Source organism: Daucus carota, chromosome 6, assembly GCF_001625215.2.
Source record: "Daucus carota subsp. sativus chromosome 6, DH1 v3.0, whole genome shotgun sequence".
In the NCBI taxonomy this organism is placed as follows: Eukaryota; Viridiplantae; Streptophyta; class Magnoliopsida; order Apiales; family Apiaceae; genus Daucus; species Daucus carota.
This window is the reverse complement of record NC_030386.2, coordinates 23,467,104-23,609,594: the sequence shown is the minus strand read 5'-3', so window position 1 is coordinate 23,609,594 and position 142,491 is coordinate 23,467,104. Positions and strand designations below refer to the sequence as shown.

Here is a 142,491-nt window from a genome sequence, read left to right as displayed (position 1 = left end):
TGGAAATGGGGGTGATGCTGATCATATTCGAAAAAGAAAGAGCAGTCCACCAGAGAAGAATGTTAACTATGATGAAGAGAGTGAATTAGGGTTGTCACTGAGAATCCAGAGCCAACAAGAGCAAATTAGAGAAAAGGATGATGAAGTAGTACTTGAAGCTGAAGATGTAGAAAAGGACAATTGCGAGGATGACATAAGGAAAAAGCCTAGTCCGACAGAGAACAAGTTACAACGAGTTGACTTGCGTGGTCTGATAAACAATGCTGCTTCTCCTGCTAACAAGAAGGCTAGGGTTTCTGTTCGAGCTAGATGCGACACCCCCACTGTAAGTGCAGCATTAATTAATCTATTAATTTTTTTTTGATATATATGATTATGATATGATAAAAACTCGTATGACAGATGAACGATGGATGCCAATGGAGAAAATATGGACAGAAGATTGCGAAAGGAAATCCTTGCCCACGAGCTTACTATCGCTGCACTGTAGCTCCTGGTTGCCCAGTTCGAAAACAGGTATCATAGCTTTGATGGTCATTTTAGAGACTGTTCCTTTTCTACATTCTCAATTATGATTTTGATGGTCATTCCTTATTAACTTTATTAAATAAAATTAAAATTATGATAAAAACTAATCTTCGATCTATCTAGCTATTGGGTCCAGGTCCCTGACATATATGATGTCAGGGAACTCTTATCCAACTATAACAAAAGTTTAATACATTCAGCGCTTTTTAATCGCTGGACGGGCCCGTCCAACGGTTAAAATGCGCGGGCCAGTGGCCTCCAAGAGTTTGTGGGCAGGTTAAGAGGTCCTGATATACGTATGCCAGGACCAGTACTCCTAGCTATTTATGACTAGTTATCTAATTAGTGCTCCTTGAAATGTTGCTAATTGTGATCAACTATTAGGTACAAAGATGTCTAGAGGACATGTCAATACTCATAACAACCTATGAAGGAAGCCACAATCATCCTCTCCCGGTTGGCGCGACAGCCTTGGCTTCCACAGCATCAGCAGCAGCCTGTTCATACATGTTAGTCGATAATAACAACATCAGCAACATCTCCACCTTCCACCAACAATCAAATTTCCCATACCACAACAATATCAGTTACAATAGTCCATCTCCCAATGCCCTCGATTACGCTAACATCACCAAATTCCCTCATCAATTCCTCATGGCCAGCTCCTCCAACTCCTCACCCCAGTTGCACAATCCCTGGATTCCTAGCAACTTGAACAACATTGTCACTAGTACTAATATGCTGCATCAGTTTCGCGTGCCTCCACTGCAATCAGACGATGCCAGTGGAAAATCGAAAGGTGATCAAGGGAAGTTGATGGCTGAAAATATGAGTGCAATCACTTCTGATCCGAAGTTTAAGGTGGCTGTCGCGGCAGCCATTTCGTCCCTCATGAATAAAGAAAGCCAAGTGAATAATTCTCTGCAGCTCCGAAAAGATGGGGATCGTAACGGTGGTAACCCTCCGGTTCTGAATTCAGCATTTGTGGGGAAGGAGCTTCCTGAGTGATAGAAATGTGATATACATAATCATACATTTTTAAAGTTCATTGATCATAAAAACATATATACATGTATAGGTACGTGTGTACCAATTGCAGCCTGTATATTATTGATTGGCCTCGAATCTTAATGTTGTACTTCTTGGCATTCTTATTAATTATTATGTGTCCAGTATTGCTTGGATTAAGAGAAAAAATGATAAATGAAGAGTAAATTATCCGAATATCAGTTTTTGACTAAAAACCGGTTTTAAAAAAAGCGCGCCATCCCATATTTCTAGAGAACGACTGTTTTTTTTTGTCACATAATATATACTATCAATCGAATTTAAAAATATTAAAATTTTATATTACAATCCCTACTTTGTTTTGATGTACCTACTTGAGCCGGATGAAATGAAACTTTCACGTCCGGTTTTGAAGGGGGATATCCTCTCAAGTAGAATTTGGAGCATTTCAAAAACTAAATTTCTGAGCCCTAGAACGAAATCCGTTCTTACCACAAGCTTTTCATAATATGGCTGGGTTCCCCCCGCTAGGAAGGGTTCTTTACATCTAGTGAATGAAGGTCGGTCCTTCAGCGGTACTTGCTCATCCTAAAACAATCGTGCCCTCTTCTGACGAGAAAGAGCCTTTTAAGCTGATCAAAGACCTGGAGGATCCGTAGGCCCGAAACGCGCTAGTACTTGTTGATCTATATTGTATATAGCCACCTGCATTCCCACTCTATCTAACGGTCCTAAGGTAGCGAATTTCCTTGTCGGGTAAGTACCGACCCGCATGAAAGGCGTAACGATCTGAGCACTGTTTCGGAGAGAGGCTCAGTGAAATAAACATGTTTGTGAAGATGTGGACTACCTGCACCTGGACAGAAAAACCCTATGCAGTTTCATTGTTCCCTGGGATTGGCTTTGGATCTTTCCTGCGCAACTTAGGTGGAAGACGAAGAAGGCCTCCTTCCCGGGGAGTCCGAGCCATCAGTGAGATACCACTCTGGAAGAGTTAGAATTCTAACCTTGTGTTAGGACCTACGGGCCAAGGAACAGTCTCAGGTAGACAGTTTCTATGGAGCGTAGGCCTCCCAAAAAGTAACGAAAGCACAGTTAACTTCGGAATTAAACCATCGTCTATTATCCAAAAAAGAAATTACCGAACATTTATTTTAACACACTCTATTCATCGACAGTGTTTCAAATGGCACTCCCAGTCCATTAGAAATTTAAATGACTATCACTCGGCTACAAACCAAAACGTACATTAGCCCAATTCTTTGAATGAAGCTTTGTGGAGTGAAGTTGCGGCTTCTTGTGGGGTGTTTTGGGCCGTATTTCTTACTTGAGGCATTCAAGCAAACATAATGAAAAATGGAGCCTTTTGGGCCAACATCCTAAGTACACTCGGCTTTATCTGTTAACCTTCTTCACCTGGTGAAGAAAACAAATCAAAACTTCATTTTGTATATAAATAAATTACAATTATAAAATCATTTATATATCTGTCAAGATATTTTATAATATAAAAATCACAAAATTTGAGAGCAAAAATGCCATAAAATTAAATTCCAGGTGTATCATATTTATTTGTCAAATTATGGCTAGCCGATTTAATGGATGGTCGGAACTCGGAAGTGACTTGGAAATGGTGTGAAAAGTACAAAACTTTTAAAACGAAGCATGCCTGAAAAGGAAAAAATAAAGTGTCGATGGTATATCTCGAGTCCATCGTCAAGAGCATCTCCAACGGCGTTGACTATAATCGTTGGCTAAATTAGATCTGTAAAACATTATATATAATTTGTTGAACCTGTAAGACATTTTGTTTAATGATATTAGCTATATTGGTTGGTTATAATTTTAAAATAGTATGTTATTAATATTTTAGTTTGTTAAAATAGAATATATCAGTCCAATATGATAATAAATGATATGCAATCTTCCTACAGATTTCTTACAGACCTGTAGAGGTTCGACAAATATAGCCATCCATAGAAGGTTGGCTAAAATTGTAGACAACAGTTTCATGTGGTTGGAGTGTGCTTTTTCAACAGATTAGCTATATTTTTTATATATGGTATGCCAACTCATATTTTACCTAAGAATTTTGTAAAGTCGGAGATGCTCTAATAATATGTGGTAAAAGAGGAAGATCGTGACTAATAAGAGCATCTCCAACGGTGTTGGCTATAATCGTTGGCTAAATTGGACCTGTAAGATTTTATGTAAAATTTGCTGAACCTGTAAGACATTTTGCTTCAATGGCACTGATTATATTGGTTGGCTATAATTTAAAAATAGTATGTTATTAATATTTTAAATTGTTAAAATAGAATATATCAGTTCAATATGGTAATAAATGTTGTACAATATGGTATCTGTCCCCGACAGTCGTGGTGCAGGCATATCATTCTCCATTTTTCCTTTCCTGAAATTTTCTTTATTTCTGCGAAACGGGTGATCTACGGGTAAGAACCGTCGATGACAGTCAAACCAGCTAGGCTTTCGACCTTTTGGTAGAGTGAAAGACTTTGTGCGTTCCATGCAGTATGGACAAGCCAACTTTCCATGTGTGCTCCATCCGCATAACATACCATAAGCTGGGAAGTCGCTTATAGTCCACATAAGAGCTGCCCTAAGGTTGAAATTTGTTTTTGTTGCAACATCCCAAGTCTGTACTCCATCTTTCCATAGTACCTTCAACTCGTCTATAAGAGGTCTCAGGTAAACATCTAAGTTCTTTCCGGGACTCTTAGGACCAGGAATCATAAGTGAAAGAAACAAATATGGTTGTTTCATACACATCCAAGGAGGCAAGTTATACGGAGTAACAATCACAGGCCAACATGAATATGGAACAGACGAGTGGCCAAATGGGTTGAAACCATCAGTGGAGAGTCCAAGTCTCACATTTCTAGGCTCCTTTGCAAACCCGGGATGTGCCAAGTTGAAATCTTTCCAGGCCTTCCCATCTGAAGGATGATTTAATTCTCCGTCTTTAGCCGGAGATTTCTTACAGACCTGTAGAGGTTCGACAAATATAGCCATCCATAGAAGGTTGGCTAAAATTGTAGACAACAGTTTCATGTGGTTGGAGTGTGCTTTTTCAACAGATTAGCTATATTTTTTATATATGGTATGCCAACTCATATTTTACCTAAGAATTTTGTAAAGTCGGAGATGCTCTAATAATATGTGGTAAAAGAGGAAGATCGTGACTAATAAGAGCATCTCCAACGGTGTTGGCTATAATCGTTGGCTAAATTGGACCTGTAAGACATTATGTAAAATTTGCTGAACCTGTAAGACATTTTGCTTCAATGGCACTGATTATATTGGTTGGCTATAATTTAAAAATAGTATGTTATTAATATTTTAAATTGTTAAAATAGAATATATCAGTTCAATATGGTAATAAATGTTGTACAATCTTCCTACAGATTTTCTTACAGACCTGTAGAGGTTCGACAAATTTAGTCATTCATAGGGGGTTGGCTAAATTTATAGACAACAGCTGAGCATGGTTGGAGTTGAGTTTTTGGTGCTGTTGGCTAAATTTTTTTATTTTAAGTATGCCAACTCATCTTTTAGCCAAGAGCTTTGGATGGTTGGAGATGCTCTAAGTATAAGATAAATATGGAATATTGTGTTTACTCTGTTTTTTGCCTTTGATGAATTAACAATGACTCAGCTCCATCGCTATCTCTTCTCGGTCGTAAATAGATCACATGTTGTGGCTTTTCTTAACGCAATTTCTTAACATCTTCATTGTCTACATATTTGTTTTTCGAAAATATATTTACGGCAGCTACATATAAAAAACATAAAGTAAATCCAGTTAGTTATATTATTATTAATAAAATCCAGTTAATTATAGAGAATATATCAAAAATGCCACATTTTCTAAGTTTTTTTTGTGATTTTACTATCTTTTGACAAAAATTGCAAAAATACTAATTTTTTAGAATATATTTCCAAAAATACAGTCTGATGCAACCATATGCAACTTCAGTTAATTGACCCCGCAGAGTTGCATCTGGTTGCAAGTATGATTGCATGTAGTTGCAACAGGTTGCATACAGTATTTTTGCAAATATTTTAAAATTTTTGTATTTTTGCAAAATTTCTAAAAAAGATGTAATATTTTTGCAAAAACAATTTTGAACTTGAATATTTATGAGAAAACTCCTTAATTATATTATTAATCCAGTTCCCAGAATTGATCTGCTAAGCCCGATTTATTTTTGTATGGAGCCAACGACACACTTGATAATAATAATATTTAATGTGATTGTTTGGTAAAATTTATTATTGAAATACAGACTTGTTTTGAGAGAAAAATATACTGTAATTATATTTTTTTGAAAGAAATCTTTATTTCTTATTAAATGACAAATATAAAACACCTATTTAACATTTATATCTAAGAAGTTTATAAAAAATAAACTCTTAAATCTAAAAAGAAATCTGTCAAGTTTTGCATATATAAATCTAACAAGCTATCGGACATGTTAACTTGAGTTGTAAACTGTAGCAAGAAACACCTATATATACACACATCTTAAAAAGCAAGAAAAAAAAATAGATACCCAAAGGCAGAAGAAGAAGACTCCTCTGAGGTGGTGGGGACTTCAACTTTTCCACTTTAAAGACAGAACCACCACCACCAAACCACCCTAAACCACCACCACCCTGGCTCCCAAAATGACCACCCCCACCACCACCGCCACCACGGCCCACCGTCCCCCACACCCCCCCGCCCACCACCACTACTACCCTTCCAACCACTCCTCCTCCTCCGCCTCATTCAAAGGCTGCTGCTGCTGCCTCTTCCTCCTCTTCTCCTTCATAGCTCTCCTCATCATCGCCCTCCTCCTCATCATCCTCCTCGCCGTCAAACCGAAGAAGCCCTCCTTCGATCTTCAGTCCGTCACCGTCCAGTACGTCGGAATCACGCCCTCCCCCGTCGCCACCCCCGCCGTCACCACCGCCTCCGTCTCCCTCAACATCCGCCTCTTATTCACCGCGGAGAACGACAACAAGGTGGGCATCAAGTACGGAGAGTCGAGATTTAGTGTTATGTATCGGGGCATTCCGCTGGGGAGAGGGAATGTGCCGTCGTTTTATCAGCCGGCTCATAGCGTCCGACAAGTCGCCGTGAATATCGGGGTTGATCGAGTTAATTTGCTGCAAGCTGATGCTGCTAATTTGTTGAGAGATGCTAGTTTGAATGATCGGGTCGAGTTTCGGATCTTCGGTGATGTGGGTGCGAAGATCCGGATTCTTGGTATTACTTCTCCTGGTGTGCAGGTTAGCATCACCCTCTCCCCCTGTGTTTTTTTTTACTTTTACTTTCTTACATTACATGTACAGATGCTGTTTTGCTGTTTATGTTAGGACAGTAAATAAGTTATGCGGCGTAAGTTAGTGGTGCATGTTAGCGTTAAAGTGAGTGTACTTATGACGTGGAATATGAGTATAAATGGAAGTGTGTATGTGTGGCTGTGTGCATATATGTCAAAGTGAGTGGGACCTAGCATGAATTCGATTATTTTCTCTGTGTTTGCTTCTGATGGTGTGCTAGTTTGGGTCACAGAGAGATTAAATTTTGGGAGGTAGTGAAATTGTGTGTGCTAGTCAGTACTCGGTGAGCTCTGTGCTTTGCATTCTGCAAGCGAATGCTAAGCCTGATAATGCGCGCTGCAGTAAATTCAGTCATTCCACACTTGTTTCGTTTGTTGGTATGGTAGGGTGTTTAAATGGTCAATTTGTGTGGTGCCATAATAATTTGTGCAGTATGCTACTGATCCGGTCATGTGATACATGCTGGCTTGTAAAATCTGAGGACGGAGACGGAAACTAGTCTTAGTCGGGTTTAAAAAATTCAAATTTGTTTATTAGAGTATCTGAAAATAGGCACAATTTTAGAGACATGCATAATAGAAGGGAGAAATGTTGCAGATACATTTTTTGGAAAATTTGGTTGTCCATTTATAAGACACATATAGTGATTATTAATGTGCTTAGTTCTTTTGCAATGTAATCTAGATAGGCTTAAATTAATTCTGATATCTGTAAAATATACCGAATTGTATATGGTTCACTGTTGTGTATAACTTTTAATTGTGCATGGACCAAGTCAGATGAGAGTAGATAGAGATAGAAAAACTCGTTGTGGGATAAAAAAAAAATAAAACTTTAGTTTAATAAATTGCTAATACTATGATAAATATGTACACAAGTGTACCACTGTAGTAGGGTCAACTAACTATTGACCCTCTTGTAATAACCTATGCCCCCTGTTTACTCCGAGGCAAGTAAATTTTATAGGGCTAATTTGTTAAATGTATAAAGAAAACTTGTGTATTACATAATAAACTAATATCAGTCCATTACAACTTCTACCTGCGGTATGGTTGTCAAAGTTATAAACCTTCTGAATATAGTGATATGTAAGCATTGAACTATTGAAGGCTTAAACCGAGGAAATGAACAAAACAAACACCATATATGTAAAGTCTGATATCTTTGTAAAATACATACAAACTATATATGACATTCTGCAATGTTAATCTTTGCTTTTGAGGAAAATTAGATATCTGCTATAGTGCCAAAACTGTAGAGATATAGACTTTTGGGAGAATATAAACTTAGCAGAGTAATAAACAATGAGAGCATAATTAGAGGAAGTGCAGTAGTTGTATACCCATACTTAAGTTCATGGGAATGTTTTCTTTGCCTTTACGTTCCAATCAAGACGGACCCACAAGGTTATTGCCAACCCTACACTAATTATCTTTGTACCCTGTCTTTGGATTCTGCACCCAGCACATGGCTTGCATTCGTTGTGTTGCAATGCTGAAGGGGATATTTGCAGTTTCCAACTTACTTTGTGTTAATACAAATTGTGTCGGTAAAAATAAATAAAATAAATTGCACTTTGTCTCTTTCATCTTGTTAGAAGTGGTTAGTTTGACAATGTCAACTGTCCTAAAACCGTAAGTTATGAGGATGGGGTCTTTAATCGATCTTATTCCAAATTTAACACTCCCTCTGGCTCATACTAGTGAAACATACTAGTGAAACATTCAGTAATTTCAACTTGAGCATATTTATCTTAGAGCCACGGATAACCCCTGTTGTTGGGTGTAAAGTACTGGAAGCAGATTCTTTTGAGATTTACTTACTTTACAAACAGGATGACTGAAGTATAATCAACAAGCAGTGAAAGCCTAAACAATGGTGGTTTGTCAATGAAAATGTGCTGAATCTTAGCAACCTACTAATCTAGCTTAAATCAAGTCCTATTGCTTATTTGAAAAGTCCAGTTACATCATCACCTACATTAGTTAATCATTATTAAAAGTGAAAAACAAGAGGTGGGTTCTTGTTCGGCAAGTTTGCACCCAAAGTACAAAATACTGTAAAGAAATAAAGAGCTGTAAATTGTTTCAAGGGTCCATTTTCATTACAGGGACAGTTATATTATTTTATGCTGCTGCGATAGCTAACTCCTCCTAGTTACTTAGTGACCTTTCACAACTGCCCACCGGTTACTAAAAGCTTACTTTAGTTATTGTAAAGTAGGTTGCATTTCTCCTACATCTTAATCGGCTCCTTGCTCCAGAAATTATAATGATTACTTATATATTCTATAGAACAATTTACCAAAGCATAATACTGTTATCACCCATACATCAACTTAGACTAGAACCTTTGACTTCTTATCTTCAACAAGACTTTGTTTCTTTTTCCATGCTCTCGACTCTTGAGAGTGTCAACATTTGTTTTGAAAACAATGTAAAGTCACTCTAAAGTGTCAATTCTTAGATCGTAGTCATAGATCAGATTCATATTATCATACTTTTAGTACATAAACTCTTTTCTCACTATATAATTTCGTTTTTCCTATGCAGGTATCTGTAGATTGCGTAATAGTGATCAGCCCAAGGAAGCAAGCTCTTACCTACAAGCAGTGTGGAGTTGATGGCTTGAGCGTTTGACCTCCATTTTCTCTCCCTCTCTCTCAGAAATTACTGCTGAGAGAAGGGAGGAGAGAATAACTTGGCCACCATCATAGATGGATTTACTAGATAACCAACAAAAAATAGTTGAGTATCTAATTATTCTTAGGTCAATTATAAATAGTAAAGCGGGTCTTTTCTTTCTTTAATCTTTTTGTTAATCATACTTATCAAAGAAAAAGAAACCAAAATTCTACTAATCTTGAGATGTAAAGTTTGGATGTATTGACAGCCAGCCAGTCCCATTAGGCTACTGATGCTTTTTCCCTCTTTCTTTATTATCTATTTCGACTTCTCTCCATCAAAGAAAGAAAGAAAAGAGAAAGAGATTCTTATCAACTGTCCCTATCTTTACTTCATGTTTAAGCATCGTCTCAATTGTATCTACTACTCAGCTTAGTGTTTAGTCTGTAATAAAGGTAGACTGGTTAGTAGCCTCCTCTGAGTCCTCTCTTTTAAATAGGCAACTAGTTTTACTCATTTCATGTGTAACATCCACTATTGTGAAGATCCTGATTAAAAATTTCTGAATTATTAAAAAAAGAAATTGGTAAATTTTAATAAATTCTAATCGATTGGTCAATTGATACTTGACGAGTCTGATGCTGATACGTTGCTGAGGATTCGAGATATTCTTAATTATGATAACATCGACTTTCTCTGAATCACATCAAATGCAGAGAGCTTCTTTACTACACATGAACAATACCCAAGTGATAAAGATTCTACCTCAAACAATCTCAGTCCCTCGTACAATCTCAGGACTGAGATTGTTTTTCTTCCCAAATTATCACTTCACTCCTCCGTCCTTAATTATTAACCGAGACTTTATTATATTTCAATTAAACTACACTTTCTTATTCCTGAAGAACCAAATACTCAACAATATCGTAGCAATAGTACACATCCTCTCCTGGCTCTCCATACTCAATCTGTCCAACAGCCAGACAGATGCATCCTCCACCTCCAACATGTCGTAGGATAATCTCATTTTCTGCCAAAATTATGAGGCAAACTCACAATCAAAGAAAACGTGTAATAGATGCTCCACATCATTGTCACACACAGGGCAACGTAAAGGAATTGCATTATTCTTCGCTAAAAAACGACACGTATAGGCAGGGACGGAGCCACACCGGGGGTACTTGCCCCCGGTAGCTCGTGAATGGTTTAATACTTCTATTATATAAAATTTTGCCTTTAAATAGCGATTTTTTTTTTTTGTGTGTGTGCTTTTTGCCCCCACTTAACTAAATTCCTAGATCCGTCCCTGCGTACAGGATATTGTTTCTGCAGAATCCCCAGAGGAAAAACTTCACTTTGGGAGGAATATTTAAATGCCACAGTTTCCGCGCCATCCTGTAGATTGAACATTATGATTCGACTGTATATCCTCTCATGCCATTTATGATATCCAGACTTCACAGAATAGAATCCTTCCTTAGTGTGAAGTGTGAACCCATGCAACTCTATCATGAACTTCATGCTGAGGAATTCTAACATTCAGAATAGCTTGCACATCTATCTGTCTCCTCAAACGTCTCCCTAATCTTGCTCACGTCCCACTTCTTTGTATTCAACTCCAAAAAACAGGCAACCTTGGTACTTGAGTTCATGTTATACGCTCCTTGTTTCACCATAAAATTCTGCTTACCATTTAACCATGGATCTGTAAACACATTTATCTGTCTTCCATCTCCCACCACCCAACCAAAATCTTTTTTGAACCCTTCTTTTGCAGCCCATAAACTTGACTAGATAAAACTCGATCCACCCATCCGCTGAGAATTTAATAAATCATCTGATGGATAATGGCCATGTTTGAAAGTTAGCGGTTTGATGAAAAATTAGAGGTTTGTAGTGATTTAGAGGTTTGACCATTCAATCCGCTAATGATAGTGTTTGATAGATAGCGGATTGAAATAGAGGTTTAGGCTCAAAAAACTAATTTTCAAAAAGCTAGTTTGAGTAGCTTTTTGGGTTAGAGGCTCGGGTATGTGTCATAAAAAAACTAATGAAACAGCTATCTACCAAACAGTTTTACAAGAAACCGCTAATTCATTCCGCTAGTCAAAACATTTATTTCAATCAGCTAGTCAAATCATCTAATTCAATCCCCTAACAGCTAACAACTAATTCCCAAATAGGACCAATATCTTGCTACAACAGAGTTTGGATTTTTCAGAAAATTCCCTCCAACTAATGGCCATAACATATGATATTTTATTAATATATTTTTTCCTCTCCAATTACAAATCATAATAACATATGTTCAATGATCTCTTATTGGTGCGATAATCAAAAATATTATTATCCTCTAAATAGTCTCGTTAGAAATAAACGTATTCTTTTTAACAAATATTTTGTCGACAATCCAACTATAAGGATATCCTGCATTAAAAAATTAAAAAAAAAATGTATTTTGCATTAAGTTTGTTAGGGACTACGAAAAGTACTAGTGACTCGAGACTCGTTTTGAATCAACATAACATATATATTTTTTTTATGGATGATCTAACTGAAAAATGTTAAGATTTATTCTAGTGAGGCGCAAAATAAATTATTAAAATTTCAATATATTTTTTATGATATTGTAATAATCAAAACTCTAAATAGTTCTGCTCATTTTAATTAGTCTCCTCATCAATGTATATAACTAATTACAAAAAAATGTTTTTCCATGACGTAAACGTACAAATTTTTAAGGTTATTTATTTTTCAGTGATTGAACTTTGCACCCCTTATGTTTAGGCGTTTTTTCGATTTGGTCTCAAACAATCTTTTTTGACAGTATGCACCCTAAAGTTTGAAAATCGCTTCGCTTTGCACCTTTTTGACCACTCTCCGTTTAATTGACCATTAAAATTAACAAATGTAGGGTTTACAATTTGCACCCCCACAAATTTATTTTTTTTTCATGAGTATTTTGAAATATTTTTTTGATGAATGGAAGCCGTCACCCTTTGAAGCTAATAACGCAGCTGTAATTGCTTAAACCTCGAAGCAAACCACTAGACTACCTAAAGAATTCCTATTATTTTTTGTTAAATCACTTGAGAACAATTAGCGGACGTCGACAATTCAATGGAGAGCTTGATTCTCGTTCAGTTTCTCTTAAAGTGTCTCAAATCATCAACTCTGATCAAGAACTAAATGGCTATTCTCTAGTCTCTTTAATCCGAGCATGTACCCAATGGGGTTGCTATTCTTATGGCCAACAGCTTCATTCCTATGTTTTGTAATCTGGGTATTTGTCCAATGACTATGTATCCAACCATCCACTGCCCTCATCAATTTCTATGTTGAAATGAATGAAAAGGATACTATTTCTTGGAATTCTGTTATAGCAGCTTGTGCTAGAAATCAAAGACTTGAACAAGCTTCTAGCTTTATGAAGCAAATACCTGAGTCGGATACCATTGAGCTAATTAATGGCATTGCACAGTTTGGGAACATAGAAGCTGCCATTGCTATCTTAGCAACTATGCCGCAGCCAAACTCATTTTCTTAGAATTCTGTTATTAACAGGGTATGTCAATAGGAATCATGCACGAGAAAGGGGTGTCTTCAAAATACTCATGAAAAAAAATTAAAATTGTGGGGTGCAAAGTGTAAACTCCACATCCGTTAACTTTAACGGTCAATTAAACGGAGAGTGGTCAAAGGGATGCAAAGCGAAGCGCTTTTCGAATTTTAGGGTGCATACTATCAAAAAAAATTATTTGAAACCAAATCAAAAAAACACCTAACCATAAGGGGTGCAAACTGCAAAGTGTCAATCACTCTTTATTTTTTATATACATAAAAATAGATTTATCTTATGACATCAATTTATAATCTTAATGATAGAAAATATAAAAAGAAAAAGGCATAATAGAAAAGAGGTTGTATAGTCATTAGTCCGATCTCTCTCCCCTCCCTTGGCTAACTAAAATTTCACCCTCCCTCGCTAAAACTTTGTTCCCCTTGCTCTTTTACATGATACACACATCTATTTTGCTATTTTGCTTGTCTTTTTCCTCCAACGTTTACTCTCATACTAAACAAAACTCATTTCCTCGTACACGACATCAAATTATTTGGCCGAGTTAGAGTGCCCCACATTTATTTACCACCGAACGATGGTACAACTGTATGAAGTACCTAAAAATGTATATTTTACCTTTTCATGTATTTTTAAATTAAGAGGTATTATGGTTTTATCAAACTAATCTGATAATAAGACTATTTGAATAACACTATTTGAATAACACTAGGGTGATCAGACATGTAGTATTAGAATTGGGGGCAATATCGGTATGGATTTACATATATAAAAACCGCGATTAAAAGTCGATATACACCTATCATAATAACCAATTATTAAGTATATCTAGTAGTTGTTCATCTCGGTAAATATATAGCATCCAAATAGTTTACTGGAATCTACATCTATTCGACATTAATATTCGATTTTCTAGATAATGTAAGAATTACAAATTATCAATTAAAATTTGGTCAATTTGACCAGAAGAAATCAAACAAAACAAAAGAATTGGGACAGAGAGAGTACGTTCGTATTAGTCCTCACTGCACCCTATCACTTTGCCCCTTGATCAAACCAAGTTAATGAGTTCTATTTGTAATTACTGTAAAAATTCCACTCTGTAGGTATTGCAATTAAATATCAGGTATAATTATCTGCTGCACAACTTGACTCTTTTATTCTCTACAAGCTTACTTTTTACTCGATCTTTTAGCCTTCTTTATCTGGTTGATTTGTTGAACAACAATGTCTAAAAGTATATCCTAGGCTAATAGCTCAATCTCCAAACCTCTGAACCTCTCATGCTGAACGACAACCATGTTTCGTAAAAAGTTACCAAATTCCGCTATTATAACTCATCTCAAACCGCAGTTCCTCATCTGATTAAACTAGAATCTGCTCAAGATTCTATCTCAAACATATTCTTAATCATAATAACATCGACATCATCTGAATCACATAAAATGCATTATGCAGAGCTTCTTTACTACACATGAATAATACCAAGTAACTGAACATGTAAATATAAACTGATTCGTGAATCTCATCAAAGGATATCAGTGCATCACTTGACTCTCTATTCTCCGGATACATACTAGCTAATTATCAAATAAATGTTTAGTATATCATCAGATCCATTCTACTTATAAACTCATATGTGTTAATAAGAAACCCGGGCGGGCATCATGACAAGTTTCCCTAAATATACACAGGAAACTAACTTGATCAGTTTAGTTAGGTATAAAATAAAAAATTCACACGCTTGGTAACTTTAAAAAGTTTTAAAGATTTTTATATACTGCAAAAATTTTATATAATTATATTCATAATAGAAGCAACAATAATAATTCTAGGTAAATAAAACATTCATCTCTTTGTAACTATTAACCAATAAAATTATGACAATAATCATCCTCATTCGAAATTTTTTAGGATTTAACACTACTACGGGCTTAAAAACACACATACAAATAAGCGGAATATTCATTACAAGCATACATATGCAACTTCACGTTCAAAATCAGGCAAATACAAAGAAGTTTTCAAATTAACAAGCAAAGAACACAATCCATTACACAGGCTTAGTGACATTGTAGAGATCAACAATAGACCTAAACTTCTTAGCCTTTTTCTTAGGACCATCTGCTTCTTTAACGTATTCAGCATCGTTGTGGCACAGATTAGACTTACCAGAAGTTGAGCATGATATAATAATATCTTTCTTCAAAGAACGGAGCTGAACCAATTTCAATGCTGCCTCAATTTCTTCATCATTATGTAGATCATTTAATTTTTTTGTGATCTTCCTTTTCATCTTGGCTGTAAATAATCAAATACGAATATGATCCCACCGTTTTATGAAGCAGCTTCCCCTTTACCCGGAAACAAGTAGCAATAAAATTGATAATGGTTAGAAATTTATTGCAAACAAAAAACATAAATTGCAGCATATAAAAACTCGACGAGGTCTTCGATTATGAACTATTGGGTGGAGATCGATATACAAGTTGTACAGTTTATGCATATCTATACAGTATTCGATGTAGAATAAATAATTAATGTTTATCATTCACTTACCAGAAAAGTTCACGATGAAATTCTAGTAGCCCGGTTATCAGCTCGGAAGAAATTTTAATAATCCGAGTTGATGAATAGCTGTATGTGCAAGAGAAAGACTCAATCGCCCAATTAGAATTATTTGGGGACGGACACTCAGCAACTAGAGTTGAGGAACAATTGTATGTGCAAAAGAAAACCTAAGCTGGATGCTTTAATTTATTATATTTCTCGATGAGAATATTTAGTGACGAAATGCACATCATCTATATCTATATTCGCTTTACGATGACTCCACGACCACACTCTAAATTCTAGCCGCTAACTAATAAAATATTGCAAATTTTTCTTGTGAAAGCAAATGGCATCGTCAGTTTATTTTTTTGACATAGTTTTTTATTAAGACAAGTTAAAAAATTGCTAGATTGACATTTTTTTCCGTAACACTAAACTACAATGAATTCCATAGTAAGTTTATGATTTAGAAAAATTGGTTTGATTAAAAATATATTTTATTATTGAAACATTATCGTTTTGCTCGTGTAAGCAACGACATATGTGATCTAGACTTGGCAATTCGGTACACGACACGAAAAGTTTGGTTTAGTTTTCGATATTCGGTACACGAACATGAAAGTACAAGCACACGAAAAATGCTCGTTACATTTGGTGTCAGGATCGGTTTTTAATACACGTACACGAACGACATGAAAGTACACGAACTAAAGAAATAAATATAAATTAAAAAATATTATACTTATTTATTATATATTCTTTAATTAATTTCATTTATGTTATTTTATGAATTTATTGTATGTCTAATCTATTGTTTGTTATTAAAAAAATGTAAAAATAATAGATTTATTGTGAAATTCGTGTACTTTTGTGTACAAATGTGTATTTCGTGTACATTTCATTTCGGATCGTTCGTGGTAAACGGAAGGTGCGCTAAACTTTTCGTGTATTTAACGTGTACAATTCGTGTTGGCACGAAATAATTCGGTTCGTGTACGTATTCTATAACTGGTACACAAAATCGAAACAGTTCGGTTCGGTTTTAGGATGCTTGTCACGAAAACACGAAAATACACGACACGAACTGTTTGCCACGGACAAAACTGAGATTGTTTTTCTTCTTAAATTATCACTTCACTCCTCCGTCCTTAATTATTAATCAAAACTTTATTATATTTCACTCACATAAACTACACTTTCTTATTCCTGAAGAACCAAATACTCAACAATATCGTAGCAATAGTACACATCCTCTCCTGGCTCTCCATGCTCAATCTGTCCAACAGCCAGACAGATGCATCCTCCACCTCCAACATGTCGTAGGATAATCTCATTTTCTGCCAACATTATGAGGCAAACTCACAATCAAAGAAAACGTGTAATAGATGCTCCACATCATTGTCACACATAGGGCAACGCAAAGGAATTGCATTACTCTTCGCTGAAGAACGACACGTATAGGCAGGGACGGAGCGACACTGGGGGTACTTGCCTCCGGTAGCTCGTGAATGGTTTAATACTTCTATTCTACAAAATTTATCAATTGTGTCTTTGCCCCCATGATTTAGACATGGGTCTTTTCTAGATATGGTACTATTACTCCTCCCAGGCTCATTTGATTTTTTTTGGCTAATCTTGTGTCTCAGCAGTCAACCCCTTCTGTTCTAATATTTGCTTGTCTCAGGCTCTCAAAGTACTTCTGTTCATATTTTGTTTATTTCTTATCATAAATTTATATATTTAACTCATTAATCAACTCAAACCATTTTTGGTTAAATGAAAATTTTGTCTCGTTTTGTCTCTAAAGAGCGATTTTTTTCCTGTGTGCGCTTTTTGACCCCACTTAACTAAAATTCCTAGATCCGTCCCTAGGTACAGGGATATTGTTTCTGCAGAATCTCCGGAGGAAAAACTTCACTTTGGGAGGAATATTAAATGCCACAGTTTCCGCCATCCTGTAGATTGAACATTATGATTCGACTGTATGTCCTCTCATGCCATTTATGATATCCGGACTTCACAAAATAGAATCCTTCCTTAGTGTGAAGTGTGAACCCATGCAACTCTATCATGAACTTCATGCTGAGGAATTCTAACATTCAGAATAGCTTGCACATCTATCTATCTCCTCAAACGTCTCCCTAATCTTGCTGACGTCCCACTTCTTTGTATTCTACTCTAGAAAACAGGCAACCTTGGTACTTGAGTTCATGTTATAACTTATACGCTCCTTGTTTCACCATAAAATTCTGCTTACCATTTGATCATGGATCTGTAAACACATTTATCTGTCTTCCATCTCCCACCACCCAACCAAAATCTTTTTTCAACTCTTCTTTTGCAGCCCATAAATTTGACTAGATAAAACTCAATCCACCCGTCCGCTGAGAATTTAGTAAATCACCTGATGGATAATATCTTGCTACAACAGAGTTTGGATTTTTCAGAAAAATCCCTCTAACTAATGGCCATGACATATGATATTTTATTAATATATTTTTTCCTCTCCAATCATATAGACAATAAAATCTAATGATTATAGTGATATTAGAAACAAATCATAATAACATATATTCAATGATCTTTTATGATCTCTTATTGGTGGGATTATCAAAAAAATTATCCTCTAACTAGTCTCGTTAGGAATAAACGTATTCTTTTAAACAAATATTTTGTCGACAATCCAACTATAAGGATATCCTGCATTAAAAGATAAAAAAAATTAAATGTATTTTGCGTTAAGTTTGTTAGGGACTACGAAAAATACTAGTGACTTGAGACTCAGTCTTGAATCAACATAATATTTTTCTTAATTTTTTTGTGGATGATCTAACTAAAAAATGTTACTCCCTCCGTCCCACCCATTTCTTTACACTTTCCTTTTTGGGGTGTCCCACCCAATTCTTTACATTTCAAAACTTACCAAAAATAGTCAATGAGTCCCACCACTTCTCCACTTTTCCTTCCTTTTCACACTACATTTACTCCACCATCTTCTTTTTATATATTAAAAATCAATGGGTCCCACCTCTTTCCCCACTTTTCATTCTTTTTTGCACTACTTTATTCATATTCCTTAACCTCCGTGCCCAACCCATTTGATAAGAAATGGGTGGGACGGAGAGAGTAAGATTTATTTATTCTAGTGAGGCGCAAAATAAATTATTAAAATTTTAATATATTTTTTATGATATTGTGATAATCAAACTCTAAATAGTTCTGCTCATTTTAACTAGTCTCCTCATCAATGTATATAACTAATTACAAAAAATCATTTTTCTATGATGTAAACGTACAAAATTTTAAAGTTATTTACTTTTTATATACATAAAATAGATTTATCTTATGACATCAGTTTATAATCTAAATGATAGAAATTATAAAAAGAAAAAGGCATAATAGAAAAGAGGTTGTGTAGTCATTAGACCATCTACAATGGAGATGGCCACTTCCACTTACATCTAAGGTCACTTTTGTGCCAACTAAGCAGTGGTGGACAGTTTGGAAAATATGGTTAGTGTCATCCAATGCTCAACACCATTTCATTTAATAAACAATTACAGAGTACAACAACAATTAATGACTGTTGAGCAAGTTTGTGTTAAAAAGTTATTAAAATAAAAAAAGTTTGTAATTGGGCACTAGCCACCGTAGTGGGCTCGGCCAGTTTTCTGTGAATCATCCAATGCAGCTGACTAGTTTTTTCTACTGCCCAAGTCATTTCACGAGTCCCTATGTGTGAAATGAGCACCCATTGGGACATAGAGAGTACATTCATATTAGTCCTCACTGCATCCTATCACTTTGCCCCTTGATCAAACCAAGTTAATAAGTTCTGTCTATAATTACTGTAAAATTCCTCTCTGTAGGTATTCCAATTAAAATTCAGGTATAATTATCTGCAGCACAACTTGACTCTTTTATTCTCTACAAGCTTACTTTTTACTCGATCTTTTAGCCTTCCTTATCTGGTTGATCTGTCGAACAACAATGTCTAAAAGTATATCCTAGGCTAACAGTTCAATCTCCAAACCTCTGAACCTCTCATGCTGAACGACAACCATGTTTCGTAAAGAGTTACCAAATTACGCTATTATAACTCATCTCAAACTCGCAGATCCTCATCTGATTAAACTAGAATGTGTTCAAGATTCTATCTCAAACATATTCTTAATCATAATAACATCAGCATCATCTGAATCACATAAAATGCATTATGCAGAGCTTCTTCACTACACATGAATAGTACCAAGTAACAGAACATGTAAGTATAAACTGATTCGCGAATCTCATCAAAGAATATCAGTGCATCACTTGACCCTCTATTCTCTGGACACATACTAACTAGTTATCAAATAAATGTTTATAATATCATCAGATCTATTCTACTTATAAACTCATATGTATTAATAAGAAACCCGTGCGGGAATCATGACAAGTTTCCCTAAATATACACAGGAAACTAACTTGATCAGTTTAGTTAGGTAAAATAAAATAAAAAATTCATACGCTTGGTAATTTAAAAAGTTTTAAAGATTTTTATATACTGCTCAAATTATAAACAATTATATTCATAATAGAAGCAACAATAGTAATTCTAGGATTTAACGCTACTACGGACTTAAAAACACACATACGAATAAACAGAATATTCATTACAAGCATACATATACAACTTCAATTTCAAAATCAGGCAAATACAAAGAAGTTTTCAAGTTAATAAGTAAATAACACAATCCGTTACACAGGCTTAGTGACATTGTAGAGATCAACAATAGACCTAAGCTTCTTAGCCTTTTTCTTGGGACCATCTGCTTCTTTAACGTATTCAGCATCGTTGTGGCCCAGATTAGACTTACCAGAAGATGAGCATGATATAATAATATCATTCTTCAAAGAACGGAGCTGAATCAATTTCAATGCCGCCTCAATTTCTTCCTCATTATGTAAATCATTTAATTTTTTTGTGATCTTCCTTTTCATCTTGGCCGTAAATAATCAAATACGAATATGATCCCACCGTTTTATGACGAAGCTTCCCCTTTACCGGAAACAAGTAGCAACAAAAGTCGATAGTGGTTAGAAATTTATTACAACCAAAAAACATAAATTGCAGTACAGAAGAACTCGACGAGGCCTTCAATTATGAACTATTGGGTGGAGATCGATATACAAGTTGTACAGTTTATGCATATCTATACAGTATTGGATGTAGAATAAATAATTAAAGTTTATCATTCACTTACCAGAAAAGTTCACGATGAAATTCTAGTAGCGCGGTTATGCTCGGAAGAAATTTTACTAATCAGAGTTGATGAATAGTTGTATGTGCAAGAGAAAGACTCAATCGCCCAATTAGAATTATTTGGGGACGGACACTCGGCAACTAGAGTTGATGAACAATTGTATGTGTAAAAGAAAACCTAAGCTGGATGCTTTGATTTATTATATTTTTCGGTGAGAATATTTAGTGACGAGATGCACATCATCTATATCCGTAACGATGACTCCACGACCACACTCTAAATTCTAGCCGCTAACTAATAAAATATTGCAAATTCTTCTTGTAAAAGTAAATGGCATCGTTAGTTTATTTTTTCTATATAGTTTTTTATTAAAACAAGTTAAAATATTGCTAGATTGACATTTTTTTCCGTAACACTAAACTACAATGAATTCCATAGTAAGTTCATAATTTAGGAAAATTGGTTTGATTAAAATAAGTAAAAAAATATATTTTATTATTGAAACATTGTCGTTTTGCTCTTGTAAGCACCGACATATGTGATCTAGACCTGGCAATTCGGTACATGACACGAAAAATTTGTGTTTAGTTTTCGATATTCGGTACATGAACACGAAAGTTGACGAACACGAAAAATACACGTTACATTTAGTGTCGGTATCAGTTTTTAATACAAGTATACGAACGACATGAAAGTGCACGAACTAAAGAAATAAATATAAATTAAAAAAATTATTCTTATTAATTATATATTCTTTAATCAATTGCATTTATGTTATTTTATGAATTTATTGTATGTCTAATCTATTGTTTGTCACAGAAAAAATGTAAAAATAATAGATTTATTGTGAAATTCGTGTACTTTCGTGTACAAATGTGTATTTCGTGTACATTTCATTCCGGATCGTTCGTGTTAAACGGAAGGTGCACGAAATTTTTCGTGTATTTAACGTGTACAATTCGTGTTGGCACGAAATAATTCGGTTCGTGTACGTATTGCAAAACTGATACACGAAACCGAAACAGTTTGGATTCGATTTTAGGGTGCTTGACACGAAAACACGAAAATACACGACACGAACTGTTTGCCAGGTCTATTGTGATCCCAAATTTACTGCTTTAAGAGCATCTTTAATATTCAAATAATTGAACTCTTAGTTTTAAATTTAAAGAGCACGTGAAAAAATATTGCTTAAATGATCTTTAGTGACTCCTTAAAAATTTCACAGTTTCATTACTCTTCTATTAAAATATGTTTAGGTTTGTTGATGCAAGTAATTATTGTTCATCATATAGTTAACTTTTAGTTTTAATCATCTCATTTTATTTTTGGGTGTTCTGGTGTTTCAAGTTAATAATTATTTTTCATTTAAAAGATATGTTTTTATTATTGAAGATTTTTGTACACGCTAGATCATTAATATAATTACTGAAATTGAAAAAAAAAATATATCCAATTTTTATAGACTGTCGCAAAGCTTTTTCTCAACCATCACACACACCAGAGAATTTGTTTATTTATCAGATTAAGAACTTCATCGAAGACTCACCGGGGTGACCTTACCTTTATATATCACCCCTCAGAGAGTTTCATTTTTCTTCGTCACAAAAATTGTTACGGGGTCACCAAGGAGGGAGGGGCGCGGACTACTTCGGGGTCGGGAGTGCTATGCCCGTCTCCCATCCCTGAATTTAAAATCCATCCCCGAACCCCGAACGGGGATTCTAAGCGGGTGAGATAAGACTAGAAGCGGGTGATATATTTACCGCAACTTGAAGCTTGCCTTCTGCCGGTACCTCTGGAGCCATGACATAAGACTGGAAGTACCTGACTGGTCAAGACATAAGACACAGGAAACAAAGGAATTGGTGCGTCAAAATATTGAACGAGAACGCAAACTTGTTGAGACAAAAGACTTTAACTATTCGTGATCAACATAGTGCACGCTATATCTGCAAAAAAGACATGTTGTTCTTCGCCAAGTACAAACACGTTAACTACAAAGGCTCAGTTACATTATAGACATCGACAATAGACCTAAACTTCTTCGTCTTCGTCTTCTTTACAGAACCAACTCCTTGATTAACATCTTCATCGCTCCCGTCATCGAGATCAAACGTTATAGAAGACGAGCACGGCTCAACACCACCACTCTTCCTCTTCTTAATACCGTCATCGTCATCGTTGTCATTGTAGTGGTTGATATCTCGTGCTTCAAGAAACTCCTTGGATTTGAGAACAATCTTCATGAACTCATCATCGTGATTTTTTTCTCGTGCTTGAGGAGTTTCCTTGGGCTTGAGGACGATCTTCGTGAACGGTTGACGAATTCCACAAGCAAGATGTTGATCAGATTTTGTAGCAAAAATATCTTTAGAATAATCCTTTAGCTGAATCAACTGCAGAGCTGCATCAACATCTTGCTCCGTGGCTAATCTTCTACTCTTGTTCTTCCTCATCTTCGTATCTTTGTGTATTAAGTTTGAGTCTAATTTATTCATTTTGCAGTGAAGCTTCGTGCTTAGAATTTAAAGGACAAACCCTCTAACCAAAGCAAAGTAGTTTGTTTTCTAAATGCAATAGCGTAACGTTGCCAAATATACATACAATTATCATCGACGCCTCCTTTATATAGAAGTAAGAAGTTTTACCGCCTTAGCAAGTGGACCCCACACGTTGTGACTCCTTTTTCGACTTGGAGACGGATTTGCTATCTTGCAGGATACGTAATATATTAACGTATTTCTTTTTCAAATATTTATGTTTATCTCGTTTAGATATGTCTGTTCATGAAATGAAATAAGGAGAAAATGAAATGAAATTTGTATTACAAATTATGAGTGATTAGTAAAATTGTTTATAATTTTTATTTTTTTAATTATTCCATTCTAATTATTTTAATTAAAAATCTAACTCACATGTTTTGAAAGGAATGTTGATTCCATTTGTTTATCATCTTTTTCTATCATCTTCTTCATGAAAATTTTTAACTCACTCACATTTAATCATTATTGCCTCATACTTTCTCCAATCTCCATAAAACTTGTTCATATAGTTTCATTTCATTCTCTCCTCATTCCATTCCATGAAGTGAACACAATCTTAGTATTTGTTGTGGTTTAATTGTAATACTCCGTAGATGTGTAGTTTGATTTATTGTTTAGATTGTTTTATATTATAAATAATTTATAATTTATTAATATATTAATAAAAGCAAATTTAAGGTTGGTTTGACTAATATAACAGGGTCATATCACAAACTCTATACAATATGCAAAAATAGACTGTACTCAGCAAAGAATCGGTCTTTAAAATAGATTTACAATATACAGAAGATCATATTATAATGATATTTCGTCAAATAAATATTTGTTGGCCATCATAAGTGATTCAAAGGTGGGTTGGTTATATTGATATTTTCAAATTAATATGTAATCCGTAAATAAAGAAACCAAACTGTTTGATTTGGTTTAAGTCAGTTCAGATTCGTCAATTTTATGATTTAAGATATTATTATAATTCAATTGACAAAGTTTTATGATAAAATAATATTTCTAATTTTATAATTTATAATGTTTTAGTAAATTATCTATTCGTGATATGTTAAAATAGTCCACTTAAATTACGAAACTAATTAACTCATAAAGTATAAATTTGAGTTGAAATTTTTCAGAGTTTTCGTCGAATTCGGGTTAACTCAAAATCAACCAGAAAAAACCCGGTTATTTTCAAGTACGAATTCGAGTTACCCAAAATTATTTATATGTAATAGAAAATTTCGGGTTAACTCAAAATCAACCAGAAAAAACCCGGTTATTTTCAAGTACGAATTCGAGTTACTCAAAATTATTTATATGTAATATAAAATTCCTACATATTTATAAAAAAACATTTATTTATATTATTTTTGTATCATCTAATTAGTTAAATATTTAAATTTATTTTAAAAAATATTTTTATTTTAATAAAAATATTTTAATTCTCATAAGTAATTCGAATTAATCACTTAGTTAATAATTCTTAGTTTCAGTAATTCGATTTTATTTAGTTAAGTTAGATAACAACCACCAATTTGATATTTGTTTTAGCAGTGAATAATAACCATACACTGTTGCATAAGTTCATATTCTGAACTACACCATCTATGAGAACAAACTTAATTTGCTTCTATATTACTTATGACCATGTACGCTTGCGTGATTTTGTGCGAACATAATCAAACTGTTATCTTGAATCAAATTTTAATTTCAATTTAATTCGGTTTAAAATCGGATCCGATTTTTTCGAGTCGTGCTGTTGTAACTCAGAATGTGATCCATGCACCCCATAATATACGTGGCTGGAGATTATTTGTAATCTTTAAGGGATCGTTTGATTCACGAAGTGATATGGGTTTGGGATGAAGAATCGGGTTAAGGTGGTATGAGTTTAAGGTATCGTATCTCATATCATGTGTTTGGTTGATTGTTGGAATCAATATATTTAATTTTCTAAAAGAATTATATTAGTTATTTATATTAATTAAAATATTAATTAAATTATTATTATTATATATTTTTGCGTTATTGATTATTTTTATATCAAATATTGATATTTAATTGCGTAAATAAAGCAAAAATATAAAATATAAAATTAATATCCATATCCCTATTTTATACCCACCTCATCTCTTGGGTATCAAAAATCATATCTTGTGGGTTTGAGGAATGGGTTTGAAAATTAGTTTTCTTTCAACCAAACAACAGATATAGGGCTCATTTGGGTTACCTTAAAAGAAGTGACTTCTTGCTTATAGTAAAAAAGTAGAGTGGAAGTGAGAAGTAAATAAGTTAATAAAGTGTTTGGAAAAGAAGCAGAAGCTGTGAGAGAGAAGATAGTATTCTCAGCTTCTTAAAAATAGTTCTACTTATTTACACAAACGGGTCAAGAAAAGCAAAAGTCAGAAACAACATTTGCTTCTTCCAAACAAACAACACCATAGGTTTGGAATGGATGAAACACATACATGATTCCAGATACCCCTCCACCAGATGAACTATTAATAAACTTGCTATTTGTTCCTATCCTTTGACCCGAAAATATAAAAACAAATACGGCGAACGACTTTCATTAAGTATGAATTATGATTGATAGCAACACGAAACGTTAACTCAACGGACAACGATCCTTTATATATAATCCTCAAAAATATTTCAAAATATTGGACCTCTATAACTCCTCCCATGGCACTGGAGAAAGTTGTTTAATAAGTGATTCAGAAGCCCAATAGAGCAAAAGGTGCCTGTCTTCAACTACTACAACAGGCCTTTTAGAGTAAATACAAAAACTATGGGCCATTCATTAATCATGTACTCCATACTCCACCAAAGACATGTTTGCACTGCGGTTTTTCACCACCACCACATAGATAGGAATATCAACATTTTCATCTTCTTCGGCCCTCCTCTTCTGGTTGTTTAGATCAACTGAGTGCAAACTGCAAGAATGTATAAAAAATTGTCCTTCGTAGGACAAGTTTTTCCGAGTTGGGCTCCATTTGCTAAAAAACATTTTGAGGAAACCAATTTCTAAAAAAATATTTTGCGATTTTTTTTGACTTTCAATAAAACTTTTTCAGAAACTAGATCAAAAATAGTTTTTCTAGTATTGTTTTAATAAAAAAAATCGGACATATAGTTTACACGATATATTTCTGTAAGAACATCTTCAAGGGAAAAAAATTGTGAAAGTTTAATTTGAAAAATGTCATGCAAGAAAATGCTGCTACAATCAGATTATTTTTTGGTCAAGAAATTAAAAAAACGACAACAGAGTTGGAGGTATGACAAGGAATTGACAAATGCAGTCTGCGAACTGCGATCAAGGAAGCACCGTCGGTCTTTTAAATTAATAAATACACACGACCTGGTTTACAGAACGATGACTTTCGATTTTAAACAAAAAAGTTGATTTAGAGTATAGAAATCGGAACTACGTAAATAACTTCTTTTATTTCTATATTTTATAGAAGCCAATTCATCGTTTGATTAAAATTAAAATAATTACTTTTTGCTTAGAATAAGTAAATGAATCGACGTGATAAATAATTTAAATCAAAAGTTTGTTTAAAACATTAAGGAGTAACATTGAACAGTTCCAGCTTGCTCAACAGCACTGAGTGTTAGGAGTTGTCCACATCGGCTGTGGGAGGAGGGACAGAAAACTAAAATATAAATAGATTGAACAATTCGAATAATACAAAATTTTTTAGAAATGCTAATAAAAAAAGCCGTGCGGACTGGCTATACAATATCATACTACGGCGAAGTTATGACTTGCTCAGCGGACGACACTGAGGCCTGAGCACCTCCTACTAATATTCAATGGCTGCAGGCCGGATCCCCAAGGCTGGCATTAGTCACAGAATCTGTAAGTAAGTGATCAATCAATTGAACACTAGTGTAATGCCCACCCCCCAACGCTTTGTTGATTAGTTCAAAATTAGTTTTGTCGTTTTATGTCTAACTTTCAACAAATGCCGCCTTCTCAGCTCATGAGATAATAGTACTCCGTCACTCTAGCATTTGTCCCTTGCTGCTCATTTTTCTCATGCATAACCTTTGTTCCTATTTTTCAAATACTCGATATATATAACCTAGGTAGGCTTTGTTGAGCATAAAAAAACAAATTAATATTATTTCAGATTTTCGCCCAAAAAACAAAGGCTTGTTACAAATTATTGTTAACTTAAGTTGCAAAAAAAAAATTCAAAATTTCTTATAACTGAATTTATCAAGATCAATGTCTCTCCAGATTTTAAAAACATTAGGAAACCTTTAAATATATAAAACATCAAAAAAAAAAAAACGTAAAAGGAAGTGTTATTTTAGTGATGAAATAAAAAAATACTAATAAAACTAGATGAAGTACAGAAAGGGGCCCATCCAACAAAGTAGCAAAGCTTCGGTTCTCTTGGTAGTCTAAAATGTTTTAGGACCAATACACACAATACAGACAGAGATATGTGTGTGTATAAAAACGAAACACACACAAGGCAAACCAAGCAATAGTAGCACCATAGAAAACTCAAGTTAGTTAGTTGGTTAGTTCCGATCACCAAACAGTCCCTAACAAAACTCGGCAAGAACTAATTATATGGCCTCTTCTAAGGTGATGGCTTCTACCTCACCGTCCAATCCGGATCTGCCACGTCGGCAGTCCTCTTCCTCCTTACATTTACTCACCGACCTCCACTCCAAGACCTTCTCCTCCATGAACATGGACGATCTGCTCAAGAACATCTACTCCGACGCCGATCACTTTCCGGCCGATCAGGCCGCCGCCGACGCGAAGAAGTCGGTGGACGAGGTTTGGAAGGAGATCGTGAACCAGCCGGTGAGTGGGAGCAGTGCGCAGCCGGCGATGACGCTGGAGGACTTTCTGACCAAGGCTGGGGCGGTGAGGGAGGAGGATGTCAAAGGCGTGGAGGAGAGTGGTGGTGTGTTTGGTGGAGATGCTGCTGCTGCTACTGCTGGTGGCGTGATGAGTGGCGGTGTGATTGCGTTTCCGGTTGCGGCGAATCAGGTGTTTGGGAATGGAGTTGTGGGGAGAGGGAAGAGGAGAGCCGTGGAGGAGGCGCCGGTTGATAAGGCCACGCAGCAGAAGCAGAGGAGGATGATTAAGAATCGAGAGTCTGCTGCCAGGTCACGGGAGCGTAAACAGGTCCAATTTCGTGTTTATCATCACTAATCATCGTTGCTTGATAGCTAGTAGTAAATTAAGAACATGCGCCAACACTGAGAAATGAGGATTTATTTCCGGAAAAAGATACATATTTTAAAAATATTTTTGGCCAATAAATTACGTATTTAAAAAAAGTAGAATAAGTACTTATCTTGTAATTGAAAAGTAAGTTAAGGCAAACATGATCTAATTTGTTTATTGAGTGTTGGATTTAGCTATATACTGTCGAATTTCGTGTTTTTGAAATTTGTGAGCAGTAATTGGAGTTGTTAGGCGGTGTATTGATTTTTTCGCAGTGTTTTAGGATTACACTGTTAAAAAAATTGTTAGTAGTAATTGTGGTAGTTGGTAATTTGGTATGTATTGATTTTCAGAGTGTTTTAGGCTTATATTGTGGTCTGTGGAGTTGGAATCCTTTCTTTTGTATTTTTTAAAATTTTGTTAGTGGTAATTGGATTGTGTTGGGTGATTTATTGATGTATGTTGAGTTGGAAGTTTTTGCAGAATATGCTAGTAGTAATTGGAGTGTGTTATTCTATGTGTTTATGTGTTGATTTGTTGGAGTGTGAAATACAGGCTTATACTGTAGAGTTGGAATCACTGGTGACACATTTGGAGGAGGAAAATGCGAGATTAATGCAAGAGGAGGTAGTGTTTTCTAAAGTTTATATAAGTTGCATATTTGATAATGTTGGTAGATGTTGGAAGCGACCATCTTTTTTATTGTTTGGCTGTGACGAATGGGGAATAATATATTCGATTTGTGTCGGTATAACAAGTCTTGGGCTGTTTAAACAAGAATGTGGTGATTGTTGTATATCTGTCGGTCAACAATTGATATCCTTTATTGTTTAAGACTACCTTCACCATGAAATAGGGTTCAGATTTCAGAGTAGCACATGACATTTCATTCATTCTTTGAATCCTAATTTTCGGTTGAAAATCGTGAAACCTTGCATTATCATTTGAGTTGATTTTACCAATATCCAGTAAAATAAGTTCCCAAGTGCTTAATTCCAATTTTGGAGGCTTATTCAATTATCAAAATACATATTGTGTGATGAATATATTTTATGTTGTTAAACTATATGATTAACTGTTATTTCAGCTTCCATTAATAAAAGATCTGTTATTACTAAACCATCTTGCATTGATTTGTAGTCTTATTTATTCTTGGTAGACTTGGGCATCTTTTAAGAGTTAAGAATGATTATCGTTGAGGACATATTTATAATTCATCTCCTTTTTCATTGTAGGCTGAGCAGACCAGAGAGCGATTTAAGCAGGTAATGATGCTTTATTTGTATTGTTTCTGTGAGATATATAGAAGCACCTAAATCATCTACAAGACTACCTTTTCTTTTGTTACGGTTCCTACTTGATATTTATAATTACGTTCTTCCTTAACTACCTACTGCTGTGTGTACCTTTTGGCTACCTGTCCTACTAAACGTATATGATCGTGCTAAACATATGCTCTTTGAGTAAATGATGACTTTTCGACATAATGTAGTGTCGCTTCATTGCTGTCTATGTTTCTGCTTTGTAAACTGTGTACTCTTTTCTGGTGCTTGAACTTAATGAGTTTAGAGGATAACACTGAACCAGCCCCAATTCCTTTAACAATTGGCACCATGTCCGTCCTTCAAGGGCCTGTAGCCTGAGAAATACTTTTGCTTTGAATTTCTGGCATCCAGGCTCTTTTTTGTTGGATATTGGATATGAGTTGTATGAGTTGGTTACTTGGTTTTCTTGGTCACTAATCCCTCAAGCAATTTAATGAGCCACGGAACCAGTAGAATTTTCAGTCAGTTCTTCATACCTGTTTCTCTTATATATAGTTGTTTTTTCATCTAAATGAATTGTGCAAGGTGTAAAGCATGCTCCCTTTTTTATTGGCTGATCTTTTAATTGTGGCTCTGACTGCAATATTCGTTTTATACAAATGTATAAAGCATAGTAAAACTGAGAGCATGGTGCCCTTATACGGAGCTCCTTAAGTAGTTAGGGCTATAGGCTTCTGTGACAAGTGACAACTGACTGGTAATTTATTTTTAAGACTATCTTTGCTACCCTCACCTGTAGAGTAGTTCAGCCTTATCTCTTTATTCTGGTCTTTATCAAAGTGGAAGGACCTTTGGACACAGACTCTTCAGCATATATATGACCATTGTAACAAGATTGTTTACCAATCATTGGCCTATCGCCTATGCTCCGAGTGATACTGAGCAGCAAAAAGTAATGAAGTTTCACTCATAAAACCTTGCATTTAACTGCATCCTTCATAACTAGGACCTATTTCTAAAATTTCCATTCTTACCATATGGTTTCCATCCTTTAAACAACCAACTTGTTAACCTACTAGCATTTTGTTTCTCAGTATAAACCACATGTTTACTATTAAGTATGTCTCAGTAATAGAGTTTATTGTTATTCATATAAAAATCTAATTAAAATACTCGGTGTCTGATTGAGAACTATAACAATGACAGACAATGTGTAGTATACTAGTATATTACATTTTCCCATACATATTTTCAAATACAGCTAGATGAGTAGATCTCCTATAGCCACTGACAACAAAGAAAAATGTGTTGTATTTATTGTTATTATCAACATTTTTGAACTTAGATGACTTGAAGTTAACTTTTCTGATTGCCATGCTTCATGCAGATTTGACCAATTTTTTTATATTCATCTTTACAGCTTATGGAGAACTTGATTCCAGTTGTGGAGAAGAAAAGACCACCTAGAGTTCTTCGGAGAGTGCACTCCATGTAATGCTAGTTTCTTGGTTATTTATCCTCATAAATAATGTAGAAGAACTAGCATCTTTGTAGCAACTAAAGTTAAGCAGAACGAGAAATGACAAACTTCTTATAGGGGCCAGCAGTGTTCACATGTAAAGAGAAGGGAGATGAGGCCGGCAAATTACATATCCTTTTGTCTAACTTAAAGAGAGGTTTTGTCAACAGATGTGAGACATGCCTCAAATATGATTTCACAATGTATGTATAGGTGTAGAGGATTAAATCCTGGGTGTTTTGTAATTATAGTTGATCTAAATGCTGATCGGATGGGAATCTGAGTTAAATTAGTAGAGTATACTTAACCAACACATAATGGCTATAATATAATGAAAGTCTTGGTTCAGATTTTAGTCTCTCCTTGTATCAATATATAAAGCTCTGTTGACTAATTTAATCCATCTTTGATATTTTATTGGATATGATTACCATGACCAAGTAGTCAGCAAATGCCTCCTAGGTTGTGAATTAGTAACAGTTCTGGAGTTTTATGGTAATGACTTTGCATATATTTCACTATTTCAGAGAGGAACAACTTGCAGAATGATGGGTCGAACCTTGTCATGTAATGGGGGCCTGTGGGCAAGTTATTTATTCAAAATTTAAGGGTTTATACCTTTTTAAAAATGTATATTTTTTTAATTTTTAAGATATAAATGTTAAGAAGATATTTTATATTCGATGTTCAGCAAAAATATTAGGATTTATTTCAAAAAAAAGAGTAAAATCCTGTATATTTTTATTCATAAATAAGTCTTTATTCTTAAAAATAAGATTAGCCAAACGACTATATAAATATGGTTATATTAATATTCATTCAATACATTCTCCATACTTACGTTGAATATATTCTAGAGGTAATTGCATATCGCACCCATTAAGTATCTTTAAAAAACGATAGAGTACTTATACTTTAAGAAACTCAACTCGCACCTCTTATCTTTACTTCTCAAAACCGAGATGCACAACCTGCCGTTAACTTCCGTTAACTCAGTGCACTCCGTTAAGTCACTATATATATAATTCCAATTCGGATCCCTAACTTACGTTCAAAAACGATATTGTACCCGTACATTTGGAAACCCAAATCGCACCACCTATCTTTACATTTCAAGAACGATACGCACCCCCTCCGTTGAATTCCGTTACCTTCCGTTAAAATACTCCTCCGTCTCAATTTACATGTTCTTTTTGCTTTTTGAGAAGTCAGATTGACTAATTTTTGACCAACTATTAAAAAAATATTTATTTATTATTTTAGGAAATAGAAAGTTACATATTAAAATATACTAAATTTTGTTTAGAAAAAATATCATCAAAAAATAAATCTAGCCTATTTTAATAGAAGTAAATAATATGGGGTCCGAATTGCAGTTACCTCTATTATTTGCGAAATTCGGACCCTCTATTATTTGCGAAAAAAAATAGACTAGATTTACTTTTTGATGATATTTTTTTTTAAAAATTTTTGTTTAATTAAGTTATGCCCAAGTCAAAATGATTTTTACATATTGAATGATTTTAAATTTTTAGTGACATATGTATTAGGTACTTAAAATATACACTATTTTAAATATAAAAAATAAATATTATGTGATATTTATTATAAATAATACATAAATTTATCTATTGATTAGAATATATAAATTATAATTATTTTGTTTGGAAAAATTGATCAAAAAAATTTAAAAAAATATCATCAAAAATTAAATCTAGTCTATTTTAATAAATACATATTTTCAAATAGTTGGTCAAAAATTAGTCAATTTAACTCCTCAAAAAGCAAAAGGAACATGTAAATTGAGACGGAGGAGTATTTTAACGGAAGGTAACGGAATTCAACAGAGGGGGTGCGTATCGTTCCTGAGATGTAAAAATAGGTGGTGCGATTCGAGTTTTCAAAAATATGGGTACAATATCGTTTTTAACGTAAGTTAGGGGGTCCGAATTGCAATTATATATATAGTGACTTAACGGAGTGCACTGAGTTAACTGAAGTTAACGGCAGGGGGTGCACTCGGTTTTGAGAAGTAAAGATAAGGAGTGCGAATTGAGTTTCTTAAAATATAGGTACTCTGTTGTTTTTAAAGAATACTTAGAAGATGCGATATCTAATTACCTCTGTATTCTAATGTACCATAACTTAAAGACAAAATGATCAAATAAGACAGCATTACGTACCAGTAATTTAATAATTGTGTTGGAAGGGAAAACCTAAACAAATTGAGCAAGGAAGATAAGAGAGATAGGGGGTGTTTGGTTTTCAGAAGCAGAAGCTGCTTCTGGCTTCTGCTTCTTTTGACCCGTTTGTGTAAATAAGCAGAAGCACTTTTAAGAAGCTGAGAATGCTAGCTTCTCCCTCACAGCTTCTGCTTCTTTTCCAAACACTTTATTAACTTTTTTACTTCTCACTTCTAATCCACTTCTTCACTTTAAGCACGGAATCACTTTTTTTAAGCTTAGCCAAACGGCCCCATAATCTCTCGAATAAACAAGCTTTTTTCTTATTATACGTACCAATAATTTCAATAATTGTGTTGAAAGGGGAAGTCTGAAACAAATTGAGCAAGGAAGATAAGACGTTGGAAAGGGAAATCTAGATAGATTGACCAAGTAAGATAAGCGACTGAAGGATTATTACAAATTTATTGTGATTAGGATTCTTTTTGTCCGGAAAGTCTGGATTTTAAGTATTTTCTGATTTTAAATTAAAAAATGTTTGTAAATCGGCTTAAAATAAAAAATAAGTTAGAAACTGACTTAAAGTCAAAAGTTAGTTTAAGTTATTTTTTTGATGACTTAATTTTTTTAAACTTTTTTCTTTGATAAAAATTACCCGTGAGTCATAAGTTTACTCATAAATCATTTTTATTATTATATTTTTATTAATCCGTATATTATTAATAAAGCAAAATTATTTAAACAGACATTTTAAACTTTACAAGCACTTAGTTACATAGAGAAATAATCAGATATTTAGCACAAAAAACAATATTTAGTGTTAAAATAGGGAAAAGCCTAACCATTAGACTTAGACTTATTTTTATATTAGCCTCTAACCATTTGACTTAAGACTTTACATTTTAGAAATATTATTAAATAATGTTGATTGAATACAAAATCTTTGTGTCTTCGGAGCAAATTCAGTGCAAAGCCCAAATAATATCGTGAGAGAAGGTTTTTTTTTTTTTGTTTTTTTTTCACAGAATGTCGTGCGAGAAGTTGGCCGGACCTTTTTCTGACTTTCTTTTTTTAAAATTTATATTCTATACAAGTTTTGCACTGCAAATTTGATTATATATCATGGACTTGTTGTCCAGTTTTAAGAAAAGTCCCCTCGTTTATTAGAGGGCAAGAAAAAAAAAAGAGGAGTGACATAGCACATGAACTCAACACTGCACTTGCCCTTACAAGACATTAAAAATTTTATATTAGTCTGTTACATAACATTATAACATATACCATATCTCCAACAAAAGTGATCTCGAATTCAATTCTCTCCGTTCTCCTTGCATAGTAATACTCTCAAAAGAAAAATATTAGACGCTCCAAAATATTTTTCAAAAAATTTCCCAAATTTGATCTCATATCTAATCATTAAATAAATATGAATCCTATGCAGTTTTATTAACCTCACTAACAAAATCATTTCAAATTGACATATCAATTATTTGAGAACATTTTTAAGAAAATATGAGATACCTAGCATTGCTCCTCTTCTCCAATTCAGTTCTCTCCATCTTGTTTGCATAGTGATATATTTTGCGATTGAAAGGGACTCTTGAAGATATAAACTTCATCTTTATAATTTTACATTTATAACTTGATTAACATTTCTTAAAAACTTTTTAGATTTACGTGGCTTAACAAGAAAGTCTGCTCCTTATTTAAGTGCCAATGGAGTGAACTTATATTCCAAAAAATTTACATTTGTAGTTGAATTATTGTATTCAAGACTATCATGCATTCCAGGCATTTCCAGGCTGTTGATAATCTCTTGAATACATTTAAAGATAATAACAAGGGGGGACCAACATATAACATATGTAATTCAAATTCAATGCAAACTATGGGATGGAAGATGGGACTAGTGCTTTCTACCCTCCACTTCCAGTCCCATCTCCATTATACAATTCAACCAAGTCCATTGCTGGGATATGAAATGTCAACAGCACAGCAATTTGCTTCATTATTTGAATTGATATTTCAACCATCTTATATGCAAATCTCATCAACATTACTTCTATTTTAGCTATCTTGCTCATATTATATGGTGCTATAAGCTGGAATTTGTTATTCTGGAACAGCTCAGCTTTTAATTAAAACTCGAACCACATGACCTGACCTGGGACTCGGGTTTTTCCAGACTGCTCGATCTAGCTACCAAATTTAGGGTCCGGGTCCCTGTCATAAGTATGTTAGTAGCATACGTTTCGCAGAAAATTACCTAATTCTAGGGTTTTTCATGTTCAATGCTTTTCTTTTGTTGGACGTATGCTACTATCATTTGTATGTTCTGGATCAACTGCACAAAATCTACGGTAATAAGTACAGTAAACTCATATGAATTCATCAGACTGTAATTTGATTAGAGCCAAAAGCAGAAGTCTACTACCAAGAATCATGTGAACAGATCTGAAATGTCATGTTCATAAGAAACTATAGCTGTCCTATTACGAAATCTTAATTGCTAATTGTGCATGGGGTTTGATCAAGCAATCAATCACCTTAGCAAGAAATTGTGGACATAAAATCACGGAAAAAGTTCAATAATGCAGCAGTATCTTAATGGTGATGCAAGAAGACTATGTTATTATCAAAGAAACATGCTATAAATGAACAGCAAGTGTCTGATGGGAGATATTAACAGAAACCTAATCATGTCTCCAAACAACCAAACATCTCTTCAATGGGATGCATTATAATACTCAACATGCTCATATAATTTACAGTTCCCACCACTAATTAAACAACAGGATAACATAGCTCTAAAATTAGCTACTTAGGCCACATATGGGTGTTCATTTACATATATAGTGACCGACATTTGTGCCAATTCACTAATTCAGTTTCGGACAACTTTGACAAAGCCAAACATGAGGACGAGGCACTGCGTTGAGGATTAGCCGCAGCCTGCTATCCCTTTGAAATTGACAAATAACAGAATATCTGTTTAGATTGCACAGCAAAAAGACATTCATTTTATCAGATAATTCTACAGTTCAGCTTCAACTAATTGCTCTTGCACGAATGACAAATTTAATGGATAAGAAGATTTCGCTTTTGATCAAAACTATATATGCAGTAGCTATTGCGTAAAAAATATACAAACTTGGAGCAATGTCTTCGAATTTCCCAATTAACACTAAAAACACATAAATAAATGTCTTTATCACGGAGTACTTGCTTCAGTGTTGCAAATGAATTACAGTCTTTAATCATATGCACACTCTAGTGCAAGAAAAAAGCTGCTATATGTATGCATCAGCGGCTCTAAAACGTCAATCCAGAATGATGCAAAGCATTGTGCAGTGCGCACCAAAAGATTAAAACAAACTCAAATCAACTTCTCATATTCATAATCATCATCAATGGAAGGCCAAAATGATATACAATGAAAACAGATAAGCAATGGTGTGTGTGCGTATATCCTTTAAAAGAATCTTCTCATATACACAAACTTGCTCCTATAATCAAACCTTGCGAAAGAAAAATAAACAAGAAGAAACCAATCAATTAATTTGGATAACACCCAGTTTAGGATGGTCCAATATAAACACTCGTATATTCTTTACATTATGTGAGGTATGCTTGTAAATAAAGAAAGTACCTGCTAAATAACAATCGGGAGAACATTTTCTGAGCGAGGCTGGTCAAAACACTAATTCCCAGATTCGTCCGATATTCTTTTTTTTTTTTGCTCTTCATTAGTGGTGGTCTGAATTAACAAGGCTAGTCTTCCCTCCCTAGTATTGCAAGACCCTCAATCCGGGAACTCATAATTTTGCGAAACACTTCCCTTATTTGTCGTTCAAGGGGATCCATTCCATCTTTACAAGCTTCACATACCAAAGTTATCTCCTTAACCGCAAGCTTCGCTTCTTCCTTTTGTTCCTCTGTTATAGGAAAGTGGGCAGAATCTACAATATCTGTGATGCGTCTAACACTACTTTCTAGCTGATATATCTCCTGAAGTAACCCAATGGAGCTTCTGCGATCTCTCTTCTTAGATTCATCCATGATCCTGACATGAATCAAGTAAAAAGGAGTTGACCATGAAAACTGCCTTGGAATAGAGAAATGAATTTGAAGGCTGCGATCTTGACAAGGAATAGCAGCAACCAGAGCCCACAGTACAAACATGTGCACAAAACTCATTGTGAAGACAGGAACTGCAAGCCCTTTAGTTTCTGTGATCTCATGAGCACGCGGTGGAACTACTGTGTTTGCAATGGATTGAAGCTGCTTTGTTGCTGACCACGAATGTGATACACTCCAAGACAAAGACCTTGAGTGTCCTGGCAAACGATAATGCTGTTCTTTCCCCTTATTATGCCACCCAAAAGACTTATTCCTGTGTGAGACAACACTCCCGGAGCCCTTGTCATCAAGCATCACGAGTGCTAACTCTGTCAAAGCTTTTCTTGCTCGACGAAACGTGCCTTCCCCAATGATCCTTTGTTGAGAACCAAAAGCACTTAGAACCATATCCAAATGCTTGTTCCAAAGCCTAATCATATCAACCCCATCTCTAGTTGCATTACATATGTCAAGCGCCTTGATGCTCCTCTCAAAGTAATCAGAAATCATCTTGTCTAAAGGTGGTTTCGCCATATCAACCTTATACTTACATAATAGGACCCTAAATTCCTCTTGGCAATCAATCAAGGCATCAAGTAACTTACTTATCCATGTAAGTGAAAGAAACTCATCAGCCTTAGCAATCGAGAGATCATGAAATCTCTTAAAGACTTTATTCTGAAATGATTCAAACTCAGTGTTTTGGACAGGTGGACTACGATTTGATTCCAAGGAATGAATTCTATCATTCCCTAAACCAAACACTGATCGACGAAATGTAGCGAATGGCATTGACAAACCCGGGCTATCCGTAGAAGGCATGTTCGCAATTCAAACAGAATCTCCTTCAAACCCTCTAAAGACAACTCAATTAACACTACAATAGCATCCAGATACAACAGTGTGACCACCAATATAACCAAAACCCAATTACCATATACAAGTAAAAACCCCTCTAAGATGCAATAGGGTCAGAATCAATTTCCCAAAAGATACAAAAACATAAGAAAAGACATGAACTTTCTGAACCTAAAGCAATACAAATGCAAAACCCAGATAATAGAAACTTAAAAAACAAAAAACAGCAATGCTAAACAGCGCATACCTTAAATTTTCAATTGCAAGAAAATCTTGAGTTGGGGTTTAAATAAATGTATATCTCAAGTCCTTGGATTCTCAAAGACTCCAGAAAGGAAGGAGATTTAAGAGCAATAGAGTATTGTAATCAAATCTCCAGAAACTTGTAGTATTGTATTACTATCAAAATCAATCTTAAAGAAATAGACTTTGTACTTAAAATTGTGTGCTTTACGTTTTGTTTTATGATTCAAATATAAAATGTTTGTTTATATACTAGTTGAGCTGGGCGTTACTTGAGTGGTAATATTCTTGCAGAAGGTGATGCTGCATTATTAATTATTCCTGCAAAAAGATGATACATTAATTACTTCCTCTGTCCCTTTTTCTTTCGGTTCTTTCGGGTTGTTATGCACATATTTTCAGGCATAACAAATTTATCGACCTCATATATATTCGATGAGGAAAGTTTTATGTTACCTGATTTTCATGTTATTCGAATATGACGGAGAGGTACTGCTCAGGTGTAGGGGGTGTTTGTTTCCGGCTTAAAAGCAGGCTTTTGATTTATAAGTTACAAGCTTTTATTCGTACCGTTTGTATAAAAAATCAAGAAAAACCTATAAGAAACTAGGAATGTTAGCTTTTGTTTCAAGGCTTCTGCTTCTTTCTCAAACACTTTAATCACTTATAAGTCTTCACTTGTTTCTAACTTCTACTCCAATTTTTTATTTTAAGCAAAAAACACTTATATTAAGCTCACACAAACAGCATTTTAATATTAAATCAAATGTGACAACTGAAAAGTACGGAAGGGAGTAATACCATCATACTGTTGTGCAGGAGATCGATGGCCCCGAGGTCCGGTAAAAATTAAAAAATATATTAACCACAAAATAATTAAAAAGTTAAGTTTTTCTTTGGACAAGCTTTTTACAACACTGAAAGACTAAAATGAATTGAATACAATAAACAACAGTGTAATTTGAGGTGTCCTAAACTCTGGCACTCTGCATTCATCACAAGAATTTGACATGCTACTTAACATCGCTCCTCATTGTTGGCCACGAAAAAATTAGTGGCACCTGCTGCAAATTTATTTCTTGGCCCGAGTGCCTCGCAACAGCTGTCATGCAGCTGCAAGGTTGATGTTTCATTGGTTACAGATTCTGGGCTCCTACCAATATCTTAACAACAAGCCGTTGCTGGTAGCTGTGCTCATAAGCTGTAAATCTTGGTTACGACGTCGATTGTAATAAGCTCAAATTTTTTATCTTGCTTGTTGCTGTGACTCGTCTATTTTATCTCCATAACTGTGTTCAGGACGATATGGGCAGTGGCACTCATAACTACGGGGATGATGTTTCATTTAGATTTCAAACGAAATATACCTACTATGTGTCGTATGTCCAAGTCGGCTAGTCAAGCTTCGGGGATGAGATATATGCAGACCTTAATACGAGTGCAGAAAAGATCCAATAAATATTGAAAATCTCATCAAGGATCCCTTCTTTATTTTTATTTTCGGAATCTGGGAAAGGAATCAGTTACCAGATATAATAATTAAAAATAAAGTTGTTTAATTAAAAATAAAATTGTTTTGAGTTTTCCAGGAACTGGCCAGTCCACCATTGCTTGCACTAGACTTGAAGCTGCACTTTCGTTACTTGGATGTACTGTACAATGTGATCATCTAATTACAGAATAATAGTATTATTTATGAAGGCTTAAACTGATACTGGCCAGATGGTATCACCTCAAATTCATTTGAATCAAAAATTGACATCCCTGTAGGTTTGTTTCCCTCTGCAGCTGTCTGACATTTTATTAGAGCCTGGAATTATTTGTATGTATCCGTTGATTTGTCCTAGCAGCATCACCTTCTTGACATTCTTAATAGTAGCAATCTTGATTTCTTGGAAGCCATACGTTACTGCATTGCGCTATTCTAATCAATATAGACATAACACATCGAAGTCGCATGGAGGAAATTAATGTTCTTAATCCTGTCAGATACATGCCCTTGCAGGCAGTGGCGGAGTTAGCACGGGACGAGGGTGGTCTATAGCCCCCCCTGGATTCTGAAAAAAAATTATTTTTTTTTTTTTTTGGTGTACAAGATTAAAAAAAAAAAATTAGACCCCTCTAAATATTTTAGTACATACTAATTTATTTTTAAAAAATGAAAATTATTTTCAAAAAGTCAAATGAATACATAAAAAATATTTTTATCAAACTTTTTTAATAACATTTTAGTTTTATATTTTATTTTATACTTTAATATTACATTTGTAATAGACTAATAGTTAAATTTAATTATACTTTAATATTACATTTATACTTTAATATTACATTTGTAATAGACTAATATTTTATACTTTAATATAAATTGATGTTGAAGACATTATAGTGAGGTTTCAAAATATGGCACCTAGGAGAGTGTTATTGTGAATTTGTAAGTTGTAACAATAATATGTCAAATTTAATTATATATTATGTACCCAAAAATTTTTTTCCCGGTGGGACTAAAATCCAGCCCCCTCTGGACTTAAATCCTGCATACGCCACTGCTTGCAGGCTTGCACCACATATTTGAAGTTTGTTCAGGATCATGACCTATTTTTAAGGCATTACTTACTGTAGCAACTGAGGGTGCCACTTCTCTGCAGTATTGATGGGAGTAAAACTACTCTTAACCCTCCAGTCTAAGTGTGCAAAGTGTCTTGCTTGTAGATAAGGCATTAATGGAGACTTTTCTGGGTTCTTAATGACTGGCCCTAGTTGAAGTTACTAGTTTTTGATTGGTATCTTTCTTTTCCTACCAGCATATCCAATCTTGCCTTGCACTCTTGTCCTACATACAAGGCTTCTTCACAGTAAAAATACTCTTTTTTCTTCCCTGGGAGTTCATGCAGACCTTTGTTTTACATCCCATTTTTACTTCATTGATATAAAAACTCATTGTGCTTGTGTTAACACATAAATATCACTCGAGGTTTTGAGAGAGTTGGGAACTTTGATCGATCCGAATTCTTAAAACTAGATACCATCAGAAACTTTTCCAAGCAAAATTCTCCTTGCATTATTATCATCACAAGTTGTTGGCCAAACAATGTGGCCTTTGATCTAGTTGATGTTGATGTCCCATAATTATTGTTTGAAAGTGTCAATTCTATTCAATATTCATGGCTCTCTACACCTATTCTGCCTCATTTTGTGATCATCTGAAGATCTCCTTGGATCTCCACAACATGGATGTGCAATATTACAGTCACCCTGTGCCATGCTTTTTGCAAAAGTAAAGACAATTAGACAAACCTCTCTTTCTTCTCAAGCTAAAATATTCTCACTTTCACCCTTTCTCTTCACAAGCCAAGATTCTCCCTTTCACCCTTTAATGCCTTAACAGTGTAGGAGGAAAAAAGATTGTTGCTTTCTCAAGTTATCATATCAACTTCACTTTTTTCAATTGCTTTTGAATATAGGAAGGTGAATGATTAGATCTAGTTGTGCTGTGAAAAAGATTAATTATGCTCTCTATACAGTAATGAAATATCATCCAAGTTGACAATAAGAGACTTCAAAGATGGCAACCTCTTGCCCACAGTTTACACATAGGAGATTTCACGTGATCAAATCTAGCAAATCGGCGGAACACAACAAAAAAAAATGGCAGAACACATAGCTCTCATGTTTTATCACGCTAAAATGGTGTTTATTCGAACCACAGCATATATATAAAGGTAGGGAGGGAGGGGGATGAGACAGATAAAATTGAGATTAGAAAGGTCGAAGCACCCAAAGAGCAGAGCATAGGGCTACTGTTACAGTTGAGTTTACAACAAACATGACACTAACAAGAGTCTCCTACTCTGGTGTCTAAAGGAGACGACTTGAACAGAAATTAACAATACAGAAGACATGCTATTCCTCTTTATGCAATCCTTTTATAGCTCTAGAGTTGAAGATAATCTTCTTTTTCAATCTTTTATTCACAAGCCAATTTGGTGTCGAAACTGCTTAAACAGATCGCGAATGCCTGGAAAGCAGACAACGGGTAGCGATAATCCATAGTAAACATATCTTTTCCTACCTTACCAAACTGCAATATGACTTTATCATGTTCAGGTTGCGCTGGCTGGGAAGTTGTTGGTGCAGCCGTGACAGTTGGCTGTGTGGATGCAATCAACTGAAAGTTCTTAACAGAGGCTACTGTAACTCGTCCTCGGAAATTCAGGCACCAGCACTGTAACTGTTCATGCCATCTCGGTGCCTTGTTTTTCAGAATCAAGGGTTTTGATTTCCCTTCCTCATCTTCACTGCAAGCAACAGCAGCAGCACCAATTTCAGAAAAGCGTGAACTGCTGAACTCCACTGAGTGGTCAAGAGACTTTGAGAAGGAAATGCTTCGGAATGAGTCATCAACAGAGCGAGGTAGGAGCTCTGGCTGCCCAGGAACGGTGCCACCTGCCTCAAGGGCTGAGATGGGGATTGAGTGCATAATGCAGTGCATCCTTCTCGGACCACGGGTGCCAAGGACATTAAGCTCATATGTGATGTGAGCTATGTTATAGCTGCCTGTTGGGACTTTAGGAGAGACCTTTTTGGAATAGAATCTACGGCTAGATCTGCCTGGTGGCGGAACATGGGTACCAGCGTGTGGAGGCTGGGTATCATATATAATAAATTTTGTGCCAAGGAAATTCGATCTGAAACAGACAACGGCAATGATATCAGTCATACAAGATTTGATGCATTTAGAAAATAATTTCTTAAATTATATACGTAGATATAAGCATTATCAAAAGACAACACCAACTTTGCACGTTTTTAGAGGTACTAAGAAGGAAGCAAACATTGCTATAATGGAGAATATATGTTGCCTCATGCATGAGAATTTAATTGATGACTCGTACTAAAAGAAATGCATAGCAATTAATATTATCAGCGGTGAACCCAACTAATCATATTTTTAATTATGAGAGCAGCATAACGTCCTAGAAAAAATATTACACAAAGACTAGACTCCCACCAAGTATTACAACTACTCACCTAGTAAGCTCATCATCAAGGGTCTTTGATTTACCTTAGAAAACTAATGAAAGTGTAAAACTACATTGCAAGGCAAATATCTGCTTGACAAATGACAAATGACTTTTCCTACTATGTATCGATTAGATATGAAAAGGCAAGATAAGGCAATTTATGTGCAATTATCTTGATCCTATCACGTCAGCTGTTTATGTAAGCCATATATACAGCACATGCTTTTTAACCAATAGTAGTTCTTTATACATTCTTAATCCCCAAGTTAAACAAAAGCCTGCAGCTGCAGCTCTTATTCTGAGCTCACAGGGTACAACAAGGGCATTATTTATATAACTCAACTCACTCCAAAGTGACCAATTTAAGCTTAAAGTCCACCAATGTGTTTTTGGTATAACTTCAAATAAACCAATTAAAAATTCAGAGATTTAAGCCAAAGAGAGATCAAAATCTTAATCTACGTCACAGCTCTATCTTGTTACCTTAGCTTTCCAATGTAGGTGCTGCTGGACCTTGAAATATTTTCTGCATTCATAGAGATCACATATTCTGTGCAAGTTGTTCGTCGCGTTCTTTTTGCAGACAGAAGAAACTTTCCATTTTCAACTAGCAAAGCTACAGTAAGGAAAAGTCCCAAAAGCATATCAACACCTACAGAATATTATATTTATATACATATACGTGTGTGTGTGTGTGTACAACTTAATATAAGCACAAACATACCACCTTACTAACAAGGGCATAAAAAGAGAATCATGACAAAGTATATGTGAAATACAAAAGGCATTAAAAAGCTGGACAAGATGAGCATTATAACAAATCTCAGAAGAAAGTGAAAAGGTATGGGACTCTTCATCAACAAGGTCCAGTACACTCAAAACCAGCGAGACATTCAATCTAAGATTTATATATGTGTGATATCAAAAACTCATAAAACACAATAACTATTCTAACAGAAGAGGGCTTCTGTTTCCTGCACACATGACCGGTTCAACCACATGATTACTCGCTGCAAAAATTCCATATTCACTATAGTAATCAAAGAATTTATATGTGCTGCACCCTGAACACAAAGATAATCCTATTCGGGAAAATTATCTTGCTCTTGATAAGTCGATATAACACAACCATAGGAAACTATAGTCCTGATAATAGCTCGCATTTGCTTCGTTCACTCACGAGTCACGACAAAAAACATAGCAGATTTATTACCACTTCTGACAAATTTATTCATCCAAACAGACTAGACTAGGGCAGCCTGTATATCATTTTGTTCCCAATAAGCCAAGCAATAAATGCAATCCCGCAAATAATTGGAGTGCTGATAATAAATTTATCTCTTTCCTTGACAACAAAAAGATTAACAGATTTATAACCAATACTGACAATCTTAGTGATATCATCAGATTACGATGGTACTCTAGACAACAATTCTCAGTAGCCTTTCTATATCCCTCTGTTGAGAGAAACATTTAAGATATGTGCATCACAAGAACATTAAAGCACAAAGATTTATCTTCTTTAAGACTGGAAGAGATCACTCACCAGGGCTAAGACAGAGAAAAAGGTGGTAAGTCAAATTAGACTTATCCCGCTTTATAAAGCACTGAATAGCCCCATCACGAGATCCTGGCTGAAAAGACAATAAATGTGGTTTAGCGTTGTCGTCATACCATAACATTTGTCGCAAAGAACTACTACGTCGGAAATAGTCAAACAGAAGAACATCACACTCCAAGACAAAACGTAAGTCATTTATAAGGAACAGTGTGTAGTATCGTGTATTAGTAAGCAATAAGCATAAACAAAGACATAAAAAGCTACCTGTTTCAGAGAAACTGGAAATGTCAGCTTCCCACAGAACTCTGGGTTTCTGACAATATCCTTGCACATACTCCTCCATGATTTGCAAACAGCAGCGCATGCAACAACATGCTTTCGACCTGGCCATGTACTTTCACTCTCCTCTAGCCTTTTAATGACATCATAAAGTAGCTCAGGAGGAAGATTAGCCCAGCGACTGTTCTGTACTATGACAGGGTGATCATCGAGGTCATTAAATGAACCATGTGATTTTCCTCTGTGATGACATGAAACCCTTACATCAAAACTTCGCCTGGATAAGCTCCCGATACTATCTCGCACATCACGAACTATACTGCGGAATGACATTTATCTCCAAATCTAACTGGTGGCAATTGAAACTCACTTTCAGAACTCTAGTCACAACTACTTTCACTCTATTTCTATAATTTTATTACACTTCACATGTGAATAAAGCTGCAATAAAATATGAAAGGTCAATTAGATTTATGAGGCAAAGACTTATATTCTCAGATAAAGAGAAGGGAGAAATCAAAAGGGCATCTAAAGGAAAAAAGAAAAGAAAAGAAGATGAGTAGATAAAGACACATTCATAGTGACTCTAAACTAGACTAAATTGAGAAATTTTTTACTTGCATCTTTCTGATATTTATCAAGGTCTAATAACTCTTACAGTTCCACTAAAAAAGGCTAAGGTTGTTGATTTTAGCCTAATCTTGTGAACAAATATTTGATTCAGTACACTCATACAACAATACACCGAAACAAATAACAAATCAAATGCAGGCTTGGTTTCATTTGTACATTATATTTCAACTCTTCAAGATGCAATTCAATAAAACATACATATATCATATATGTACCTGATTCTCAGTTCACAACAGAAATCTTAACATGACCAGATTGTATGTTTACAAGCATATCAAAGTGTAAAATTAAACATATAGCTATCAGGAAAGGCCCAAAGGATGAGGAATCTAAGCTGCTTACTACACAATTTTTTCAAATCCCTACAGCAACATTAAGATCTGCATCCATCAACTCAAGTTCAGAAATCAGATAGAAAATATATACAGACTATACAAATTACTTGAAAAAGTCAAAATTGACCCATTCAAAATCAGCCCAAAAATTCACAATCAACAAGCATATCTACCTTCAAACATCAATTAAATCACAAAGTAAAACTGGCAAAAACCTAACCATGTCTTGCAAAAAACAGAAGCATAAATTAAAATTAAAAAATAAGAATTTTTTTTACTTTTTTTCTTGAGAGCCAGTGAACCAAAAATCAAAACCACTGAAATTATACCATTATTAAGAACAAAACCCCCAAAGAACTCACATACCAAGATCTGAAAGACTCATATTGAACATAAAAACATCAAAAAGCTTGAATCTTGAACATAATAAGAAATAGAATAATACCCACTACATCATCAAAACCTGGCTAGAAAGCAACCAACGACTAACATGGTGTTGACTTTTTGAGATTGTGAGTTGGGGGCACTGTGCAGTCGTATATGCGATACAGATGGAGATAGAGATTGTATGTATACACGCACCAAAGTCTCTGACAAACAACGCTTTAACGAAAGTTGCCGATATAAACAGTTGCTGTTTTTTATTATCCTCGAATTAGGGCAGTGTTTGGCCGGTTTGGGTTGTAAAATTTTTTTTTGGGGAAAGGAAGTGAAAGGCTCGTGTATACTTATTTTGCAATTTCTGTTTTGTACACCACTATATACAAGTGGTATGGTTCTCTAACATTAGTAGCATACATACAGTTGAAAAAAATAATACAATAATTATGTTTTTGACGTATATTTAAAGTGTTACAATATCATTATAAATTATTTCATATTAGAATTTTCTATGTTTAACGTCGTTTTTCCCGCCAGATGAAAGTTATGTGATAGCTCACCATATTATACTACTCGGTCATAACTAGTGTTCTAAAAATTGGTCTAGACGGTGCCTAGACGCTAGGCGGCCCCGAAACGCCCTGATTCGGTCCTAGGCGGTGAATTAGACATTTTTTTACAAAAATCGGTCCTAGGCGGTCAACATCCCGCCTAGGCGGTCCAGGCGGCTAATAACAAAAAAAATCATATTTTTAATAAATAAAATCTAAAATTATGATTATATTGTAAGAAATTAAGTATTCACTTGTAATTAACTTAATATCTTATAAAAAAATTAAAATGACTAATATTTTTATTTAATATTTCTTAAATTATTTATAAGAGAATGATTGATATATATTTATCTAATCAACGATTTTGTATTACATGTATCAAGTATTTATTTTATATGTGATATTATATTATTTACCAGTTTGACTCTACCAGTAGTGAAAAATAGATAAAATTATTAAATTACATTTAATTATAATAATTTAAAAATAATATATGTCCAATTAAATGCTCCGATTAATCCTTCCGATTAATCCCCGATTTCCCGATTAATCACTCGAAGGTACCCCGACCGTCCAGGGACGCCTAGCGAATTCTGGAACATTGGTCATAGCAATTTGCTGCATTATTACGTTGTATATTGAAACTGTTAGTCGTCATATAAGACAAATCAGATTGTTTATATGATAAGAAAACAAGTAAAATTTTTGCACGGCTCCTTAATTTAAATCTCATGGTCTCTTTATTTCATCTTTGGCCGGAATGATGGACACATGCTTTTCAGTACTGATTCGTAAATATATTCCTATAAATAAGTTCTAACTTTAAGGAGTTAAGTGTTTATATAACATTTCAGTCTCACGTTTACAAAATAGAGACATTCTTTTGATTTATTAATATGAATTAATTCATTATCAATTGCACAATACACCAATAAATAAATGGTGATTTTTTGGAGGCATACAATGGGCTTGTGTATTATTCAAATCGTTACATTTAGAATAGTATATTTTGACTTATTTTTAAATTCACAAACTAAAAACTTGACCAAAATTTTGAAAAAAATTCAAGATTTAACCTGTTGTGAAAATATGTCTCAACCATTTCATAAAAAGTACAGTAGGTAATTTATAATCTAGCAATGAATAAACTAAGAGCATTGTCGATGAGTTATACAAAAATCCTTAATTTTAAATTTAAAGAGATGTGAAAAAATAGTGCTCTAATATATTTATAACAGCTTTTTGAAAATTCAAGAGTTTCCTCTCATCTAAAAGTGTCTTAGTTAAAAAAAGTATCTAGTTATTCTTTAAATTATTAATAAATATAATATTCACTTCCCTCTAATTATATTCACTTCTCTGCAACTCAATATCCAACTTTTTTATCAGATAAAATAAAATATAAATAAAAAGAAAGTAGAAAAAATAATATCAGAATTGTCACATTATCAATATAATAATTCACTATAAGTTCTATACTAGTTGAGAAGCCGCGCGTTGCGGCGGCGTATAAAAATTATATTAATGACTCAAAATTAGTATTTGCAGAGTAAAATAAATTTTATATTATAAACATCTCGATACAATACCAATATTAATATATGAAATTACAAAATTGGACTTTAATTCATGAGTGAAAAATAAAAATGAATTTCTACATATAATCAACGATCGAAGGCATGACGAACCTTACTTTTAGTTGTGTTTTTTTTTTTTAAAGTAAGCATGTTTTTCAAGAACATTGTCATTAATTTTCAAACACTACTTCTTAAACATATACACCATGCCCTACATGTAAAAAGCATACAGCTCTTTAACAGAACTGATTGATGACATCTAGCCATATACATTGATTGACCAATAAAACGGACAATAAGTTTGCAAAAACATAAGTACGTAAAAATCAACAAGATATTGATATGCAAATCCGAAAACATCCCCAGTTTTAATAGGGATAAACATTATGTTCTAGTTATACGAACATTAATCATGTCGGGACATATTAATTCCAATCCATGCAGGTGTATATTAGTGACTCCTTCCTCCAAATTCTTTGAATTGGTTGTCCGCAAAAACATCAATTTAAATTCATGAGATAACAGTCTACTCCCACATCCGACAAACTCTTACTTTTGTCAATGAATCATCTCAATCGCCGTTCAAAACATCTACCATAGTGCAGTGCATTGTGCAGTGCGCACCAAAAGATTAAAACAAACTCAAATCAACTTCTCATATTCATAATCATCATCAATGGAAGGCCAAGATGATATACAATAAAAACAGATAAGCAATGGTGTGTGTGCGTATATCCTTTAAAAGAATCTTCTCATATACACAAACTTGCTCCTTCAATCAAACCTTGCGAAAGAGAAATAAACAAGAAGAAACCAATCAATTAATTTGGATAACACCCAGTTTAGGATGGTCCAATATAAACACTCGTATATTCTTTACATTATGTGAGGTATGCTTGTAAATAAAGAAAGTACCTGCTAAATAACAATAGGGAGAACATTTTCTGAGCGAGGCTGGTCAAAACACTAATTCCCAGATTCGTCCGATATTCTTCTTTTTTTTTGCTGTTCATTAGTGGTGGTCTGAATTAACAAGGCTAGTCTTCCCTCCCTAGTATTGCAAGACCCTCAATCCGGAAACTCATAATTCTGCGAAACACTTCCCTTATTTGTCGTTCAAGGGGATCCATTCCATCTTTACAAGCTTCACATACCAAAGTTATCTCCTTAACCGCAGACTTCGATTCTTCCTTTTGTTGCTCTGTCATAGGAAAGTGGGCAGAATCTACAATATCTGTGATGCGTCTAACACTACTTTCTAGCTGATATATCTCCTGAAGTAACCCAATGGAGCTTCTGTGATCTCTCTTCTTAGATTCATCCATGATCCTGACATGAATCAAGTAAAAAGGAGTTGACCATGAAAACTGCCTTGGAATAGAGAAATGAATTTGAAGGCTGCGATCTTGACAAGGAATAGCAGCAACCAGAGCCCACAGTACAAACATGTGCACAAAACTCATTGTGAAGATGGGAACTGCAAGCCCTTTAGTTTCTGTGATCTCATGAGCACGCGGTGGAACTACTGTGTTTGCAATGGATTGAAGCTGCTTTGTTGCTGACCACGAATGTGATACACTCCAAGACAGAGACCTTGAGTGTCCTTGTAAACGATAGTGCTGTTCTTTCCCCTTATTATGCCACCCAAAAGACCTTATTCATGTGTGAGACAACACTCCCGTAGCCCTTATCATCAAGCATCACGAGTGCTAACTCTGTCAAAGCTTTTCTTGCTCGACGAAACGTGCCTTCACCAATGATCCTTTGTCGAGAACCAAAAGCACTTAGAACCATATCCAAATGCTTGTTCCAAAGCCTAATCATATCAACCCCATCTCTAGTTGCATTACATATGTCAAGCACCTTGATGCTCCTCTCAAAGTAATCAGAATCATCTTGTCTAAAGGCGGTTTCGACATATCAACCTTATACTTACATAATAGGACCCTAAATTCCTCTTGGAAATCAATCAAGGTATCAAGTAACTTACTTATCCATGTAAGTGAAAGAAACTCATCAGCCTTGGCAGTTGGCAATCGAGAGATCATGAAATCTCTTATAGACTTTATTCTGAAATGACTCAAACTCAGTGTTTTGGACAAGTGGACTACGATTCGATTCCAAGGAATGAATTCTATCATTCCCTAAACCAAAAACTGATCGACGAAATGTAGCGAATGGCATTGATAAACCCGGGCTATCCGTAGAAGGCATTTTCCCAATTCAAACAAAATCTCCCACAAACTATCTAAAGACAACTCAATAAACACTACAACAACATCCAGATACAAACAGGGTGACCCCCAATATAACCACCAATATAATCAAAACCCAATTACCATATACAAGTAAAAAACCCTCTAAGATGCAATAGGGTCAGAATCAATTTCCCAGAAGATACAAAAACATAAGAAAAGACATGAACTTTCTGAACCTAGAGCAATACAAATGCAAAACCCATATAATAGAAACTTAAAAAACAGAAAACAGCAATGCTAAACAGCGCATACCTTAAATTTTCAATTGCAAGAAAATCTTGAGTTGGGGTTTAAACAAGTGTATATATCAAGTCCTTGGATTCTCAAAAACTCCAGAAAGGAAGGAACTTTAAGAGCAATAGACTATCAAAATCTTAAAGAATAGACTTTGTACTTAAAATTGGGTGCTTTACGTTTTGTTTTATGATTCAAATATATAAATGTTTGTTTATATGCTAGCTGAGCTGGGCGTAGGTTTGTCCATGGACCGGAGCTCCGCCCCGATCCGAGCCGATCTGGGATCAAAAATAAATTCGATCTGAAATCTGATCCGATAAAAAAATCTGATAATAAATAAAGCGGATATGTATTTAAGGTGATCTGATCCGTTAATAACCCGATCCGGTGGAATATATATATATATTATAAATTTTTTGAATTGTATTAGTGACTGGATAGCATTTATGTGAGTCCGGGATGGTATGTTTGATTAATCATTTAAATAATTAGGACTCCCTCTGGTTTTTTTATACGACACTTTTGACTTGAGCACATATTTTTAGGTGGGTTGATCGGATAGTATAAAATATTATTTTTAAATGAATTTTTTTGTAAATTGAAATATTGATTATATATTTTTATTCAGAAAAAGAAAATATTAAAAATACTTTTAACTAACCTTTCAAAATACTTAAAAATGTGTACCAAAAAGTCAAATGTCGTATATTAACAAACAAAAGGAGTATGTATGAGTTTAAAAGTTAGAGCAACTAGTATCCTCGAAATTATATCATTTTGTGTATTTTTTTTTTCTAACTTAATTTGTGATATTTTTTATAGATGAAAATATATCATGCTACTTGCATCATGAAATCTCGTTTTAATCTTGTCCTTCCGGAACTTGAAGAATCACCGACATGAATTTTTTTAAAATATTTTTAAATCTAAAAAAATCAAAAAAAGTTAAATGGATTCGAATATCCGATCCGTGATCCGTGTTCCTAATGGATCTGGATATGGATTGGTCTTTAAAAAATCTTGTCCCAATCCGATCCGAATTCAAATCCGATAAAATAAATGGATATGGATATGGATTTAGACTGATGATCCAAACCCGACCCGTTGACATGCCTAGCTGGGCGTTACTTGAGTAGTACTAGTAATATTCTTGCAGAAGGTGATGCTGCATTATCAATTTTTCCTGCAAAAAGATGATACATGAATTAGTTATTTTGACAAATTAATTTAATTTCAGTGGATACACCAAAATTTATATTTTGATTGATTTTATGATCGCAACTAGTCATCCACATTCATATCTTAAAATACATGGAATGTTAACTCATATCGTAACTAGTCATCCACATTCATATCGTAAATTCACATGCAAATTTATTTCTTGGCCCGAGTGGCTTGCAACAGCTGTCATGCAGCTGCATATATGACGTGTCATTGGTTACAGATTCTGGGCTCCTACCAATATCTTAACTGATACTGACCAGATGGTATCACCTCTAATTCATATGAATCATAAATTTGCATCCCTGTAGGTTTCCCTCTGCAGCTATTTGCGGATTTTTTAATTTCTAGGCATCCGTCGATTTGTCTTGGCAGCATCACCTTCTTGACGTTCTTAACAATAGCAATCTTGATTTTTTGGAACCCATACATTACTGCATTGTGCTATTCTGATCAATTTATACACAACACATCGAAGCCGCGTGGAGGAAATGTTCTTGATCCTGTCAGATACATGCCCTTGCAGGCTTGCACCGCGTATTTGAAGTTTTTTCAGGATCAAGACCTATTCTCAAGGCATTACTTACTGTAGCAACTGAGGGTGCCACTTTTCTGCTGTATTGATGGGAGTAAAACTACTACTGTATTAATCCTCCAGTCTAAGTGTGCAAAGTGTCTTGCTTGTAGATAAGGCATTAATGGAGACTTTTCTGGGTTCTTAATGACTGGCCCTAGCTGATGTTACTAGTTTCTGCTTGGTATATATCTTTCTTTTCCTACCAGCATATCCAATCTTGCCTTGCACTCTTGAGTCTTGTCCTACATACAAGGCTTCTTCACAGTAAAAATACTCTTTTTTCTTCCCACAAGTCTGGTATTTCCCTGGGAGTTGATGCAAACCTTTGTTTTACATCCCATTTTTACTTCATTGATAAAAAAAAAACTCATTGTGCTTGTGTTAAGTGTTAACACATATATATGACTCGAGGTTTTGAGAGAGTCGGGAACTTTGATCCATCCGAATTCTTGAAACTAGATACCATCAGAAACTTTTCCAAGCAAAATTCTCCTTGCATCATTACCATCACAAGTTGTTGGCCAAACAATGTGGCCTTTGATCTAGTTGATGTTGATGTCCCATAATTATTGTTTGAAAGTGTCAATTCTATTCAATATTCATGGCTCTCTACACCTATTCTGCCTCATTTTGTGATCACCAGAAGATCTCCTTGGATCTCCATAACATTTAATGCCTTAACAGTGTAGGAGGAAAAAAGATTGTTGCTTTCTCAAGTTATCATATCAACTTAACTTTTTTCAATTGCTTTTGAATATAGGAAGGTGAATGATTAGATCTAGTTGTGCTGTGAAAAAGATTAATTATGCTCTCTATACAGTAATGAAATATCATCCAAGTTGACAATAAGAGACTTCAAAGATGGCAACCTCTTGCCCACAGTTTACACATAGGAGATTTCACGTGATCAAATCTAGCAAATCGGCGGAACACAACAAAAAAAAAATGGCAGAACACATAGTTCTCATGTTTTATCACGCTAAAATGGTGTTTATTCGAACCACAGCATATATATAAAGGTAGGGAGGGAGGGGGATGAGACAGATAGAATTGAGATTAGAAAGGTCGAAGCACCCAAAGAGCAGAGCATAGGGCTACTGTTACAGTTGAGTTTACAACAAACATGACACTAACAAGAGTCTCCTACTCTGGTGTCTAAAGGAGACGACTTGAACAGAAATTAACAATACAGAAGACATGCTATTCCTCTTTATGCAATCCTTTTATAGCTCTAGAGTTGAAGATAATCTTCTTTTTCAATCTTTTATTCACAAGCCAATTTGGTGTCGAAACTGCTTAAACAGATCGCGAATGCCTGGAAAGCAGACAACGGGTAGCGATAATCCATAGTAAACATATCTTTTCCTACCTTACCAAACTGCAATATGACTTTATCATGTTCAGGTTGCGCTGGCTGGGAAGTTGTTGGTGCAGCCGTGACAGTTGGCTGTGTGGATGCAATCAACTGAAAGTTCTTAACAGAGGCTACTGTAACTCGTCCTCGGAAATTCAGGCACCAGCACTGTAACTGTTCATGCCATCTCGGTGCCTTGTTTTTCAGAATCAAGGGTTTTGATTTCCCTTCCTCATCTTCACTGCAAGCAACAGCAGCAGCACCAATTTCAGAAAAGCGTGAGCTGCTGAACTCCACTGAGTGGTCAAGAGACTTTGAGAAGGAAATGCTTCGGAATGAGTCATCAACAGAGCGAGGTAGGAGCTCTGGCTGCCCAGGAACGGTGCCACCTGCCTCAAGGGCTGAGATGGGGATTGAGTGCATAATGCAGTGCATCCTTCTCGGACCACGGGTGCCAAGGACATTAAGCTCATATGTGATGTGAGCTATGTTATAGCTGCCTGTTGGGACTTTAGGAGAGACCTTTTTGGAATAGAATCTACGGCTAGATCTGCCTGGTGGCGGAACATGGGTACCAGCGTGTGGAGGCTGGGTATCATATATAATAAATTTTGTGCCAAGGAAATTCGATCTGAAACAGACAACAGCAATGATATCAGTCACACAAGATTTGATGCATTTAGAAAATAATTTCTTAAATTAAATATGTAGATATAAGCATTATAAAAAGACAACACCAAATTTGCATGTTTTTAGGAGTTCTAAGAAGGAAGCAAACATTGCTATAAATTATAATGGAGAATATATGTTGCCTCATGCATGAGGATTTAATTGATGACTCGTACTAAAAGAAATGCATAGCAATTAGCAAACAACCGAAAAAAATATTATCAGTGTGGTGAACCCAACTAATCATATTTTTAATTATGAGAGCAGCATAACGTCCTAGAAAAAATATTACACAAAGACTAGACTCCCACCATGTGTTACAACTACTCACCTAGTAAGCTCATCATCAGAGGTCTGTGATTTACATTAGAAAAACTCATGAAAGTGTAAAACTACATTGCAAGGCAAATATCTGCTTGACAAATGACAAATGACTTTTCCCACTATGTTTCGATTAGATATGAAAAGGCAAGATTATGCAATTTCTTTGCAATTATCTTGATCCTATCACGTCAGCTGTTTATGTAAGCCATGGATACAGCACATGCTTTTTAACCAATAGTAGTTCTTTATACATTCTTAACCCCCGAGTTAAACAAAAGCCTGCAGCTGCAGCTCTTATTCTGAGCTCACAGGATATAACAAGGGCGTTATTTAAATAACTCAACTGTCTCCAAAGTGACCAATTTAAGCTTAAAGTCCACCAATGTGTTTTTGGTATAACTTCAAATAAACCAATCAAGACAATATAAAGATAAGGTAAAAATTCAGAGATTTAAGCCAGAGAGAGATCAAAATCTTAATCAAAGTCACAGCTCTATCTTGTTACCTTAGCTTTCCAATGTAGGTGCTGCTGGACCTTGAAATATTGTCTGCATCCATAGATATCACATATTCTGTGCAAGTTGTTCGTCGCGTTCTTTTTGCAGACAGAAGAAACTTTCCATTTTCAACTAGCAAAGCTACAGTAAGGAAAAGTCCCAAAAGCATATCAACACCTACAGAATATTATATATATACATATACGTGTGTGTGTGTGTGTGTGTGTGTGTGTACAACTTAATATAAGCACAAACATACCACCTCACTAGCAAATGCATAAAAAGAGAATCATGTCACAGTATATGTGAAATACAAAACGCATTAAAAAGCTGGACAAGATGAGCATTATAACAAATCTCAGAAGAAAGTGAAAAAGTATGGGACTGTTCATCAACAAGGTCCAGTACACTCAAAACCAGTAAGACACTCAATCTGAGATATATATATGTGATATCAAAAACTCATAAAACACAATAACTATTCTAACAGAAGATGGCTGCAAAAATTCCCTTTCACTATAATAATCAAAGAATTTATATGTGCTGCACCCTGCACACAAAGATAATCCTATTCGGGAAAATTTATCTTGCTCTTGATAAGTCGATATAACACAACCATAGGAAACTATAGTACTGATAAAAGCTCGCATTTGCTTCGTTCACTCACGAGTCACTACAAAAAACATAGCAGATTTATTACCACTTCTGACAAATTTATTCATCCAATCAGACTAGACTAGGGCAGACTATATATCATTTTGTTCCCAATAAGCCAAGCAATAAATGCAATCCCGCAAATAATTGGAGTGCTGCTAAATAAGTATATTTATCTCTTTCCTTGACAACAAAAAGATTAACAGATTTATAACCAATACTGACAATCTAAGTGATATTATTAGATTACGATGGTACTCTAGACCAGTGGCGGACCCAGGAATAAATGTCATTGGGGGCACAACAATTTTTTTTTAAACAAGATATAATAAAATAAAAGATATATTAAATGGCTTGAAATAATTTGAGTAAAAGATGTGCATATACGTTGTAGACATAAAACAAGTTATAAAGTCGAGAGAGCTTGGCTACTTTTCTTTCATTCATGCTTATACAGTTATCCATTAGCATAAACTTGCAAGGGCAGTAGCTAAGTTATCTCAAATATAAGTTTGGGCCAGAAGTTCACTGGGGGCCCATGCCCCCACTACATTGACTGTAGGTCCGCCACTGCTCTAGACAATAATTCTCAGTAGCCTTTCTATATTCCTCTGTTGAGAGAATCATTTAAGATATGTGCATCACAAGAACATTAAAGCACAAAGATTTATCTTCTTTAAGACTGGAAGAGATCACTCACCAGGGCTAAGACAGAGAAAAAGGTGGTAAGTCAAATTAGACTTATCCCGCTTTATAAAGCACTGAATAGCCCCATCACGAGATCCTGGCTGAAAAGACAATAAATGTGGTTTAGCTTTGTCGTCATACCATAACATTTGTCGCAAAGAACTACTACGTTGGAAATAGTCAAATAGAAGTACATCACACTCCAAGACAAAACGTAAGTCGTTTATAAGAAACAGCGTGTAGTATCTTGTACTCTTAGTAAGCAATAAACATAAACAAAGACATAAAAAGCTACCTGTTTCAGAGAAACTGGAAATGTCAGCTTCCCACAGAACTCTGGGTTTCTAACAATATCCTTGCACATACTCCTCCATGATTTGCAAACAGCAGAGCATGCAACAACATGCTTTCGACCTGGCCATGTACTTTCACTCTCCTCTAGCCTTTTAATGACATCATAAAGTAGCTCAGGAGGTAGATTAGCCCAGCGACTGTTCTGTACTATGACAGGGTGATCATTGAGTTCATTAAATGAACCATGTGATTTTCCTCTGTGATGACCTGACACCCTTACATCAAAACTTCGCCTGGATAAGCTCCCAATACTATCTCGCACGTCACGAACTATACTGCGAAATGACATTTATCTCCAAATCTAACTGGTGGCAATTGAAACTCACTTTCAGAACTCTAGTCACAACTACTTTCACTCTATTTCTATAATTTTATTACACTTCACATGTGAATAAAGCTGCAATAAAATATGACAGGTGAATTAGATTTATGAGGCAAAGACTTATATTCTCAGATAAAGAGAAGGGAGAAATCGAAACGGCATCTAAAGGAAAAAAGAAAAGAAAAGAAGATGAGTAGATAAAAGACACCTTCATAGTGACTTTAAACTAGACTAAATTGAGAAACTTTTTTTACTTGCATCTTTCTGATATTTATCAAGGTCTTTTACTCTTACAGTTCCACTAAAAAGGGCTAAGGTTGTTGATTTTAGCCTAATCTTGTGAACAAATATTTGATTCAGTACACTCATACAACAATACGCCGAAACAAATAACAAATCAAATGCAGGCTTGGTTTCATTTGTACATTATATTTCAACTCTTCAAGATGCAATTCAATAAAACATACATATATCATATATGTACCTGATTCTCAGTTCACAACAGAAATCTTAACTTGACCAGGTTGTATGTTTACGAGCATATCAAAGTGTAAAATTAAACATATAGCTATGAGGAAAGGCACAAAGGATGAGGAGTCTAACCTGCTTACTACACAATTTTTTCAAATCCCTACAGCAACTTTAAGATCTGCATCCATCAACTCAAGTTCAGAAATCAGATAGAAAATATATACAGACTATACAAATTACTTGAAAAAGTCAAAATTGACCCATTGAAAATCAGCCCAACAATTCACAATCAACAAGCATATCTACCTTCAAACATCAATAAATCACAAACTAAAACTGGCAAAAACCTACCCAAGTCTTGCAAAAAACAGAAGACCATAAATTAAAATTAAAAAGTAAGAAATTTTTTACTTTTTTTCTTGTGAGCCAGTGAACCAAAAATCAAAACCACTGAAATTAAAACATTATTAAGAACAAAACCCCCAAAAAACTCACATAACAAGATCTGAAAGACTCATCTTGAACATAAAACACCAAAAAGCTTGAATCTTTTGATCAGAAAAACAAAGAATGACAGATCTACATACCTAAAGAGAAGAAAATGAAGAAAAGGCAAGTGCATATACCTACAAGAAGCTAAGATTGTGAATAAAAATGAGATCTTTGACAGAGAGAAGAGAAGCATATCAGAAAAGAATGAGTGGGTCAGACCCGAAAGTCATTTATATCACCTAAATCTAGTTCAACTAACCAAAGAAAGATGGTAAAAAAGTCTAATCATGTACATAAAATTAATTTTTTTATTTAATACAAAAAATAAGAAATAGAATAATAGTACCCACTACATCATCAAAACCTGGCTAGAAAGCAACCAACGACTAACATGGTGTTGACTTTTTGAGATTGTGAGTTGGGGGCCTTGGGGCACTGTGCATTCGTATTGCGATACAGATGGAGATAGAGATTGTATGTATACACACACCAAAGTCTCTGACAAACAACGCTTTAACGGAAGTTGCCGATATAAACAGTTGCTGTTTTTTATTAACCTCGAATTAGGGCGTGTTTGGCCGGTTTTTAAATTGAAACTGCCTTTTTTGTTGTAAATTTTCTTTTGGGAAAAGGAAATTCGTTGTTGTAATTGTTGCGTAAAACTGACCTCAGTACATGTTGTTTGTTACCGTTCAACTATGATTAAGTAATAATCGATAAAGTAATATTTTTATTAAAATAATATTTTTTTTAGTCCCAACAGAATGTAGATAGTGTATTTTTAGATAGTGTATTTTTACTCTCAATAAATTAATAAACTCGATAAAGTAATTTTTTTCGTTGGTCCCAACATTATTAATTTAAAGAGGTTTGACGGTAGTTCGTAGACCTTTTACCATAGCAATATATTGTTATTCTATTCATCTATCTACTTCTACTTTATATATATATATAATAAGGCAACTAAGGGCAAAAAGTATCAAGAAAATAGCTGTGAAATGTCTGATATACCCTTATTCATCATATAGTTAGAAGAATACCAGCCAAAAAATTCATTTAATTCACTAAAATTATCTAATGTTATTGAATGCTCTAATAACACATAAAATAATGACATTAATTACGCTTATCATCTTACATTAAAATTTCATTTATAAAAGTATCACTAACAAATTTGTGGCTACAAAAAATTAGAAGTCATTAATCAAGCAATTAATTCATGTAAATTTTGATCAATTAACACAAAAAATATTCACGTGTTTTGATTTTTGACTTTTTATTTAAATTTCGCAATCATAATCGCTTGAGTGAATCCCATAAATTTCATTTATTTACACACTTTCATGTTGATTCGATCTTAAACATTTCTAATTCTACACACTTTCAGGTTGATTCAGTCTTAAACATTAAAAATTACACGTTGAGTCCGAATAATCTTAAGTATTATCAAAATATTCGAATCCTCCATACACTTTAAATATATTATGACACATATAAAACTGCTTATATAAAATGAAAATAAGAGCGTGAGATAGTGATACATTGTTCTCTAATCACAATCAAACTATCGAAAATTATATATGCATTACAAGAATTCTTGTAATATCTTGAAACTTAATTGTGATTTGACAACATGAGCTAATATGTCCAAATATGTTTATGATCCGTAATAAATTTTTAAAATATGGTGATTAATATTATTATTGCTAAATAGTAAATATTATATTTTCACTCGCTTAAACAAAGGAATCAAACTCACATATTTTACAGAGAAACAGATAAATAATACGCATGTTCTAAATAAGATAATTACACAAAATAATGATATAAAATACAATACAGATTAGCGTTCTGTGCCTTGCACGGATTTTTATGCTAGTTGTTTGCTAAAATAATAACAATTACGTTCACTTATCAAGTTTGTAAGGAATTTAGTAGGGGTGAGCAAAAAACCGAATTGAAATCTAAACCGAACCGAAACCGTTAAAAACCGATGAAAATCGAACCGTATAAAACCGCACCGAACCGAAATCGCAAATTAAAAAACCGAACCGATTCTAATGGTTGCGGTTCCGATTTTAGATTAAAACCGAACCGAAATAAACCGAACCGATTATATAAAATAAATAAATAAATATTATTTATAAATTATAATACATATATAAATATAAATATATTATATTTATATATGTACATTATACACGTGTGTATTAAGATAAATATATGCATATATTTATATTAATATATCATGAACCATAACTAATTAATATATAAAATTTAGATTAGAGTTTGGTATAGGTAGGAGAATACTTGAATTAGGTTCGATTCTTTTTACATGCCTTAAATTTTATCCAAAAGAGTAGTACGAAACATACTATCAAAATCATAGACTCGCAGCCTTGAACTCTTTCATCGATCTAATACCGTAAAGATACAAAAAGATAACTTTTAATGTTGTAAAATAATTTCTAAAAATTCAATACGTAATTTTTTTCCTTTTCTCATTTCTTGCGGTTTTATAACCGAAACCGAACCGACTAAAACCGAACCGAGGTTTTTGAAACCGAAACCGATCCGACGGTTCGGTTGCGGTTGCGGTTTTTAATTTTAAAAACTGAAGATTCGCGGTTCCGGTTCCGTTCTACCTTAAAACCGCCCCGAACCGAACCACGCTCACCCCTAGAATTTAGACAAATATCATTACAGTTTATTTGAGGTCAAACTTGATTAAAATTTTCTGCGTGCATACTTTTTTTTTTGGATGCATTTTCTTGTGCATGCTTATTTTGCAATTCTTGTTATGTACTCCCTCGTTCCACCCAATTCTTTACATTGGTTTTGAGCACGGAGATTAACAAATATGTATAAAGTATTGGAAAAGAGAAAGAAAAGTGGGTGAAGTGGTGGGACCCATTGATTTTAAATATATAAAAGAGAGATATTGGAGTAAAAATAGTGTGAAAAAAAAGAGAGGAAAAGGTGAGAAAGTGATGGGACTCATTAACTATTTTAGAAAAGTTTTGTAATGTAAAAAAATGAGTAGGACTGCTTAAAAAGGAAACTGTAAAGAATCTAGTGGGGTAGTACACAATTACATGTAAAGGGAACGGTTATCTAACATTAGTAGCATACACATGATAAAAAAATGCTAGACAGTTTACTAAGTTTTGATGTATATATATGAGGTGCTACAATATCATTCAGTAAAAATTACCTCGTCTTTAGATTTTTTATGTTTAACGTTTTTTCCCCACCGGATAAATGTTATGTGAGCTTATTATATTATACTATTCAGTCATAACAACTTGTTACATTACAAACGTTGTATATTGAAACTGTAAGTCGTTACATAGGACAGATCGGAGTCGTTATATGAGACCGGAGTCGTTATATAGGACAGATCGGACTATTTATACAACATAATCTGATATAATTGATTGTTTATACCTATTTATTTCCGTTAGTTGTGCACAATTTGATATAGTTGATTATTTTTACTTGTTTATGTCTTTCAGAGGACATATTTACTTTCAAATGTGTAATTTATATAAAATAAGTATTTTAATCATTTACAATAAAGTTACAAAATAGTTTCTCTTCTAATATTAATGCTTGACACCATGATTCGTATATGAGAATTGTTTATATCTGATTTTGAAATTTATCACACAAATTGCAAGAAAACAAATAAATTCTTTGTATGACTCCTTATTTTTAATCTTATGGACTTCTGATTTCATTTTTGGTGCCATTGCTGGAGTGATGGACACATGCTTTCTCAGTATTGATTGTGAATAAGTTCCCATAAATAAATTCTAACTCTAAGAAGTTGTGTGTTTATATAACATTTTAGTCTCACGTCTACAAAATAGAGATTTTCTTTCACTTTATAAAATATAAATCCATTATCAATTGCACGACACATCAATAAATAAATTGTGATTTTTTGGAGGCGTGCAATGAACTTATGTATCATCCAAACTGTTACATTTGGGATAACATTTTTTGACTTATTTTTAAATTCGAAACCAAGAACTTGATCTAAATTTTGAAAAAAATCGAGATTTGGTCCGTTGTCAAAATATATGTCTCACCGTCATGAAAAGCGCAGTAGGCTATTAATATTCCAACAATGAATATCAAAATTGTCACATTATCAATAAATTAATTTACTATTATAGTCGAAATAAAATTAATATCTTTTTTTTTTAATTTCTTGGTTTGTTTTATTATTGTAGTTTGTTTTATTATTGTAAATGTAAATCATATATTATATTATCTTATGAAAAAAATCATTTGTGCTTTATTTGGTTGAGGTGAATATATATGAAAAGAATTAAATGAAAATTGAACTATATTATGAACGAATATTTATAAATTTCATTCATTTCTCTATTATATTCTTTATATCATCATAACAAGTTTGCATTCATTTAATTTTTTTCAATAATTTACTCTTACCTCTACTATTTTCATTTATTTCTAGTCACCTCTATTTCATTCCATCCGTTTTTTCCGACCAAATATAATAGTATCAGGATTCTATCCGAAATGCCCCCAAATACGCTAGAGTAACGGAGATATTATCCATGAGCTAACGCCATGTTTGGCTGTTTGGAAATTCGGATGTACCCTCTTCCCATTCAAGGAATATTTTGTTTTTGTTTTTTATTTTTCGCTTATTCTAGTGTTTGGATCTTGTTATTCACCTCACTCTCGTGCCTGGTTCTTTTCACTTGGAACTTTCGGGAGTAGTTGATTGAATTCTTCTGTATTAAATTTCTAGTATATTTAAAAAATCCATGCATTGTATGCATTCTTCGATAATTGTGTGCATAATATTTCAGATAATAAAATTAAAATTTTAAGCTCAGAAAACTGGGTCCTTGTTTACATGATTTACCTGAAAACCAACGAGGTTCTGGTTGTGGTTGTTGCCAACTTGTTGTTTTTTAATCCCATTTAAATAATCCGGCCGAATTATATATTCTCACTGGATTAGACATGCCACCTTGTTAAGCAAAAAAAAGATGTATCCAGTGACTTTCTTCCTAATACACGCTTGGGTGTAATTAAATACGTCTTATCTTTCTATGCTTTCTGAAACGTGTACGATGACGAAACTAGATTTGTAATAAATAAACGACATTTTAGCAGTGTATACTGTACTAGTGAAATTAAACTGTATTAGTGAAATTTATAAATATATTTTTTTTGTCAAATTTTGTATTTTATTAAATGCCAAAAAATATATCTAATAATAATTAATAAGTTAGTATTATAGAAGTTACTTTCATTCTAACTCCCGATAATTGAAGTTGTAAGAATTGTTAGTATTATCAGAATATTCCGATAATTCTTACAACTAACTTCCGATAGTACATAAGTTGTTTATTTAGTTTAAAATAAAATCTAATATGGATCTTTCATCATGATACTGTATTATCGAAATCTGAACATATTTATATTTTATTATCCGAAGTAATCTTAAATCGATGGCAGTGTATTGTATTTTGACACCATGTAACGGGCATTTCTCTCAATAATTTGCATGTCTCTTTCTCCACCAAAGTCAAGTCTTGCCTTGTTTACGCTTTTCCCCATTGCGAATTAAGTGAGCGCATTTATTCAATTATGCATATAAGTAGCTTTATAATATATTTTATTTGTTTGAAATAAATATTTTTCACCATTCCTTGCAAATTTCCAATTATTAAGCTAACTGGCGGGACTTAAACAAGTGACCTTTCTGTTTATGAAAAAAGGTTGGCTAGTCGCCCGTTTCTTGAGTTAAAATTTACTAGGCACTTAATAATTTTCTTTTCTTAATAAATTTGGTTCTTCAATTATATTTGTCACTAGAAAAATTGAATTCACTTAAAATATAATTCATGTTAACAACAAAGTAAAATGTAGGTGAAAAGTGTAAAAATAAATATGTACGTTAGGTAGAGGTGCGAGAAATGACAAAAATCGTTGGCCGTCTAATCGGAAATGAAAAACAAAACAAAATGCATGTGCATAGATAAAAACCGGTCCAAATAGATGATTAACAGGAAAAAGGAAGTGACTCCTATTTCTACCTTTAGCTTTTGCCTTCTTTCACGCTTCGTTTGCCGCTCTGGACTTTAATACGACTGACTTTGCAAACGCTAAAGCCAAACAATCAACCAACAAAGCCGCTTAAGATTTTTTACTTAGCGACTCATTAGTTCTGTCAGGGCAAATTCATCAGTGGCTTAAAAGTTCAAATTTAGTCCGGTTTCGGTCTAAATTTTCTCAATAATGATCTAAATCTTGGTCTAAATTTAGGCCGGTGAGCAGGAGTGGCCTAAGTTTAGGCCGGCACTATTTACCGGCCTAAATCTTTTTAATAATATAATAATAACTTTTTATCTTTTGTATAATTAGTTAATTAAATGATTTTATGTTAATATACTTATTAAATATTTATAAATTATATTTAATATATTTTACTTAAATAATCATATATATTAATTATGAAATGTGATAAAATTAAATACTCTTAAAATAATTCAAATTAACAACTCATTGCAATGCTCGATTTCAACAATTTCTTGGACGATATCGAAAAATAAAAAATAAAAAAGCTCATATTGCACTTCGAGATGTATTAATTGAGCATTTGTGGGAACAATATATTAATTCAGAGTAGTATTGAATCTTTGTAAATTTTATTTTAGTTAATGAAATAAGATGTATTTTTTTTTATTTTCTTTGTTTAAATGTAGTGTTTTCTAATTGAATGAATTTATTGAGTTTAATATTAATATGAAATCTCATATTATTGTTAAAAAGATTAGAATAATAATATTAAAATTGTTAGAAGAATAAAATATTGATATATGAATTTGCACCAAAATTTAGACCGTTGGAATGGAAAGATGGTCCGGTCTAAATTTGGACGAAGATTTAGGTCAAAAACTGATTCCACTGTTGGAGATGACCTTAGTACACGGGTGACGGGTCCAATGGTAACTCTCAATATCTCGGACCCGTCAACAAGGTGTTGATGTAGTTGTAGAGCTCTTGTACCCTCTTACGGGATGTCGGGAGTTCGACTCCCCACGTGTGCGTGTGTAATCAACTACAGTAGCAAAAAGAAAAAAAATATCTGAGACCCTCTCAAAACTACTCATAAGTCATAACTAAGTTAGTTAAACTAATAATGTTTATATAACAGATTATATTTTATTTTAACATGCATTTATTTTATTTTGTGCTTTATATTTGTGTTCGGTTAGTGAATCTGTATACACGATGTCAATTGTCACCCATAATATATTTTTCTAATTCTGAACAAGACGTGTGTTCAGTTTTTGTTATGTTTTGTAAATAATTGATTTTGTGTTTGATTTTTCATATTTAATATGTCTCACAGTTTCTCACATCGTGAATACGTAGCTTGACATTGAATTTTTTGATTCAAACAAATGTGTTAATCTAATAATAAAATGTCATATTGCATGTACACTAATGAACATCGTGAATACGTAGCTTGACATTGAATTTTTTGATTCAAACAAATGTGTTAATCTAATAATAAAATGTCATATTGCATGTACACTAATGATCGAATCGAACAGAACAAATAGTAAAATGTAATCATCTGTTCTCATAAAGAGACAACTCAATAATATTTTGAAGATGATGTATATATAAATACAAGTACCCATTTCATGGATACTTGATTTATAATTGATTTGATTGTATTCCCTATATTCAATCCTCGTTTTATAATGATTTAAGACCTAACACTGAAGTTTGTAAGTAGTACATACATAGGGGCTGTTTAGAAGTGGTTTAGAAGTTAGAAGTGAATAAGTTAATAAAGTGTTTGGAAAAGAAGCAGAAGTGTGAGAGAAAAGTTAGCATTCTCAGCTTTTTAAAAATGCTTCTACTTATTTACACAAACAGGTCAAAGGAAGCAGAAGCCACAAGCAGAAAATGATTCTGCTAAACAAACAGGACCTTAATGCTTAACTGAGATTCTCGACAATTAATAAAAAGAAACTAAATATTGATGAAATATATCTGATTAAGCAAATATATATGATTAAATTCATTTCTCAATAACCGAGACTTTTTTTTTCTTTTCATATTGCGTTAACCTTAATTTGACATATAATGCTAACTCTATCTTTTTTTATATATATACACGCACACAACACAAGATGCTTAAATTGAAAATACCTTATCACACAAATATAAACATTAATGCTATAAGACATCCTTCCCTTCTCTCGTGATTTAGAGGCAAAGCATCTATGATTTGTGGATCCTATATTATATTTCAACACTCTTTTTTATGGGTTGAAGAGTGAATCACGGACGCCTCATCTTTGGGACAATTAAAACATTCATGTACATATTAAATTGTGAGAATATTAGGAGTGACGGAGAGTCGAACTTAAATTGTAAAGAGTCAATTGTATATATTTACACTGAAAATATTTCTTAAATAATCTAGGAACATTAACATTTAAATAATAGTATTAGGCTAAAAAGTGAATATAATCTTTCTGGTTTTTGATTTAATATACTAATGTATTTTAATATTATTTGATCATAAACTTCACAATGAGAACAATTAATTCGCAAGAGGATAAATATAATAATACAATAATATGTAATCGTGAATTTGGGATGTACAAGAATGAAGAATGTCGATTAGCACGAGGGAACCAAAAAAGAATGCATGAGTAGGTGGGTGGCACCGTGGTGGTGTACAGGTGGGAAGAATAATGCCCCTTTACAGGCACGCTTGTTTTTTTTTCTTTTTCTTCATCATTGGTGGCTTTGTTAGATTCTCGAAATATAAATATTTTATCTTATTTATTTATGCCACCTATAATTCATATGTAGCCTTGTTACATCTCCTAAGTTTGACTTTGGAATTAATATTTTCGTTAAAAATCCAAGCGATTCTTAATTGTTTGACGTGATGCGTTTATTAGCAGCCACAACATAACATGTATTCACATTTTAAATGAAATGGATTTTATTTTATTTCGTTATAAAATAAACTCAAATTTTAATAATTTTGTGACTTTAAAATCGAATATCACTGTGGACTTTTCTTCAGTCAAACAAACTTAACATATGATAGAGATTTTGTATATTATAATTTATATTATTATAATAACTTCTTTTTAAATTAAAAAATTACATTACTCTTTATGATTTTAAATTATCCTTTATAAAAAATATTAGAACAAAAATATAATGTTTTAATTATTTATTAAAAAATATATAATTATGGTACATGAACACTTAAAATGAATTAAACACGTATTTGATTGAAACGGTACCAATCTTACTTTTAACAAGAATCCATTCTCCCTCAATTCATAAAAGCTGAACCTAATGATCTAAACAAATTAATTGTTAATGATTTTCAAATATCAGGAAAAAGCATCTCTACTTTTTTCGATCTGAAATTAAACGTTTAAAAAAGTGTTCCATCATAATAATAGCATTCTTTATTGTTAAAATCTTTTGCCCGACGAGATCGATGATATAACATCACAAACTCACAATTAGATATGGACTCAATAACACACCATTCGAGCCAAAAATGATAGTAAATTAATCATTTGTTTGTCCTTACGAAGTTCCAAATACTTGCATACAAACACCCCTCTTATGCGCTCGACGTTCTCATCGAGGCAACAATCAAGGCAACAATCAAATTTACGAAATTCAGGAGTGCTTTTGCATTTGACAAGATTCACAAAACTCGGACAGTGTTTTTGCACTTTCGGCTAAAACTCTGATATCATTTATAACATCTCAAACCCACGAGAAGATGCATACCGGAACCCAACAAACCACCGCATGTCGGCCTAAAAGTACTTATATCGAGTTCGTGCTTATAAAGACCTCAAATATGTGGAATGTTACTCTCTCTGTCCCGCTCAATAATTTATAATAAAAAAAATCTATTAAAAATATGATATAACTTAAGTTGGTTTGTACGTCCAAAAAACCCGTCAAAAAATTAATCAAGCGAAAAGATATGTCTGCATGAGTATGTTTAAATATGTTATAATTATAAGAAAAAATTTATTAAAATATATTATAAATTAAAGACCCAAATACCAATCAACCAAATTTTAATATTTCGGATTTGATACAGCAGAAGACCATCTTTTACACCGAAAGATTCTACGGTACACGCTTTAACAATACAAAAAATGTGCCATAAAAAAGAAACTAGAAATTATTTTAACGATTATCGTAATAAACAGTCTAAAATGTAAATAAAGTAAAATCTTGTTTTCAAAAAAAAAAAAAAAAGAAGGAAAATCTACACTAGAAAGAGCGGCCCACTAAGCCATCATATCTAGCAAAGCCCAAAATCTCAAGTAATGGGTCAGAGCTGAGGGTCTACAGTCTCCCCTGTATTTAGCTTTCCTAATGTTTATTGGAGTCAAACTACAGTCTCGACTTTTCGCTTCTCTTTTGTATGTATCGTCTCTCGTTTATTTACAAGCTATTTCTCTCTATTCAGATCTGTATGTATATATATAAATTGGATTTGTGGTGTTAATATCTCTATGTATATGCAGGTGAAGAATCTGACAAAGAGTTTGATTTAGACCATCCTTGTATTTCTAATGTGAGTCTTGATTTTTTTAATTGAATTTAATTTAGCTTTTGTTTCTGTTAGGTGTTAGAATTTGATGTTGTTTGATTTCTTGATATTTGGGTTTTTACTTGTGTGTTATTTCTTGGTATGTTAGTATTAGAAAATTTGTATGGCTTTTGGGTTCAATTTGGGATAATAGCTTAGAAATGCCTACAAGTTTGCTATTGTGTGGTATTATGCAGTTTGGAAACTACTTATTGCGGTGTTAATTTTTTGAATTGGATATCATATACTCCCTCCATCCCGGTAGATTGTATACATTTGGTTTGTACACGAAGACGAAGAAAAAGTGTAAAAAGTGAGTAAAATGAGATGAAAAGTGAGTAAAGTGGTGGGACCCATTTATATTTAAAGATAGATTTGAGATAGTGGAGGAAAATAGTGGGTGTAATAATGTTTATATTGTTATAGAATGGAGACAGTGGAAGAAAGAAGTGGGTGTAATAGTGTTTTATATTATTAAAAGTTACTATATTTGGAATGTATAGAAATGATGGGACTTCCCAAAAAGGAAACTGTATAGAATTTATTGGGACGGAGGGAGTAGAGAACTTTGAGTGACTAAAAATGAAAAAGCCAATTCGAGGGTGTCTCCTTTCATACATTTAGTGACTAAAAATTTAGAACTTTGAGTGAGTCAGTGACTAAAAATGATAAAGAGTGTAAAATTTTATATTGGGGGAACTCTCAACAATGTGGAAGGGCTTTGGCTTTTAAATTTTAATAGTTTTGAGTGCCTATTAGTGATATGGATTCTGGATTGATAATTTTAGGTTGCTGAACACTTTAAAAAGGTCTTGGTTGGTAAATTAGCAATTATGTGTTTGGTTGTGGTCTTGAAACATATGCCAAAACAGAATTTGTGGCCTTCCGCCACACTTTGCCCACACATGGAGTTGCTCGGAGCTGACTGCAAATGATTTATGACATGTTATATTTGCTATTATAGTTGTGACACAGTTTTCTTGAACCAAATGGTATACTGACATGGCTGGTTCAAGTGATTATATGCAATTGTTACTCATTTTTATTTCAAAAGCTGTTTCAAATGACATAATTATCTTTTGTTATTCTGCTATTGTTACTATTTTGGTAAGGTTTTTTTATTTTCTAGGAATATAAGATTTTTATTTGGGTTCTGATTCACTAAAGCATGCTCAAGCATCAATTAAGTGCGATTTATTTATTTTACTTGTAGGGCTGATGAAGAACCCAGTGATCAGAAGAAGTACCTTGAGGACTCATGCAAACCCAAATGCGTTAAACCTTTTCTTGAGTATAAGGTGACTTCAGATATTTATTAAAATTTAATATGAGCTATCCAAACAATGGACCTGCGTCAATATATTATTATGTTTTACTTCATCATGTATATTTAGAACTAAATATGATTTAAAGAATTAATATCCGGGAAAGATAAATGATCACACATTTTTTGCTTCTAAATTTATGTGGAGCCTTCTTTTTTGTGTTTTTTTGGGGAATAGTACATACTTTTCATGCATTAACAAGTTTACTGTATAAAAGTAGAGAAAAGAAACTTGAGATTATGAACCCCCTTCGTGAATTGAGTACATGTGAATGGTCCCCTGTGTATTAATATAAATAGTTTACAACCTATATCTATTTCAAACGTACCAACCCTCCCCCAAACACACACAATTATTCTCAATATAAGCGTGTTAGGGATAAAATATGAGATTAGCCTTCTAACGCTAAGCGCACACAAAATACATAACATGGGATATCACATCTAAACTTGTATTATTAATCAAAATCGTTATCAATAATACAATCGATCAAACTAGGCAACTCAAGCCTAACAATACTCAAAGATCCGCCCAGCCCACTAAGTCTACATCTTGATCACACATAACAAAGTAATACGACTATGTATATACTATATATAATCATCTCAAACTTAGCTAAATCAAAATCTAATTCTGAAATATCTAATTCTAATTAAAGTCCAATTCTGAAATTTTTAACTCAAATCAGAATCCAATTCATATTGATTGCTACTCAACAATCCTCCCCTTATTTTGTGACCAAGACATACTTTTTATAATAATTTTCTAAACATACAATTATAACCGATATATATCTTGGATCAGCCAAACTCATGCTACCATTGTAATTGACTGATACCTAACAAAGTGGTCATGCCGAGAACAGGACCTGCAATTTCTCATGATAACGTTCTCATGATTTGAGAAGAGTAGAGAAATGGGTTCATGCTACCATTGTAATTGGCTGATACCTAGCAAAGTGGTCATGCCACAGGACCTGCAATTTCTCATGATAACGTTCTTATGATTTGAGAAGAGTAGAGACTTGGGTTCAATCTCTCTTGAAACTCTGGATTTCCTATTTGTGAGGATACCAGATTTAGCAAGTATATATTACAGAGCATAACCAGGCAAGTAGATTTCAGAGAAGATTCCCCAATATCATGCTACGAATAGCCAGGGTTTCCACAAGAAGACGCCATTCATTTGATGAGAAATAATAAGGAATATCAAAAATTTGAGTGGCTACTTTCGAAGTAGCAGAATTTTTCTGCTAAAATCCCAAGCCTCCAAGTAGGCCCTCTTAGCCAACCACAACCTTAGGATTTTTAGCAAGGGCTAGGGTTTCCTGAAGAAGATGCCATTCGTTCGATGAGAAATATAAAGGAATATCAGAAATTTGATTGGGGAAGCTGAAGTAGCTACTTTCGAAGTAATAGAGAGAAAAACAACTGTAGTGGGAGAGTCAGAGTCAAAAAGAGGTTTCCTCACTTCAATGAGAAAATAGTTTAACACTAGTCTGAACTTTAGAGAGGCCAGTTTTTACCATAAGAAGAAAGAAGGTAAAACAAAAATGACTAATTATCTCTCACCACCCTCTTTTCCTCTTCTCACTGCCAGCACATACATTCATACATTATCCTACTGAATTATTGTGGCCTACCCTGAAGTACCTCATCTTGTGCCTACATACACGAACAGTGGAGGTAAGTTTGGATGGTGCAGAGAGATGATTTGTCAAAATTTTCTTTGGAGACCGAAAGAAAGAGAGTGAATTTGTCAAATATTTCTAAAGGAGTTAAAGAACAGTTAAAAACTGTTAGATTGTGGAAACTTTTAGAACAATGTAAGCCTTTTGAGTTAGAAAGCAGTATTATAAATTTGATATCTAAATAAAATTTAATATAATATAGTAGGAGTATCGGAATAATTCTCCTCCCTTTGTTTGTGTATCTGTACATATATATATATATATACATATATTTTGAGGCCTTCAAGAATTGTAGTTATAAAGCAATTTTAAATATCGTCTTTGGAAGTGTAGTTCTAATAATTTATTTTGTCTCTAGCGATCGGTACCCTGTAACCTCATAATCACCTGGTTTTTAAGTAGTCACTGCTTTGATATGTTCAATTGAATAGAGTGGGCTGAGGACTGAATGAATTTGAACTACATTTATGCATTATACTCATTCACACTATATCATGCAATAAAAGCAAATTGCAGTTCAAATCCATCAATTTGCTAATGAATACTCCTGACTACCTTCTACACATATCCTTTTCCGTGCTTATAAATAAAATTTACACCCTATCATCTTTCCAACTCTGACCTAATTAATCATTCTCTCCCATCTCTAATTTTCTTTACAATGTTTTCATGGTACTTATTGCATTCCAAATTTCCAACCAACCAGCCCAACATTGGGCTTTTCATAGAAGTTTGGAGATAATAGAACGTTTGAACTTGTAATTAGGTTGGCCTCTTTTAGATTGGAAACTTAAATCCCACTGATTTACTAGGTAATTGGATCTTTGTTTTGTATAAGTTTTAACTTGAACAGTTAAATCCCTATACATTTTGTAGATACCTACTAGATTATTTGCAGTAATGATAACTCATATGAACCTTTCTAATTTGAAGAGAGGATACTACCATCTATACATTTGGCAATGTAAATGTTAATGGCTGTTGCTCTGTTATTAATTTGAATGTTGCTTTAACAAGGCATGTGTTCAAAGGATTGAAGGCGATGATTCTGGGCACAAGCATTGCACTGGACAATATTTTGATTATTGGCAGTGTGTTGATAAATGCGTAAGTCTCCATATGTATCCTTTCCTAATCACTCCCTTTATAGTTGTAGGCTTGTATCAAATCATTCTGTCATTAATTTTATTGCTGATACCATCAATGTTATTGTTCAAACTACCCGTTCCTGGTACTAAAACATTTCGATCTTATAGGTTGCACCTAAGCTATTGGAGACGCTCAAGTGATTGGAGAGGGGGATTATGGGAATAATCATGTATCATCTTGCACTATTGTTTTGGAATCCACTTTTGAGTCTCTGAAACTGTTTATCTTGAGTTATATGGGGATAGTTGTACTCCAGTTCCCGCAACATAGTTTGTTGGAATTCAGTTACAGTAATAAAAGAGTCTACTGGAATGAGATTTGATCATCATACAGTTGTCTCTTCAGTGTTTATGATTCTTGTTTATAGACCCGGTGTTTTAAAGATCCCTGATTTATTGAAATATCTCTAATTAATCCTTAAAAAAATATCCTACTGATTAATCGATTACAACTGAAAATCCCCGACTTATCGAAAAAATCTTTGATAAATTTTCCAAATCCTGAATCGGTAGGTCAACCAATTAGTTCCTATTCCTCTTTTTCCAATCATATGTAGCTAGTAATATCGGCCAAGTTTTAATACCTGTGGTGTTTATAATCCAAGTAAAGAAAGCGGATAAGTATTTTGAATTCCTATTATTGCATCTGCACCTGCCACCTAAAAGATTCATTGTACTCCCTCCGTCCCCTTTTACATGTCCATTTTGCTTTTCAAGGAGTCAAATTGACCAATTTTTGACTAAACATTACAAATTATCTACTCATCATCCTTAAAATCTGAAAGTTGCATATTAAAATAGACTAAATATACTTTCTAGTGATATAATTTTTATTATTTTTCTCAATTATCTGATATATGTAAAGTTCAGTCAAAATATAGTCAATTTGACTGGTCAAAAGTCAAAATGGACATGTAAAAGGGGACGGAGGGAGTATATGGTAAACCTCTACTAATGTCACAGTAATAAAATGGCACTGATTTCTCATAATATGTTGATAAAATATCTTTTATAAAAAGACCAAGATCTGAAAATTCATGCTAATTGTAAATTAAATCGATGTCACTGATTTCTCTCACAAAAAAGTCACCGAGTCCTCATATTATATTGATAAAGCATCTTTAGTCAAAAAAACGAGATCTGAACATTAATTGTATATGATTCTTACATCTGTAATGTAATCAAGTCTGTAAAAATTAATCACTTGCCCTTTTTAAACTCACCAGAAACAATATACTTAAGTTGTGTCTTTATCAACGTTGTTAAAAAATACTCCATGATTCGACCTTGATGATTGTGCATAGTTGTGGTTTTTAAATTTTTGTCAAGTTCATCCACTACTTATCAAGTTGAGCTAGTAATTTACAGTGTTATCTGTTACAAGAAATTTTGCAATTTTCAACATGGCCAAGAAAGACAGCTTCGATATCAAGGAAGTTCATCTGAAACTGCTTGATGATCTTGTCAATGTCAATTCTCTGTTGACTATAGCTGTGTTCGTCGGCTTATCCATGGCTACCCCGGGTATAAAGAGCCTTGATCCAAGAGAAGAGTGTCACTCTGGAGCAGGGGAGGCAAAAATGCTGATTTTGTATGAAGTTATCGCGTTTTCTTGCTTCCTGTTGTCCAGCATTAGTGCCAAGGTACTTAAACTTCATCTGTACCTCGACGGGGCACGTTATAACTTCATAACTCGCAATTTTGATTTGAAAGATTTTATGTTGGTATTGTCTGCATGCGCCTCTGTTGCTGGGATAGTGTCGCTGTCTCTGTCGATTGTGAACATAATTCAGATTCGAATTGGATTGTTGTCGTGCGGGTGTAAAGAATCTAGGATTGGTGTGCTGTGTCTCGGTGTGCTTGTTGGCTTTGCTTTGGTTATCTATGTAGTGTCGATGGCTATAGCTATTTTCGCTTCCTTCAAAAGTGATGTTGCTGGGTCTGAAACTGATGAGAAGAAGAATACTGACAGCTCTGGTGGGAATCCAACTGTTTATGCTCCACTTCAGTCTGCAGGAGGTTCCGGGGGAGGCCTCCAACTATAACATGTCAGAGATCGATGATTAAGGGTAAATGCTATTTATCACTCGATTAGAAGATTAGTACCTAGAGATAATTTTTGGGATACCTAGCATTTTTAGTTTACGATAATCAGATAACTTTTGGGATGCCTCGCATTTTTTGTCTACGATAACCAGGTTTAGTTATCAACATTGAACAGGATTCTGGTGTCATGCAGACATGAGAACATATATCTTTCCCCCCACAGTTTCTGTATTTTCTTTGGCTTGCAGCTTAATGACTCGAGTGGATGTCACTTGTAACAATAATGCTACTCTGATTTACATCTTTCAGAATTAGTTCCATCATTTTAATGCTTTTCAGCTTTTACATAAATTTTTGATACACATAGGGACAAAGTCACACACTCTTAATTGGGAGGAAAAAACAACTGAGAATGAGTCAAGTTTTATCAATAATATCAAACTAGCGTAACAACCCGTGCAAGGCACGGGTTACTTTCTAGAATAGTTAATTAAACTCGTAAAGATAAAAATTACAAATCGCCATCACAACTCAATTGTACTCTTATGACCCATGAAAAAAATTTAACGCACACATTTCTTTTTTGGTTTTTATTATATAATCTAAACGGTTGTATACGTAATATAAAATTCATATTACAGAAGTACAATGATATTTAAGAAAAAATGGTTGTCTGCATTTTGCCAATAACATCCACAGCTCTCTCTTCTTTTAGTTTAAAATCCATCACTAACAAATCTCTGTGCCGATAATCTTCACCTTTCCCATCTTCTTCCACTTCGTCGAAGAAGGCTTCCCTTCTCTTACTGTTATGCGCATGCACTAATATGAAAACATTCTTAATAATATCCATTTTTAAAAATGCTATATACTAAATGATTCGGGAGTGATACCTGACTCCTAATGTTAGAGAAAACTTTGAACACATGAAATATTTCAAGTCCATAAATATAGAAGTCAATGCACAAATACTTCCAAAACAACCTACTTAATTAATCCAGTAGTTCTGGTGTGGCTCTGGTAATTTAAACATAGAGTTAAACTTGAGGGTGCATGTATGCATCCATGATACGAGTCAAAATAATAGGATGCTTTAATTCTTACATGAAACATATAAAATATGTAATTTGATATCATATTTGGGAAATCAACACATATATTTGATCGTGCTCTCAAAAATTTTTAACTTCAATATTCCTATACATGTATTAATACATATTCAGAAGCGTTATCTTATGCTACTATAATATGACCATAGTCATGTCATTCTAACATGTCCAGATGAGGCCAATTATTTTTTTGTTAAACATCAGACAAAGATAGGGTATCAAAACATATGTTTAAAAAATTCCTGTTCAAGATGTCTCAAAAATCAATAGAACATTCACTACCTACTTAGTAATCATACTCTTGATGCAATTTAGACTAAAATCTTGCCAGATAATTGTGCATAAAATCTCAAAAGAGCCTCTCCATAAAATTTATTAACTGAAGTCAAAGACATTATAGCTTTTGCCAAAATGCCTACTTGAATTACTTCGTCACAAATGCTCATGTCCAAAACATCAGCAATGAAACCAGCACCAATTCCGACCAGCCAATACATCCATCAAAGTTGTTTTACCAATAGTCCAGCACCACTAACACCCATTAGAGCATGCAGTTAGAACCCCTGACCTGAAAACTCTACTCATGCCCTTGAGAAGTAATAGTTTATCATCAGAAACACCTTGCGCTTTCATTTCCTACAGCTACAAGGGTTCTTAGATTAATTTAATCTAATGGCCCTCTAGAAGGCATCACGCTCAATCACAATACACCCTCTCATACATAATTCCCTACTTTTCTAATTTAATTTTTCCATCAATAGGTGAATATATTTTTTTAAATCTAACTTCACTGAAATTTTTCTCTATCTCTTCTGACAATCATTTTACATATAATATATGCTATATTTCGATCCAATTTAGGAAAATTTATATTTTAGTTTTCAATTTTTATTTTAAGGAGATTTCTAGTGAAGTAAAACCCTATCTGTACTAAATTATTAAAGCTAAAACATAAAATTTAATTGGTACGGAAATTTATTGTGGAACTTGTTATAGAGAATAAATTTCTTACCTTTCACTTGATTTGCATCAAACATGCCAGTTCACATGGGCGCTGGGTCCTCCGCTAGAAGCACCTGCATGTTGGGAAAAAGTAAATTGTTTAGGAACAGAAGGGGCAAATTCTGGTCGACCATGATGATAAGTAGAGATGATAATAACGAAATTGGAGCAATGATAACATTAAACGGAATCCAGGAACCTATTTCTTGTATATTCGTCTCTAGCAACAAATGAAGAGCCAAAAGATATTTGGATGATCGTCATAGAAATAGATAAAAAAAAAAATAATTCGAAATTAGGTCTCATAAACAGAGCAAGTTTATTAAAAATGTATTACGAAACCAATGTAGCAACAATTTTAATCCATTTACTTTAATTTTAAAGCATACCTTTCAGGAGAACTCACCAAACTTACAATACGTGAGAACTATTTTCTCCTGCAATCTGCCTTATGGCGAACTGAATGATATAAGGATATATGATTTGACTCTCTAGTTGCAGTGGCTTTTTAACGAATTTTGAAGAGCACTGCAGACCCTTCCACAAGTCTAGTGTACCCCAGGGAAGGATTCGTATATCACAAAAACTAACAAAGAAGGACTTGGTTAAATAATACTATGCAAAATAAATAGCTCACACACCGAATTTCCTCTAGTAGATAATAGTATCTATCTGAACTTCTTGTCCATTAATCTTTGTAACTTGTCCATCGATCCAAGCTATTTCTGGATCTTCAATCCAAACATAAGAACCGACAATGATATTTTCTGTCGTAGCCTGTAATATTCGTATCTCCATTAGGATTAAAAAAAAGAAGAAGCATGGACATGTCCCTGATGGTACCACAAACATTGGCACTGAGTGGGAAACGGGAACAATAAAAGAGATCACCACTGATCCATTTTCTTCTTTGATTCGATAAACATCGCAGCTATAACTTTGTAGCAATCTTCTTGCTTGCAACATTCCGTAATAGCTCCAAGGCACCTTACCGAAGCCTGCAAACTCAAGTCTTTGAATCCATCTATCTAGCTTTTCATGTTCTTCCTTTCTTCCACGACCTTCTCATGCTATAATGTTTTTAATTTCTTCTCCAAAAAGAAACTTTTCTAGCGTTGATCTCTCTATTTATGTCCTCGGAAGTGTAGATTCCAAACAGTCAAATAATGCAGCATAAAAGTACAGAGATTCCGACAGCCTCTCCATAAGATTTGACCCATTATGATTGGAATCTTGCTCTGATACAACCATGATCTTGGGCGACAACACCCACAAAGCATTGAGAAAACATCTAATTGAACTGCTGCAGTTGAAGTCTGTAAAAAAACTTAAGTGATCTAAATAGAATGGTATATATAAGTACGTTGCAGTGACTATATCATAAAGGGAGGTGTACACATGACGACCTGCAAACAATTTCAGAACCTACAAAAATTAGTCTTCTTTAAAAATAAGTTTTGACGTATATGATGAGTTCTTGTATTTTCAGAAATGTCCATGTCAGGATTAAAAAAGACTATTCAAATCGGACTGGGCATATATGAAAAGTAAATTAATATTAAAACCAGAACCAAATTTGAACGATGCATGTATTTGGTGATATCCTTGTCTTCTCTAATTTTTCATTAGTTCCTGAGTATCATGCAACAGTTGTATGATGCAGTCAAGGTGAGGGCGATTTATGCTCGGACAACTCTCTCAAATGTCATAAATAATGACCGAAAAACCTGTTGATGCCATTGAATGTTGATACCTTGGTGCTCGCCACCGGGCACATCACCATCATCACACCCGGCGTCGCCCATATGCGCAGCAGTTCCGCTAGGGAACTGTCATTTTGGAAAGAAGTTATTTATTCAGCAACAAAGATTTCATGGGAAGCCATTAATGAATAAAGCTTTATTATAAAAGGAACAACTGGCTGCATTGATTCTTACCTACTTTGATTGCAGGATACACACTTTTGTTAATCCCGTTTCTCAGCTTACTTGTGGTATAACTCTTTTTCTCGGACACACTACAAAAAAAAAACATCTAAATTCAAATTCTTAGCATTCTAGGATATACACCCATTTGCAAAAAATATAGCATAAAAGGAAGACAAAACACAATCTACGACACCACAAGCGGATAGAGTAGATATACCTTCAGACATGCTAGCGCCCAGCAGATTAATAACATCCTGGCCTGCTCCAGTTCGTGATCCTGTAGGGACTGAAAGATAGAATTTTAAGTACAATGTCATTAAATTGCAGCCATGAGTGCTTAGATTAAAACAAATGACGGACTTAAGACAACAGGATAGAAGAGAAACTCAGCAATCACATAAATTTGCACGCTCGCCACACATACAAAATAAATTATAGGATGTCAGAGACCAGGATGATCTAGGTTTTATGTGTTTAAGATCAACCAAGCCCACAAACCACATATCAAATGGATCAAAAAATTTAAACAAAAGGATTGCATAACCATGGAAATGCACTCTGCACAAATAAAACAGATCACCACTTTCTCAAGCCCCTATTTTGCATCACTGCAGCATTTGACATCCTTAAATATTTGAATATTCTGCACCAATACAAAGTAATTAGATTAAACAATACAATTAATTACAGAGGATCTATATCTAGAGCTGGCTTAAAAACCTAATCTTAGAACCACAGGAGACGGATCATATGTTTTACGTCAACCATGAAGTGTTACTCACTGAACTCACCTTTTGATTGACAGTTCAAGTTTTAATGCTGATGTGCTCATCCACTTGCCACTGGTTGCAGTGTTTTGGGAAAACTTCTGAAAAACAAATTCACACACTCCTATGGGTTAAAGATGAGTCGATTATGTATAGTGTACTGGAGCTTGACGACATGATACTTTGACAACTAACAAAATATAGATCACAATTCACAATTAGTAAAAAGAGAACAAATACAAGTGCATAAATAAACTCGATCAAAGCCAACTATTTATGTTTTACTTATGTTTCTCCCCTTTACCTCTATATTCCCATGTCCATATATAATCAAAGCAGCAAGAATACGTAAGAATCCTGGTTGGGGGATAAAATCGAACAGGAGGGTTTGTTAATATCTAATCGTCCAGTTCTTTGGATGAGATTGTGTAACTGGCCATGAAATTGGGTAGTTGATTAGGCTAGCAGTGAAACTAATGTTTCATTAATCAAGCGTTTAGCATTACCCGGATAGTCGAGAAGCATGGCACTTTTGTAATAATTGGATTGGATATACAGGAGTAAACTGGTAATTTCACTCATATTTATTTGCCTCTTTTTGCCCTTGGTTGGCATATACTCCCTCCGTCCCCTTTTACATGTCCCCGTTTGATTTTGACCAGTCAAATTGACTATATTTTGACTGAAATTTTACATATATCATATAATTCAAAAAATAATAAAAATTATATCATTAGAAAGTATATTTAGTGTATTTTAATATGCAACTTTCAGATTTCAAAAATAATGAAGAGATAATTTGTAATGTTTAGTCAAAATTTGGTCAATTTGACTGGTCAAAAGTCAAATGGAGACATGTAAAAGGGGACGGAGGGAGTAATATATAGAAGTAAGATTTTGTAAATAATTGCCTGTCTCAAATTATGCTGGTTCTTTTAGTCGGATTTTTAAAAACTTGAATCGGACATCACTAGAATATTTCTTTTAACCATTGGGCTAGTACTAAGATGATACTAAGCATTTGTTTATTTGAATTTTCTCATTTTAAACAAATTGGCTTGTGATATTGTTTCAACCATGTACATCTGTACATGCCGGTTAAATTGCATTTTCATCACATTCAACTTGTAAACAGGTTATCAAACTCAAAAATTTATAAATACATCATTCAGTCCATTAAATTTAAACAATCACTCAATATAAAAAATCACACCCGTTAACTTGTGTGTTTAACGAAATCTATTAAGTATTGTTTTGTGAACTCCACCTTGTTTCGCACTTAAAAATTGATGTGTTAAATTAAAGAACAACCAGTAAAAAATTATTTTAACTTATATCAACTTACAAATGATTCATCAAACTCAAGAAATATACATAATTAAGTAATTAAGCACAATATTTATTTCACAACATTATCTAAATTAAACATATTATTTAAGCCTTTAAAAAAAAATATTATTTAGGTATAAAATCATTGTCTTAAATTTCAATGTTGATAAACCAGTGATTTTTGGTTAAATATACATATACTTTTTAGTAATTATATTATTAGCTTATGCAAATTAATATTAGTAACTTTTTATTTGATTAATTATTAAAAAATTACACATCAATTTATAGAAAGTTTCTTTCAGTTATTAATTAAAATATGTATTTTAACAAAAAATATAAGTTATATATATATATAGTCATGCTCTAGTAAGAACCAATCTTATAATGAGATATGAGATCTAATCTCAACCACTCATTTAAATACATTATATTCATCTCTCACTATTCATTTAATATTTTAATATTTCACCATCTTCTAATTCAACTACCTATCACCTTCAACCACCGCTGACCACCACCACCAGCTCCGGCGACCACCAGAAAATCACCGCCGGCAAACATAAAATCACGAACGAAAAACATAAAATCATCACCAGAAAACTAAAAATCACCGACAGAAAACCAAAAATCAACGCCAGAAAATTAAAATCACCACATCATCACCATCTACAACCCACCACCACTACCCCGAAATCCGAAAAATCACCAAATACAAAATAAAATCACCTTCGCAAAATGAAAAACACCACTAAACAACGAAGGGAAGGAATATGGCAGCGATGTGAAAGAGAAGGGCGGGGGATTGACCCCGGTGGTGAAGCAGCGGGACGCCGCCGCGTAAAGGAAAAAAAGCCATGGAGGCGGCGGTGTTCAGACCTGTGGAGGCGGTGGGGCCGACCTGGGGGTTGCGGTGTCGTCGGCGGTGACAACCGCACCACGACACCGGCAACAGCACCAAAGAAAGAGGGAGGAGGAAGAAAAGATTGCAGCGGCTAGAGGTGGAGAGAGAGATGAGCAGGTGGTGAGCCGCCGCGGTGCTGCGACGGAGTCACGATGTGGGGGAGTGAGAGCAGATCTGGGCGGCTGTGCGTGATGGTGGTGTTGGGTGGGTGGTGGGAGGTGAATGAAAAACATCTGGGTGGCTGTGCGTGATGGTGGCGGGTGGTGGTGTTGGTAGGTGGTGGGTGGGTGGTGAATGAAAGAGATGAATAATAAAATAAGAGAAATGTGTGGTTGTGATTTAATTTAGGGATAAAAATATGGGGCTGAGATTAGATCTCATATCTCACAATATTTGGGGTTCTCATTTGAGCACTTGCCTATATATTTATTTATTAATTTAATTATAACATGTTTGAATTAAATGATCTAAATACCGATTGTCGCTCAAGTTAAGTTCAAGATGTTTTCGACATTAATAAGTTGCATTAGTAAGTTGCATTGTATTTCACATCATGATTAAGTTCAAGATGTTTGAGATATTAATGAGTCGTATAGTATTTCATGTCAACGATTTGTGACGGTAGCTTTTAAACTGATTTTCTCAAGTTTTGGTTCATGCAAAGATGGGGACAGAGTTGGCAAGGAATGGATAGCTGCATTTACCGTGCAAGATATCATACATTGCGTTGTTCGTTGTAGATGAATCGTACAAGAGAGAACTTGGCAAAGCAAAACAAATAAACTCATGCTCAACGCTCAGCGTCCAACCCCAAGGCCCCAACTACCTCTGCCAGTCTATCTCAAATCTCAAATATATGCTTAAAAGAACGTGAATTGTTGGAGTAGAAGTGAGAAGTAAATAAGTTAATAAAATATTAGGAAAAGAAGTAGAAGTTGTGAGATAGAACCTAATGCTTCTAGTTATTTACACAAACGGATCAAGAAGCAGAAGTAAGAAACAACTTTTACTTATGCGAAACAAACAGCCCCTGAATGTATAAAATTAGAATAAAAGGTTATAGGACACTATAGACAGAAATAAGAATAAAAAAACAATATTTAAGACAAATTTTCAAAAAATATTGATATAAAGTTATTATATCAAAAATGTAAATAAATTATAATCAATAATTAACTGACTAGAATCTTCCATTAATCACAATTGAGTTAGAGAACACTCCTTCCCCAACCTTGAACACATTTATCACGCAAGTATTTCATCTAGCTATGTTCTCGTAGAAAACACTATAACCGTGCTTGCTACAAATTAACAGATCCGCTAAGACCAGCACATACCTCGTATATACCTACTAAAACCTACACTAAATTTGGATATTCGTGTAAAGAAATTATTATAATAATTTTTAAAAATAAATCATATATCGTTGATTAATTATAGTTGAAGTATTGTTTTTGATAAAATTAACTTAACATTTATAACTTTGATTGTGGAAAATTAAACAGTATTTAGAAAAGCTAAAAAGTTAAAAATAAAGATGAAGAATTGAAGATGCTGAATTTTGGGAGCATATAAAAGAAAAACAAAAAATAAAAAGGTAAAAAGTTAAAAAAATGAAGATGCTGAATATTGGGAGCATATAAAAGACAAACAAACAGCAGGGTATATAGATACAAGGCAGCAGCGAAATTAGTAATTGTATTGGGGATCCACATCTATAACTTGTTGCGAATCACTCTTGCAAGGTAAGAAATACAAATTGAAATCACGAACTACATTGCAATGAGTAATGAAATGAAATTGAGAGTCGTGATTTGAATCAGGTATGGGAAGCTTGGGGGCGATTCTGAAGCATCCAGATGATTTTTATCCGCTGTTGAAGCTTAAATATGCGGCCAAGCACGCCGAGAAACAGATCCCGCCTCAGCCGCACTGGGCGTTCTGTTACTCCATGCTTCATAAGGTTTCCAGAAGCTTCGGTCTCGTTATTCAACAGCTCGGCCCTCAGCTTCGTGACGCTGTAACTCTCTCTCTCTCTCTCTCTCTCTCTCTCTCTCTCTCTCTCTCTCTCTCCCCCTCTCCCTCTCCCTCCCTCCCTCTCCCTCCCTCCCTCCCTCTCTCTCTCTCTCGCTCTCTCTCTCTCTCTCTCTCTCTCTCTCTCTCTCTCTCTCTCTCTCCTTCCCTCCCTCTCCCTCTCCCTCTCCCTCTCATCAATTTCTATAACTTGTTATTTTTACCAATTTCTGCATATTTCCATTACATTGCCTTCAAATTAGATTAAGGACTATTGGTTAGTGTATATATGTGTGTGTAGCCAGCCACTTATATATGTAGATTAATATCCAGTTTCAGCTTACTTGTGTTCTGATGAAGCTCGTTCCGTTTTTTTTAGTTTAAATCGCATAGTGCACTTTGGTGTCCTTTTTATTGCATTTATCGTTGCATAATACTGGTATAGCGGTATATAAGTAATTGATTGAGGCTGTCAAAACTTATTTGTATTTGTAGCTCATGTTGTGCTTTGAGCGTTTCTTGGATTAGGTAATATAGCTTCTAGTGGATTCTATATTTGTCATTTATTTTGACAGATGTATCATATAATTTGTCTGTACATGCATGTTTTTTTTTTTATTATATACTCATTCGTTCACGATCTGATTTCCTTTTTTTTTTTTTGGGATAAGTTATTTACAATGTACTTTGCTACTTCTACAGATGTTGTATATGTAAAAGGTAAAAGGAATATTTACGTTATCTTCTCTTTGGAAAATAGGAAACAGAAAACATCATCTGATTTATTTTGGAACTCAGACTGTTGGTCTTGTTATGGTGAATATTGTGGTCACCATTATATAGATAGTGAACCAAGGATAGAGAGAAAAATTCCTGGTGAACTTTTTGATTTGTTAGTTTGACTCCATTTATGATAATATATACCAATTAGCTATATTAGAGTATATTCTTCATGGACACTGGTAGCTTTTTCACATATAGATATTGGATTAAGATCATACACATGTTCATGGACCCATAGGTGTACTTGTATGCACAGGCAAGTAAGTAATCAAAGTCTAAGCTTTCTTTTGGCCCTTTCTTATGAGTAAATTCCTTCGTATATATGTCTGCATCATATTTACAAGTTTGTATATCCGTACTACAAACATCGGTTTACTTATTATATATATGTTTTAATTTATGCAGGTGTGCATTTTTTACTTGGTACTTCGAGCTCTTGACACTGTCGGTATGATATGTTCTGTTAACCTTGTGGATATCTTTTTTCCTGTTTGCACCATTCATGTTGATGTGCATAATTATGTTTGCTAATTCGGTTAAATCAATTTCCTTGTACTTCTTTTGGTTCTTTATTTCTATATGTTTGTGCTCTTTTCCTTTTGCGTTTCTTTTTATTCAACATTGTGAAGTTAGATCCATTGACATAGTTTTATGTCACGTGCTGAAAGGGTTGCATTTGTATATAGTTTGGATTTAATAGACAGCCTTATGCAGTTACATTCTTTTCCCCTTTTACAGAGGATGACACGAGCATATCCACAGAGGTTAAAGTGCCAATCCTGATAGATTTTCATCGCCATGTATATGATAATGATTGGCATTTTTCTTGTAAGTATTCTTCTCCTACTTCAAATTTTTTTGACACGTGTCACCATTCCCTATACTGTATTGATATAGCCCCTAATCCACCTAAAGTGGTCTTCATGTGATAGTTTAGGACCCAACAATTTTGTTTAAAAAATGAGTGTTTTCAATTCCTGTTCATCGCGATGCCAAACGGATGCAAATGTTATTTTAATTGCATTTCATTCCATTGTGAGATGTACTACTTTTAGGGTGAAGTTTTAACAACGCTTTATCTGGACTTGAATTTTTTTTTTTTTGTCGTCAAAATTAACTATTGTAACACTGGACTTTTGATTTGATTCTTCACTTAGCTAGAAGGGTGTGGGTGTAAACTTCGTCACCCTTGTACAGAAGGCACTTGATTATATGTTGTCAGGATTTGATGATCTTGACTGAGTTCTATATGTGTTTTTGTACTTTTCTGTATATACTGATGCAAAACTAAGCAGAAACAACAGAGTAGCAGAGAGATAAAGGAGAATTAGAGGCAAAGTAAAGAATTATAACAGAAATGTAGAGTTTAGACAGAGAGGAGATAGAAACTTGCCGGAGAAGATATCAATTTAGAGAGAGATAGATAGTTAGAGACTAGAGAGAGAGAGAGTGTGTTGGAAAAGACTCCATTATCATATTTTAATTCATAATTTGAAAATACAGACTCACACATGTATTTATAGACCATAAATGAAAGAATCCTTGCTTACTTGCTAACACTTCCCTGGACTCTAACTAGTAATAATACTGTACTGCACCACTTCTGTTCCTAAGTCATAACACATATGTGATACCTAAATTTAATCCTCTTGCTAATCTGGCTTGTTAATTCATGTAAAGGTGGTACGAAGGAATACAAAGTTCTCATGGACGAGTTCCATCATGTTTCTAATGCGTTTCTGGAGCTAGCAAAAGGGTACATTTTAACTCAGAAAATTTATCTCCTCTAAATTGTGAAGAACTGGTTGTGGGTAGGTTTTGTCTCAATTTGTCGTGAAAAGTTTTATCAGGATCTTGATAATTGTTGTTTCAGTGACTAGACTCAGTGGATGATTATTGCATACTAGAAGCTGGTTATGTTACTTAGATTGACAGTATCATCAAGATATCTCCTAAGCAGATGCTGGATGATTCACAAATTAGTATCTAATAGATATCTAATAGACGCAGGCATATATCTGGAGCTTTACAATAGCAATTTTATGTTTCAAAAATATGTATATGTATTTTAAAAAATTCTGCCTTCGATAAGTTTTATGCATTAGAAATGCAAACTAATAAGATCTAGCCTCAATGCTCCCAATTTTCTGTTTTTTATTGATCAAGCTCAGAATTGGCCTTCAGACTGTGCAGTGAGGCTAATTGTCTGGGCTCTTAGGTTTTGAAAGGCCCACTGCTCTTATAAAAATGTTGTATTATTTAAGAAAAAATGTTAATCATATATTACATGATTAAAGATGTAATGAACATATTTTTGAAGGGTCTGTTGTTTTCATAATACTTACTATTTGTTTTTTCATTTTTCATTTTAATTATTTTGGCTCATACTTTTGGGTGATTAATCTTTTAGAATTTGATAGGTAAAGAAAGTATTTAAACACCACAAGGGTCTCAAATTTTTCTGCCCCTTAGGTGTCCAAATGGTGACCGACCCTGATCCCAAATCAAAGCTTGGACTAATATGGCCATGCCCCTGCTTTTCCAGATTAATACTTTGTTCATCCTAAAATTAGTGATATAAAAGTTGTTCATTCACTTGTCATCTAGTAGCACTGTGCCTCGCTTCCTTTTGAAGTTGTGTTCATTTTAGTTTTTTCCATTACCGGCTCAAAATGCTAGAAACCGTCTTAGACAGCATATAGATATTAGCATACCTTTTGTTTTTGTGACATGAAGATTAAGCAAACATCAAAAGTTTATAGCATTTTCTAAAATCTTAAAATTTGACCCAATCAGTTTGACTTTCTATTTGGCCCAAGTGACACAAGTCCTTTCTGTGAATGTATTCACCTATCGCTACTAAATATTCTTCTAGAATAGTTTTCCACCACCTCAACATCTTTATATTCAGATTCTGAACATCTGATAGGGTGACTGTTTTTATCTGAATTATAATTGTGGTACTATTATTCTACAGTTACCAGGAGGCAATAGAAGATATCACCATGCGAATGGGTGCAGGAATGGCAAAATTCATATGTAAGGAGGTAAGTAATGGATATCATGAAAGATAAAGAATCTGCACCATCTGTTTCTGTTCTTGATAATTATAGTGTTATAAATGATGTGCTTTCAAGCTAATCCACTTTTAAATTTAAAAAGAAAAGTACAAGGAATAATTTGAAAAAAAATTAATAAAGGATTTTTGGGCTTCCCTATGCGAACCCTTTCAATTATATTTGTGTGCATGTATTATCTCAAGTGACACGGATTTATGTGTTGATATCAAATTATACCGTCTTGAAGCTACATATAAGTTGTTAAATAGTTATAATACATTGGTAAATTTATGCTATATGTGCCACTTATAATTCCTTGTAATACAGGTAGAATCAATCGATGATTATGATGAATATTGTCATTATGTAGCCGGACTTGTTGGATTAGGGTTGTCAAAGCTATTCCATGCTTCAGGGGCAGAAGATCTGGCTACAGATGCTTTATCCAATTCAATGGGTTTATTTCTCCAGGTATTCATTTTGACATTGTAGGACTATATAAAATGGTGATTAAAATTGACTCATTGTTCGAAATAATGTTTTTCCATGTGTATTTAATAATTGCAGAAGACAAACATTATTCGAGATTATTTGGAGGACATTAATGAAATACCAAAGTCACGCATGTTTTGGCCTCGCGAGATCTGGAGTAAATATGTTGATAAACTCGAGGTATATCCCTTTCGGTCACTAGATATAAAAATCTAGTTTCAATACTCTCTTTTCTTGTCTAACCATCAAAGATATGATAACCATATTACTGGAGAACTAGCTAACTAAAAATTTATAATAGTGCCTGTTTATGAATTAATTTTCTAAATTTGGGGCGATTATATAATTCAGGAATTAAAAGATGAGAAGAACTCAATAGTGGCGGTGCGGTGCCTAAATGAAATGGTCGCAAATGCTCTGATACACGCAGAAGACTGTCTAAAGTACATGTCTGATTTGCGAGATCCTGCCATCTTCCGGTTCTGTGCAATTCCACAGGTACATTATCACAAGGAACTTCACATATCTTATAAAATAAACCGACTTGAGTGTTTTTGTGGTATAAGAATACTCAGCTTGTTTAAACTTTTGCAGTTTCTAAATCCAAGCCCCTAAAGTTCAAAACATGAACTTTTTACTTCTTATTCTTTTCGAGAGATTCGTCTTTTTTCCTTTTTTGTTTTATCCTCATCTCTTTATCTTGCCACAGATTCTCGAAATTGTATTATATGCAATGTTATGTTTGACCATATGTAGTCAAAGCCCCTAAAGTTCAAAACATGAACTTTTTACTTCTTATTCTTTTCGAGAGATTCGTCTTTTTTCCTTTTTTGTTTTATCCTCATCTCTTTATCTTGCCACAGATTCTCGAAATTGTAGTATATGCAATGTTATGTTTGACCATATGTAGTAAATTCTAGTGGATCCATCTAGTTCGACAACCAACAAAACCATGTTTTGTTATTTCTTTTTAGGATATACCATTGAGTTGGTAGGTGTTAGCAGAGCACTGTTTTCTGCATAAGCCTTCATTTTCATGTTATTCATGTCTCTCCAAAATTTTGCTTCTTATTTTAAAAAATTTCAGATTATGGCAATTGGAACACTTTCTTTATGTTACAACAACATTCAAGTCTTCAGAGGGGTGGTGAAAATGAGACGTGGTAAGTATTAACTTTGAATTGTACTCGCCATATCATATTAGAAAATGTAGTTCATCTCTTTATAATGACTTTTAATGTCTTTTCTATTGTTTTGTTCTTGATAATTGAATATGATTGGTGTTGTTCTAGAATACCAAGTCTACCAGGCTTCTTTATAACTACCAAAGGTAAAGAGAAATGAAGATGTTTACTAATCTTCAAAATGTCCATCTATTTCGTAGCATAAATCATAATTCCTACATGAAGAAGACTTTATCTTTGATCTTCGGTAAAAAGTTGATTTCTACAAACACTACACCCATTGAACATGGGCAAAATGCCTTATAAGTTGAAACCATATTTAAGGAACAATGAGATACTGTCCACCAATACCAAAAATTTCAATGGCTAGCTTTAATGCTTAATCAAGACCTCGCCTTAACTATCAATTAAGTAATATGTTTAGCAATTCTACTTTATTTAATATTTGGGTTCTTGCTTAACTAGAGTATGACATTTTTTCACTAGGAATCTGTCAGGAACTTAGTATTTTTCTGTTTTTGTGATTGTTCTATGAGTTTGGCAGTATACCAAGCAGAGGAACAAGACAATATAGCTAGTTTAAGGCTAGAGATAGGTAGATATTGAGAGATTCAACAGCATAAAAGCTAATGAGATGAAAAAACTATAGAGAGAATTCTGTTATAGAGAGAGACAGGATAGAAAACCTAGAGAGAGAAAGACGGGTGGAAATGCATTCTATATTCTGATATTCAAATTTAACATAACAGAATTACAACTAGCTGATAGCTATTTGGAACTAGTCTGTTGCTGCAGTGCAGTAAAAGACTATAGTACACTTGCTAATACACCCCTTTATAAATACTGCTACTATCACTGACATACCACTCTATACTTGTGTAGAGACTAACCTCCTGACAGAATCACTTATTGAGATGCATTTATATAGATTCTGAAGCACATTTGTTGTTTACAATACCATCACATATTGTTGCTAACAATAGCATTCGTTTCCCTTTTTCCGTAAGTAGTATTTGCCGTACTAAAGCCGCAAACAACTTTCACCATATGTTGTGTAGCCATATAGATGCACATGAAATATTTTAACAAGATAATACCAAAGCTGGAAACAACTTTCACCGTGTGTTATGTAGCCATGTAGATGCACATGAAATATTTGAATAAGATAAGAATGTTGTGACGTCCATTAGCTGTTTTCTGGTGTATTTTTTGACCTTACTGGTTATAAAAAGCTTATGTATATTTTGCTTGATTTATATAATATATATGAATTATGGTTTTTGTTTTCTAGGTCTCACTGCCAAAGTTATTGACCGAACAAAAACAATGTCCGATGTATATGGTGCCTTCTTTGATTTTTCATGTTTGCTGAAGTCTAAGGTATGTTATCATTAATCTAGATAGTTACAACGCAATGCATCTACAGTGATGTTCTACAACATGTAACTGTGTATGATATGTTTATTCATGCTAATTAACCATTCCATCTAAAACCTTAAGGTGTTAGAGGAAGCCACTACATGATCCTATATTATCAAACATTCAACAGTCCCTCAATCATATGATTGAACTGGACAAACAGCAAACAGAACCAATAGATAAGCAACTGATTAAATAAACAGATGGGGGTGGAGGGACTTGACCGGTTGAACCCGAGACCCTCCAAAATCAAGCTCTAATACCATGTTAAATAGCTTTCGTTACTTAAAAACAATTCATAACTGAAACTCAAAATAGAGTAGTATAATGTACTCCCTCCGTCCCAGCCAATTCTTTACGTTTGGTTTGGGCACGGAGGTTAAGAAATATGTATAAAGTAGTGGAAAAGAGGAAGAAAAGTGGGCGAAGTGGTGGGACCCATCAATTTTTAATGAATAAAAGAGAGATAGTGGAGTAAAAGTAGTGTGAAAAGGGAGTAAAAGTAGTGTGAAAAGGGAGGAAAAGTTGGGAAGTGGTGGGACCCATTGACTATATTTGGTAAGTTTTGGAATGTAAAGAATTGGATAGGACATCCCAAAAAGGAAACTGTAAAAAACCTGGTGGGACGGAGGGAGTATAACATCATCAACATGGTTTTGACATATTTGCTCCAGAAGCTATAATTTCAGGTTATTCACTGTGCACCATAGAACTAGCAAAACCTTTTCCTAACTGTTTAAAATAATGTGGCTAATTTCTGATTGCCCTTTGTATATCTTTTTATTTTTTTATAGTGTGTGCCCACATGCACATGCCAGGAATTGTAATTTGATACTCCCAATAACATATAATATGATTCATTTAATTTTCTATTCATTTGTAGTTAACATTAGCATTTTGCAGTAACAGAGAAATACTCCTACTAGCATATCCCATGTGAATTTATTTGTCATGTTTGACTTTTTATGGTCAAATTGACCGAACTTTGACTGTAATTTACATATATTAAATAATTTCAAAAACTTATAAAAACATATTACTAGAATCTACATCTAATCTACTTTTAAATGTATTTTTTCGATTTTCAGGATCATGTAAGAATAATTACTAATTATCAGTCAAAGTTTGGTCAATTTGACCACAAAAAAGTCAAACAAGACAAATTAATTGGGACAGAGGGAGTAATAAATATCAATAGTATTAATTATTGAAAGCAGTAACGAGGGCTAACTAATTTTTTTTCGTATAATATCTTCAATGGTATCAACTTTTAATATAATATACTTTATATAAAGTATGTGTTCTGTTGTTTATATTATTATTATTATAAATATTATATTTTTCGAATACTATGTATTTATTAATTAGCAAATCAAAATTTTGATTTTAGCAAATTAACATATAATACTATGAATATTATATGTTCATCAAACTTTTTGTTCTAGTTACAAGCGCACTTGTGCTTCTAAAGTTGTACTACTTTTTTAAGTCCCAGTTGATGATGGTATGCCTGTATGCCATATAATATATAGATTAACAAAATCTAAATGTGATATATTATTGTTTTTATTATAAATTTGTTCTTATTATATATAACACTCTTGATGATGCTGGCAAATCTTACTAAAAAAGATTTTACTCAATATCATTATGATACTTCTTTTTTAAATTATCTTTTAAAAAGTTTTGTTTAAAAAAATATGTGTAGAATATATTGGGTATATATAGGATGAAGTTTTGTTTTTGAACATATTTTTTCAATATTAATATTATTTTTAAATTGAATTATATTATCTTAGGATATGAAAGAGTGTGGAGAAATGCGTATTTGAAGTTAATGGGTTGGTTAAAATTAAGTTATGGATAACATTAATTACAGATCAATAGAAAAGTATACACACATTATTATCCTCTCTGACCCAAACATTTTTTTGAAATTTTCTTTTTAGTATGTCCCTTCCAATTCTTTACATTTAATAATCACCAAAAATAGTAAATTTTATAATATAAAAACTAACTACATCCACTCCTTTCCTTTATTGCTGTATATATTAAATATCAATCACTCCCACTACTTTACCCACTTTTCCTTCCTTTATACATCCTTTTTAATCTCTCTGCCCAACCCATATGTCAACCCATTTGTAAACAAATGGAAGGGATGGAGCCATGGAGGGAGTAAATGTTTTTGGAAGTATCAAAATTACAACTCTTAGCATGTCCATGGGCACGCATTAGAAGAACTGTTATTTTCCGTGTAAAGCCTTTGTTAGTTTGTTTATCTTCATTTGATTAGAAATGAAACTTTTTAGTGCGGAGTTGTTAACATTAGTGAAATATATGCTGCATCTGACCCATTTAGGTTGACAATGATGATCCAAATGCTACAATAACTTTGAGTAGGCTAGAAGCAATTCAGAAAACATGCAAGGATTCAGGAGCCTTGACCAAAAGGTTTGTTTACGTGTTGCACTTGAGCACTGATTTTCTTACTACAATCAAACTATACTGTGCTTGTGGAATGTGATAATTCTGAAAGTTCGCCATGTTTCTATATTGCAGCAGAAAATCTTACATTATTGAGAGTGAATCAGGATACAACTCTGTGTTGGTTAGTGTTTATGTTGCTGCTCGCTTGTTCTTTTAGATAAGATATAACAAAATTGGTTAATACGGAGTAGTTACTTTTTATGTTTCTTATTTCTTAGTGTGTAAAAAACACCAGTCACTCACAATATTGTATTTCCAATGCAGATTGCAATCATCATCATCATACTTGCTGTCCTTTATGCATATCTATCTTCAAACCTCTCGAAAAACGCATGTAAGTTTAACAGTTAGGGGTATTGATATTTCAATGCAAGTAATGCGGCATTAACTGTATATCAATGGAAATATCAAATATTATCTCGATAATTTACTGTACACACTTGAGCAATGTTTTGTGGAGGAACTGAACTTTTCTTTTATATTTTGTAGGATCTGCATCTTTCAGGAATCCAGTTTTTGACAAAGCACAGTACATTTTTATACTGAATTTCACTGATAATGTTGTACTCTTGACATCTGTAACTATTTTAGTTAAAGATGTATAATACTGTACCTTGAATTCTACAGTGCGTATCATTTCAACAAAAATATTGAATTAATTGGTTATTTTTTAATGGAATGCTATTTTATAGAGTACTAAATTGTTGGATACAGGAGGCTTAAAAACAGAATTCTGACAGTGACTTTTCTTGATTGAAAGACATGCTTTGTTGAATTTTATTCATCCAACTACGAGAACATGCATCCAGCATCTTCCAAAAGCAGTCCTACCTTTACGTATGTCCTCTACAAGACAGAGAGACTTTTAAAACTAAAAATTCAAAGATACATGATTAAATCAAATTCAAAAGAGAAGCACCATTTAAGTAAGATTCTTGTTTTGTGACGTGATACAGTTTGATATTCTACTGCATTGAAGAAAATCAGGGATAATTTGATTTTCTTACTTCTCTTCTCACAAATGGAATGACGAGTAAGAGTTATGATCGGTAAAATTATGTGATTCAAATAATGATTTTAATTGTTCGTAATATTCAAATAATAGCGAGTAAGAGTTTCTCATATGTGGATATGTAAGCGGAGGCTTTGCCGCAGGCTTCATATAAGGTCTAAAGGTTCTTTGTTACAGAGCACTTTACAGCACTCTTTACACTCATCATAATTCATGTTTCGAATGAAGGAGTCAACAGTTGTTGCTGGTCGGAGCCCTTTAACTTTTGATGTTGCGGTCTCAAACCTTTTAATGTAACTTCGCAAAGACTCTTCAGGTTCTGCTTGACATTTTCCAGAGATATGGTGTGTACTGTGTGCGGAGTGTTGAAACAAAACTTGGCAAGAAAGGTGGTTTTGAATTCTTGCCATGAGCGAATGCTCCTGGGTGGGAGACCCGAGGACCAGGTTCTGGCGTAAGATTTGAAAGTGCAGATGAATAGACTGCACATCGTCATGTCATTGTACTTGTGACATGTCATTAGAATTTCATTGTAACTTAAATGGTTGCTAGGATCAGTAGAGGCCCGTTATTTTGACTCCTTGATTAGTGGTGTGTACTCCCCGACAGCGGCGCCAAGTGATAGTCATGTAGTCGTAGGGATTTCAACTAGTGTCCGTAGGCCGTAGCGATTATGGTTCTATTATTTTTGTGGATTCTTTTTTTCTTGTCCTTTTGTTGTCTTTTCCGTCTTATATATGTGTGTGATTCTTCTTCAGTTGGCTAGTCTAGATCGGGTCTTGATGATGAGGACAAGTTATTGGGACATGTTTATTGTGGTCCTGAAATTAGGGGATGATATGGTCCCGGGGAGGTCGGCTAGTCTAGGTCGGGTCTTGATGACGAGGACAAGCTATTGGGACCCGTGCATTGTGGTTGGGGGATGATATGGTCCGGGGGAGGTTGCCACATGTTCAACTACTTTCTAGGGCGACGAGTCAGATTTGTGGGCGACTTGTTGTTCCATATGTAGACTACAGGCTTTTGACGGAAAGCCGAAGGGAAATGGGGCCGTAGTTTTATCTTTATGGTGTCTTTTTACCTATCATGGATTTCTTTCTCATCAATATGCACACAGTTCTATTTTCTACTTTTGCAAATTGAGGAGGTCATTTCTTCTTTACTAAAACAAATTTAGGATAAAATTCAATGGTGTTCCGCTGCAGCTCAGACATTTAATGGCTCACTCCCCAGAAAATATCATCAAAGACTTATGCAAACTTGAATTACTGTGATGTTATGCATTATGGCTCTTTCATCAGTTTCAGTATCCAGTGAGATGGCAGTACAAATGATGACTGTGTAGAGCATGTTGGTCTTTGGATGTTGAATTTCCATGGAAGGCACAAACTAGTTTTGAGATTATATTGAATAAGTGTTAGACTCTGGTTACTTGACCCTTTTTGAATATGACTCTTTTTAAATGAAAGTTGTATTACTAAGAAGCCAGAAATGCAGGATACTGGATCCCTATAGGTTCAAATGCACAGCATATTCTTAAAAATATTTAGAAGGCATTCTAGAGGCCGTTTGAGTAAAGTTAAAAAAAAAAATGCTTTTTTCTTGAAGTAAAAAAGTTGACTAAAAATGAGAAGTAATTAAAACTAAAAAATAATTAAACCGTTTGAGAAAAAAATAAAAATCTTAAAACAAAAATTACTCCCTCTGGTCCTTTATATAAGGCATTTTGATTTTTTGCACATTATTTTATGAGTTTTGACCGCATATTTAAAATTAATATTTTTAATTTTTTTTTCTGAATAAAAATATAACATAAATATTATTATTCATAAAAAAATATTAAAAATATTAATTTTAAATATGAGGTCAAAGCTCCTAAAATAATGTGCAAAAAGTCAAGGTGTCTTATATAAAGGATCAGAGGGAGTAACATCTCACCCTTCTGACTTTTCACACAAACAATTAAAGAAAAATAAAAATCGGCTTCAAAGCACCCGCTTCCCAAACAGCGACTCAGTCAAAATCAGAGGAGATTGTGAGAAACAGCCTTAGAACTTAGAAGAGTTATATTTTCGGAACCTATGAAGTTATGGTGGAAATATGTTCACCTTTTTGTATTAGATGGATGAAGCTCATGTAAACCTCTGTTGATTTTTTCCGTTTACATGATGCTAATTTAGTTTTATAATCAGATACAGTACTGCTATATTCGACGTTTAATTGAAATTAATCATCTATTAATAGCTATTTCAACATGTTCCTTCGTATCGATTAACGGTTAATCAGTTCAGAAATCGGTTTGTTGAAAAATCAATTATAAATCAGACTAATCAGCCTAGGTGGCTTTAAGAAATCTACAATATATGATAAAATAATTTTAAAAATAATATTATTCCTTAACTTCGATTATCTAATTAATTTCTAGATGGTGTGTATTCACGGGTTAAGTTCAATTAACTCTCACTTGGCTAATCATTTCGAATTGCAAATGAATAATACAACAATTAATTCAGTATAGGAAATTAGTCAAATTACAATAAAAATTGAACTCAATGATATAAAATTACAAGATCAGCTCTTATACAGATGAGATGTCATGTTTGTGGTATCTTATTTTATTTCTGAAAAAATATCATGTTTGTCTTTATCTTATTTTATTTATGAAAAAAAATGTTTATTTCAAATTTCAATTAATAAATAATCTTAAATAGTTAACTGAGATAAGCACCAGGCAGATAAAGAATCTAGGATAGTACAGTGCTTATCCGAATAACACATGCGGAAAGCATCTCTTGGATCATTCATCTCGGCTCTCCCATACTTTCTCTATCCTTATAATTTAAATAAAATTGAAGCTCCATTCGAAATCTTAAAATAGAATTTAATGTAAGGGACAAAACCTAAAACCATTATAGTGTACGTTCCATTCCTTTACTTTCATTTTTCAATTTTATTTTTAAGTATAATTGATTAGATAATAAATGAGAAAAAGAAGTAATATAAAAAAGAATATAAAAATGAGGTAGTAGAAAATGAGATGTTGAAGATCTTTAAATTCATTAACATAATTTTTAATCAATTACTAAAATCAGTAAGAATATAATGATAGGGACCCTGCACCGAATGTGAATGCTCTTACCAGCACAGCATAACACATTGAAATACGGACACCTAATAAACTGAAGGAGTGTGAATGTGATTGACTAATTTTAAAAAATATTATTCCCCAGATGATGAGTTCAAGAAACTAATAAGACCAGATTTCCCTATTTGCAAACGGCTTATATCGGTCACATAGAAGATCCCACCTCTTGTTTTCCTCTATTCGTTTCTTTTGTTACGGACAGAAAAGCATAAATATTTTGGATATTTTTTAGAAAGAGGAGTAATGTTATGTATCTGAAATTTTCCAGGTCTCATTAATAATTATTATTAATTTAAATTGAACCAATCAAATATTACCAACTTTTGAGGACTAATCATAAAAAAACTCTTAGTTAAAAAGTAAGATGACATACCAAAAATAATCTTTCGACAATTTCACAGTTTAATCATACTGTCTCCACGTCCATAATTATAACCAAACTTTACATGCCTTTAAAAAAAATCTGTATAAGATTATATATCATTTATTATCATATTGAAGTAGTATATTCTATTTATAACAATCTAAAATATTAATAACATATTATTTTTAAATTATAGGAAACTAATATAGACAATACTACCAAAGCACAATATCCTATAATAATTTAAACATATTTTTAGTAATCTCTTATAAGTCCACAGCCAACGTCATAGAAAGTACTCTTAACACTTTTTTTTGGAGTGCGGGCATTTTCCCTCGAGGAATATATAAGCTGTCAATTTTTTCTTTTAAGGAAGTACGTTTTAATTACAATTAACTTCAATTTTTACCATATGAAAACCAAATATTTTCAATCAATATTACAACTTCGTATGCAATTTAATCGTATTTTTGAAAATAAATTTGAAAACGGAAATATTTATATAATTTTTCATAGTATCTTATTGGTATGTACAAGTAGGGGTGAGCAAAAAACCGAATAAATCCCAAACCGAAACCGAAACCGCTTAAAACCGTCAAAAACCGAACCGCATAAAACCGAACCGGAACCGAACCCGAAAACTTAAAAACCGAAACCGAAACCGATTGTTCGGTTCCGGTTATAACTAGGAACCGATCCGATAAAAACCGAACCGATCCGATTTTTAAAATAAATATTATTTATATATATATTATTTATAATATATATAAAATTTTGAATTTTAAAAATAAGAAAGTAAATGTATTTCAGATATTAAAAATTTTAAGTCTGCTGGCCAATTACCTCGCCTGCTGCAACTGCTGCAATTATATGTGTGGTTTAACATTCTTATGCAAAAGTGTGCTATGAGTGTACTTATGTTGCAACTATGAAAATAGAGTCACTTCAACCCTAACTTCAGGTACTTCAATTAATCGAAACTATCAAGAGGAATCAGTTCTTGAAACAGAGGATGTGCACTGGATAAAATATGCGCAGTGTCACCAATGAGCATAGGAAGAAAATCATCTCCTCAGTCCTCATTGTATGCGCGGGCGTCGGTGCGGTTTTAATAACCGAAACCGAATTAATTGTAACCGATCCGAGATATTTTAAACCGAAACCGAACCGTAACCGATCCGGCGGTTTCGATTTTGACTTTTAAAAACCGAGGATATGCGGTTGCGATTTCGGTTTTACTATAAAACCGCACCGATTTGCCATCCGCTCTCCCCTATGTACAAGGGACAGATAGATGACTAGATAAGCTATCTGTTTTAAACTCCAAACCTCATGTTTATTCCCCATGTTTTATTCCTCATGATTATTCTCGACAATGAAATAAAAATCACACTAACATACAAGGACGATGAAATCTATTTCGTCTGCACACTATAGTATAACACACAAAGATTCTTAGAAAGATCATATTATATGCAAGTGATCGTTAATATCATTGGAGGCACACATTATCCTTAATCACTAAATTATGCTATAAATAACTTGGACATGCATGCAGAGTAAAGACACTTACGAACCCTACTGCCTCCACTATTCTCTCAACTACTCTCTCACATTTTCTTGGATTCTATTAGGCATGTCAACCTCTTCATGTTACAAGGTGATGAGGCGATCACCGGAGTTAATAACTCCGGCAAAACCGACTCCTTGTGGGTACAAACTTCTGTCAGATATTGATGATCAACAGAGTCTTCGGTTCCAGCTCCCCATGATACAGTTTTATAGTAAAAATGAGGGGGTGATGGGAAAGGATGTTGATCCTGTGAGTGTTATAAGGGTGGCATTAGCGAAAACGCTTGTGTTTTATTATCCTTTTGCTGGCAGGCTCCGAGAAGGAGCTGGCGGGAAGCTTATGGTGGAATGCAGTGGCGAGGGAGTTTTGTTTGTTGAGGCTGATGCGGATGTTGCACTTGAGCACTTTGGTGATCCGGTTATGCCCCCGTTTCCTTGTTATCAACAACTGCTTTTTGATGTTCCGGGCTCTAGTGGGATTCTTGATTGTCCTATTATACTTATGCAGGTAAGCGCATTATTTAACTTATAAGTACAAATTTACTTCTACTTAAGAGGGGAAAAGGTCCAGATGACACAAAACCTGCAAGTAATGCTCAAAATTACAGAGTTGGAATAAATGGCCACAAATATCATTTCGTAATACCGGATAATCTAGCGTTTTGTATTTTGGACGAAAACGTTATATCATGTTGTGTTTAGGTCTGAAAAACCTTAGAAAACGCTACACGATTTGGCGTTTTAAGAACAAAACGCTATATAAAATAGGGTTTAGAGTTTCAAAATGCTAAATCGTGTAGCATTAAGAAGAAAAAGAGAATAAACATTAGACGATGTAGCGTTTTGGATTGTAAAATGACATGTCACGACCATCTTCTCTAACACTGATATTTGGGGCTATTTTTTTAGAAATTATGATAGCGAGGGCCAACACCCACTTAAGAGCAAGTCTAACATGTGCGCATCCTAAATCAAAATTTAGGACAATTGTCAAATATAAAAACAGCAGTACTGTTAGAAATGTCTTAAAAAGTGCATGGAATATTTTCGACAACATCAACCATTTGTGTAACTGTAAACAGGTGACTCGTTTCAAATGCGGAGGATTCACACTCGCTCTGCGCCTAAACCACACCATGTGCGACGTGGCAGGAATCGTCCAATTCATGACAGCATTAAGCGAGATAGCCAGAGGCGCCGACGCCCCGTCCGTGCCACCAGTATGGCAAAGGGAGCTCCTCAATGCCAGAGACTCCCTTCGAGTCACCTACACACACCACGAATACGATGAACCGATCGGCACCGAGGGGCCGATAATCCCCTTCGAAATACTCGAACATCGTTACTTCTTCTTCGGTCCTGCTGAAATCCGCGCACTACGACGATACCTTCCGTACAATCTCACCAAATGCTCCACTTTCGAAGTCCTCACGGCTAGCCTCTGGCGATGCCGCACAATTGCTCTCCACGTCGATCCCGAGGAGGACGTGCGCGTAATATGTCTTGTAAATGCCCGCGGATCATTTGATCCGCCTCTGCCGAATGGCTACTACGGAAACACATTCGCGTTTCCAGTAGCCATCGCAAAAGCGAAAAATATAACATCTAATCACTCACTTGAATACGCGGTGAAACTGATCAAAAAGGCCAAGGCGGATGTTACTGAAGAGTATATGAGATCAGTGGCGGATCTGATGGTCATGAAAAACCGGCCTCATTTCACGCTGCATAATACATTTCTAGTGTCGAATGTGACGCGAACCGGGTTCGGAGATGTGGATTTAGGTTGGGGGAAAGCGGTTTATACCGGTCTGCTTCCGGTAATGGCAAGTTTTTATGTACCTTTCAAGAACAAAAAGGGTGAAAATGGAATACTGGTGCCTATTTGTCTTCCCAATTTTATGATGGACACATTTGCGAGGGAACTTGATAGCATGTTGCAGAACAATGAGGAGTTGGCTACAGAAGTAACTTTACCGTATATCAAGTCATCTCTTTAAGTAATCTATAGTTTAAGTGTAGGTCATCATTGACTCATTGTGATCAAGTATTGAAAGTTTTATTTTGTGTTTAGCGGTTTTTCATTATTCAGGCTTTTAAATGGTGTGATTGTACTTCCGGGATGTTAGATATGAGTTGCACAAACAGGGATGGAATGTGCGATATGAAATAATTTTCAAAATATAATTTACTTATATCTTAAAAGTTAAAACAAGTATATTGTAGCTATTTAAATTTTAAACAATATCTACTTCAACGAAGAAGTCGAGCCTTGATCAAAATTATAAAATTATATTTGACGTTACGATTATTGATTGTTAAATTCAAGCTAACCCATTTAGTAATAAGATATGTTATGCTGCTTCATCTTATAAGACAATTTTATGAAAAGTTATTTGTGAGTGTACTATCCGTGGATTTTAGAATAATATTTATAGATTAATTATAGTAATAGATTAATAATAATAATAAAAATATTAAAATTGGATTATAATTAAGATTTAAAACTGAGTTAAGATAATGGGCCTCAAATATGGATCATACTTGTATTCAGATAACTGGGCTTGGAATTAGGGTTTTAAAATTCTATATATAAATAACCCTAGCCTCTTTTCTCTCTTCTCTCTAGCCTCCTCCCTCTTTTCATCCCGATGGGGCTTCTAAAGATTTTACGGTGGAAAGCCCCAAAATCTTTCCGTCTAATTGCTTGTTCTTTGATTGTTCTTGTTTGTATCATTGTTTTCTTAATAAATCTCCCTTTTTAGGGAAAGTTTTCTTATATCCATATCACGAAACTTTCTATTTTCGTTCTTATTTGTCTCATCTTGTATATGAAGAAATGCATGTTATTCTATTTTATGTTTGTTCGACTCGATCATTCTTGTAGATGACGTATGATTGTTATTTATTGAATTATCTTCTTTTTTTTTAAAAAAAAAATCTATATATAAATTGTGTTCTCTCATTCTTTTATATTTTCTGAGAGCTCCACAACCCTTTTTTCGTTTTTATAATAATATTCGTAGGGATTTTTCATACGAATCAGTTGTCTTGTAGTAAATTCAGTTTTTTCCGGATTTCGATGATTATTGATTTTTTGAAAAGCTCTATCAATTTTCTACAACTTCCGTTCAAAAGTTTTTCCCCAAATTTTGTTTCAAACTGTTTTCAAGATTACAATACATGTTCAAATCTCGTTTTTTTCTTGTATTTTGAATCAGTGGACGTTTTCTTTAATTTCTGATCATTCCGTTGGTGATGAGTCATACCTTTTCGGAAAGATCTATTCGTTTTTTACGACTTTCGTCTTTTAAGTTTTTTCAAAAATCAAAGTTTAAAGGATCAATATAATCGATTATTGGTCTATGCAGATTATAATCATGGAGGCATTTGGAGTTTGAGATAAGATGATCTTGCTTAATCAAAGATCAGATATATGATCTAGATGATGTAAATTCTTGAGCATTGTCAAGTGAGGTAAATACTTTTTGACTTATTTTTTATTTTTGAAAAAGATATTTTGATTTTATAAATTTCGAATTTTTATATAAGATATAATAATAAGAATTTTGTTTCGAATTTACAAGATATAAGATATGAAAATCTTTGAATACTCAGTTTCTATCTTTCGAAGCTGTTCGTAATTTTCTCTATAATTCTGGAACTAGTCTTAGATATTTTTAATAGACACACAAGTGTGCAGCTTTAAATTCCTATTAGTGGCGCTTGATTATTGAACTTTATATAGTGTGACAAAAGAATAAGACGCCAGCACGACCAAAGTGTGATGGCAGTGTAGAATTGTGAATTAAGATTACTACGAAAACCGCTCATTGATTTCGAGATTATTTGTTGTTACTTGGTGAGCTATTTAGCTCACCCTTTATTTCATATTTCAGATTTAATGTAAGAGCGAGTTGATGCGCATTAAAGCGTGAGAATGTTAGATTTTGGAGAAGATTGACCCATGAATTATAGATTATTAACCGACTTTTTTAATTTTAGGATAATAATTTATAATTGATGTATTTATGATAGGAATTTAGATTATTATATTGAGTTGTAGTTTAGTTTTTCTCGATTAAATAGTCTTAAAAAGTGCGGACTATTACAATGAAAAGTTTGATTCATAAACTATGTTATTGTTGAAAATAATACCTTTTTATTTTTGTAGATCACGACGTGAAGCAACTAGTGTTTTATGTTCTGACTTGAAAAGTTAGAAAGCGAGAGTAGGGATGTGATTCCAATGTTGTCCTTCGTATTTCTGACGATCCAAGGTTCTCGAGAGGCAGCGGAGGAAGGGAGAAGTATGCCCTCGGTAAGTTTATGACTCATACCAACGTACAATTATTTTACATAATTCTTTTGTAGTAACAACCCTAATCTAATACAACCAATGTGCTCGCACAGGACCACTATAACCATAGTTCAAAAGTTAGTGTGTGTTAGTTATATCCGAGTAGACCTGACAAATCGTTTGTGTTGTGTATAAATGTGTTGTGTACTTTCGTGTTTCATGTATATGGTGGACATATACGAATACGACACGAATTCAAGTCGTGTACACGATCTGTAGACACGAATACAAAATGATTAAAAGTGACCAGACACGATATGAACTGTAGTACACGAATTTTCTTGTGTACTTTTCTTGTACACGAAAACATAGTACACGAATAAACGAAGCACGAAGTGTGCACAAAATAAACATAAAATTGGTAACGAAGTACATGAAATTTTAAAACTTTACAAATGTTGTTTAAATTTTAAGCCAAGCCAAAGATACATAAATTGTATATTCTATATAATATATATGTTATAAAAATTGAATATTGAATTATATTACAAAATATTTATTTATTTATTTAGTGTATCTTGTGTCGTGACGTGTAGCCGAGAGGTTAATACAAAACTGACACTACATCTCGTTCGTGTATTTCATGTTCGCGAATGTTTCTTGCCGTGTACTAAAAATACAATTATAAACACTAAATTTTCGTGTCGTGTAAAAAATTATCGAGTCTATATCAGAGAAAAAGTTTATCCCTGTACTGAGAAATCTAATAACAACTCTATGAACATAATTATCACAATTATACCTGTAGTAAAAAATCTCAAAACAAAAATGTTTAGCCATTATTTATAAATAAGGAATGAAAGAGATTTTTTTTTTTTTGAGAGAGGAATGAAAGAGATTCTAACTAATTATAAAATGACACTTTGGTGGTGTGATGTCACTACGATAGTATTATAAATATTTTGGAGTTAAAAGTGTAAAAAGAGAGTAAATAAAATTTCTGTCCAAAAAATAAAATAGAGAGTAGCTGGTCATTGAAACATCACACTAAAAGTGGTTAAAGTTTTGGCAAACAGGGAACTCAAAGTTGATCGAACAAAGTCGTTTCCCCAAATCACATCCACGAGATGTTCATCAAAACCCTAAACCTAATTTGAATCACCTAAATTCCACCACAATGCAAGAAAATGAAGGCAGCAGATCCCAATTAAAACCCAGCCCAAAGCCACTACTACCACCCCCATCACAATCTCACAAACGCCTCCTCGTCAATTCAATCGCTAACCCTAACCCTAATCCCACTCCCTCCCCTCAATCCTCCCTTTCCTCTGATTCATCTTCCGATGATCTCCGTAAAAAGACTAGAGATTTGCCCAACTTATACGATTGTCATAGGTGTAATCGTCATGTCAATTTTGCTAATCAAAGCGATAGGCTGAGGATTCTCGATAGCGCTTGGCGTGTTGTGCTTTTGTGTAAGGAATGCGTGAGGTGTGTTGAATTGAGGCAGGTTTGTTCGTATTGTTTGATGGATGTTTCGGGTTCTGAGTGTTTTAAGTGTGGGAGTTGTGATCGGTTGGTTCATAAGGATTGTGTGGTGAAGTATTCGGTGTGTCCTCCGTGGTCTTATTGTCCGGTGGAAATGAGGTTTCAGGTTTGTGTTGATTGTTGGGTCCCGAATTCGGTTAAGAGGAAGGGGAAGGGAGTGGGGAGTTATGAGGTGTTGGAAGATAGTGTGAGGGAAGCGGAGTGTGTGGCGGGGAGGAAGTTTCAGGTTTTGGTCAAGGCTAAGGAGGATGCGATGAGGAAGAGGGATGTGGCAAAAAAGGCAGTGGATTTTGCCAGTGGTGTTTTGGATTGTGTCAAGGAACGGGATGGGTTGGAGGATGGGGAGTTGGCTTTGCAGTTGCATCGCGCAATGAATAGTTCACCGAGGATTGCAAGGAGTTTTGGGCCGGTGAATTATAGTTGTTTGGGTGGTAGGAAGAGTAGGAAGTTGGGGTTTTTCGGGAAGATGAGGATGCGTGGAGATAAACAGTTGACTGAGATACCTGAGGGGAGAACGAATTCAGAAGATTGTGAAAGTGGGAAGGGATGTCGAGATATTGGTGATATTGGCATGGGTAAAGAAGGGGTAGTTAGAAAATGCAATCCTGGTGTGGACAATGGAACAGACTCTGTATTAAGGTATTACCAGAGGCGTAACAAGCAGAGGCTTTTGTTGCAGTCTGTGGCCAGAAGCACCCAAGGTGATAAAAATATTCAACCTGCATTGAAGTGTTACCAGAGGAAGGGGCGAAATAAGCTTAAGCAGATGTTGGAGTCTGAGGTCAAGAGCACCCAGGATGCAAGGAACAGAATTCTGATGCACTACAGCAGAAGAAAGCATGATCGCTTTATGTCAAAGTATAGGAGGATGAAGTTGAGCTCAAAAGGAGTTTCATATGGTCAAAGGAGAAATCTTTATGATAGCTTGCAGATTCATGAATATATACTAGCTCTTCCAACACCTGTAAAATGCCCAACAAATTGAAGGTAACATCCTATGCTCCATGTTACAATCCTGTGATGTGATTCTGGCGGTTCAAGTGGTTCATGCCAAGAGGAGCTAGGAAAAAGATAGGTATGCAGATTGTTTCACTATCAAGTATCAGCTAGTCAATCATTTACATTTATTGAAATGTTTGTGGGATTTACTGGCTTTAAGACAATGTTATGTCGCTTTTATTTGCTCACATTTCTATAATACTGATAATCTGTTAGACCTGATCAATTTTATCTTATATTCACATTTCTCATGTTTATATTTGTAGGTACTTGTAGTTTTGCAATTATGGTTGCAGATGCTTGTTTATTGTACATTTGTTTTTATCCTATAAAATGTTGATTACTTTGTATCTCCTTTCAGTTACCAGTTACTAGTTTGCGCTGCCGATCTATAATGATTAAGACATGTATATAAGTATGTTAGTATGTGTTCGTGCGTGTCTGTGTGTATTAGTGTAAGTTGACTGTTGTGTGTGTTTACCCCAGTGTTATTAAATACGATATGCCCAAAGAAGCCCAAATGCTCTGTGGAGCATAAGTGTGCAACATGCGGATTCATCGAAGACAAATAAATATACATATGTAATTGGTATATAATGTATAACTTCTTAAATTTATAGAAAGAAGACATTCAGTTAATAGAGCAACTAAATTTATTATCATATAGATTCAGGGTAGAACAATATAAAGTCAATTGTAAAAAAGGAATGCAAAGTTAGTCCGTTGTTCTTTATCCTCTTTGCCATCACTCGTCAATATTCACAAAATCAAGCAACATAGTCGTCTTCTTCATCATCATCCTCAAATTGTATGCGTCTAAACAAGAACTGAATGTATATATAAATTGGTATATAAAGGATGTGTATCTATATGTAAAAATCATATAAGAATACTTGTTGAATCTTCGTCTATCATTCGGTATATCTCGTCTGTGTAGCAGGGATTCTTCACTTGGGTGAAGAATCACGTATCCTAAGCGGGTGGTGGTGTGCAAGGGGGTGCGCTGGAGTGAGCATGGGGTGCGTCATGTGGTGTATCCAAGTTTTTCAGCTGTGGGATTCGCTGGGTGCGGGAGGGGTAAAATATGTAATTTTACATGGGTTTTAAAACAAACCAAGTAAAGAAGAGGACCAGAGACCCATCACTCTTCCATACACAGAGTCTGTCTATATACATAAATATGTGCACATATGATTTGCATCATTGAAGGCGCATCACATCTCTGAAGCACATCGCATATCGCATATGGGCGCTTTTAATAACACAACACTGATATACCCTGGCACAGACTGAGATATATGTTTTATTATATATTTTTAGCCGCTTGTGTATTAGTATATTTTTTTCACAGATTAGTTATTGTTTCTATAAATTAGTTTAATAATTGAATTACTTTAATTACTATGCATTTTATTTATTAAGGATCTATTTATTTTAATTGAAATGTGGGTCTTTTATTATATATTATTTATAATATCTGCCATATCCCCCTGCACCTGAATCCTAGCAGTTTGTGCCAGTCTGATTGCAGTTTGAATTTATTCCAACATGATGGTCACTTGGTATCTATATACATGCATTAAGTGCAGTAAGGGCGTGCCTTACGCGTTAATCAAGTTTCAGCGCTAGGTTGTAGGTTTTGAATTCCTAGAAACACCTTTATCATAAAATATCCAGGGTTATGCTTCGGGACCTTTCCTAGACCTTAGATAGAGACCCCTATCTATATGGGTACTTGTGCACTTTGCTAATGATCTATTGATTTGTGTACTCTATAGATATAGTTGAATTAACCCCAATTCATGACAAGATAAATTATCGCTTCCTATTGAACACTAACCTTTAAAGAAAGAGTTATGTGCCGTAAGCTCCTAAGAAGAAAGCTGATGGATGGCCCTGCCTTATAAAAGGAACCGAATCTGAGCAAGACGATTCGTTCAAGATGATATTTTTTTAATCTCAGATTCTCATATTTTTGCCATTCGCCATTTCAGGGAGAGACTTTAACATCAGCAAGGGCTGAGTAGATTTATTACGGTAGGAAAATTGCTGTTTGCAGAGTCTTAAGAGTGAAATTTTGGTTGTGGATCCTAAAGGCACTCAACAATCCTTGTTACAGATGGGAGCCCTCTTTCTTAAGTAATTATTTTAAGCGGTAGCGAAGTTGTTCTGTAAGAGAAAGCACCTTCTTTGGTGTTTCAGCTCTCCAACTGGATTTCCAAGGCAATTAGTTGCTTCTAGCTCTATTCTGCTGTAAGTTCAGAATTTAGAACAGACTACCCTCCTGCCTCACTATACTTGGGTGTATACAAATTTGACTGAATTCGACTTCCCATTGTAGTCAACTGAAATGTTATTATATTGATCACTAGGTCAAGAAAAGTCCTGTCCCACCACATATCACTCCACATTTGCTCCAAGATGGAACTTCCACTCTATACAGAATTTATATCAAAACTAGCTGTAGAGCTAATATGGCTACATAACATGACAAATAAAGACCATTATTAGTCCACATGGACAGACATGTTATTCCACATATTTAAGACATGTCAAGGTGGTTCTCACAACCCTAACCCTACCCCAACCCTATCCTAGTGTTCCATAAAAAAGATTGCATAATGGTTACCTAGTGTTGACAACTTTTGGTTGGATAATCAAAGCTGATAAGAAAATTGTGTGAACTTTTGGTTGGAAAAAGCTGATAAGAAAATGATTTTCATTGCTGCAAAATTCAGAGGAATTGCTTGTATTTGGTAAGTGGCTAAGAGCAAGACCAGAGATTTGGGAATCATCATGTTGCAAGCTTTAGTTCCTCAGTGGAGTAGGTTATGTGGTTACGGAGCTTGTGCATTGTAGTAACATGGTATTACAGAGCTTGTGCATCGTAGTAACATGGTGTAGATCCATTGCAAATTACAGTGGAGAGTTCCACACAATCTGAAGTTGTCCTTAAATTTATGTTTTGTTGAGGCTCCTATCATGATATATGAGGTAAAGTTGCTGGCAGTAGGTATCTTCTTTCACCATCCAAATTGCATATTCGGTCTGGATGATTTAAAAAGGAGGTCATTCGGCAGTAGGTTGCGCGTTTTGAGGACTGGAATTTGAGTTTCATCTTTGGACCGTACTCAAGGTCAATCAACGTTTATCTAGCAAATGTGCAGTGCGTAACTCTCTTAGACGACACAACCTTTTGAAAAGAGTCGAGAAGACTCAATTTGTTGAAAAAGAAATTATGATGATTTATACGTTCAGATGACTAGAAAGAGGTGAAATGTCCTTTAAGTAAGGCAACAAATATTGAAGTCAATTTTGTGTTTTCTGAGAGAGAGTTTTGCGAGAGTGCGAATATTCCACCAACAAATCTTTCATGGTGTTAAATGTGCTCGTAAGTTGTGTTCTCTCATTATTGATACCATTAGTTGCCGTTGTACCAATGTTATAGCCAAAATGTTATAGCTGTCGATTTTAAAAGGTTGGGCTCAATGATGGAGCATCATCCAAATCCTTATGATATACAATTGATGATGGTTTAGAAGGTACTCGAGGGAGGGAAGTTTTGTGATAAGGTTAATTGTGATGTTTATCCACTTGAGCTTCGTTATGTTGACTCTCATGCTTGTTGATTGAGATGTTCTCATCATCATGTTGCACGTAACATATATACCATTGTCAAGAATGCTTATAGCTACACTCTTAAAGTACGAGTACGGAGTACTTGTACGTTTTTGACGGAAACTAATGGGTTGTAAACTGCAGTAAGCTCTATTATTTATCAAATCAGATTATCAGACATGATACCTGAACTGCAAATTGAAGTCGGATCCTTTGCATTTAGCACCAGGATTTGAAATTTTTTAAATCTTCTGATGTGGATGATAAGTCGTCCTACCCTATTGCCAAATTTCAAGCACACATCTTGTTGAATTGCCTCATGATACGGGATTAAGAATGGCTGGTGATGTGAGTTGGTGATGTAAGACATTCTTGACTCTTAGAAATCTGCAAGTTTTTTTTTATATCCACATAGTTGCCTGTTGGGTCGTCGTTATTATATATGACTAAGTAGTGTAGGGCTAATTATATGACTGATATTAAACCAAGATGAATGAAATGAAGCCTTTTGGTGATCTATTCTACGCACCAACGTTACCTACATGTGTGAACATATGATAGTAATATAGCCGATAATACGAGGTTGACTAAAATTATAGACAAGGGATGTCCCATTGGAGGTGTACCTTTTTTTTAAAACGTAATTTCTGTTATTTTATTAATAGTACCTTTAACTCCTTTTAACTCATGGTTCTGTTACTTCTGTATGGTTGGTCTTAATTATCTAATTAGAAATATCTTAGAGGCTAGAGCTTATGCATATGGTAATGTTTATCTACTACAATTCAGTCTTCTAGATAATTATTAAGATTAGTTCTCTTTTGATGGAATTTTTACTTATCTTCCACGATTTAGGATCTTCATTAATTCTCTGCAAAGATGGATTTAATCCCCTGCTTTAACCTTGGCCTACGTCAGGTAACTTGTAATATAGCCACCCACTATGCTTAATGGATGAATGCAACTTTATGTGGCGTTTTCTGAGTAAAATCAGAGAGGAGAAAAATATAAATCTCGTGGTTCCGTTTTTTTAACAATATCATCTGTTGTTACCTTACATGAAGGAAAGCTTATGGCAAAATATGGAATTTGTAGGCTGTTTTGGACTTGGGTGGTTTAATATTTCTTCTGTTGCATATATAGTCTTTAATGCTCTCAGGTCGCCCCTCGCTTGTATGATTTGTCATTGTGTTTCCTGATGATGATTTAAATTTTAGCCAAAGTTGATAGAATCAGGCATGAATTTGCCTTCTGTTGTGCATGGTAGAATATGTGATCTCAGACTTGAGTTTGGATTTATATATTTCTAATTGTGTTGGCTAGAACTTGCTCTGCATATTTTCCTTCCAGATTTCGAGTATAAAGTTCTCTGCTGAAAATGTATACATTTACAGCCATACATGTCCTCCGTATCTCTGAATTCGGATACAAAAGCCAAACTTCAGTCACCAGATTTCTTTAAATTGGGTGTCTCTACAAAAGTTATTGTTTTTTTGAAGGGTATGTGGCAGAATCTAGGATGTGTATGGGAAGTTTGTCATTGATCTGAGTTAAAACATTGCTGTCCATTCATAGAAAACCAGAAGATCCTTTTTTTTTAGTTATGAAGTGTTTCAATAGTTCAAATAGCACAAGTAAAAATGTGTAAACATGGCCCAACATAATGACACCTCCTATACAGTAACATATAGGAATGGAACAAATAACTCTCTTTGGTCATATCTTAATCACTGGTCATTGTGGTCTTTGTGTGGATTCCACACTCCAATTAATTTTCTATAGATTCATATTATCATTTTGTGTGGAATCCAGGCTCCCTGTACCTATGTTCTGCAGCTTTCCAGTCCAAACCAGAGATTAACGTAAGATTTTCTTCCCCAATGTAATCATCCTCGAGCGAAAATCTTGCTTCCTGCATATATTGCTCCATGACGGGATTTTGTTCTTTTATACTCAGGCTGCTAGATACATCAGGGTTATTTTGTTTGATTTTACAGCCACTGATATCTGTTCTGAAACTCATCAGATGATTTACACTAGCAGGATCATAAGCCATCTTGTTCAGAAAGCTACGAGCAGAATATTAAGCCTCTTTTCTTTTAAGAAACTGCAATGAAGTTGGACATACATAAAACTTAGTCTTGGGTGGCCTGATTATATACGGACAAAACTCTCAAAATCGCAAGGATTCCTTTGTATGTAAATGTATGAAATATGTATAATATATAATAAGGGATGTCAACGTCACATGACATGATACTCTTGTTAGCATTCTATTTAAGTCGTGGATTGGAGTTGCCAAATGATGTGGCAAAAGGCGTCAACTTGGAGTGTTTGACAACTCATAAAATAGAATGATAATTTCATTTGTGTTTCTAAACATGAATAAAATATTTTTCTCATCTCAACTACGAATAAAATATTATAAATAAAAATTGACATTGAGGATTAAGGGTGCTGTTTAGAAAATGGACGTTAAAAATGATGTGAAAGCAAGACGATATAGAAAACGAAAATTTCCTATACGGCGAAGCTGACACCGGTGAAGTGATGCCAAGTATTGAAGACCTACTTGAGCAGCATATAAAAAGAGAGGTTAGAAAAGCATAGTCTTCAGAAAACAACGTTATAGAAGCAAGGTATAGGCAAATGACAAATGCATGGTACGAAACAATAAACAACTCTTTCCATTAAGCTGAACGAACAAGGAAAAGAGGATATTTATGTGGTGTATGTGTGGACTACACACTCCAAACCATTTTCTGCTAAAATTTAACATATCCTCCACGCTCCCTTCAACTTTTAAGAATTAAAAAACTATGCAGCTTGTGCTGCAAAGATAAAAAAAAAGGCATAGAATGAGTGGAAACCTCATTGTTGATGATAGCATGGTCGAAATTCCAGAAACCCCCAGATATAAAGATATCTTCGATGAAATCCTCCTCCTAGCACTTTAAGATTTCGGGATAAGTAGAAACTTAAACAAACGTCTCCATTTTAAAATTTTCGATATGTTGGAATGTATGATTCTGAGATCTGCAGTTAGGTAAAAATTTCAGTTAGTCTCGTATCATTCTGAAGTTTGATCATAACCAAGTAACAGAATACATTGCGCGGTTCTTTTGTATACAGACAGTGTCTATTTTGCTCAGAGTTGATTGATTGCTTTCTGCAAATGGCTCTAGCTTTCATATAACTTCTAGACAACTGGTGCACTAACTTGTAGCTAAAGACAAAGTTAACACTTCATGTGGAACTAATGAATGAGCCAAACCTGAACAACAAGTTTCACAGGTATATGATGAAGACATAAATCTATGTAGTCTCTTTCTTGTGAAATGCACACTCCCACAATTTTATATTAGTAATGTATCTTCATAAAATCTCTGTTTCTTGTTGTGCTCTCCTATGCACATATCCACCTTTAAAGTTTCTGTTACATTACAAAGATTCATCAAGCTATTGTATACCTGCTGATCAATCTGCTAAAGATTTCAGATTAGTTAATCATAAAGGGCTTGTGCCTCACACACTCGCGTAGTTTTTTATAGAGCACTAATGCTCATTGCACTATTGATGCTGACCGAATTTGCTGGTCCTCTATAAATATCCTTGGTGCCCGGATGGTTTTTCTACAATTGAAACCATAATTTCATATATTTCTTAGTGACAGCAATGGAAACCATAACAAACAGCCAGGTGATTGAGAAACAAGAGTTATCTGTAGAGAAGGAAGAGACAGACTATTCTAAAAGAGGGCAGTGGATTCGTGCAGCTGTGTTAGGAGCCACGGATGGACTTGTGTCCATTGCCTCGCTGATGATGGGCGTGGGAGCTGTTAAGAAAGACGTAAAAGCCATGATACTCAGTGGCTTTGCAGGCCTTGTTGCAGGTGCTTGTAGCATGGCCATTGGGGAGTTTGTGTCCGTGTACTCTCAGCTCGACATTGAAGTGGCTCAGATGAAGAGAGACAGAGGCCTTCAAGTGACTACAGATGATGAAAACTGCGAAATAGAGAGGGAAAAACTGCCTAGTCCATTGCAGGCAGCTGTGGCATCCGCGCTTGCATTCATGCTGGGAGCCGTGGTTCCCCTGCTGGCCGCAACTTTTATAGGAGAATATGTGTTGAGGCTTGAAGTGGTGGTTGTTGCAGTGACCTTGGCCCTGGTGGTGTTCGGTTGGATCGGGGCTGTGATGGGAGGCTCTCCGGTGTGCAAGTCTTGTGTTAGGGTGTTGATTGGAGGCTGGATGGCTATGAGTATCACTTATGGATTTACCAAGTTGATAGCATCTACAGGGCTCGACTCCAACCTTTAAGAAAAAAGCTTGTGTTATTAACAAATAAATGGCCCTGGAATCAGAACTCTTGGATTGCTTGAACAAAACATACAGCAAATCTAGACTCTATCTGGTGGGAAAGAATTCTATTTGTGAATTTGTGTAATTTTGCTTATTATAATGGCTTTCTCCCTTCTACTGTATTGTACTGCAGAATTAAATAACAATAATATTTTATCTTATAAATACGCATTTTCGAGCAGAAATTTAAATAACGATCTATTTTTTGAATAGTTAGACTTATATATTTTAGAAATTAGTATCTGTTCGTAATAAATCTCTAGATGAGCGAGAATCGGATACAGAATCCGGGAGGATAAGGGAAAAGGTGTTGTGAAAATATAAAACTCTAATTTTCACTTCCCACTAGGATACTACTACTACTGCGTTCACTCCCTTTATAAACGGATTTCATCATGCATGCATATCATAAAACACCTAAGTTTAATTACTAGGGTTTAGAGATGTTCGCTTCACACAACAACAACTCCGATGAGCACAACTCACCGGTGGATACAAGGGGAAGTGAGGCTGGAATTTCCGATGAGAAAGCAATGCTCCAAAAGATTGCGAAACTCGAAAGACAGGTACACTTATTTACATAAACTGAGTTTAGTCATTCATCTCAATTGTTGCTTTTTAATATGTGTGTGTGTTATGCATTGTTATATGATATGACAATCGAGCGTTTAGTTGATGATTAATGAGCCTGTTAACGGGGAATCACAATTTATCTCAGGTGTTAATGTTTGGATTAGGATTTTTTTAAAATGATTAAATTTTGGATTTTTCCGGGGGTAATTTATCTCAGGTGTTAATGTTTTGCAGAAGCTTGAAGCTGCTTATGGTTTTTGCTTTTCTTAACCCGTTTGTGTTGCTTTTCTTAATCCGTTTGAGTAAATAAGTATAAGCACCTTTAAAATTAAAAGCTGAGAATACTAACTTTTTTCTCAGAGAACGGCCCCGTTGTCTGTGTGGTATCTGATTAACATGTTTTTTGAGCAGCTTTTTGACAGTCAGAATAGTATGGAACTTCTAGTGATGAAAAAGGAAGAGTGGAGTTCAAAGTATGATGGAATGAGAGAGACAGTAACAGGATTGCAGGAGATGCTCAAACGAGAGAAGGCGAAGCATCTTGATTTTGAGAGGCGAGTGGAGAATTTGCTGAAAGCTCTGGACTCGGAAAAGAAGTATGCTGCTCAGGTAAGATAACTTTTGCTATAGAGTAATGTTTTTCATTCTTAAAGAAATTTATCTGACAGTCTTAAGAATGCCAGTGAATTATGATGTATGGTTTTGGTCTATTCTAGTCGCTGTGATAGGCGTCTTTTTTTAGAGCAATTTTTTTGGCGTATAATCTGTTAGCAGTATGACTGTTGAAGCTTCCTTTTGTAGCTCAAGAGAGCTTTGTGCGAGTCTGGTGAAGGATTTGAGCGAGCAAAGCTGCAATCATCTGAGGCCAAAAGGGTCGAAACAGATGCTATGTTATCTGGACTGAAGGCGAAGTCTATGGATCTGGAAAAGAAGTTGCATGTTGCTGAAGTCAAGCTTGAGGAGGCAAATAGAAAGAGACTGGAGTTGGGTAGGAAACTGGAAGAAGTTGAGACTCGCGACAGTTTGTTTCAAAGGGAGGTTGAATTCTTCATTGCAGAGTATGATATGTGAAACAACTTCTCTACAACTTGCATTTCTTACAAATTGGAGTTTATTTAAATGACTCTCTAATCTGCAGGCGTGGAGCGCATGAAGCCACACTTTGTAAGAAGAAAAAAGATTTGCAACAGTGGGAGAGAAGACTGCAAGAAAAGTTATCCGAGCGCCTTAGAATTACTACCGAGAGGGAGGTTAAGGTAGATGAAACTGAGAAGGCTTTAAACCTTAAAGATCAGGAACTTAAAAGAATGGAAAAGGAAATTATTGTCAACACTTCAGTTTTGAAGAGGAAAGAGGATGATATAAATCACAGACTAGCAAATTTAACAGCTCAAGAACATGTAAGTTCTATTCGTCTTAATTTTGCCATCATTGTTTGTCAAATATAGCATTTTCCGTTTATAAATTCTTCATATTTGATTACAGAAAGTCGAGACTCTTAGGATTGACCTGGAGATGAAGGACAAGGAGTTCCTGGCTTTAACAGAAAAGCTGACTGCTAGGGAACGAGTGAGTATCTATACTTAAGCTCATGTGAACAGTTATTAATTAATTTACATTGATCTTAGTACTTCCCTTGCTATGTCTTTTTTCTTTTCTTTTCCAGTATACTGTATACGTCTTGCATCATTTGGTACAACTATTGTCATAACGTCTTGTCCTTGATGCAATAATGCAGGAATTTGAGGTGGAGATGGATGGAAAAAGGAAGTCTCTTAACGACGAGGAGAGAAGTAGGCTGGATGGCTTGCAATACCGAGAAGAGGAGATCACCGATAGAGCAGAAAAGCTGGGTAAGCTTGAGTTATCTTTGGAAAACAAGTCTGAAAGAATTGAAGAGAAAGAGAAAGACCTAGAAGCGAAGTTGATAACTTTAAAAGAGAAAGAGAAGCTACTCAAGTCAGAAGAGAAAAGGCTGGATTCGGAAAAGGAGAGAATTCTTGTCGAGAAGGCTTGTCTTAAAAGTTTTAAAGACGAGACTGAGAAGAGGAGGAATGGTATTAGCCAGCAGGAGAGGAAGATTCAAGAAGAAATTGAGAAACTCAAGACTGCTGAAGAAGAAAGGGCAGAAAATATTCGTTTGCAGTTGGAACTGAAAGAAGAGATTCAGACTCGTGGCAATTTGTTCCTAAAGGAGCGTGCGTCCTTCATTGCAGAGTATGATATGTGAAAAAAACTTCTGTACAACTTCCATTTCTTACAGATTGGAGCTTTTATTAACGATCTCTAATCTGCAGGCGTGAAGCACAGGAAGCCACTTTTTCTACTAAGGAAAATGATCTGCAAGAGCGGGAGAGAAAACTGCAAGAAGGTAAAGATAAATTATGTGAGGGCCAGAGAATTACTACTGAGAGGGAGGTAAAACTAAATGAATCTGAGATGGCTTTAAAGCTTAAAGAGCGAGATCTCAAAAAAGCGCAGAAGGAAATTGACTTGAGCACCTCAGTTTTGAACAAAAAAGAGGAGGATATAAATCACAGACTGGCAAATTTAACAGAGCAAGAGCAAGTGAGCTTTTATTCTTCTTAGTTTGCCGTTATTTTTGTTTGTCAGATATGGTATTTTAGGTGATATATTCTTCATATTTGATTACAGAAAGCCGAGGCTCTTAGGAGTGACCTGGAGATGAAGGATAAGGAGTTGCTGGCTTTGACAGAAAAGCTGACTGCTAGGGAAAGAGTGAGTATCTACATTAAGATCTTATAAATGGTTATTAATCAATTTTGCCTCATGTTTGTCTTTTCTTCTTTCCAACATATATCTTACATCATGTGGCACAACTCTTATAATTGATCAATTCTAATGTACTTCTTGTCGGTTGAGATTCAGATGCTTCTTGTTGAACAATGTGCTTTGTTTAATGCAAAAATGCAGGAGTTTGAGGTTGGAATGGATAGAAAAAGGCAGTCTCTTAACGACGAGAAGAGAAGCTGGCTGAATTTCTTGAAATGGAAAGAAGACGCAGTCACCTGTAGAGAGGAAGAACTGGGTAAGCTTGAACTACATTTGAAAAACAAGTCTGAAAGAATTAAAGGGAAAGAAAAACACCTGGACGCGAATTTAAGGACTTTGGAAGAGAAAGGGAACCTACTGAAGTCAGATGAGAGAAGGCTGGATTTGGAAAAGAAACAAATGCTTGTTGATAAGGATTCTCTTCAAACCTTTAAAGATGAGATTGAGAAGATGAGGACTGACATTAGCCAACGGGAGAGTAAGATTCAAGAAAAAACAAAGAATCTCAAGATTTCTGAAGAAGAAAGGGCAGAATATCTTCGTATGCAGGCGCAACTGAAAGAAGAGATTAAGTTTTTTGAGAAACTCAAACAGTCTGAGGAGGATCAATTAAAGAATGATAGGCTTGCAATGGAAGATCATGTTAAAAGGGAGTTGGAAACTCTTGAAATAGAAAAAGAAACGTTTGCCACTAAAATGAGGCAAGAGCAGTCCCTTATATCTGAAAAGGCTCAACTTGGACGTAGGCAAATGCTTAATGAGTTTGAGCAACGCAGAAAGGATCTTGAGGTCGACCTACAAAAGAAACGAGAGGAACTGGAGGCACATATGAATGAAAGGGAGAGGGCATTCATGGAGGAGAGGGAGAGAGAATATAACAATATCAATTACTTGAAGGAAGCTGCCCAAAAGGATGTGGAAGAATCGAGGTTCAAAAGGTGTAGAATAGAGAAGGATATACCCCTGAACAAGAAGCAGCTGGAAGAGAACCAACTTGAAAAGCACAAGGGCATCAATGAGCTTCAAGTTCCCAACAAGAAGGTTAAGGTTGAGGTGGGAGAACAATTTATCAAGGATAGAGAACCATTTCTATTTGCTTCATCACAGGATATAGCTTCTGAGAAAGATGATCCAACACGACCTGTAGAGGTTACAACATGTACAAGTCCTGGAATACAAGATCTCTCAGCAGAGGGGGATGTTAAGGTACTGCATTTTTTAGTTTTCCTACTTCTGTAGAAAATTTTGGACTTGATTTACATATTATTGAGTTACCTACTCTACAATATAGTCTTCTTGTGAAATGTACTTATACAATCTTTTTTCTTTGATGCACAGCTCAAAACATCCGAAACTCATGATAAGAGTATCGAGCCAGTGCTAACAGAAAAAATAGAGTGCAATGAAGAGGTAAATAGTATGATACCTGAACGCAGCACTGAAAATGGAGGTGATGAATATGAAGTAATAAGCGAGGACGAGGATATGGATGAGGAATCAGAGGGTAGAGTTCCCATACACAAGAAGATCTGGAACTTCTTCGTTACTTGATTGCAGAATCTTGCAAGTTGTCCTTCGGGTATCATCCAACTGGAGAGTATTTAATCATATGACTATCATAAAAATGTTGATTGCTCGTAGTACTAAAGTTTAGTTTACAGAATTATTCATATTCTTCTCAGTAATTTTGACAGAGGTTGATAGAGTGGTTTGATTTTTATGACAGACTCCAAGATTTGGCTTTTTCACCTGAATATTTTATAATAGATGAGTATTAACAGAGATCGCATGATACGATTTGCAATGAAGTGAATTTGATATGCCTTGTTTGTAATGCAGCTGATGATACTTCAAATAATTTTTTCTTTGAATGCTGTTGCTTAAAAATAATTATGAGTTCTGGCATAGTTCAGAGATTGATTTTCGAGTAATAAGCTGTGTCTGCTCTTCGATTTTCAGCGACCGAGCTCTGCTGGTCCACATATTTTTAGAACATATTTCATTATGGAATAGAACTTGTGCTAAATCTCAGCTCAATTTTGTTGAAATTATGTTTAAATAAATAAATAAAATAAAATGAATAAAAAGACAAGTCTAAGAGCATTTCCAACATTACGTAAAATTTGAATATAATCAATATCAAGGCGTAGTAATTTATAATGTTTTGTTAGAGTGAATTTCTTACATAATAATCTGTATGATATTTATTTATAATATATATTAATTATTTTTAATCATGTCTCAAATTAGGGTTTTGAAAGTCGACTCCCAAAACTAACCGTCACTTCTCCATTCTTCACCTTCATCCTCTTCATCCACCAAATCATTTTCGCTCTCCCATCTTCTCCACTATTTACCAGTTTTTTGTTTTTCAATAAAATCGAGTGTTGCTTAAACCTCGAAGATTCCAATCGAGTTTTATTCTCGGATCTGTTTCGGATTTGAGTTTGGGCTTGATTGTTTTCTGAATAAATCAGATCTTTTGAAATCAAAAGTCCGATTGTGTTTTTCCGTCTCGCCTTTTGGCGTGTGTTGATTTAGTACCCCATTCTTGGGTGATTCTGCGTTGTTATGTCTTTCTGTGTTATCAATGAGAATGATTGTGATGGAGTTTTGGGAGATCTGGGTTATCGCATCATTATTACTTTCGGCATGTCTATAGCTGGCTCCCGGCATGTAGATAGCTGGGGTACGCTTGGCGATCGCATGTGCTCACCTTTCACAAATTATAGTTGTTCATTATTCGAGGACCCTTGTTCCTCATTGCTTAGTTTTTACAACTGAGTCGTCTGAACACCGCAACAGCCATGGAACTATTGTGAAGGTCAATTGTGAAGCTACCATTTTCGGGATTGATGTAGGCTGGATGCTGGATTACTCGAGAAGCCTTTGTATTCATTTTCAATTTCAAGAATCCTTGGATTCAGTTTGTTAAGCAGTCTGGAAACAATGCGGCTATTTGTTTAGCTCGTTTTATTGTTTATCAACCTGATTGCATTGTCAGTTGGGGATTTGTCCCGACTAAACTTATTTTAATTTAATGGAATGAATTTGCATTTTGTAAAAAAAAAATAAAATTCATGATTTGTTTGAAGTTTTTAAAATCAATTTAAAAGTTCAATCAAATCGGAGTCGATCGATGAATTGATAATTTTCCTTTTCAAAAATTAATCGGGATTTCCAAAAGAAAGGGTGAAAATGGTTAGGTAAACTTGCCGAAAGTTTTGGGTAATTGAGTTGGGCTCATAATCATCTTTAACACGGTCCGCCTGAAAAAATAGGTTTGACAGTCCAGGGTTTCAAGGACCTTCTTCTTGTCTTGCTTTATACAAATAAACCCTCCGCCTAAACCCCACCCATTCCCTTCCTTCATCCTCTACTCTATTTCCAGAGAGACAGAGAGAGAGATTAGCAGCTGGAGAGAGATGTGGTACTTGTGCGTGTTTTACCACAGACTGTTGGATTACAGAAAACCTGAAGTAGAATCTTTGGCTGAGCTATTCGGGGCATTCGATGATGACCCACATGGCCAACAGCATTCATTAGAGTGGAAGTTACCTGAACATCACCACCCTGATTCTCCTTTTCATTTTGTTAATCTCCCTTCTGAGGACATTGCCCGCAGTGTTGCTAATCGAAGTAAGCTCTTTTTTTTTTCTTGCTTGGTAATGTAAACTTAGCTAACAATATAATGAGACTTATTTTATGCTTCCCACTATTTCACTAATATTGTTGACGCCATAGCTGTAAATTATTCATTTTAGCTAACCCAAATGGGCTCGAACATTTTTTACAACAGCGTTTAAGATATCTTTATTCTGCCTTGTACACCTTCTACTCCACAGGATGTCGGTATGAGTTGCAAATGATTTATCTATGGAGTTTTTTCTTGCTTTGTATTCCTTTTCTTGGAATAAGTATATCATTTGGTCTTAAGCTGAAGAATCACCTTAGTCCCCTTTTACTATGTGTTTAGATTATAATATTATATTAAATCGTTGATCCTCAAATATGCAGGTATGCTTGTGAAAGGGCTTTTTGAACTTTGGGGCGAAGGAAATAGCTATGAGGAACTGGAGGAATCTATAAAAGGTTATCCAGAAGAGCGTAAATTGCCGTACCTGAATTCAGATAGCACCTTCAGAATCAGTATTGATACTTTTGGAAAAGTCATGAGCTTTACAGAACATAATGAACGCATTCGAGGGCTCTCTTACATCCCATTTAAGGTTTATCTTTTTCCTTTGAGGCATGATAAAGTGTGTTGTAACTGCTATTAATTTTTATCATAAATCTAGCTCAGTAACCGAATGAAATTTGATGAATGAAACATCTTGGTTAGATTTCTAAATTGTTTTTTAAATTTTTGTAGCTATAAAAAATTTCATATATACTACTACTAGAAACCATTTCTAAGTTTCAATTAATTGATTTTTCCAGTGCCGATTGTCTGCACTTCTATTATCATTTAGTGGTAAGAGTTGGTAAGATAAAACTGGAGACACAATTTTTTCCTATTATCTTCATGATATATATGTTTTAGGATTTTAGTTTGTGTTAAATTTAAACCCTCACTTTAAAGATATATGGATTAAACTAGGGATGACAATTGCGTCGGATCGAATCTGATATGGCAGTATCCAAATCCAAACCCGAATTTTTTATCCATACCCGAACCCGACCCGAACTCAAAAATGAAAATCCGATTCTGATCCGACAAAATTTGGATTGGATTCGGGTAATACCCGAAACCCGGTTTTTTTTTTTCAAGACTAGATATGGATATACCCGAAATCCGAAACATGAAATTTTGAATTTATAAATACTTAACCATTAACTTTCAATACATTAACATCCCTTGATATGTAGGATTATAATACATCATTAACACTTAAAATACATCAATTAATAACTATTTTAAAGAAAGAATTACACACATCTCATAACCATACATTGAATGTTTATCATTGTCTCACTTATTTTTTCGGCTAAGTGAAAACCGAATTTTAATTAATAAACTTATAATGTACTATAATATAAAATATTATGTATCCAATATGACATATCTTGGATTTAATTATTAACTAAAAAATATTTTATGAATATTAAGTAATGTATATATTGCAATATATTATAATGTATAATATATAATATATTATTAAACTTATATATATTGTAATATATATTATAATGTGTAATAAATAATATATCATATATATATATGTGTGTGTGTGTGTGTGTGTTCAGGTTTTTTCGGTTTCGGATTCAGATCGGGTTTAGGATCGCTATACCTAATATCCAAATCCAAATCCAAAAAATTGGGTTCGGTAAATCTAAAATTTCGGGGGTTTTGGATCAGTTATTTGTCGGATCGGATTATTTTGTCATCCCTGGAATAGACCCTAAATGCATTGTGGCATTTACATGGTGTGAGAAAGCCCTTTTGGACAAAAAAATTTTGTATGCATCCCTTCTGGCTTTGAAAGATTGAATTTCGCTAGGCGCACTGAAACTCCTAATACTAGCAGCCATTAAGTTCCACAAATAAGTGATTAGCAACGGCTTGGCACATTTTATAATACTATATGTAAGACCATTATATATGCCTATCAATTTTATATTTTGCATATATGCATCAATGATAAAGAGGTGCTACCTTTTCCACATTATGCATTGCTGCAAAGTTATTGTACATCTCAAAGTACATGCTGGTTACTATCCAAGACTAGCACCCAGACCATAGCTAACCTCCATTTTGTAATCAGATAGCGTTAATCGCTGCATTTCTTTCCATTTTCTTGATTATTTTATAATTAGGTTTTGAATGTCTTATAGATTTGGTTTGCAAGATACATTCATCTGTCTCCATTTTTGTGTCAACATGAATAATGTTTCAGGGTCGAGTAAATTTAAAAAACCCAGAGCATAACTTTTGGATCATGGAAACAGATGACTATGGATCTCATAATGGTCTCCCACCTGTTGTTCAAAAGAGAATATTTTTTGGTCGAGAAGTTGGAGCTGCTGACAGGAAGCTCTTGCCAACCTATGAATTAAAGAGCCGTAATTATCTTGGGCCAACAGCCATGGATGCAGAAGTTGCTTTCTTGATGGCCAATCAAGCAAAAGCTACACATGGAAAACTTGTGTATGATCCCTTTGTCGGGACAGGGAGCATTCTGGTTGCCGCGGCTCATTTTGGAGCTATGACTATGGTAAGGTCTTTATTTTTGTAACATACTAGTTATAAAGCTGGTTCTTACCTTTACTTTTAAGCAAGTAACAACTATCTTGAAAATATGATCAGGGTGCAGATATTGACATTAGGGTAGTACGTGATGGTCGTGGCCCGGACTGTAATGTTTGGAGCAATTTTAAGCAGGTAAAACCTATGTAGAACATTTTTTTTTGGTATAACTTGCAATTTGTTGTTTGTTGACTAATCCCTTTTTAAATGTTACACTACAACCCTAAAATTTGTTCTTAAGTTTTTACTCAATGCCACTCAGTAAAGAATACTCCAGTAAGATTCTCAATAATCATGCATTGAGACATCTTTTGCAAGCCTGAATGATAATTTACATATTTGACTTTTTCTGTACATTAGAAACCTTATAGGAAACATAAAATAATTTATATATTAAAAACAAGTGAACTAATCATAGAGAACACCTAATCTTGTATTTTAGGGTAATCTGAATTCCAGTGTATACTTTTTCTTATTTCTTCCCCGTGAACCATTTTTTCTTTTACACAATCTAGTTCTCTCATATGTTGGACTAGGGAAAAGCTCATTTCAGTTTTCTATGCTTGAAGTGAGTGTTGACAGACACTGAACTTCATTGCAATACTCGAAGTTAAAGTTAGTAGGCATATATGGTCAAGTCAGATTCGTTGATGGGGTACTTAGGAAAGGGGAGGGACACTTGACGATTACCAAAAGAGGACTTTCCACAAGGTCAATCTTCTGTTCAGGTTATTGGAGTGACTTTGAGGAATTTACTATATTAGCTATTTCTGCTCCCATATGCTAAGTATCCAACTCCAGAAGTCTGCCAACAAATACAGTTACTATTTACCTTTTGGAATACCTTTACTACTTGATGCTTTACAGAACATTGCTTTGGTTAAATTTTTTTTGTTATATAAGACTCATTTAATATAAGCATAAGCTTTTTTACTTGCAGTATGGACTACCAATGCCAATTTCCCTGTTACGAGCAGATAATAACCTTCCTCCTTGGCGCCCTGGGTTATCCGAGGTAACTCTTTTAGTTCCTTCAGTACTAATAATCAAAATATTTGATTTTGCTGGTCAAAATTTTTACAATCGGTTGTCTATTCTATTATCTATGATTTTATAGTCACAACTCAGAAATACACAACTTTAACCTTATCGATAGAACTCCTGCATGCACCTTTTAAATCATGCTAATCTATTTTAAAGTAGTTTAGGAGTGGTGGTGTGGCTTGAAATGTACCCAATTGAAGAGAAGCTCCCAGTACCTGAAGTTTTGAGATTGAATTGTACAAGATATATTGTTTTTCCAAATTTTAATGTTCCACAGTGAGACTTTTAAAGACTGCGGCGATTTAATCTTTCAGAATCCCGTGATCTCAGGATCATCTTGGAATATCCTATAGGTCCCTCCAATATCTCTTTCCCAAACACCTGGTAGGAGCATATTATTTATGAAGATATTATTGTGGCCAAACTATAAGAGTGCAATGAACTGAGGTTATAAATTGTGCATTATATGTTATTGTTTTGACTTTATAGTTTAATGAATTTTTGTTTTATGTTCTTGCGTCCCAGTTTTTATGATCTATGTTAGCCTCAAAAAATTGTAAATAAATTTTTTTATGAATTTCTCTTTCTAAAAATTAAATAAATTGTTTTTAAGTCTCGAATATGTTCATTTTTGCTATACAAGATTATAGACTAGAATTTAAAGTTATATAATACATATATGTGTATGTTGCTCAAACGTAATGGATTTAAGTATTTCGTAGCCCTGTCAAACAAATCCTGGCCTACGAATCTATGATAGTAAGTTGGACACAGATATTTTCAACAACGTTTTAAATAACTATTCAAGAACCTGACACTTTTAGGTGTTTGATGCCATAATATGTGACCCTCCCTATGGAGTTCGTGCTGGAGGGCGCAAATCTGGTGGCCGTAAACTGCTGAAAGGTGTTGTGGGTCCATATACTGTTCCCGACGAGAAGAGGACAAATCATATTCCCTCAACAGGTGCTTACAGCTTAGCGGAGTGCGTGCATGATTTGCTTGATCTTGCTGCAAAGATGCTTGTAATGGATGGGAGACTTGTGTACTTCTATCCTGTAGTACGAGATGATGGTTCCAGCAGTCCTAGTTTTCCAGAACACCCGTGTTTTAAGTTAATCGCTTCTTGTGAACAGATACTAAGTTTTCGTTACAGCCGTGTGTTACTAACAATGGTGAAGATCAAGCCATACACTGATGACATTGCTGAGTCAGCTCGGTTGAAACACATGGATTTCAAAGAAAACCATCTCAAGTGGCTAGAAGAGGGGAATCTACATTCTGCCGTGTTCAGCCCTGCTGATCATAACTCGAGTTCTGGAGATGATGGGAACTGTGGTAAAGAAGTGAAGCCAAAATATAGAGGAAAGTATGTGTAGCCTAATGTAGGTCATTTGAAAGCTTAGATTTGTGGTTTTGCTGGTCACTATACTGCCCTGAGGGGGTGTCATTTAGTTATCTATCACTACTCTACCAACAATGAGTTGTTTTGACATTGTCGATTTCTGTTGTATGATCTACTTGTAATATGATACTGACATGTTGACAATATGTCTGCAATCTGCAAAGATCGAACACCATTTTTTATATTTTGTAGTTTGATCATTGTGGCAAGTCCATAAACAGAAGAAGAGATCAAAAATATTTTTTTTGTCAGACACCATGTCTTGTTTAACCATTTTTCATTGTTAATTTTCTGGCTGTTTTTTCTTGTTCAAAACGGTCTAGAAGCAGGAAAAAAAAGGGAAAGATATACCAGTATTAATTTATTGGCTAGGGGAAAAAAAAAAATTCTAAGTGTGTAGAATTAACTAGACCTATGCATGATAAATATAACATAGATTTAACAATTAACCCCTTGCATGATTAATTTAATACTATAGGTTTAGCAATTAACATACGGGTACAGAGATATTATAATTGACATGTGTTATGTGTAAATTCCACTAAAAAATTCCTTGTTGTAATGCTGAAAAAGAGGATTATGCACGGTAGAGTTGGAAAATTTTGGAAGAGGAAATGACACAGGCTAACAAGGATAGGGAGATAGAAAGCCTCCCTCCGTCTTCTCTTCACTTTTTTTTTTGAACAAAAAATAAATTAATTACAGTCTGAATAGAAGTGTTTTGTACAGAATGATATTAATTTCGTCACTATTTATTTTGATCAATTCCGGACATACATCGTTTGGCTTATCCTCCTGTTGAGGTAAATACATGCATGCACTTCTAAACTCTTCCCATTGCATGTTCATTCTTGTGTTGATGCATTCCAGATCCCAGTACAAAATGAAGGCCTGCCAAATTACATACAAATGCAGATATTAATTATTAATTATAACATCCATTATAATTATATATAATGCAGAAATGTATGTAGCAATATTCACTGTTCTATTGAATACCATTCAGGTTGAAACTTCTCTCCTGCAATTCAATTAGAGCTGCATATAAAATTAACAGATACAATGTCCCAGAGCAAGATCAGACAAGCTATTGGAGCAGTGAAAGATCAGACGAGCATAAGCCTTGCCAAAGTTGCTAGCAGTACAGCTCTTGCTGATCTCGATATAGCGATTGTCAAGGCCACCCGACACGAGCAGTATCCAGCCGAGGAGAGGTACATACGTGAAATCCTGAGCTTAACTACTTACTCTCGCTCCCACATTGCTGCCTGTGTTGGCACCATTTCACGACGTCTTAACAAGACCAAGAACTGGGTTGTTGCGTTGAAGGCGCTTATTTTGATTCAGCGATTGCTGTCTGACGGTGATCCAGCTTATGAGCAAGAGTTTTTCTTTGCTACAAGGCGAGGGACACGCCTTCTTAACATGTCTGACTTCAGGGACACTACAAAGGCTGATTCTTGGGATTACTCTGCATTTGTACGTACCTATGCACTGTATCTTGATGAACAGCTCGAGTGCAGGATGCAAGACAAGAGGGGAAAAGGTAACATGTTCGCCTATATTGAAGAGGACGAGGAGGCTAATCAAGGGGCTACCACAGCCAGAGCAACACCAGTGCAGGAGCTGACAAATGGGCAAATATTTTCGAGAATTCATCATTATATGCAACTTCTTGAAAGGTTTTTAGCATGTCGGCCAACAGGTGCTGCGAGGACTAACAGAATTGTCATTGTCGCCCTATACCCAATAGTGAAAGATAGTTTCCAGATTTATTATGACATATCAGAGGCTACGGGTGTCTTAATTGATAGATTCATGGTGCTTGATATACCTGATTCTGTAAAAGTTTATGAGATTTTTTGCCGTGTTTCAAAACAGTATGATGAGCTTGACAGTTTCTATGAGTGGACCAAGAGTGTTGGTGTTGTACGAACATCTGAATATCCTGATGTAGACAAGATCACACAGCAGAAACTGGATGCTATGGATGAGTTCATACGTGAGAAATCAGTGATGCTAAGAAACAGAATGGCTATGAATGCAGAAGTAGAGCCTGTTGAAGAAAAAGAGGAAGAACCTGAAGAGGATCTGAATGCAATGAAAACGTTACCTCCACCGGAAGGGTTTGTAGAAGAAACAGTGAAAGCAGAGGCGGTGGAAGTAAAAGTGGAAGAACCAGCACAGGAGATTAAAGTGGAGCCCAAAAGGCAGGATGTGGGTGATTTGCTGAACCTGGGTGCAGATGCCCCAACAAGTGAAGAACAATCAAATAGATTGGCTTTAGCTTTATTTGACGGTGGTCCTTCAACCGCCACACCAACAGTCGGGACTTCAGCATGGGAAGCCTTCAATAATACAGGGGACTGGGAGACGGCCCTTGTTCAGACTGCAAGCCACTTGGCAAACCAGAAGTCTTCACTTCCAGGGGGGTTTGATACATTGATGCTAGATGGTATGTATCAACAAGGGGCAATAAAGCATGCTATGGCATCCTCGGGTATGATAGCTACTGGAAGTGCCAGCAGCGTTGCATTAGGATCAGCCGGGAGGCCAGCAATGCTAGCATTACCAGCACCTCCAACAGCAGGGGGTGGAGCTCAGAGTACATCCGGGGCTGATCCATTTGCTGCCTCGCTTGGGGTGCCACCACCTGCTTATGTGCAGATGTCAGAATTGGAGAAGAAACACCAGTTATTAATGAAGGAACAATTGATGTGGCAGCAATATGCAAGAAACGGAATGCAAGGAGAGGTAAGTCTGGCAAAATTACAGCAACAGAATGCATATCCATACAATAATGGAGGCTATGCCTTGTGAAACTATTAATAAACATGGATTTAGTATTACCATTTACTGATAGATTGTAACTTTTGCTAAAGGGAAGAGAGCAGTTTAGGTTTGGTTCGGACAGTTTTGATAACTACAGCAGCAGTGGACTCCATATCTCCATATAAATAAGCTTTACTTCAAAGATTAACCTGAAAAAGTACATATAAAACTAATGGTTCAGACACTTCTAGTCAACAATATAAGATAACCCTGGTAATTTAAGTGTCACTAAAACCGAAATTTAAGTTCAACATTTTTCTTTTCAAACGCTGTAAACCACTTATCTAGAAGATAGACATGCATGGAATAAGCGTGTAAGAGAACAGATGTATATATCTGCTTTAAATTATAGACATAGGAGCTATAGATCAACATCCAAAGCTTCAGCTCTATTTCTTTCCTCCTAGATTTTCACTCCGAGTATTTATGGTGCCAATATGATTTGATTATCATTAGTTACAATTAGGAACCATTATTAATTTATATAATATATTAATACTGTGTGTGTGTGTGTGTGTGTGTGTGCCACTCGTAGACTCTAGGGCAAGATTCTTCAAATCTGGCATCTGCATTTGATATAGTTTCCCAGTTTCATTCCAACACAAACCAAGGTTTTAACTACTTTTCCACTCTTTGCTAGGAGTTTAGAGTTACTCAAACATCTCAATGGGATCATGCAGAATTCTCTAGGATTGCACTATAATTCTAAGTTCTAACATGTATTTTGAATGCAGATTGCGGGCTGTTAATCATATTTTCAAACTTTTACAAATCTACCTCGGCGTGATATAAGAATATTGTAGGGGAAAGTAGGATATAACCTTCTTTCAAGATGTTTAAGTATCTTTGGCAGTTTTGAATGCCATTAGACAACTATCAGCAGCTCAGAAATACATGCCATTACGTTTAAAGCATAAGAGCTTAATCCTCTTCTTTTATTCCGATACAATTAATAATACCTAAAATTGTATAAGCAAGGGTAGGAGAAAAAACATATCATTTCCAAATCTTGTATAGCGCTATGGTCTTCAATGGGGTTCAACAAGTAATAGAATATTTATACTCCCTGTGAGGGTCACCTAACATATAAGTGAAAGAGTAGTCATTATATATGTGTATCTATAGAGAAGAATTTGTTCATACCAAATGTCAAATTTAACATATATGTATAATCTATAGATAATCGTTTGATGTTAAAAATATGTCAGAGGACTAACATGGGTACAACTACCAGTAGTCCATGCACGAGCACGATCCATTCTCAAAGTGATGAAAACGCTTCCGATCCCTTATTACAATCTTACGTTTATACAGTCTGGATATAAGTTTCATTGTAGAGTGACAATCATAACATATCCTGAGGTTCTTAAATATTCGAAGTGATGTTTTAGGGCTCGTACTGATCAATCCGAAGGCAAGCGCTATCTTTTCACTATGATAGTGCAAGGCACTTGCCTTCTCATCATCATCGATATTAAGAAAAACTTGTTTCGTGTCAGACATATACCCTGTCAAACTCAATTGCTTTGATATCTCTTTCAGCATATACTGGATTTCTTTGTTTCTTGGATGAGAATCATCTTCCACCAAAAACTCATGAACCACTCCATCGAGCTCTATCCAACTGCATCCAGGATCTTTTCTTACATCCAGTTCCTTCATCCGCAACCTAACATCAGCCACCTCCTCCCATTTACCCAAAGAAGCATACATATTTGAGAGAGCCACATATGAACCACTGTCATGAGGAGACATCTCCATTAACTCATTTGCTACTCGTTTTCCCAAATCAATATTCCCATGTAATTTACAAGCACCAAGAAAGGCCTTTAATATTACATCGTCTGCTGTACAAGGCATCTCAAATATGAGTTGTTTAGCTTCTTCTAAAAGGCCAGCTCGGCCTAATAGATCAACCATGCAACCATAATGTTCAATCCTAGGTTCTAGTCCCACTTTATGCATATGATTAAAAATTGATTTGCCTTCAGTCACTAAACCAGCATGGCTACAAGCAGTCAACACACTGATGTAGGTTACATCACTAGCTGATAGTCCCACTTGTTCCATCCTCCAGAAATAATTAATTGCATCCTTTGCTTGACCATGCATGGCAAATCCATTTATCATAGCATTCCAAGTGATCACATTCTTGTGTTGTAGGCTCTCAAATATCTCAAGTGCTTCAATAATGCTTCCACAACTGGAATACATATCAATCAATGCAGAACCAAGCACCTCGTCAATCTCTATTCCCTTCCTCAAGGCATAGATATGAATCCATTTACCCAACTCAAGAGCCCCAAGTCGCGACACTGCAGGTAAAACACTAACCAACGTAACATAGTTAGGACATACATCCCCCATTTGCATTTCCCTAAACATTTCCATTGCCTCCTTATAAAATCCATTTTGTGCATACCCCGAGATCATAGAATTCCACGAAACCACACTTCTATCTGGCATATCATTAAACATCTCCAACGCAACGCTAAATTTACCAGCTCTAACATACCCATCAATCATCACATTCCACAAAACAACATTACCCAAATTCATCTTCTTACAATCACTCCTGGAAACATTATCTTCAAACAACACAAAAGCATCAGCCATTTCCCCACACAAAACATACATCCTCACAAGATTACTCAAAACAAACTCATCTCTCTCTATCCCATACTTCCTTATCATCCCATGAACTTGCTTCCCTACTTCTACCAACCCAACATTAGCACAAGCCTTAAGTACAGAAGGGAAAGTATACTTATTGGGCTCCACAAACTCACTCTCCAACATAAGATAAAACATATTCAATGCTTCAACTGAATACCCATTATCCCCAACTTCCACAAGGGCTCTAATAATAGTGTTCCAAGAAAAGCAATTTGGCTGAGGCATTTGCACAAACACTTTGTGTGCATACTGAATGTCACGTCTGCAATGTTCCGAAAGGGCGCTGAATTTGAGAACTTGGGAGGCGACTAGAGGGTCCGCAATGAGGCCTGTTTTGATGAGATTGGCATGGATTTGACGCAAGTGTCGCATAGATTTGCATTTTGAAATTACAGAGGAATTGTGTGAAAAAGCGAGTGCATGGTTGTGAAATGTTGTTGAATTCATGACGACGATGCAAGGACAGAATTGTCATCAACTTGAGGTCTGACTTCTGAGGATAGATTATGGATAGGCTATGGCAGTGGCACAATACTTGACTCTATTTTTTCTTATTAACAAAATAATTTATTCATTTAGGTGGATTTTTTAAATATTTTATCTAATACTCATTAATTTTACTTATTTGATTTAATATTTTATTAAAAATTTAATTCAAGTTTCATTATAAAATACATATTTACATAATTTTCTGAAATTGTCAATTTGTTATTAATTAATAAGAAATTCCTGTTCGTTTGAATATAGACTTTTTAATAAACTAATCAAATTTACTAATCACTTTTCATATTTAACCAAAATTTAGTAAGTAAAATAAAAATTAGAAAATCGATGTAACCTTTAATTGTATTTAAACAATATGATAAACAAGTTACAAAATTTTGATAATGAGACCAAAAAAAATTTAAAATTATACTAGTATTTAATTAGTCTATATATTAAGTAGTTTAAGCAAAGTTTTTTTTTTTTTTTTGCCAAAATTCAGGGCAGATTTCATTAACACGAAAGAGACTCAATCGGGACAAACCCACAATTGATCATGCAACCAGGTTGAAAAACAAATAAACGAGCTAAATAATTAGCCGCTTTGTTTCCGAATTGCTTAACTAACTGAATACAAATATTCTGAAAATTAAAAATGAAGATGATGGTTTCTTGTGCAATCCAACCGGCATCTCCTCCGAAATCAGTAGCTTCACAATTGACCCTCACAGTAATTTCATGGATAGTACAATGTTCAGAGGACTCGGTTGGCCTGATGTTATGAACAAATATATTTTGTGAGAGCTGAGCACATGCGATTTTCACTACCGTTCCAAATGCAACCCAGCTATCTACCTGCCAGATACCAGCTATAGACCTGCCGAAAGTGTTGTTGATGCGAGTTCTCCGGATCTCCCAATACACCGTAAAATTCATTTTCAATACAAACACGTCGCATAAAGCGAGACACATCGCACAAAGCGAGACACTCAAACACACAAATAATGACTCAGACAGAAGACAATGAAGAACTCAAATGAGTTTTCCGAATTTTGTGGAACAAAACTCGATTTTATTGAAGAAAAAACATACAAAGAGGATTATTGATTGAAAATTGAAAAGAAGAGAAGATGTGTTGTGTGGATGGAGAATGGGCGGCTAGAGAATTGAGATGGGAGGAAGGGAGATAGATGGGGATGGATAGAATGGGTGGAGAAGGAGATGGAGGCGGCTAGGGTTAGAGGAAGATGAAGCGGCCGACTCTCATGAGAGAGAGAATTAGGGTTGTTCGGCCCAGTCCATTAATTAGGTATACATCTCTGGAGAAAGAAGATTTGAAATGTTTAAGCAAAGTTTTTAGTTATTGAAAATTGAAAAAATCATAAGCCTCACAACAAAATCAAAGCACAAATCTAAAATTTGAATCGCCCAAAACAAATAAGCTTAGTTCGATGCAAGTTTGCAACTCGGACCTAGATTGCAATGCTGAGAGCGCCCAATGGTAAACTTAAGAAGATCAAAGTCATGAAAGAAAATTACAATTACAGTAATTCTGAAAACTCACACATAATACAACATTTGATTATTAGTCCAAATCGTAGTACAAAACTACAAATACAAGCTGCTCATGCACGTAGCTGGCTCATGTATAGATGGATGTGATAACGCCAATCTCTGATCCCGGTCCTTCCTCCACCGTGACTGGTGGTTCCGCGGTGTAGCTGCTGGATGGGAGCCTACAAAACAACACCGGAGGGGGGTTTTGACCCCGCGGCGCCTCCGGCGTGAGAGTAAGCGTAGGTTTCGGAAGGATAAAGATTAGAGAAAGTATGTTATCTATATGTGGTGGGTGAAGGTGTGTATGTGTGGTGGTTGCTGGTGGCTGGTGGCTGAGAGTGTTTGAATATATGCTGAGTGTAAGTGTGTGTTTCGGAAGGATAACCTACGCTTTCTCTAATCTTTATCCTTCCGAAACCTACGCTTACTCTCACGCCGGAGGCGCCGCGGGGTCAAAACCCCCCTCCGGTGTTGTTTTGTAGGCTCCCATCCAGCAGCTACACCGCGGAACCACCAGTGACTTTACCTTGCCCAGTTCTTGGAACCAAAGCCACCACCACATTTTCATCGTCTTCAGCTTTCAGGTCCTCCAAAAGCTTGCTTAACCCAAAGGACTGAGTAGCTTTCACTTTTGTCTTCTTGGTCGATGGCACATTCGAAAACACCCCAGCAAAATCTGCGTAGACCGGTCCACTCCCCACCTCATCGTCACCATTCACATAAACATCAAACTTCACGTACTCGTCTCCGTCATATTCTATCCCCTCTATCACTAGGATCTCCTGCTGGGCTTCCTTTTCCTCTTTGCTTCTAGATTTCTTCGGCCTCGGAACAGTCACTTTGATCATAACGTCCAGCACTTTGGGGAACACTTCACTAGCCTTGGGAAATTCTTTATCTCCTCCACGTCCCTTAGGGATAGGCTTCCGCTTTGGATGAAATTTGAGCCAAGGAAGAGGAATGTTCTGGTAGGTGTATCCTAACTTGGCCGTATCAAGACAGTCTCGGATCTTGACTCGAACCAGTGTCTCAGTCTCATCATAGAACAGAAAAGCCGCATCCAACCAATCAGTATTATCCAGATCCTTGTGATGTTCCGGGTCAAGGTCCTTCCATATATTCCACATCCGGTCCACATTTGCATGATGAGCATAAAAGATGGGGTCCCTACCTGCGGAATAGAATCTGCCCATGTCTTCTCCATTAGGTTGGTCAGGGTCACCAGTCCATATGTGGACCTGAGTATGTGGCTGATTCTCTATCGACCCCTGTTGGTGGACCTGATCTTGTCCTGCACTGTAGGGACCTCCGAAGAATAGCTCAGGAGTGGAGCTGTTGGAAACCATCTGTGTATACATGACACTCATATTGCTTTCGATCAGTGCTTCACCAGTAAGACTAGGGTTTGTCTTGCTATAGTTTAGATCAGCCGGGAGTGGTGGCCTATGGTTGTCGTTACGTAGTTTATCATACAGTGGGGAGTATGGATCAGCAAACATGGGTGGAATTGGCATTCCTGCCGGGGAGTCCCAGTTCCAGAAGGGAATGGCGAAAGTAGGATCATCAATCAGCTTCCCCAATATTTTCTCAAAAAAGTACATGTACCATCTGTGGAATGGGAAGAATAGCCATGAGAAGTGAACGTCCATCTTCTTAGTGGGGAATTTAGGCGACACTTCATAAGCGGAGTCACAATAAGCACAATGAATGGCAGCTTGCTGTGCAAAAACTATGCGGATGGTCTTCAGGTAGAGATCTCATGATCTCCATGGCCTTATTGTACTTGGCCACATATACGTCGTCAGCCAAATGTGCTGCTGGTCTAATGCGCAAGCTACCAGGGCTACTAGGAGAAGTAGGAAAAGTGAAATCAACTATCTTTATTTCTGGTGGAACCGGAGGGCAGCAATTACCATCTTTTATGTTTGTACATTTAGGTAGGCTGTCTGCATTTCCACAATTGACAGCGTCCACTGGTTCCGCAAGAACTGCAGATTGACTGACTGCAGCTGTGCCATAGAGGCCCCCCAGTCCTAGAAGGATATCTCTCCTGTCAAATTTTCCTCTTTCAACATTTTCTTCATCTCCTTTAGTACTTTCCTTGACGGCTCTACATGACAACTTGTTTTTATGAGCATGCTTAAGCTTTTGGTGGTTAAAGAAATATGAACCAGTGTTGGAAATGGAGTTGTTTCTGTGAAGATGAGTAGCACTGATGAGGGGTAAGAGAAGAGAAGCCATGACTTCCAAATGCAGCTTCTAGTTTGATGTTCCTTCTGAAACACAGGGGGTTTATATAGCAAGTCTTGGGCCATATGTTAACCTACCTAACCTCAATCACCACTATTATTTAAAGATATATAACCGGCTTATCCAATACTCTATTATATACTAGCATAAATTAATTAGGTTTAACAAACACATTTTCAATAATTTTAAAATACACAGGCAGTGTTGCTAAACCTGTCTATATTATATATGCTCTTCATATATTGAATTGAAAACCCTCTTGATAGACTTTTTACGAGTTATATCTTATATGCATGTAGCTTGTAATTAAGCACAAGTATATATTCTTATCATTATATGCTTGATTAGGATTTATATATGAATGTACATGTACACTTAATCACCCTGGTAGTTTCAAATTTATCAAATTAAATATAATAATAATATAATTATTTATTCGTATTTTATTAAACTAACAAATATTCGTCCCAAATCCTCATCAGAGTATATCTAACACAAATCACTAACATCTCCAATCATATATAACTTTCAAGTTTCAGCTCAGAGTAATTAACACACACACACACACACATATATATATATATATTAAAATAATAATTAGTGTTGTTTTATATAATTTTAATCAAGTTGGACTGTATTAGTCAATCTGGACAATAGAATATTAGAATCAATGTATCTGAAAAAGTAAACAAATTAATTTTCTATGGTTTTTATGATATGATTTCAAAAATCAAATCAGTCGGCCACCTTGTAGGGTATTATTCGGCTAAATCGACGATTTTTAGAACAGTAGTTGTAGATGATATATATAATTTTAAAATATATATAATTGTCGACTCTTTAGATTATATCTTAATATAAAAGTAGAATTTTCCTATATATATAAGATTGAGTTTTAGTGGACTGCTTAAAACACTTCTTATTTAATAAATTCTACTCTAAATAGAATGAGTGAAGTTTTAATATAATACAATGAGATATATTGAGTTATATTTTGATAAATATCATTATATGTGTTTCTTCTCCCGGAGTTTAATTCCTCTATGTGCAATACTAATTATATCCATATCTTTCCAAGTTATAGAAACTTCGTGCTTTTATCAAAGTTTCCATCTTACATTGGTTATTCTTTCAATTCATTTATTTCATTTTATCCTCTCTCAATCAGATATAGTTACGGGTTTATTTCACGCATGAAATGATCATTGATAATTAGTTCATTGGTTGAACCAAAATCATTCATATTCAAAATCATTCCATGCAAATTCATATTTGTATTATTGAAAAAGGTGTGTCAAATATATTGCAGGTTGAAGGAAAATCATTCATCTCCAATACAAATTTAGATATGTATTGTTGAAAAGGGGTATCAATTATTTTAATGAATTTTAGCTGATCGTATTATGTGATTAGTTCATTGAAAGGGTTTATCAGAGATTCATATGGCATCTGCTTCGTAATTAGCTGATGAGACACTAAAGATTGTTACAAATAGTCCAAAGAAAGAAGGAAGAAAAAGATATTAATCGACTAGTAATTGTTTTTCTTGACATAAATGTCCAAAGTAAATGATAAAAAGGAACCGATATTTGGCCGATTACATAATAGAAAAGACTTGCACAAAGAACGTGGCTTCACTTAATTAATTAACTAACCTGAAAACTCTATGTTTTTGTTGTACATAAACCTGATGGAATCTGAGGCTGCATTATGCTTTGTTATTATAATGAAATTAGTTGATAAATTACATCAATTTAGAAAATTTAAATATTTCTGCATGTGCTCGATAGAACTATTATAATAAAAAAATATAAGATTTCGTCAAAAGAAATATAAATAATATAAGATATATAACGACAGGCGATTATTTGAATCAAGCGGCGGCATTTGATATACAACAACATAGGCTAGCTCCTCCCGCTCGTCATTTGATATTTTATTATTTTTCTTTATTTTTTATGATTTATATTTTTTTTAAAAAAGAATAAGATAACATGATACATTTGAAATGTCAAGAATTTTTACGCTGATACAATCGTAAAAATGGTTGATAAGCTCTCTGCGTTCTTTTTAGTGACCTGATCCAGAATATACTCCCTCTGTCTATCTAAGATATATAAAGTAGGGTCCTGTCCCTGACAACCATGTGTCAGGGACCGTTTATATAACACACACTACCAGGGCTGTCGGATTTCTATTTGAAAGGTCCAGATTGAAGCATTTTTTTTTACCGATCCGCTATAATTTTCCGCGGATCGGAGCTTTTCCCTTCCGCGGATAATATCCGCGGAAGGGAAAAGCTCCGATCCGCTGAAAATTATAACGGATCGGTAAAAAAAAAAAAAACTTTCATCTCCACCATTAAAATACAGATCTAAGGGCTCTGAAGCTGTGTGTTGGATAAGGGTTCTGTAACAATCGATTGTTACAGACCAAAATATCCGCGGAAGGGAAAAGCTCCGATCCGCTGAAAATTATAGCGGATCGATAAAAAAAAAAAACTTTCATCTCCACCATTAAAATACAGATCTAAGGGCTCTGAAGCTGTGTGTTGGATAAGGGTTCTGTAACAATCGATTGTTACAGACCAAAACCCTATAAAGTAACGTAAATATTGGGAAAGAGAATGGAATTTTATTATTATTAAAATTTATTATTTTAGTAAAATTTTAAAATGTATAAAATTGAATTGGACAATTCGAAATAAAAATATATAGAAATCGAGAGACGGATAACTTAAATATCCAAATGTCCTTCCGTCCTTTTAGTTGTCCAGTTTCGATTTCAATAAAAAAGTCATTTTTGAATAAAGATTAAATATGGCAGCAACTCCGTCGTCGACTCTATGTCTCTCTTTTGTATGGCTGCATCAACTCTACCGGTAAACATCATCAGGAATCAGGATAGTACGAGGATTCAAGTCTTTATTTAATTTATTTTAGGTAAATAATTTTTTATTTTTATGATTCTGATGTCGTAAAATTTTTGTGCAAACTAATTTCAATATTTATAATATTTCTAAAAGAAATTTTCCATTTCAGTTTTATTCTAATGAAAGAAGTATATATGCATAAAAAACAATTTCAGAATCTAAGCAAAAATCATATAATTTTTAAATTTTAAACATAAAATTTTAATTTAAATCTTATACATCATATGACAAGAGTAAGAAAAATATATGTACCACCATTTTGGTCCATCTTAATTAAAAAAGATTTTAGTTTTCATGTGATCATAAGAATTTTGGTTTCGGTTTCAAATCAATTATATTCGGATATGGTTTTTCTATTTTTCACAGTTTTAGTTTTCACAGTTTCAGTTTAAATTGATTTTTTCCCGGCAGTCACCGCCGACGTGACAGTGACCTGGAATTCTTTTATTTCGACCTCGTTTTGACTCGGGGTCACCCTTTCGGGCTCGTTTGCCAGTGAGGCTCTGAAGCCTATCATCTTTGCGTCCTTACCATTTGTTAATATTTTCTTACATTATATTCATAACTTGAAATTCTCAGAATTTGGTGTTTTTTTTTTTATGTGTTTTGGTGTGATTCAATGTCCAGGATGTTTGATCTTCCAGATTTTCAGGAGATTGATTCAGTGGTAAAGATTTATATGGGATTGCAGTTACGATCGATAACTCAAACGGATTTTGATGAAGTTTTGATAAAAGCTATATATGTATATATCAATTTCAACAAATCGCTTAATTGTGTCTTTGTAAAGACTAGATTAATCAGCAATATGATATATTTTATGTTTGTTCGACTCGATTGTTCTTGTAGATGCCGTATGGCTTTTCATTATTGAATTAATTTCTTTTTTTTCAAAAAAAACTTGAAATTTTCATTTACTAATTAAAAGGTTGAATATTAAATATATTTTTTTTTGACAAATGCAAGAAAATTTCATTAACTTGAACATAATACAGTCGGGACAAACCCCCAACTGCCGATACAACCAGGTGGTAAAACAAATAACATACTAAAAACAATTAGATGATTTGTTTCCTGATCGTTTAACACATAGAATTTAACAATTCTTGAAGCTAAAAACGAAATCAAAGACATCCCAAGCGATCCAAATTGCACCAACACTTCTGGAAATAATAACATCGCAATTGACCATATCACATAAAAACCATTGTTAGCCCAATGTTCAAAAACACCAATCGCATAAATTGAGATTGGAGAAGCGGTACCACAGCTATCTACATGCCGGACACCAGCTATAGACATGCCGAAGACACCTCAGCTATCTACATGCCGGATACCAGCTATAGACATGCTGAAAGTGTAAACCCGTGAATGATGAACGATCTTTGGTTGTGAAAGGTGAGCTCTTGCAATAATCACCACCGTCCCAGATTCGATACAGTTTTTGCAAATCACCAAAAATATCAATAAACTCGTTCTCAACAGATCCAACACTAAATAGACCCAATCATAATTAGACAGAAACATAACCAAACACTCCAATTAGAGAGACAAAACACACACCCCAAAAGGAGAGACACACAAACACCCAAAAAATTGGGTTTTATTGAAAGAAAACTAACAGGAGTAAAAGATAAGGAAGAGATTGGGGTTTTCCACCGGAAAGAACCATTGGAAGCCCCTCAATTTACTTGAAAGTGGACAAACCCTAATAGAGAGGAGAGGGGGCCGTGCGGCTAGATACGTTGCTACGAATATTAAAAATTTATTCACAAGAAAAAATTTAAAATAATTACTGAAGTCACATGAGAGTCTTAAAATTAGCCTAGCCTAGCCTCCTCTCTCTCTCTTTCAAAACCCTAGCCTCCATTGATTTTTGAGGGGGCTTCCATCGGTTTTCACTGGTGGAAAGCCCCAATTCCTTTTTTCTAGTATTTTGTTTTGAAATCTTATTCCCCATTCAATAAGTTCCCAATTTATTTGGGTTTTGTTAGTCTCTCCTTCTTGTGAGAGTTATTTTGTTTTGTTTTGGTTTGTTTTGATGTTTTTCACGACCGAGGTTATCTATCGGCAAGATTTTCATGGGTTTGATTCGGGTTTGAAGGTTATTATGGGATCGCATCTATTGTCAATTTTTCAGAACAGTCAGGTGAAAGCCAAT

General features: G+C 34.6%; 16 protein-coding genes, 2 long non-coding RNA genes and 1 pseudogene across 50 annotated transcripts in view; 12 read left to right on the top strand and 7 right to left on the bottom strand.

Annotated features, from left to right (window-relative positions):
* The window catches only part of LOC108226930 (probable WRKY transcription factor 9), a 2,797-nt gene extending 1,144 nt beyond the window's left edge, over positions 1 to 1,653 (top strand). Inside the window, exons 3-5 of the mRNA XM_017401923.2 lie at positions 1 to 325; positions 403 to 516; positions 913 to 1,653. The exon at positions 1 to 325 is cut by the window's left edge and continues 26 nt beyond it. Of these exons, the coding sequence (XP_017257412.1) occupies positions 1 to 325; positions 403 to 516; positions 913 to 1,536 (1,063 nt within the window). The 3' untranslated portion in view covers positions 1,537 to 1,653. The remainder of the gene's footprint in view (positions 326 to 402; positions 517 to 912) is intronic.
* A 4,442-nt stretch (positions 1,654 to 6,095) lies between these two features.
* Positions 6,096 to 9,817, top strand: LOC108224953 (NDR1/HIN1-like protein 2). The gene is made up of 2 exons (XM_017399722.2): positions 6,096 to 6,831; positions 9,438 to 9,817. Exons 1-2 carry the CDS (start codon positions 6,226 to 6,228, stop codon positions 9,522 to 9,524), a joined length of 693 nt encoding a protein of 230 aa, XP_017255211.1. The 5' UTR covers positions 6,096 to 6,225; the 3' UTR covers positions 9,525 to 9,817.
* An 18,027-nt stretch (positions 9,818 to 27,844) lies between these two features.
* Positions 27,845 to 31,770, top strand: LOC108224499 (bZIP transcription factor 12). The gene is made up of 4 exons (XM_017399142.2): positions 27,845 to 28,589; positions 29,187 to 29,258; positions 29,867 to 29,896; positions 31,317 to 31,770. Exons 1-4 carry the CDS (start codon positions 28,023 to 28,025, stop codon positions 31,389 to 31,391), a joined length of 744 nt encoding a protein of 247 aa, XP_017254631.1. The 5' UTR covers positions 27,845 to 28,022; the 3' UTR covers positions 31,392 to 31,770.
* Positions 31,771 to 36,963: 5,193 nt separating this feature from the next.
* Positions 36,964 to 39,193, bottom strand: LOC108227126 (protein BYPASS1-LIKE-like). 2 transcript variants are annotated; one of them, XR_010284919.1, is made up of 2 exons: positions 37,248 to 39,193; positions 36,964 to 37,116 (listed from the first exon to the last, which is right to left on the bottom strand). XR_010284919.1 is itself a non-coding variant. In XM_017402126.2 (2 exons), the coding sequence occupies exon 2, from the start codon at positions 38,537 to 38,539 to the stop codon at positions 37,370 to 37,372; it is 1,170 nt and encodes a 389-aa protein (XP_017257615.2). In that variant the 5' UTR covers positions 38,540 to 38,594; positions 38,823 to 39,193; the 3' UTR covers positions 36,964 to 37,369. The 2 variants fall into 2 exon arrangements, 1 of the variants encoding a protein (XP_017257615.2); XM_017402126.2 differs by having other exon boundaries at positions 36,964 to 38,594; positions 38,823 to 39,193.
* Positions 39,194 to 42,554: 3,361 nt separating this feature from the next.
* On the bottom strand, positions 42,555 to 47,403 carry LOC108227125 (tubby-like F-box protein 8). 5 transcript variants are annotated; one of them, XM_017402123.2, is made up of 5 exons: positions 47,093 to 47,403; positions 45,665 to 46,120; positions 45,386 to 45,473; positions 44,323 to 44,455; positions 42,555 to 43,503 (listed from the first exon to the last, which is right to left on the bottom strand). In XM_017402123.2, exons 2-5 carry the CDS (start codon positions 46,010 to 46,012, stop codon positions 42,783 to 42,785), a joined length of 1,290 nt encoding a protein of 429 aa, XP_017257612.1. In that variant the 5' UTR covers positions 46,013 to 46,120; positions 47,093 to 47,403; the 3' UTR covers positions 42,555 to 42,782. The 5 variants fall into 5 exon arrangements, with proteins under 5 accessions (XP_017257612.1, XP_017257613.1, XP_017257614.1 ...); XM_017402124.2 differs by having other exon boundaries at positions 47,097 to 47,384; XM_017402125.2 differs by having other exon boundaries at positions 47,111 to 47,384.
* Positions 47,404 to 49,475: 2,072 nt separating this feature from the next.
* On the bottom strand, positions 49,476 to 51,870 carry LOC108227128 (uncharacterized). Its single transcript, XR_001807804.2, has 2 exons — positions 50,075 to 51,870; positions 49,476 to 49,943 (listed from the first exon to the last, which is right to left on the bottom strand). It is a non-coding gene; the product is annotated as an uncharacterized LOC108227128 (long non-coding RNA).
* Positions 51,871 to 54,502: 2,632 nt separating this feature from the next.
* LOC108227124 (tubby-like F-box protein 8) lies at positions 54,503 to 59,707 on the bottom strand. 3 transcript variants are annotated; one of them, XM_017402118.2, is made up of 6 exons: positions 59,411 to 59,597; positions 58,917 to 58,962; positions 57,933 to 58,388; positions 57,651 to 57,738; positions 56,305 to 56,437; positions 54,503 to 55,437 (listed from the first exon to the last, which is right to left on the bottom strand). In XM_017402118.2, the coding sequence occupies exons 3-6, from the start codon at positions 58,278 to 58,280 to the stop codon at positions 54,717 to 54,719; spliced, it is 1,290 nt and encodes a 429-aa protein (XP_017257607.1). In that variant the 5' UTR covers positions 58,281 to 58,388; positions 58,917 to 58,962; positions 59,411 to 59,597; the 3' UTR covers positions 54,503 to 54,716. The 3 variants fall into 3 exon arrangements, with proteins under 3 accessions (XP_017257607.1, XP_017257608.1, XP_017257609.1); XM_017402119.2 differs by having other exon boundaries at positions 59,372 to 59,509; XM_017402120.2 differs by lacking the exons at positions 58,917 to 58,962; positions 59,411 to 59,597 and adding an exon at positions 59,623 to 59,707.
* Positions 59,708 to 69,656: 9,949 nt separating this feature from the next.
* Positions 69,657 to 74,425, top strand: LOC108224522 (cytochrome b-c1 complex subunit 6-1, mitochondrial-like). Its single transcript, XM_017399170.2, has 5 exons — positions 69,657 to 69,763; positions 69,869 to 69,918; positions 71,147 to 71,231; positions 73,966 to 74,055; positions 74,205 to 74,425. Coding segments are annotated over exons 2-5 (210 nt in total). The 5' UTR covers positions 69,657 to 69,763; positions 69,869 to 69,916; the 3' UTR covers positions 74,238 to 74,425.
* A 1,074-nt stretch (positions 74,426 to 75,499) lies between these two features.
* LOC108226107 (uncharacterized) lies at positions 75,500 to 76,141 on the top strand. Its single transcript, XM_017401058.2, has one exon. The coding sequence runs from the start codon at positions 75,500 to 75,502 to the stop codon at positions 76,139 to 76,141; it is 642 nt and encodes a 213-aa protein (XP_017256547.1).
* Positions 76,142 to 76,648: 507 nt separating this feature from the next.
* On the bottom strand, positions 76,649 to 81,485 carry LOC108224364 (uncharacterized). 22 transcript variants are annotated; one of them, XR_010284832.1, is made up of 7 exons: positions 81,253 to 81,485; positions 80,973 to 81,049; positions 80,399 to 80,824; positions 80,191 to 80,270; positions 78,660 to 80,082; positions 78,264 to 78,327; positions 76,649 to 76,964 (listed from the first exon to the last, which is right to left on the bottom strand). It is a non-coding gene; the product is annotated as an uncharacterized LOC108224364 (long non-coding RNA). The 22 variants fall into 22 exon arrangements; XR_010284830.1 differs by having other exon boundaries at positions 76,650 to 76,964; positions 78,895 to 80,082; XR_010284833.1 differs by having other exon boundaries at positions 76,650 to 76,948; positions 78,895 to 80,082.
* Positions 81,486 to 84,793: 3,308 nt separating this feature from the next.
* LOC108192971 (squalene synthase 2) lies at positions 84,794 to 95,312 on the top strand. Its single transcript, XM_017359520.2, has 15 exons — positions 84,794 to 84,926; positions 85,005 to 85,201; positions 86,383 to 86,425; positions 86,716 to 86,805; positions 87,658 to 87,733; positions 88,955 to 89,024; positions 89,364 to 89,507; positions 89,604 to 89,708; positions 89,880 to 90,026; positions 90,616 to 90,691; positions 92,004 to 92,092; positions 94,494 to 94,585; positions 94,694 to 94,742; positions 94,886 to 94,955; positions 95,111 to 95,312. Coding segments are annotated over exons 2-15 (1,248 nt in total). The 5' UTR covers positions 84,794 to 84,926; positions 85,005 to 85,006; the 3' UTR covers positions 95,113 to 95,312.
* Positions 95,313 to 100,737: 5,425 nt separating this feature from the next.
* LOC108226106 (benzyl alcohol O-benzoyltransferase) lies at positions 100,738 to 102,861 on the top strand. The gene is made up of 2 exons (XM_017401057.2): positions 100,738 to 101,222; positions 101,797 to 102,861. The coding sequence occupies exons 1-2, from the start codon at positions 100,779 to 100,781 to the stop codon at positions 102,712 to 102,714; spliced, it is 1,362 nt and encodes a 453-aa protein (XP_017256546.1). The 5' UTR covers positions 100,738 to 100,778; the 3' UTR covers positions 102,715 to 102,861.
* Positions 102,862 to 114,570: 11,709 nt separating this feature from the next.
* On the top strand, positions 114,571 to 115,705 carry LOC108226865 (vacuolar iron transporter homolog 4). The gene has a single exon (XM_017401857.2). The coding sequence runs from the start codon at positions 114,855 to 114,857 to the stop codon at positions 115,494 to 115,496; it is 642 nt and encodes a 213-aa protein (XP_017257346.1). The 5' UTR covers positions 114,571 to 114,854; the 3' UTR covers positions 115,497 to 115,705.
* Positions 115,706 to 116,745: 1,040 nt separating this feature from the next.
* On the top strand, positions 116,746 to 118,877 carry LOC108226916 (protein CROWDED NUCLEI 3). The gene is made up of 7 exons (XM_064080143.1): positions 116,746 to 116,805; positions 116,913 to 117,169; positions 117,250 to 117,511; positions 117,597 to 117,680; positions 117,850 to 118,328; positions 118,409 to 118,679; positions 118,767 to 118,877. The coding sequence occupies exons 1-7, from the start codon at positions 116,746 to 116,748 to the stop codon at positions 118,875 to 118,877; spliced, it is 1,524 nt and encodes a 507-aa protein (XP_063936213.1).
* A 96-nt stretch (positions 118,878 to 118,973) lies between these two features.
* On the top strand, positions 118,974 to 120,605 carry LOC135147252 (nuclear matrix constituent protein 1-like). The gene is made up of 2 exons (XM_064080142.1): positions 118,974 to 120,110; positions 120,243 to 120,605. The coding sequence occupies exons 1-2, from the start codon at positions 118,974 to 118,976 to the stop codon at positions 120,453 to 120,455; spliced, it is 1,350 nt and encodes a 449-aa protein (XP_063936212.1). The 3' UTR covers positions 120,456 to 120,605.
* A 1,539-nt stretch (positions 120,606 to 122,144) lies between these two features.
* LOC108224411 (uncharacterized) lies at positions 122,145 to 127,851 on the top strand. The gene is made up of 6 exons (XM_017399031.2): positions 122,145 to 122,543; positions 122,922 to 123,133; positions 124,802 to 125,119; positions 125,212 to 125,286; positions 126,092 to 126,166; positions 127,020 to 127,851. The coding sequence occupies exons 1-6, from the start codon at positions 122,330 to 122,332 to the stop codon at positions 127,572 to 127,574; spliced, it is 1,449 nt and encodes a 482-aa protein (XP_017254520.1). The 5' UTR covers positions 122,145 to 122,329; the 3' UTR covers positions 127,575 to 127,851.
* Positions 127,852 to 128,232: 381 nt separating this feature from the next.
* On the bottom strand, positions 128,233 to 133,626 carry LOC108224325 (pentatricopeptide repeat-containing protein At5g48910). Of its 5 annotated transcripts, XM_064079354.1 has the most exons (5): positions 131,664 to 133,626; positions 130,451 to 130,581; positions 129,435 to 130,253; positions 128,600 to 129,340; positions 128,233 to 128,491 (listed from the first exon to the last, which is right to left on the bottom strand). In XM_064079354.1, exons 1-2 carry the CDS (start codon positions 133,553 to 133,555, stop codon positions 130,524 to 130,526), a joined length of 1,950 nt encoding a protein of 649 aa, XP_063935424.1. In that variant the 5' UTR covers positions 133,556 to 133,626; the 3' UTR covers positions 128,233 to 128,491; positions 128,600 to 129,340; positions 129,435 to 130,253; positions 130,451 to 130,523. The 5 variants fall into 5 exon arrangements, with proteins under 5 accessions (XP_063935424.1, XP_017254374.1, XP_017254376.1 ...); XM_017398885.2 differs by having other exon boundaries at positions 128,600 to 130,253; XM_017398887.2 differs by having other exon boundaries at positions 128,600 to 130,253; positions 131,940 to 133,626.
* LOC108224326 (putative clathrin assembly protein At1g03050) lies at positions 128,600 to 130,420 on the top strand. Its single transcript, XM_017398888.2, has one exon. The coding sequence runs from the start codon at positions 128,663 to 128,665 to the stop codon at positions 130,418 to 130,420; it is 1,758 nt and encodes a 585-aa protein (XP_017254377.1). The 5' UTR covers positions 128,600 to 128,662.
* A 2,019-nt stretch (positions 133,627 to 135,645) lies between the features above and the next one.
* Positions 135,646 to 137,389, bottom strand: LOC108226105 (polyphenol oxidase, chloroplastic-like; annotated as a pseudogene).
* Positions 137,390 to 142,491: the final 5,102 nt, after the last annotated feature.

Coding starts and splice junctions, on each gene's coding strand:
- LOC108224953 (XM_017399722.2), top strand. CDS start 6,226: ATGACCACCCCCACCACCACCGCCACCACGGCCCACCGTCCCCCACAC. Junction 6,832..9,437: donor TTACTTCTCCTGGTGTGCAG/GTTAGCATCACC, acceptor TTTCCTATGCAG/GTATCTGTAGATTGCGTAAT.
- LOC108224499 (XM_017399142.2), top strand. CDS start 28,023: ATGGCCTCTTCTAAGGTGATGGCTTCTACCTCACCGTCCAATCCGGAT. Junction 29,259..29,866: donor CGAGATTAATGCAAGAGGAG/GTAGTGTTTTCT, acceptor TTTTCATTGTAG/GCTGAGCAGACCAGAGAGCG. Junction 29,897..31,316: donor CCAGAGAGCGATTTAAGCAG/GTAATGATGCTT, acceptor TCATCTTTACAG/CTTATGGAGAACTTGATTCC.
- LOC108227126 (XM_017402126.2), bottom strand. CDS start 38,539: ATGCCTTCTACGGATAGCCCGGGTTTGTCAATGCCATTCGCTACATTT.
- LOC108227125 (XM_017402123.2), bottom strand. CDS start 46,012: ATGTCATTCCGCAGTATAGTTCGTGATGTGCGAGATAGTATCGGGAGC. Junction 45,474..45,664: donor TTCCAGTTTCTCTGAAACAG/GTAGCTTTTTAT, acceptor TTGTCTTTTCAG/CCAGGATCTCGTGATGGGGC. Junction 43,504..44,322: donor ACCTACATTGGAAAGCTAAG/GTAACAAGATAG, acceptor TGTCTGTTTCAG/ATCGAATTTCCTTGGCACAA.
- LOC108227124 (XM_017402120.2), bottom strand. CDS start 58,280: ATGTCATTTCGCAGTATAGTTCGTGACGTGCGAGATAGTATTGGGAGC. Junction 57,739..57,932: donor TTCCAGTTTCTCTGAAACAG/GTAGCTTTTTAT, acceptor TTGTCTTTTCAG/CCAGGATCTCGTGATGGGGC. Junction 55,438..56,304: donor ACCTACATTGGAAAGCTAAG/GTAACAAGATAG, acceptor TGTCTGTTTCAG/ATCGAATTTCCTTGGCACAA.
- LOC108224522 (XM_017399170.2), top strand. Junction 71,232..73,965: donor AACCTTTTCTTGAGTATAAG/GTGACTTCAGAT, acceptor TGCTTTAACAAG/GCATGTGTTCAAAGGATTGA. Junction 74,056..74,204: donor GGCAGTGTGTTGATAAATGC/GTAAGTCTCCAT, acceptor TCGATCTTATAG/GTTGCACCTAAGCTATTGGA.
- LOC108226107 (XM_017401058.2), top strand. CDS start 75,500: ATGGCCAAGAAAGACAGCTTCGATATCAAGGAAGTTCATCTGAAACTG.
- LOC108192971 (XM_017359520.2), top strand. CDS start 85,007: ATGGGAAGCTTGGGGGCGATTCTGAAGCATCCAGATGATTTTTATCCG. Junction 87,734..88,954: donor TTTCTGGAGCTAGCAAAAGG/GTACATTTTAAC, acceptor ATTATTCTACAG/TTACCAGGAGGCAATAGAAG. Junction 89,709..89,879: donor AATATGTTGATAAACTCGAG/GTATATCCCTTT, acceptor TATATAATTCAG/GAATTAAAAGATGAGAAGAA.
- LOC108226106 (XM_017401057.2), top strand. CDS start 100,779: ATGTCAACCTCTTCATGTTACAAGGTGATGAGGCGATCACCGGAGTTA. Junction 101,223..101,796: donor GTCCTATTATACTTATGCAG/GTAAGCGCATTA, acceptor AACTGTAAACAG/GTGACTCGTTTCAAATGCGG.
- LOC108226865 (XM_017401857.2), top strand. CDS start 114,855: ATGGAAACCATAACAAACAGCCAGGTGATTGAGAAACAAGAGTTATCT.
- LOC108226916 (XM_064080143.1), top strand. CDS start 116,746: ATGTTTTTCATTCTTAAAGAAATTTATCTGACAGTCTTAAGAATGCCA. Junction 117,170..117,249: donor GTTGAATTCTTCATTGCAGA/GTATGATATGTG, acceptor TCTAATCTGCAG/GCGTGGAGCGCATGAAGCCA. Junction 118,680..118,766: donor ATTTAACAGAGCAAGAGCAA/GTGAGCTTTTAT, acceptor ATTTGATTACAG/AAAGCCGAGGCTCTTAGGAG.
- LOC135147252 (XM_064080142.1), top strand. CDS start 118,974: ATGTACTTCTTGTCGGTTGAGATTCAGATGCTTCTTGTTGAACAATGT. Junction 120,111..120,242: donor CAGCAGAGGGGGATGTTAAG/GTACTGCATTTT, acceptor TTTGATGCACAG/CTCAAAACATCCGAAACTCA.
- LOC108224411 (XM_017399031.2), top strand. CDS start 122,330: ATGTGGTACTTGTGCGTGTTTTACCACAGACTGTTGGATTACAGAAAA. Junction 122,544..122,921: donor CCGCAGTGTTGCTAATCGAA/GTAAGCTCTTTT, acceptor TCAAATATGCAG/GTATGCTTGTGAAAGGGCTT. Junction 123,134..124,801: donor TCTCTTACATCCCATTTAAG/GTTTATCTTTTT, acceptor ATAATGTTTCAG/GGTCGAGTAAATTTAAAAAA.
- LOC108224326 (XM_017398888.2), top strand. CDS start 128,663: ATGTCCCAGAGCAAGATCAGACAAGCTATTGGAGCAGTGAAAGATCAG.
- LOC108224325 (XM_017398885.2), bottom strand. CDS start 133,555: ATGAATTCAACAACATTTCACAACCATGCACTCGCTTTTTCACACAAT. Junction 130,582..131,663: donor TGCTCGTGCATGGACTACTG/GTAGTTGTACCC, acceptor GTACTTTTTCAG/GTTAATCTTTGAAGTAAAGC.